Source organism: Lepisosteus oculatus, chromosome 27 (assembly GCF_040954835.1).
Source record: "Lepisosteus oculatus isolate fLepOcu1 chromosome 27, fLepOcu1.hap2, whole genome shotgun sequence".
In the NCBI taxonomy this organism is placed as follows: domain Eukaryota; kingdom Metazoa; phylum Chordata; class Actinopteri; order Semionotiformes; family Lepisosteidae; genus Lepisosteus; species Lepisosteus oculatus.
The window spans coordinates 7818568-7939437 of record NC_090722.1 but is presented as its reverse complement, the minus strand read 5'-3'; the positions used below and the strand labels follow the sequence as shown (position 1 = coordinate 7939437).

The window sequence follows — 120870 nt, the reverse complement described above, 5'->3', positions numbered from 1 at the left end:
TGCACCTGCAGGCTGCTGAAGAGGGCTTGCACAAGCCAAAGAATACAGATTTAAGGATGATGGTAATTGTAATGGGAGGCACTTCCTCTATCAAGTCATGTCAAAAGAGATTTTGCTTAGGGTTCCTTCCGGAAATTGTCAGATGTGATTCTGGAAGCCACACTAATTAATGAGAAGGGGGCAAAGGTACTCCTCCTGTAGTATAACATCCCATAGCTTCTGTAGTCTTGACATCAAGCAGTTTTGGAAAACCAGTCAATGCATGCAACACTGTTGTGTGTTCAATTTGCAGTTTTTGTATCAAAATGTCTCCCTTCCCTTCCTCTGCCTTCCTGTATAGAAGTATTTATCAAAGGATTGAACTGCCATGAGTCAATATTCATTATCTCTGATTGATGATGTGTAAATGTATTAATTATGAGCTAAAGAAAGGATGGCAAGTTAATGCCTATTCACTTCTTTAAATGTATAGGAGCTACAATTTAGGGCAGAGATGCAGCTCTTGTACCCTCAAGGATAATGAATGCCCTGTGCCAGAGTCACTCACTTGTTTGCTGATGGCGTAAATCACTGACACTTGAGACTTGCTCTTTCGAATGTCTTTTTCTGAGCCACATGTGGCCAGGCTTTCTCGGGATCAAACCACCTCCACTTCTTTGACAAAAGTGCACTTAGTCATAAAGCTTTATAACACAGTGTTAGTGTTCATTTTCCTGTTATTAGCCAGTGGTTAGTAGTGGTAATGAGTTGCATTCTGTTTTCGTCACTTCCATGACGGTACAATTATCCTACAGGATTGTGATTCATTAACAGGGACTTATCGGTGTCTTAGACAAACAGCAACCGATGAAACTACAGGCTCGCAGTGATGCCAGTGATATGCTTCTCCTTCATTCGGTACTGCAGCTCCTAAATGCCACTGCAAAGATTAACATGTAGCATGTCAAAAAGATGAATGGCTCAATAAGACGACAGCTCTTAGGAACCAGACTGCGCGTCCTTTTTCCCCTGATGTGTGGACGGGTGTCATCACTGAGAGCTTCCACATACAGAAACACAGCAGAAAAACAAGTAGGTACAGTACAGACAAGAGAGGAGAAAAACACAGGAAGACACAGGATGAGACAGAAGGGCAGGAGGCGAGAGCTCCTTGTCCTGATCGTCCAGGTTCGAGGATCAAGTTAGGTATGAAGAAAGCTTGCTATTCTGTTATTTTTAGGAACTTTAAATTCTTGTATAGAGAATCCCTCGGTTGATACTAAAGGTGATTCTAAATCGGTTGAGGGCATTAAAAAAATTGCCAATTCATAATTCAAAAAAGCCGACTAATCTGTTTCTTTCTGTTTCTGTGTGCTACAGGAGGTCATCCTTGCAGGCCAGTAGCTGCAGTGCCATGGCACTGATGGTGCTGGCGGCATTGAATGAGAGCCAGGTGGGCTTCCTGGGAAATGGGACTTCAGGATGGGGAGGCAGTGGGTCCAACAGCACGGAACCAGAGCGCCGTCACCCTTACAATTTCTACGCCATGCTGCTGACACTGCTGATCTTCGTGATTGTCTTTGGCAATGTACTTGTGTGCATGGCTGTGTCCCGGGAAAAGGCCCTGCAGACCACCACCAACTACTTGATTGTCAGCCTTGCTGTGGCAGACCTGCTGGTGGCCACACTGGTAATGCCTTGGGTAGTGTACTTGGAGGTGAGTAAGATACACAACTAGTATTTGACAACTTCATACACTGTATACTCATGCAACAAAATAGATCCTGGGACCTACTGTCTTGAGTTTACAAGTCTTGATTGTCTTCCACCACGTCTTGGATTGGAGCCAACCTACAGTACAGTGCTGATAAAAAGTGTGTAAAATCCCAATATCATTATTGGGCTTACACTTGTGTTCCATTATATCCTTGTTAATCTGAAACCCATCTTTTCATAAATATTCCAAATTGTAATGTTTGCAATAGCGTATGCAGTAGAAAAAAATATGAATAAATTAACAATCAAGTGAACCCCTAGTTTACTTAGCACAATTAGGGGGGTATTTAAAATCAGATGCTTTAATAAGTGGTTAACAAATAAACAAGGACTGTTTTTTGGCAGCCCTGTCCAGTATAACATTCTAAAACTTTGTGAGCTTTTCACCATACAAGTTAGTGGAACCATGACATGACATGAACAAAATTGATCTCAGATGACCTCGGAAAAAAGTAGTTGATGCTTATCAGGGTGGAGGGAGGTTACTTGGTGTTTCTGAACATTTTCAGAAGGAAGTAAGTGTGTGCAGAATGAGTACCTACTTACTGAAAGCCATTAATTCCATGATGGATATGGTCCAGGAGATTATCCTTGAGCGTTCATCTGTCCCAGGTATAGGTAGATATTAGACAAATACTGTATGTATGGTAACATTTCAACCAACATATCTGAACCTAAATTAAGCTAAACCTAAATAAAGAATAAAGCAGGCACATTCTTCAACTTAACGACTAGAAAATATTACTGAGCAGATAAAGGCATTCTAGTGAGTTTAAAATTATGTTGAAGATCAGTTCAATCAGACTGCATCCTTTAATGTACTTCCACCAACTGACAGAGATTCAATTAGGTTTGCTTTGATATAAAAATGGAAAGATAGAAAAATTATATTTTTTTATAATCATCTCTCTTTTAGGGAGTAAGAAAGATGTGGGGGGTCTCAGTCAGTTCCTTCGTTCCCTCAATATCCTTACGTTGGAGACAGGGGGTCTGTGAAGTTACAGGGGCCACCTGCTGTGTGCAGAGTTAAGTGCTGGTGAGACAGATAAAACATTTTGGGCATCACTTGACAGAACTATCAGAGCATCTGTAGGAAGCCAAAAGAAACCAATAGGTCCTACGACTCAGAATTCCTTCAGTGCTCTTTATATTAAATGTTTACAAGGGGATATCAAGGTACAGCTCATTTAAATATAAAAAGGCATAATGCAGCCAGTGAAAGCATGATGGACACTACAGAGAAGCAAAGCAGAGGCACAGTAGAAGAATGAGTAAACTATAAAAATATAAAAATATAATGCTGTTATCAAAGGATTTTTTATTAATAGATTCATTTTTTCAAACGTATTCAGTCAAAGTACTGGACACGGATAAGATGGTAAAATGACAATAATAAAAATGGTAACAATTTGGAATAAAGCATGAAATATAATAAAAACATTAAATCTAAAGGCCGTGTCGAATTAATAATAAAAATATATATGTGCAATAAAAAATCGACCATGTACCATGGCACATTTACATAAAGTATAATGAGTAAATTCACACAGTGGTTGAAAAATGGAGACTCGTGATGAGGGAAAGCTTGTTCCAAAACATCACCATCCTTGAAGATGTTGGTCATGTTTAAAACAAAATAAAGCTGGTACTGAATGGGTTTGATCAGAACACCACAATATCAGATCCAGGCTTCAACGTGATTTCAATGACAAAGCTAAATGAATAATTCAGTTCAAGGAGAAAGCAAATCCTCTGACTTTTAAAGGCCCTGAAGGTACCACACATACAACTTACTGATCTACTGTCTGAGGAATGAAAGGAAGGCCTTCATCCCTTCCCCTTCTCTCTCTGTAGTACTTCAGTACTCTCCAAGTTTCATCGAAACACTGCATTGATATAGCAAAGCTTAAATCATCAATGAACATTCATACCTCTATCATACCAGCAGAAGTATCCAAAAGACCCTGCCAACAAACAGCATTGTCATAGCAACAAATGCAACACAATTGTACAAAACCAATCCAAGGTGGCTGGAGAGATGTAGATTTTGCACTTTTACTATGAACAATACCTAATCTTTTCTTTCAAAGAATAATACTATGTTCAGGCAATGAGGTTAGCAGAAACTAGGGTATTTGTTCGCTGTACATTATGTGTATGGTCACCTCTAAATCCACCGTTCGGATGAAAGAATGTCAAAATGATGATACTTATCGAACGAGGCTCTCCTAGGGTTTTCTGTTATTGTGCGGAGGTATATAATTATACCTGGACCACTGTCACTAAGCTGCATTAGAGGAAAGTCATTGTCGGATCTCAAGTCTTCTACAGTGTCTTCCTTCTTTTTCATTTCACTTCTTTTTTCGTGTAGTGGCTTTCGTGTGAATGTATGCCTCATTAGGAACTGTTATGAATAATCATGTACAAGGGAATGTAATGGAATTAGGGTTTCAGTCTGCATCCAGGAGCCGGCCTGGGCTGAGGGAGAGTGACAGTGAAAGTGAAAACTCCAGAAGGACTTCTGATTAGCCATGAATTCGGATGGTTTACAGGCCTGTGGGACTCATTAAGATAGGGATGCTTGAGAAAATACAGCTTAGGGGAAATTAGGGTCTGTCACTGTATCTTCCAAATGATGGTATCTCCTACAGTAGAGGGTCCCTGGTCACTATAAAAGAATGATGGCTATATGAGATTCTGGCCCAGAGGGAAGATTGCCAACTACTGCACTCCAAACACCACTTAAAGCAGCAATCTGATTTTCCTTAATGGTGTCCCATCCCAGGACTGACTCAGAACTTCTTGCAACAGGCTACAGTTCAACCAGAGAATGCAGCTTGAAGTGACCTTTGTAATGCTGACAATTCATTAGAGCCCTCTTGCTGTCCTGCTGCCAGTCTTTTGGCTTATGCAAGACATGCAAAGTTGTGAATGAAAAATTAATCTCTCATCAAAAGCACGTGGCAGATGGTTTTGAGTACTGTCTACATGGTGAGAGCAATGATCTCTAATTGTGCCATTCACAGATTCAGCACATTAATAATGAATGGTACATTGGAATGTTTTTTTTTCTCCTTCCAGCACTTAATTAGGATGAATCTCATTATGAAGTGTTCAGGGAACAGGGAGGGGAAGGGGGAATGGTGGTAATTAGCAGAACCTCTTCTGATTGATCTTGCACATCGTTTGCACTTGTACAATGATTGCAGTGATGGCTTGTTGTCCGTTCTAAAACATTAGCAAGGAATCTGCTGCACAACATCTCTGACATCTTCTTCTCAGAATGTGTGGCTTTGTTTCTAAGATCCCAATCATGGGCTTTGCTACAGGACCTGTTCTAAAAGGTGGCTAGTTAGTCCAGTGTTGAAGCAGTAACAGAGCATAACTGTTATAATAGCACATAAATCAATAAAAGTTTACGAATTGGTGAGGACTGGAGGAGTACATAAGCATTTCATTGTACTTGTCAGATGACAGATAAACTGAACATCTCATATATTTAAAATTAAACAAAGGCAAAGCAATCTCATTTAGAGAGCTACTACCCAAGTATTGCCTTCATTATATTTGTCTATAAAAGTGCCGAAGAGTTATCATGTAGCCATCACCAAAGAGCATGATCACTGCATGCCACTGCCTGATGTAAATGGAGGTATCTAATTCCCAGGCCTGGAAAATCAATTTGTAATTAATTCAAAAGAATGTCTAAAGAAAAGTGTGGATCATCTGGAAAGAGACTGTCAATTAAAAAGTTTTGCAGATTTCAGAAATCTTTCTTTTTTCTCTCTGCTCTTTTTCAGTTAATTTCTTTCTGTCTTTTCCTATCTTGTTATTGAGCTTTTCCTCACTCGCTGTGCTGCAATATTAATTTGTAGGCCACTTGCTTCAGTTTGCACTGCCATGTTAACAAGGGTGAACCAAAGCCTCTCTATTCCTTCCATGTGACGAAGCTCCTGAGAACTAATTATCGTTACAAGATGATGTTTAATTTAGGTCTTTTCAGATGTTCTGTCAGGAATGGTTAAGAGACACAGCTCTTTAGCATACCCCTTAAATATTAACCCCTCTTCCTGCCTTGCAGTCTGCCCCTTGCATGCTTCAGAAAAGCCTACAGTGCCATGCCATCAATGCCTATACCGTCGGGTTTCTCCTAGACCCGCTGTAGGCGGGCTTCCAGGCATCCATCTCCCAGTGCTGAGCCAGGAATAGCGAGAGTACCAGGCTTAAATAAGGAGGGGCAGGACTGGGGGCAGGTGCATAAAATCAGGTAAAATACGAAAGAACCTGAGCACCCTTGAGGAGGGATTCTGAATGTGACAGTATTACTTAGTGTAATTCAGTGACCAAGGCTACTGGTTACATCGGTCAAAGAGTCAGAGAGCTGGTTGATTGGAGACTTTCACACTGGCACCACTGTTGAAAGTCCCTGATATCATTTTCTTGTTGAATGAGTGAAACCTAAGAGAAGAAATCAAATGGCAGCCTATTTAAAAAGTCTGGAATTATGATTAAAACAAATTTATTGGCAAACTGCCTATTTCACGGTAGATTTGTTTTTAAAATGCCTATGCACTATTTTGTATTTTCACAACACAAGAAATATTAAGAAGGATCTGGAACGTTTTATGAAAGTACTGTATGTGACCTTTTAAATTCTAGTGGAATCTCAATGAAAAGAAGGTTTAATTTTTAATACTTATGTATTATCATCCATGTTTGAGTTTATCACAGGAGACAGCTTTGGGCTGCTGTCTAATTAGATTGTTTGTTTTTAAAGAGGTTGTATTGAAGCAGGAACCAGCAGTCACAACTCACCTCCTTTTAAAAAACATGGTGGCTGTTTCTCCTGTAGTGTGTCACCTAATATCATATGGCTCGGGTGACTATCCTCCTTCTTTGATTGTGGTTTTTAGGTGGTGGGCGAATGGCGTTTCAGTCTGATCCACTGTGATATCTTCGTCACGCTGGACGTCATGATGTGCACGGCCAGTATCCTCAACCTGTGTGCAATCAGCATTGACAGGTAAGTGTGTGTGTGGGGGGTGGAGGGTTCAGAGGTGAGGCTTCTCAGGTCTCCTGTCATTCAGTTTGCAATGAATTCAAGATGGTACTGTTATGAAATGTCCTTGAGAATCTAGTTACAATGGGGAACATCTGGCTTGTGTTCAGCTTCAAAGCAAGGGGATGTTTGCTGAGATGTAGTGGTCCTCCAGTGATCAAAGCAATCATAAAGTTTACCTTAGTTATTCAAGTTCTGGGTAAATGATTAAATGTCAATCAACAGTCCAGGTAGACGGAATAAAACTAGCAGGTACAGAAGAAGGGGGGGAGGGTGTAAAGAAGGAAAAGGAAGACAATAGGCAGGAGAAGGGGAGGGCATGAGCTACTTGCCCAGATCACCTGGAAAGATCAGTTTGGACCTAATTGGACCTATCCCAGAACTGTAGGTGCAAAGGCAGGGCTGAAAGTGTGTTAGTGTTTTTCCCTCTGAACTGGGCACTGATCCCTTGCAGGACCAGAGAGATCATTGCAGATGTATAATTTGTCTGATACCCGAGGAGCAGGGCTGGAATTAGCCAGGCAGATCTCTGTTGTTAACTTCCCCGGGTGCCTTCAGTCTCACAGTGCTGTTAGTGAGGGATGTGCCACTCCTTCGCTTGGCACCAAAGGAAGTCACTGTGTTTGTATGTTCTAATGTGGGGGTAGGCTGAAGAATCCTGTCTGTATTTCCTCATGCTCTCCATACATGTGGGTACAGTGTCAATTCAATGAGCCAAGATGTACAGATTCACTAAGTGAATTGGGTGGGTATGTACAGTAATATGAAAATGCCAGTTCTGAAATTTTAAAAATCTTTTATTTGTTTAATGCAAATTGTTTTTTATTAAAACAACATTCCCATAAAATCTAGTCAGCAAGTCTTTGGAAGGTGAGGGAAAACTGGAGCATCCATTAATAACCTACATGCAAACTGCACACTGGCAGAAACCTGCTGTCAGAATCAAACCCAGGTCTCTGCAATACTTCATATATGCAATACTCTGCAGTACTTTTTTCAACTCAATCCTTAGGCATTTAACAAAAGAAATTATTTCCACTACTGAACCAATCATACCTTTTTCCAGATTTGAAGCAGGTGCTGATTTAATTAGACCTGAGCTTTTGCCTCTTGAGAACAGTAGCTGCAGCTGAAGTTATTTTCAAATGTCACATTTACAGAATTCTGTTTAATTCAGTTGAACATTTTGAACTTTGGTATATCAAAAACTAGGCACAATGTTGCAATGGTTTTGTAAACTTGTACACATGAGACTGTGGAAAAGGACAATAAAATACACACCAGATGGTGCTGCACTAGTTCAGTTTGGTCAAAACGTGTGTCTACAGTGAGTTACGTGCTTAGGAAGATATAGTAGACAGAACCGTAAAACTGTTTATTGTTCAAGTGGAAAATATTTTGTTGCCGGCATTCTGTTTTCCTCCCACAATCACACTGGTAGGTTAACTGTCTTCTGGGAAAACTGCCGCTAGTGTGTATGTGCTTGTGTCTGAGTGTGCCCTGCGACAGACTAGCATCCCATCCAGGGTGTATACTGCCTTGCACCTGTTCCTTGCCAGGATAGGCTCCAGCTCCCCTGTGACCCTGTATTGGATCAAGCAGTTAGAAAATGAAGGAAAGGATGTGGAACAAATAACATGGCTCCATTGGCCTCACTTTTCACCACACCAGCTATGCTTTCAGGTACACAGCGGTTGCCATGCCAATGCTGTACAACACCAGATACAGCTCCAAGCGCAGGGTGACGGTGATGATCGCAGTGGTCTGGGTTCTGTCCTTCGCTATCTCTTGCCCCCTGCTGTTTGGGCTCAATAACACAGGCAAGTCATCAACAACTATTTAATTGTTAATATTTATGTGTCCTAATCCTACTCATTTTTCAAATCCTACCTTTGGAGCAGACATACTATAGAGTGCCAAGATGCCTGTCAAAGGGAGCTGTATTCATGTGAATAAATCTAAGTAAAAGTAATAATGGGAAAGTGAAATCTAAATAAGTATTAGATGTGAACAGATTAAGTAGGCTTCTACCAAAATAGGAACCGATCATACTGTGTATATATTTTATGTTGTGTGCGTTCTCTGTATAAAATAACTTAAAAACATATCGGCAAACACAATGCCAGGAATGCCAAAGAAAACAAATCAGCAACCCTTAAGTGTATTTATTTAAGTTTTCTCCATTGCAACCCTACTTTTTAAACATGAGGACCTTCGGGTACACTGGAGGGCTGCATGCAGGTAGAATAGAGTTGTAGGCAAGGGAGTGTAGCAGGCCGGGATTCCAAACTGAGATAGCAGGTGGGCAGCCAGGCAGGCAGCATTCGCAGAGCTGCAGTCATGCCTCCAAGGTGAAGACAGGCAGAAGCACAAAGTAGTATGGTCAGTAAGGAAACAAGTCAAAGCACTGGAGAAGATTAGACAAGGTTGGGCAATTCGCGTCTCATAAAGGGAACGTAACAAAGCAAGGGGGAGATCCAGGTTGAGAGCAAAAGCCAGAGCAAAGTTAGAGAATAACTGAAATTCTATATCAGAGCCCAGAGCAGAGCCAGAGCAGCGCTTGAGTGTCCCTGAATCACCTGGGGCGGCGAGATGTTAATTGCCTCCAGGTGGTCCAGGTTTCCCATCCATTGGTGACTATGGCGTTCATTAATGAATCCAATCAAGCCATACTTGTAGTCTCCTTGATGATCCCCATGCATGCCTGATCTTTTCTCCAAGAGAGTTAGTTTATTATTCCAGAAATTCAAGTCTCTGATCCTAATCTATTATTGCAAAGCTGTTCATTTAAAAATGAATGTCCACTTTGTGGTTAAACCACTGGTCAAATGGGTAAGTTATTTTCTTGCAATTCATCATTGAATGAACAGTTCCATGATTTTTTTTATGTAGCAGCAGACTTGTCTTGCATAGTGCATGTCATTTCACAGCATGTATAGGACAGCTGAATCATATAATGCTCTCTTAATTACACAAGATCTATATCCTCCAATGTAGCAGTAGCATGTTAAATGAATGATCTCTAAACTTGACCTTTGTGGTATATTTCCTGTGATCAGAACTCTTGAGTTACTGTTCTCCCTCCAACAGCATGGCCCTCTTATAAATCATTAGAATTTCAATAGCCCTGTGGCCTCCTGCATGACCATTTCCTGACAAGCGTATCTCACTGATGTGAAATGAGTCACCACAGAGCCCCTTGCTTTGCTCAGCAACACGGGATTAAATTGGGCCAAGAGCCTCCTTCAACCACAGTGAGTCAAAACAACAATCCATGGGTTTATTTATGCCATACGTTCCCAGTTTTTCAGTTGTTTGTCATGCACTGACATTCAGATGCTAATTAGTCGTCCCAAAATGGTTTTGAGAAGAATAAGGAGCTGGGACTTTTTAAAGCCCCCGAGGACCCAATAAGCTTGATAGGTTTTTTATACAGTATCACACCAAAAACCAAAAAATGTTCACAAAATCATACTTATCTCATGTTGTTAAACATTACAACAGTTACAACTGATACATCCAGAAGACTGTCTTCCAGTAACACTAAAACATTACTCCAACTGTTCATCTACCATAATCAAAACACAAATTCCAAGTTGCTATGGCAAATATTGTAACCAAAAAAACATTTTGGTTAGCTCTTGTAAAAACAAAAACTAAACACTGTCAGCCTTGTGCTGTCTGCAGGTGTCACTGCTTTTAGTGTGGGATCACATTTGTTTAGTAATCTTCAGAGAACAATTAATTCAGACATGTAGGACACTCACTACAATCATGAAATTATAGTGTTGTATTGAATGCACAGTTCAAATGTTCACTAACATCATGTAGTGAGAGTATGTTGCTTCAGTGTTTTTATTAAAACATATCCAGCACGATCTCAATATTAACTATAAGTAAGCTTGTGAGGTCATAGTGCGAGAGATGGGGATCACAGAAAAAAACAGTGCTAACAAGCAACCTACTTTTGAAGTCTGAATCCAATTGACCTGAAGAGTAAGCTTGTACGAAATGGCATGATTAGGAATGGATAAGGGTTATCATCAACATCTACTGCATTTCCTTTTTCTTACGGTACCTACAATGGAAAAGAAAATACAGTATTTTAAAACGGTCAGTACTGACAAATATACATATGTATAATGGAGCACAAGCCTTACACTCCACACGCATCCTCAGTTCTCTTTTCTGTTTCAGCTACAAGAGATGTAACCAAGTGTAGCATTGCTAACCCGGCCTTCGTGGTCTACTCCTCCATCGTGTCCTTCTACGTTCCCTTCATCATCACGCTGCTGGTGTACGTGCAGATCTACGTGGTGCTGCGGCGGCGCCGGAAGAGGGTGGCCACCCGCAGGAACAGCTCCGGAGCCGAGGCGGAGCAGCAGCCACCCAGAAAGGTACTCCTGGTGTCACCCATCCCCTCAGCCATCCAGCCATCCATTTTCTAACTGTCTAATCCAGTACAGCCTCACAGGGGAGCCAGAGCCTATCCCAGCAAGCAATGGGAGCAAGACAGGATACACCCTGGACAGGATGCCTAGTCCATCACAAGGCACACAGAGACACAAACATGCACACATCACACCAGGGCGTTTTCCCAGAAGCCCATTAACCTACCAGCATATCCTTGGACTGGGAGGAACAGAAGAACTCGCAGGAAACCCACACAAACACACAGGGGACATACTGTACAAACTCTACAGAGACAGCACCCCAGGTCCGGAATTGAACACGGGGCCCCATGGCTACGAGGAAGCACTACGAGCCGCTACCCACTGTGCCCCCCTACTGCCGTTCCTTCGTCGTTATATTCGTTATAGCCCTCAAGAGATGTTGATGAGAATATGGTGGAGTAGAGGCAGTGTGGGCTTGCAGAAAACAAGTGAGCTGAGGGTCACTATTTTGCATTTGTTCACATTGGACACGTTTTTCGTAAGTGTGTATGGAATATGAACAGGGCTGTGTTGTACAGAGTGGCCCACTTCCTGCTGTCATTAGCAATGTCCTGATGAAATCAAGTGTGGTGATGCCTCTCACATGCACAGATGTGGTTTTATGTTTGTGGTGCCTCCTGATTAGGGGAACTAAACAGTTGTCAAGAGGCTGCCTTTGCCTTTGGCTGCTTCTTCAAAAGCTTGTTACCCCTTAAACACCGTGTACATACAGCAGTATGAATGCATAGTTCACTTAAAGGTTACATTTCGGACTGGAACATTTATTTTAATGTTAGGACAAGAGGTTTTGTAAGAATAAAGTTTGGGATAGGGGGCAGTTTTAGGGTGATGGTTAGACCTGGAACATGCTTTTGATTTTTAAATAAAACATGTTTTTGCAATAAACACATATACTGCCTTGTTGGATTCACGCTGCAAGCTGAACTGCACAGTTCAAAGCAGCATATCTCTGAAGAGTAGGATGTGTGGTCTGTCTGGGGCATGCCTGCTGAACATAAGCACTTCTAGACCTTCAAAGAAACACGTCATTTCTAATTGAGCCTCGTTTTGCTACTATTAGTATGGGAATCATGCTGGTTTGTCACAGGTTGTTTTGATCGCCGGTGATTGAAATTCTGAAGGCTGTTTGGAGAATTGAAGCTGCTTCAGTGTTCATCACCCCTGAGGGGGAACTGAAATGGGATTGTCATATCATCAGCACTGGCTGCACTTTTTTAAAAAAAACTTTAAGCTCTTTCTCCTCAAACCCTTTTTTTGCATACAGAAGGCATAACCTGCTGGCACATTAAATAAATCACTGAAGCCTAAATAGCCTTGCTGTCATTATCCGTTAAAGGGTCTGTTTAGGGACTGACTTACCAGATACAAGATAAAAATCTAAAAAAGCCTCTACTGTAGTATCAGACTGATGTACGGACCAAAACTAGTAAAACGTCACAGTTAATGGCCACAGCTCAATGTGTTTTTTTCCTGCCTCCAGAACAAATGCACCCATCCAGAAGATGTAAAGCTGTGCACTCTGATCGTGAAGTCTAACAGCAGCTTTGCACCTAATAGGAAAAAAGTGGTGAGTTATCGGGGTCATAGTTCATCATCTCATTAAAATGCCAACTGAAGAACTGCCAGGGTTTTATTAAATACCCCTCAGGCTGTTGTTCATAGCCAAACTAAAAATAAACAGGAATAGTCCGATTTTTCCTTCACCGTTTCTGTACTTTGTGGTGTACGTCCTAAGCCATTTCAGGAATTTTTCTAGATGGACGATGTCATATTATTAAATGCCGTTGTCTTTGTGTGTCAAAGTGCTTATGTGTTTTGAGCAATAAGAACTGTATTTTCTAGTTGCAAACATCTAACAGAACGCAGGTTAGCCTTAAAAGTAAGCAAGAAAATGTGTCATTTGGTGTTAACAAAAACACTTTCCATATGACAGTAGCAGTAGAAATATTTTTCAGAAATGAACAAAGTACTGTAAATACACCGGTTACTGTATAGTCTAGTAGGAATGACTGATCGGCCCAAATTGTCTCCAGGGAGCTTCTTAACAGGCCTGAATATTAAAATGGTCTTTGAGCTGAAGCAAATTAACATGTAAATTAAATGTCACACCTCTGCTAAGTTGTTGCTTAATTACCAAGTATAGCAAGTAAACTACACTGAACACCTGTTCAGAGTGAGTGAGAAGCTCATTGGTGCCACTGATTGGTTCTTGGAATCAGTGTGTAAAAAGGGTAAGACAGTATTGACAAAAAAGTATTGTGTGGGAAATTGCAAAGAGATGATTATTATAAATGTTATTCCTGTGACTGTCAATGTCAGTTTGCCATGGTACTGAGAGATGTATAAACTGTGACAAAGCATGACCTGTCTTGTGGTTCATCAAGGCACATTTTTATTGTGAAACTTGTGATGTGTACCTGCTGTCTTGTAAAAGTTTCTGAAGCTGTATCTTGAATTATATTACATCCATCTGTATCCTACTGCTTAGGACTTATACTCCAATCTGTTGAGCAGATGGAGGCTCTGGGATCTTTTGAAACTAATAATGACTTCATTTACATTAGGTTCTCTTCCGCATCTTCTACATGCTCTCCTATTTAGTTTTGTACTGTATCTTTTTTGCTTTTATCTGCAAGTTTATCATGTACCTCCCTATCAGACTTTGGTGAAGGAGGCTGTGGTCCACCCTGCGGATTCAGACCGGGTTCGATTTCTGGCCCAGCCTGAGAGGACTCGGCCAAAGGGGCCGCCGTTGGGGTCCCAGTCAGTCTCGCCAGCCCCCTCCCGGCCCCTGCCCAGTGCTGGAGCCCTGCCAGCCCTTGCTCCCAGCCTGCATGGCCACCCCAAACTGAAGAGGGCATTTGAGGCGCCTCGGGTCGCTGGGGAGGACAAGGGCACCTTCAAATCCACAGCCAAGGGACGTCTGTCACAGCAGAAGGAGAAGAAGGCCACTCAAATGCTGGCCATCGTATTAGGTAGGTGAGCTCTCCTCAGCTCTTAGACCACAAAGTGTCGCACGTGCTCATCCAAGGAACTCAGTCAAGTTCCTGTAGCACTGTAAAACAGTAGGGTGTCAAAGAAAGTTCCCTCTTTTCTGGCTCAAGTGTTGCTCTATAGTGCTGCTGGCAGAGAATGGCAGCTGTGTGCCTCCCAAATAGCATCTGGAGATCAGTATTACTGTGAGATGAAAAGCTCCATTAAAATACAAGAAATTCATTAACTGCTCACCAGCCCCCTATACTAGCTATTAGCTGATACTGTATTTCTGAGCAGGCAACCAATCATCAGCCATGATCTGCAATAAAAGATAGATCAGAGATTTTATCTCAGTTCAATTTGTCAATTGGTACTTTCTCATTACGAATTGGTGGCATCAAAGTAAGTTATAATAATAATTGCTTACACTTATATAGCGCTTTTCTGGACACTCCACTCAAAGCGCTTTATAGGTAATGGGGACTCCCCTCCACCACCACCAATGTGCAGCCCCACCTGGATGATGCAATGGCAGCCATAGTGCACCAGAACACTCCCCACACATCAGCTATCAGTGGGGAGGAGGGTAGAGTAATGAACCCAGTTCGCAGATGGGGATTATTAGGAGGCCGTGATTGGTAAGGGCCAATGGGAAATTTGGCCAGGATGCCGAGGTTAAACCACTACTCTTTTTGAGATTTTAAAGACCACAGAGAGTCAGGCCCTCATTTTTATGTCTCATCCAAAGGTTGGCACCATTTTTACAATAGTGTCCCCAGGCATTAGGACTCACACAGACCGCAGGGTGAGCACCCCCTGCTGCTCTCACTAACACCTCTTCCAGAAGCAACCTTAGTTTTTCCCAGGAGGTCTCCCATCTAGGTACTGAGCAGCACCACACCTGCGGAGCTAAAGTTGCAAGAAATTATTACTTTGTATCTAAGGAAGGTGAGGAAAACAGACTACCTCACACTCCCTGTTTCCCTCCAGGAGTCTTCATCATCTGCTGGCTGCCCTTTTTCATCACTCACATCCTGCGGGTGCACTGCCTGCGCTGCTACATCTCCCCCGAGCTCTACAGCATCGTCACCTGGCTGGGCTACGTCAACAGCGCCGTCAATCCCATCATCTACACCACCTTCAACGTGGAGTTCCGCAAGGCCTTCATGAAGATCCTGCACTGCTGATGACCGGAGAGGTGATCCCCCCCACGCCTATGCTTGCCTGCTGCCAAGGCTGCCTGCTGAATGACCCCAGGGGCAGCACGTGGAGCTGGAGACGGGCTGTTTGCCCTGTTGCGTACAGATGTTCTCTCTTTCCACTGGCCCAGTGGTTATTGGTCAGACTAGCTCCAGAGAGGGCCTGGAGTTTTCAAAAGCTTGGAAGTCCAATTCACACAGAAATTGCTCTGTCTGCTGCACAGTTTCTACAGTTATGCTCTTGGTGGATTAAGCTGTGATAAAGTTATGTGGCCTGGTGTTGCTTGAGTACAAGTCACATAATGCTGCTTCAAAGACCTTCGCATCCTGTACCAGGCATTTTAGTGTTCCCTGGAGGAAACCTGAAAGGAAATCAACTTTTAATATTGCAGAAGAAAAAACACTGGGAGAATGGACTTCATTTAATAATGCCTCAGAATGAGATGTGTATGGTTTACTCACCTAGGGTCCACAGACAGTTCAGGACTGATAAAGGATGCCAAATAAATTTGCTTTTTTGTATCTTGCGGTCATGATCATTTTGGATTTTTTTCATTTTGGGAGGATGTTTTAATTAAAAGTCAACAGCAATGAAATTGAAAGGATTTTTTTCAGTTCTTACTCACAAATTGATTCTCATATGCTCCCAAAGCGCAATTTAATTTTTTTAAATTTGTATTGGTAAGGTGTTTTATTCACTTGTTAGTCATGATTGTATTCATCTTAAGATAGAATATTTCTTTCACTGTTAGGGCTCAGCTTTTGATGTACTATGTACAGAACACATTGCAAAAGACCTTTTATAATAGTGAGCTGAAAGGGATGTGCAGGACATATAAGCCAATAATTTCACAATAATTGGGGGTCAGATTTATTTTCCTCTTCCTACTGTATGCCAAATTAAAATGGATGATCTGGAAAAGCTATACTCGTCCTTTTACAATCTGTTTGATCACATTCGTGTATTTGGCATGGACTTAATTTATATGATTGCGCTTACAAATGCCTGAACAATGAGATTTGATTCAAAAAGTACAGACAAACCCAGTATAATTTATATATTTAATCACTGAATATGTTAACTAATATACCACATTGTATACTCTCTGTGTACAGTACCTTACTGCTGCAGCTTTTTCAAGGCGAATTAAGCACTTAGTTAAGAAGATCTACTTTTTTTAAAACCATATTGATTATCTTCACAAATCTTATTTCTATTTTGAACTATTAAAGACTAGTTCTAATTATTGTTTTTGTAATCTAACAGATAACAAAAAAGGTAAAAGTAAGTATTTTAGGAGCAACATCACCCTACAACTCACACCTGGCAACCCACTGAAGCTCAGTAAGTGTGAGCCTGGCCAGTACCTGGATGGGAGACCTCCTGGGAAAAACTAAGGTTGCTGCTGGAAGAGCTGTTAGCAGGATCAGTAGGGGGCACTCACCCTGTGGTCTGTGTGGGTTTTAATGCCCCATTATAGCGATGGGGACACTATACTGTAAAAAGGCACTGTCCTTTATGTGAGATGTTAAACCAAGGTTTTGACCCTCTGTGGTCATTAAAAATCCCAGGGCATTTTTTGAAAAGAGTAGATTTGTCCTGGCCAAATTTCCTCCTGGCTTTTATCAGTCATGGCTTCCTAATAATCCCCTACTATGAACTGGTTTCATCACTCTGTCCTCCTCTCCACTGAGAGCTGGTGTGTGGTGAGTGTACTGGTGCACTCTGACTGCCATCATCCAGGTGAGGTTATACACTGGCGGTGGTGGAAGAGAGTCCCCATTACATATAAAAATGCTTTGAGTGGAGTGTCCAGAAAAGTGTTATACTGTATACTGTAAGTGTAAGGAATTTTTTGATGCACCATCAAATTGAATCATACTTAACCCATTCATGTGGGCCAAAATACTACACAACATAAGTCATATCATTTCTGTGTGACTGTTGTGGCTTACTGACTTACATACATAGTAGGACATGGAATTCAAGTTCATTAAGATGTCAGTGCCCTCTGTCATTACTCATGCGCATCAAATATCATTACTCCTGGGTGCAATTTTCAGGATACCATTGTTTGAATGTGCATGTTTACAGAAAATGTAGTTTTATTTTTTTCTTCCTTGGGGTATCTCATTCCCATTCTGGAGAATAAGACTAGCCAGGATCTGACACCCTGGACTGTGGGCAGATGCAATGCAAGATGTCAGCGAGTCACTCAAAGGGCATGTATTATTGATTAACCTGGTGTCAGGTGAGCTGGAGGTTGTGACACTGGATGCAGGCCAGAGTTCATGTTACACCTCAAATACAAAGAGTTCAGACCCACCAATGCCTCTCAATTTACACCTTCCTATAAACTCCTTTTACTGTTTTCTGTACAGTAAGTCTCTATCACCAGCTTTTGATTAAACCTCAATCAAGGCTCTACCTGACCGTACAGTGAGCACAGTACAAAAAGTGCATGTACACAGGTTGCATGTGGGCATGTGGGTTTAAAATACTTAAATACTTTAATACTTAAAACACTAGAGATATTCATCCAGTGGAAGTCAGCACTGAACGAGCAAAACAAACTTAATGTACATGTCCGAGACCTCTAATGAGATGACTAATACTGGATCTGCAAGTCATCAAAACTTATCTAATCTATCTTATCGAACTTATCTACCCTCACATACAGTATGGCATGCTGCTCATCTGGTAAGTAATTGAAGTTATTAGACCCTGCAGCTTTTACCTACAGGGCATTTATTTTTATATCCTCTTAACTATAACAGCGCAGGTGCTTCCTATAGTCTACATCGCTTTCTTTGGGACTGGCACCCAGGACATTGTCAGGATGCATGTATGAAATTCTAACTCTGATGCAACTCTGAGGATTATACATTCCTCAATAACCTAGATGACTGGCTACTTCTTAGCCCATCCCAGTCAGGACTCTGGTCTTCCCTCCAGCTATTTTTTCTTTGAGACATTTCTCAAGAAAATTGTAGAACTGTCAGATGGAGCAGGGAAGTTCTAGGTCTTGTTTCAAGACCTCTGCTCCTCACTACCTGTGTGTTGTGAGTTCCTGTACTTCTGCGTCTTTGGGATGGGACTTCAAACTGAGCTCTAATTATTACTGGTGCAGCAGGTGTTGCTGATGTCATAGCGTAACCCACCTAATCTGTTCAAGCTGCTTTGAGTACACTTCAACTATCAACCAACCAATACCAACCACCACAAATGATGAAGTGCTCCAATGTACCACAAATCACAAATCTGAACAAACTGGACATACATGTCATTTTTGTGTTGACATCTTACATTTACATTTGAATTGAACTCCAAAATAAAAAAGGGAATGAGTCAGCAGCCTGCTGAGCCTTTGCTACTGCTAGACGATGACAAAACAGGACAATTAACAGCATCCATAATTGATAGCGGATATGAAAATACTCCAGCATCAGTTACTCCACATTCAGAGGCAGCAGCTACAGTATAGTATGTTGGGTTATGGTGGTAGTGTAAATCTAGCTGGCAAGGCCTGAAAAAAAGTACAATTTGTGTCTCATTATGACTATTACAAAGACATTCAATCTGTAGATGGAACTGGGGTAATTAAAAAACACTAAAGTGGTAGTTACTCCCTTCCCCTTAAACTCGACTTGGCCTTTGCTTGAAAAGAAACACAGTGCTGACATCACACATTTGTAGAAGCTATTGTTACAAAGAAATTGAAACTGGAGAGTGCTCTCTTAGCCCAGTATTCAGAGCGAGAGAAAGAGAGTGTGATGATATTTTCTGAGGAGATGAAGATGGAAACCTGCAGCCCATGGTCAACTCGAGAAAATGAGTTTTATACAGCATGAGAGAACACGTAAGTGAAGAACATTCTATTTTACTCTCTGGTAAATGATTTCACAGATGCTTTTATTCCGCAGAACATTTTTTTTTCTCCCTGTTCCCTGAAAGATATTGTGAAAGTTGTGATTCTGCAATGATAAGGTAAGGAAGAGGTTATTTTATATGTATACTACTACTAAAACTACTCTGAGAGCCTAGAAAAAAAGCAAAATGCTACCCTGAACAGAAAAGCTTTAAAATGATCCTGTATCTTCAAACAGTGTCAGTTTTGGTTAAATTAGGTCTGTAGGTATTCCAATCATCTCACCCTCATCAACTTTTTTTTAAAACTGGAAATTAATGAAAAAAAATTATGATGAAGTTATTTTTTACTCCTTTGAAGACAGTGCTGCACTGTGATCAGGATATCATACCGTATATATGCATATTATATTTCTTCCAAACAAGTAATGATGTGTTTAGTGACAGCTCATAGTAATAATAGAGCTTGCGTCATAAACATAAAAGCATTTGGATTAAATCAGTTTGACCTGCTTTGTTAGAGTTATGCTTAGTTTTTTAAATGCCTTTAGGAAAATGTGGTAAAATTAGCTTAACTTTTAACTTTCAAAAACCAAAAAGTAGGTATGTTTTACCCCAAAACAACAATGACTGGTTTACATCCTCATCTGTTTTTCACCCCAAAGGATTTTGAATCAGATTACAAAAGCAAGATGCTCACTTCACTCACCGATAAAGAGCAACATCCACCTGTGCAGAAACTGTTGTGCACCAGCAGCCCCATGACACAGCAGAGGAAATGATTTCACCAGTTTAATTAAGGATGAAATTATTTAATTAAGGGGAAATCAGAGCCAACAGAGTAATTTAGCCATCACACCTACTGTATATTAATCTGTCTGTTTCTTTGCAGACTTCCACACCATCAGTTAAGATTTAACAGTCATCAGCACCTGATGTGTGAAAAGAAAAAAAAAGTAGAGAGAAAATGCACAAAAGCTAAGACAATCTGTAAGTAAATAACTGTAATAACTTTAATATAACTATAATCAGCAAAACGTGCTGTTCAGAAATTGGTCAATGGGATGCAGAAACTACACTGCTGACCCTGATATAGTGGGTGTGAGTGGGAAATAAATTATAGTGGGAAAGTGTAAGAAATTATCCATATTGTCTACCTGTGGCTTCACCCCTGTGATGCTATACTTTCTAGTCTTTGACCTACTACTGTACATTATAAACAGCTTCATTACACTTCTACTTACTGACTTTCACAGAAAATACAGCAAGGATATAAACATGCTTATACAGTAGATGTACTTTAATTCTAACATTAAATATCACCACTACTACGGTATGTCTACTAGTAAAACAATTAATATTAGAAACAAGTGTTGAATATTACAGCAGCTCCAGTACAAGATGGCTTCAGTGTTATGTGTTTGGATAGTAATTGAGCTCTTACCTGCCTAATTGATCTAATTCTTGACTTTACTGGGTCAGTGTAACACGTTTTCTCAGACCTGTAGAAGCTGGTGAAGAGTCCTGAATTGTGGAGCTCCACGACTGGAGTTGTGCATTTCTGATAACAAGCAGAGTATCAAAAATTCTATTATTATAAATAACAGTTCTAGTTAAAAATGTGATGTGAGAATGGCCTTGTATACCATTAGCTAATTCCTTTTTTTAGTTTTTAGTTTTGAGTTTATTTTGTTTTTTGTCTGTCCTAACACTGTTCCAAAACCTGTAAATCTTATCATTCCCTCCTCCCTGACCCTGACCTCAGATGATTACAGACCACCGATATTGAGGGATCCCATTTTTCTGCAGGTGTGGATTTCACTGTCTGCTTATCTAATGCTGCAATGTGTAGCTATTAAAGTCCAGCCAGATCTACAGGATACAGGGAAGTAAACAGCCTATCATCCCTGAGTGTGCCAGTACTCTTCTCTATTGGGATTCAGAATGGCCCACCTGTGAGAATCCTTGCAGAATGATGGTTGAGGTGAGTCTCCTGAATGACTTGTGTTTATGGATAGCAGACGTTGCAGTAAAACCAGGGTCATCCCATTTATTAATCGTATTTTTTTGTATCAGAATTTGAACGTATTCCTTGTTTATCTCTGATTCAGCAGAGTTCCAACTGCAAGTTTTAACAAAATTTAGTCAGAATGACTAGTCAGGATTTAAAAAAAGATCAGATTACTGTTTCCATCCTTACCTGACCAGCAGCATGGAAGCAGGAAATTAGAGTGATTCAGACCATTCTGTAGAATGACTTGGTTTCTACGCCCAGGAAATCTGAGAGTTTTAGAAAATGACATTTTTGAAACTCTTGAAGATTACGAGACAAGGCATTAAAAATATATAGAACATATATATATATAGAAAATATATAGAACAAATTGTCCTCTGAAATAATCACACAAGTGTCAATGTTGGGGTTAAATTCCATTTAATTTTTTTTTTAATCTGCTACCATTACGAGCACAGTTTAAATAACTCCAAGGTGTATGTTGTTATACATTTTAATTTGAATTATTTCAATCCTGAGGCAGTGGCAATATTTAATAATTAAAAAGTTAATTAAAAATGTTTCATTCTGGAACTGTATTATACAGTAGCAGTGTTTGAAAGACGCATGCAGGCTAGGTTCTCCTGTGTGACAGCACACCCAGTGGCACTGACAGTAAAAGCACATGGTAAAAGCAGTGCATCTCTAGTTTCTTTTGCTTGTACCCTGATTTGATTTATGGCCTGGGAATGATTTTCTCAAACTGGTAATTATTATACTGAAGGACAAGATAATGTCCAATAATAAATCAATTATTGCATACAAAACCCTCAGGACTCTGATGTTACTTTATTGCCCAGGTGGTGGTCCTGACTTGGCTTTATTTCTAGTTGTGTTACACTATAATAAGACAATACAAAAACTAGTTTGAACGTAGCTTTAACTAAACTTTGCACAAACCACAGAACACAAGATAAAAACGCAGGCTTTCATATGTGGCTAAACCATAAAGTAAACCCGTTTCAGAATGCTTACATTCCATTTCAATTAATTAAGCATTCAGGAAATTCTATACAGTAGCTAGTAAAATTCCATCCTTACACATTTAGTCTACTCTCTAGTGGTAGACACACGTGGTCATTAAAGTCATTTAACTGCCAGAGGTTGTCCAGGCTGGTGTGTACTGTATGAATCACATGCTTATTTCTGTAAGTAAAAAAAGAATAGATTTAGTCTTAGTTTCTAAGTATATTAGCCCCTACAAATCCCCAGATTTCCTTTCATTCCGGTTTCAGCTTAAACAAGTATGCCCTGCAACTACCATTCAGAAATCATTGACTTTTCAGAAATTACTAAAATTATCAATCTGCTCCATTAAAATAATAGTAAAAACATAGCCATAGATGATACTCTTATCAAATGTTTGGCATGTAAGAGGGTACGTTTCTTATAAAGGTTGGGATGGGTCACCTATTTGATCCAGAGCCCACTGAGGTCTTCTGGGGTGAAAGGTACTATACAGTACAGATGCAATTAATTGCCAAGTATTGGCATCATATTATTAAAGGGGCAGTACATTCACTGGTAGATATCTTATGGTAACCCAGAAATTGATTCGTATTGTTTTTAATGCCTTGAGCTCCCAGTACATTCCTCTTAATGTAGTTCACAAATTAAACACCAGACACAGACAAATACTCGCAGTTCAAATTCTTGTTTTCCATAAAGTAAAGGAAAAAGAGTAAGTGCTGCAACAGAATGAAAGGGAAAACAGTCCGATCACACAGTGGTCAAAGAGGTCACAAGTGGGCATTCGCTGACATGTTTGTGACCAACGGACAAACTGACATGTTGAGAATGTCACAGTGTGGACTGCTTAAGAGAACCGTACCAGCAGGCCAAGAAGACTTTGTGTCCCACATACACCAACTTTGTTATTAACAAAAGGCCAAACTGGCTGAGTCTCTGAGACTCTGTGACTATATCAAGGCTCAGAATGCTGGTGATATCTCTACTCTCCTGCAGTGACATGGAGAGGTAATATTGAAAGATGCTGGCTGATACTAGCAAAAGACTCTGATGTATTTGGTTCCCTTGACGTAGAAAAAGAAGAGACTCCCCTCTAAGATTTTTATTACATTGTTATAATAATGTAATGCCCAAGTGAAACTGAGGCAGTCAAAATGGTCACAATTTTTCCAAAGATTTTTTCATCCCTTGTTCATTTTTGTCTCTCCCTTCTCTGCCCTTTCAGGCACTTTACCCCAGCCTTGCAGAGCACATGACTTCAGCTCCCCCCACTGCTGGGACGTCCCAGGAGACCTCAGTTCCAGTTGACGGGCCCTCAGAGCAGCACCCATCAGCCCCTGCTCTGCCCTTGACAGAGCCTTCCAGTGAGGGACCACTGGAGCAGGAGGCCGTGGCCATCCAGGTCTCCAAGCAACCACAGGCAGGAGGTGGGAAGAGATATTTTGAAACAATGAAAGGGAAACGGCTGATGTACATTATGACGCATTAAGCATTTTTTATCCTCATTTTTTAAGGGCAGATATGTTCAGAATTTCTTATTTGCAATCTTATTTCTCCATTTACAGATACTTTTGCTTGAATTATACAGTACTTCTAAAATAAGTATTTTTATTTTTTTTTGCGTTTTTGCGTTTTAGGCCTTCTGTATCAAGGAACTTAGAAATCTAAGTATCTTAGGGAACTTCTGTATCCATGATCATTGGAGAATACTGTTATACTACATGTGCAGGAAAATGAAAGCAATTTCCTTTTGACATTAACATGACGTTGGCTCAGGCAGACAAGCTCTACCACTGCTACTAATAATAATATTGACACCCAGTTACCTCAGACAGGAATTGTGTGCTACGTGCCGCAGATGATCTTTTGCATGCACAGCATGACAAAGCACATACAGTAGCTGGAAGTTTGTTTCCAGCTCGGGGCCATGAAGTTGGCTTCTAATCACGCTTGTGTGATCATGTTTCCAGTGGGAGTGGCAGGTTTGGCTTCAGTCCAGATTAGAGTTGGACTGTAGCCATCTCATCCTGCTACTGAATCATGAATTGCTTGCTGCACTGTGTGGCAAATCCATTGTATGGGCTTGCGTGTTTTGCATTGCATTTTTTGTGCTTTCATTTGCAATGATACAGTAACTATTTCTAGATTAAACAGCTGTAAAAAGCTGAATAGGAGAAGAACTACTGTATATAATGACCTATAGAAGGAAATGCCAGAAAGTAATGCTGTTATATCTACTTCCAGTACACATGGTACATAATAAATCTACCATGACATGGCATTCTTGGACTAATTCTTAAGCTTTGCTAATTAAGCTTTGTCAGATATAGGTAAGGCACACAAAATGTTGTAATCGTCAAACTTGTTTTCAGGTGATTCCTGTACCAGTTTCATCATGCCTTTGGCCCTTCATTATGTGTTTTACAGCTTCATGAAATTAAGAGTGGCAGTAAGTAACAAAGATGCCTAATACGATTTGTCTAGGTAGTTTGTGCAATAAGTACCAAACCAGCAGCTGTAATAATCTCTGGTGTGTGGCTCTCCATAAGGCTCAGATGTTTTCCAGTCACCCCTTCTGGTAGACACAGAAAGTATTTAGTTTCTATATCGGAAATTTAAAATACTGTTAATAGGTAATACAAAGTTACCTGTGGAACTTTGTGGGTGACATTTGATTCACAACCCTGATGACAGCTTATACTGTATATACTCACTTGTCTCGATGGACTAGCAGTAAAACTATTTGGTAAATATCGGATGAGGATAATTTCCTAACCCATCCATCTATTTTCTAACAGCTTCATCCAATTCAGGGTCGGCAAGCAACAGGCAAAGGTGGGATACACCCTGTATGGGATGCCAGTCCATCGCAGGGCAGACACAAACACAAACATACACACACATTCATACCAGCTTTCCCAGAAGCCATTTAAACTATCAGCATATCTTTGGACTGTGGGAGGAAACAGGAGCACCCAGAGGAAACACACATGAATGTGGGGAAAACATACAAGCTATGCAGATACAGCCCCAGGAACTAAATGCAGAGCCCCAGGACTGTGAGGCAGCAAAGTTAACCACACTGCCCCCAAAGTTAATTTCATGCATCAAAAATTGACAAGGAATTAACCTCCAGGGACCAGATGAAAGCACATAGTGAGAGGTTAAACTGCACTCTTACTGTATTGTAACTATTCTGTTCTGTCACCTTTTGGATTCTAATCTGACTTTTAGTACCATCTTTGAGACAGAATCATTCAGCTGTGAGAATTGCTACAATCAAGCCTGACCTTACCTGAAACGCTTGACTGATATTGAAAAGGTTTCGAAAAAATCTCTTTTGCCTCCAGAGCGCCACGATATTTTACAAACTAACAGTTCAATGTTGAAAAAAGGAGGATTTAAAACCCTTATTTTTAAGAAACAGTTTGAAAGATGCGTGCTGATGACCATTTTGAAATTGCCAAATTAGGCGATGCATTGAAAAGATCTGATCCGGAGTATTATCTGTCTTTCCAGTAGGGCTCTTTGGTTCCCCAGATGCCCCTGAAGAGCCCACTGCCCTCCCTCATCTCCAGCTCCTTACTGCCCACGCTCTGGGCCTCACAGTGCTGATCGCTCTGGCTCTAACTATTTGCCTGGTCGGTAAGGGACACCATGTTACAGTTCCATCTTCCTGTATGCGAGACTGTTGGACACTGGCTCCGAATGTATGTTTTTTTAACCACTTTTTATTCATTCTAAATTTCCGAAACAGCATAAGAAACACATTCTTTATTTTACATAGAGCTTTTAAAGTAGCTTCTCAAAGCACTTCAAGGCAAGAAAAAAGAGAGTTAACAAAGACAGGAGATAACAACGTTAGCACAGTTAAAGACAGGTATTTAGAATGGAGAAGAAGACAGTAAGGAACAGACACTAGACACCTATTAAATAAAAGCCTTTCTGATGAAAAGGTTTTGAGTCTGGATTTGAAAGAGTTTAGGTGACTCTCTGATATCCTTGGGGACAGAATTCCAGAGTTTTGGGGTGTAGCAAGAGAAGGCCCTCTCTCCCATAGACTGTAAATGAGCTTGAGGGACACACAGAAGAGCAGAGACAGATAAACAACATAATAACTGTGAATTTGGTGCTGTTTTTAGAGCTTAGTACATAATCACTTTTCAGTGTTCTACATACCATATATTTCACTATACTCAAGGATTTTGTTAGTAACACAAGAACTATATTATACTTTATTACAGTACATACAGTATGTACAGACTGAGAATTGGGGTGAGGTATCATGACTCAGCTAGGGATAGACTAGAGTATTTGAATATGTTCATTCAGGATATAGCAGAGTTTGTTTCTATGCCAGCAACAGCTTCAGGAGCTGTATTTAAGCTGTTGTCACTGACCTCTCCCTTCCTTTCCCTCTACCAGTGAAGTTTGTGTGTTTCCCCAAGAAGGGCAAGGAGCCATCTTGCTGGGACCTTGGCACGCCTTGTGGTGAGAGTGGGAACTGCAGTGACTCTATCACCACCTTCCCCTGCCAGGTCAAACAGTTCCCGAATGACACCGGAAACTTCAGTACAGGTAGAAATGGTCTGGTAGCCCTCAGCAGTAATAAATCAGGATGTTTGGTTACTGGATCTAGTCTGGGCTGAGCTTATTGCCTTTTGTAATTAAGATTAACTACAAGTGGCTGAGTCAGGGTTGGATGGATTGACGTCAGCTGGAGAATCTTTGACTCACTACATGCCTTTGGCCCCTAGTGGCTGGTCAGGCACTTACAGGTCAATGCTGTTCCCCAGGACAGCTGTGTTAGACGTCCACTCTGCATGACAGCTCTGCCTTTTGCATTCCATGTTCCACTGTGTGGAAAGAAGGGAGAACCATCAAAGGATGTGTGGGCATTTGATTCTTGGTCCCATATCACTCACAGCTGTTGGATAAACAAATTCCGCCACCACTACATCAGGATTTGGAGTAAAGCGCCTGAAGACCACCTACTGTATGGGTGATGTCAGACAGAGCAGCTTCTAGGCTAGAGCTCCAGTTCCACTGTGTGCTGCCATCAGTGGTGCACTGGATCTAATCCTTTTTAAATTTCACTTATTGCATGGAAAGGATAATTAACAGGTAGCTGAAGCCTAAATGGTTATGTACTATATAGTGTGGACTATTGAAGTGGGAAGTTCATTGTCTTGAAATCTCTCTACTTGGCCTTTAACTGCTCTTTTTCAAACCCCAGTGCTGCTTGTGTATAGCTGCTAGGGAAATCACAGTCATGTTTGTCCAATGACACAACAGAGTCATTTGGGAGTCCCAGATCTGATCTTCTCAGCTGTCATAAATTTGCTAAGATTGGTCCTGGTCACTACTGGGATGCAAAACCTCCAAGAAAAACTAAGTTGATGCTACAAGTTAGCTTAAATGTCCAAACGAATGCGCTGTTATGGTGGTCAGGGACATTGTACTCAAAGATAAAAACATTACATTTTGATTATGTTATTTTGATTATCTTGATTATGAGATCATTCAGGATCCCATGAAACAATTCAAGAAAACAAGGAAATAAACACCATTAGTTTTGCTAAATTATACTTTGGGCTCTCTCAGTCTGGCCTTCCTTAAACTTCCTCCTTAATTAAGTGAAGCAATGAATCAGTAACCTTTTCTGTTTTGTAATAGGGCTGAATACACACAGTGGTTCTTGCAAGGAATTATCCATTATGATTGTCCTTATGGCTTTCTGTGGGGAGTGTCTCACAAGGTTATTTTTCACAAATAACCTGACAGAAGGTGCATAAAAGCAATCCACATCACACAAGCAGATGCACATTCATTTAATTGCAAAGATTATAGAAATTGAACCAGGAATGAGATTCACTTGGAACTGATTTAACCACTTGGTCATCTGTTTGCTTGTCTGTGAAGACAGGGCAGCCTGGTTGTGTGGTGTCGTTATCTGCCTGTCAGTCAGTGCCTTGCCTGTTCCGGAGTGTGAACACTGCTGTGTGTCTGTGCGCAGGAGAGGAGTATAAGAATCCAGTGCTGCTCTGGGGGCAGAGCTCTCTACTGCGTCTCTATAGCAATCAGAAGCAGAAGTACTACAGTGTGTGCCACCAAGGATTCAACCAGACCTTCGCTAGCCTGTCCTGTGATTTCCTGGGCATCAACAGGTGACACTGCAAACTCCTATTCACACCCATCTCATCAAATGCTTGCATTGACAAAAAATTGCAGCCTTAAGGAATTGCTAATTCACTACCATGTAATTTATATAATGAGTGTGTCAGTTATTGATGGGTATTGTGTAGTGAGTCTCTCTATATACTATATATTTTGCACAGACAACTTATAAGGAAATATTTTGTATTCCTTAATTCTCAAATATCCCAGTTCTTTTTGCATGCAATGCACAAGGTGATCTGTGACTCTAGATTTCTTTATTCATAAAAATGAAAGAAAAATGGAATAAATGTATAAAGTTCTACATAAATTGCATTACTTATGCAATTATGCATTACTTATTGCATAACTCTTTGAAAATGAACACTGTATCCGCAGGCTGTATTGAATTTAGTTTAAAGATTTGCCCATGTAAATATGTTTTATCTTACAATTACAGTATTAAACACTATAGAGATTAAATGATCTTCTGAGACTGTGTGGGGTCAGACTGAGGTCTCTCTATGGTCTCTCTATTTACATAGAACGCCTTAAGAACATAAGGAAGGATACACATGTGAGTAGGCCTTTTGGCCTATTTACAGTACCAAATTGGTACGTAGCATGTATTCTGTCAACTGGCTTCAATATTTTCATTGTGCCTGAAACACGCTTAAAATCAAGAGACACCTAATAGGAGAAAAGTATTTTGTTTAAATGAGGATCTTGATCCTCAGCAGGAGGAAATCCAAGTATTCTAAAGGCCAAGTCAGTTAAATTGATTTTTTTTCCTTCTTCCCTTCTTCTTTCTTCTGTGGGTCTGTATTTGTCTCCATCTGTCCTTTCTGCTCCCAGTCAACCCCAATCAGAGGCAGTAAGTCTTAGCAGTCTACAGCAGCAGGATGTGGGCAGCTTGGCACTGATTAAGGAATCAGAGTTTGAGCACAGGGAGCCACTTCAACCGGTGTGAGTGTCCGCTGACTACACAGCTGACCAGTGCTTTACTGCTTTAGAAAGAAAAGCATCTTATTACAAAGAGCAGATCTGTTAAAGACTGGAGTTGTAAAAGTGATTAGTGCTTAAAGCGATCATCCCATCATGGGAGAAATGAAAATACCATGCACATGTCCATAGAACTCTACACAGTCATCAACCACCTCCTTTCAATTTACAAGCTCGGAGTGCACTGCTGTAGCTCTTCCTGATAACAATAACAGCACTGTTGTCGCCGTTGTTACAAGAACTTAAAATGCTCACGGCACTGCTTCGCATGCTGTGGACCAGCCCTTTGGGATTGCAGATTCCTTACTTGTTCCAATACATTGTGCTCTGAGTGGAGTCCCCTCAGGATCCATGAATTATTGATGGTTGCTGCACAAAACACAAGTTTGATCTGCATGCTGGTTTAAATGAGATCTTGCACAAAACACTATTGAGTTCCCAATTAAAGCAAATATGGACCAAACAACCTTTCTTATCTGGTAACCTTTATCCAGATTTCGAGCTCTTACTCCTGACCTATTACAGACAAGAATCTGGTTAAGTTATAGGCAAATCAATGTGTGCTTTGCCCTTCATAATCTGCTCAATGTGTTTGTGCTCTCTGTAGTGCTGCCTGCCCCCAGGATAAGCTTGTGTCTCTGCACTGCACAGGTGAGGAGTACCCCTGCTACCCACTGTCTGTGATCTGTGATCACGGTCAGTTAGAGACATTCATTTGTGACTCAGGTGGTCATTGCAATTTTATATGAGAAATAATGAAAAATAAAAAATCACAGACATACAGTATACCTTTACATTCCTGATGTTCTGCACAGTGATCAGGAATGTAATGAATATACTGTAGCATGCTTTGCATTTGTTCTTTTGTGCTAATGACTTGATTTTGTTAGCTTTTAAAATGTATTCCACATTTTCACTCTGTCCCATGACGCACAGGAAAAACTAAACTTTCTTTGTAGGCTAAAATTAATATTTTAAGTGTCTAAAACTACTTCAAAGGTAATAGTTTTTTTCAGTTACCAGAAATCTTGTAACAATAAGTCGATAGAGCCTACTGTCTTTTACGCAGGGTGTTGTGTCTTATAGACAGCTGATCATTTTAACAGCATCGTTCTAATCTAATCTAATTCTACCCCTAAGACTGTGGCCGCCCTGCTCTCACCCCAGGGCGCATCTTGGGGGGCACTGTGGCCGCACTGGGGCGATGGCCTTGGCAGGCCAGCCTTCAGTGGGAGGGCCGGCACGTGTGTGGGGGGTCAGTGGTGTCACAGCGCTGGGTAGTCACAGCTGCACATTGCTTCATTCTGTGAGTAAAGTCTTACCTGGGTCTTTTCAAACCCTTAATCTGCCTCTACTTTTCACCTGTCTCCCTGACACATAGTCAGGGGCCATGATTATTCATTTTCATATCAAATACCCTAATGCAGTTCAACTTATAATGCAATACATCTATTTACGCAGTGGTTAGCATTGCTGCCTCGCAGTGCTGGAGGCCTGGGTTGGGTTCTGGACTGGGGCTGCTGTCTGTGTGGAGTTTGTACGTTCTCCCCATGTTCGCACTAGTTTTCTCCCAGGTGGTGTGGTTTCCTCCCACAGTCCAAAGACAGACTGGTAGGTTAACTGGTTTCTGGGAAAACTGGCCCTGGTGTGAGTGTGTGCGTGTCCGTGTCTGCCCTGTGATGGACTGGCATCCCATCCAGTCTGCCTTGGGCCTGTTGCTTGCTGGGACAGACTTTGGCTCCCCTGCAACTCTAAATTGGAAGAAGCCATTCGAAAACGGAATGGATAATGTCTATACTGTAGATACAAATGTATGCTGACAAAATGAAAAATAAGGCATCCATAGCAAAGCAACACAAACATGCAGTTTTTATATAAACACTTCTAAATTATAACTATTTGCAGTATCTGTTCAAAACACTGCTGGGTTATCTGACTTTTCCATACTTCTCTGTGTCTTGGTTTGTTACAATCCTTCAATGGAAATCATTAATCGCACCACTGTCTACCTGTCGTTTCTCTCTTCCCCCAGAGAGTTACTGCCTGCCATTCACTGCCATTCTAGACGGTTCCTCTGTTTCCCTCAACACTGCTGAGAGACTTCTTTTCTGCTGCTTTCTCTCTCAGTTTATTTCCCTTTCCCTTTAACCCCTGAGTTGTGTCTCCCTGTGCTATCCAGGTATGACTTGCTGTCACCTGCGAAATGGAAAGTGCTTGTTGGCACAGTAAGCCGGAGTGGGTTCATGTCAGGCACTCAGTATAATGCCCAAAAAATCCACTACCACACTGGGTTTAAGCAGAGCACCAATGACTACGATATCGCTCTGCTCCGGACTGCCACCCCCATCTCATTCACAGGTCAGAACACCACAGAATGATAGGAGAGCACCATGTGTCACTGTGTCTGCTTCTGTGACTGTTGTTTCTGGGTTTGTGGCTACACTGTCCCCCATCTGTCTCTAGCTGTCTGATTATCTGCATGACCATGTGAATGACTGTTTCAATTAGTGATGGTCTGTCTATGGGAGTGGCTGTCTAACCCTGTTTTGTGTGATTTTTAAATAAGTCAATTTTATTTTGTGTTTTCATTTACTCTTATGTATTTTTCATGACATCTTATGATATACTGTATGTACTTGTGCAGACTGAGTTATTAGTTATCTGCCAGAAATGGGAATGCTGAACCAAAAAGTGATACATTTTAAACGGTGTCTATTGATCCCTTTAACAGCTGGTATCCATGGGAACTTTATCTCTTAGTTGGGAATATTGCCTATCCTGGGGTTTTGCTTGATTGATTCCACAAACTCTGATTCCTGGATGAGAACTAAGAACAATTATTGGAGCACTAAAACATCAAAAACGTCCAGTAACAGATAATCAGTGGTGAGATTAACATGCAGTTCCTGTTGCCTGATTTCCACTGTGCCGGAGTGACACGACGGAGAAACAGTGCTGATGATGCATTGTGTTTTGCTAGACACCGTGCGGCCAGTCTGCCTGCCTGCTTATGGGCAGATCTTCCCTTCTGCAGAGACCTGCTGGATCTCAGGCTGGGGTTTCACGGCAGAGGGGGGTGAGTGTTTCACACTCCTCTTTCAACAAACACACGTTCTCTCACCAGCACTCAAAAAACAAGCAGCTATTAGAAGATATGTACTCTTACAGTCAAAAGGAGGTCATTCAGCTTACTGAGACATGAAACCAAATTGTTTCGGGAATGGCCCCAAGGAAATGGAGACAGCTTTATCATCAATTCTTCCAGATTGCCCCTTGATCTGTATATAAAGTGCATCCAATCTTCAGTCTCAAAATCTCTCTCTCTTTAGTTCCATTTGTATTCTCTTACTATGTTTTATTGTACAGCTTGAAGAAGCTCTACAGTTGGATTGACTTAGAGTGTTTTCAGTACTGAAATTAATTTCCCTCATAATCTTTTCTATAAAAGATTAAATCTTTTGGTCCCTTAACCTATTTGTATACCATGCCTGTGACATCAAGGATAATTCTGTTCTATGTTTTGATCACCTGATGTTTTCCAGGTCTGAGGAAGCGAAAAGACTCAGCTTTAACAGTCGGTTACAAACCGACTGTCCTTTCCTGACACCCAGTGCTATATTTTGCTAGACTATTTCCTGGGCTTTGGTACCATGAAAAAAACTGCTGTTCCTCTGCAAGCTGCATTGGACTGAAAGCACTCTCACCTGCGTGACATATTCAGACTGAAATTCAAATAAGATTTTGTGGGGTTTAAGGTCTGAGGGGAATTTGAAACCCAGAAACGTTGCCCATTACATTGCAAAGTTTCATTGAGTGGGTTCAGGAGAAAGAGGGGGTCCACTGTCCACACTGTGGCGTGAACTGGACACCCATTTATTCCTCTGCAGGCCCTATCTCTCTGGTTCTCAGAGAGGCTCCTGTTCTGCTCATTAACAACAAGGTTTGCAGCACAATGGATATATATGGCATCAACATCACCCCTCGCATGGTGTGTGCAGGCTACATGGACGGTGGGATCGACTCATGTCAGGTAAGAAACCTGAGGAGAACCCACAGATCTTATTCAGCAGTCTGCACCAAAATCTGTAACATGAATACTGTTCGTCAACTTTCCCAATGGTGCACAATTTCATGGTATCCCACTGTATATACAGTATCTTCTTTGCTCTGCCTTGGACGTTCGGTATGGGATTGACTGCAACGACCACCAATGGGTAATTTTTATCACCCTTGAAGTACCCTTGCCTCTTGTTTTCATGATAACTGAGCTATGAATTATCCCATTGAAGTTCGGTTGGAAAACTACTGTAAGTGAATTTAACTGTTTTTACCACAGACATGAATGAGAGACACCTGACAATATTGTCTCTGCGTGAGCTCTTTGGCGCAATCAATGCCTCCTGTTACCAAGGAAACCTTTCAGTGAAAACATGGCTTTGTCATACAAGTGCTAATGCACACATATTACTAACACTGCACAATCCACCACAAGGTTGTGTCCATACATTATTCGGGCCGGAGTGCAGGGTGCTGTGTTGTTTCAGGGCGACAGTGGAGGTCCGCTGGTGTGCCTGTCAGACGGCTCCTGGAAGCTGGTGGGCGTGGTGAGCTGGGGAGAAGGATGTGGCCGGCCAAACCGCCCTGGGGTTTATACCAACGTGACTGAGCTGCTGGACTGGCTCTACTATCACATACAGGCAAGGGCTCTTGGCACTGGAATTGTAACGAGAGCCGGGCCAGGCTCCCGCAAAGTGTAGTTCAGGACCCTATGCAGACAGTATAATCCGGAAGTAAGTGGAGAAGGACATCAGGAGAGGAGATGAAGGGATCAGGACGGGTTGACAGATAGGGGGGCATGACTAGGCTGAGCCGGTGCTCGGGGGGCATGGCACAGGCAAACGAGTCCAAAACAGTCCAAATAGGAAAACGAGGGTACAGTCTAATATCCAAAAACCGGGAAGTCCATCCAAGACAAAGACAAGAATAAAAACAAGGAACAGGGACAAGGAACCAGGGACAAGAAAGTTAAAAATAGAGTGAAGAGGCCAGGTGCTTCGAGCTCCGGACTCAGCAGGGTCAAGACGCCGATAGGAGGCCTATGCCCTTAAGCCGCGGATGTAGGGCGACTTGATGCTAGGCATCATTTCAGACATTTTTCAGACATGTAGCAATAAACAAATATATAAACAGGAGTTGTACAGTACAATGTTCTGTACTCCTGTACACCTTTCAAAATGTAGAAAATGTTTGAAATTGAGCTCCACAATGTGAGGAGCTTTAAGGAATGAGAATTAATCTTAGGCAGCCAACATGTTACATGTACAGGAGCTCTTGTATTAAGTCTTAAACTTTAAATGGTCAAAAGAGTGATGTTCCTTTCAGTTTATTTTTTTAAATAACTCAGTTTTTTTCTCTTTTTTTTGTTGCAGGCAGACAAGGATTTGCCCTGAGTCTCCCCCAGGTGGAGAGCAAAAAAACAAATGTTTATAATCCCTTTATAATAATCACCCATTTTGTGAGGGGAAGAGGGGAGGATCACCATAAGAAATAACAGATATTTATTAAAAATAATTTTGTAATCTTTTTGAAACAATTTTCAACTTGCAGTAATAAAGTGAGACAATATGCCATAATTCTATTATTTATTATATACCTTTTTCTGAACATTCTAGATACTGGCACACACTCACTGAAAGTGCTGGCCTAGGCAGAAATCAGTCATTCACCTGATTCCTCCTCACTAACAAAGCCATTTAAAACTGCAGCCAAGAAAACACTGCTTTGCAAAATTCACCCATGACAGAAAGACAACCATTAGGACTACTGTACATGAAGGGCTTTAGATAAAAAGTCAGGTACTGAGTGTGTGACTGTTATTTGTCACCAGACAAGCTACCACGTATGAGATCCAAGAAAGAAACAAACAGGGGTAATTTGAACAATGACAACAGACAAGCCACATCATTCGGAGAGCTACTCATTTCCCAACATGTTGAACACAGCAGTTGAAAGACCCTTTACTTGTATTTGAAAGCCCAGACTTTAACTCATGGCACAAAGACCAAATATCCGTATTTAACATCAAGTTAGTCAAATATCAATCGGAACAATTGTTTGAATCCTCTTTCATCTGTTTAGAGTATAGAGCTATAGTTTCTATTAATAATACAAATTTATTTTTCAACATTTTCCAAGAGTGGTTTCATGTACATGTGCGATTGGCAGGGATCAGACAGGAAGAGAAAACTCTGGAGCAACTTCATAGACACAACTGGCTGCTACAAAATAGGACATAATTCACTTACCGTAAGATAAGATAAGATCACTTTATTGGCCATATACAGTACAATTTCTAGTATGAGGAATTTGTCTTTTTGCATACCACAGCTTGCTCTCCATGAGACACACACAGAGAGAGAGAAGGTGTAGGAGTGTTCAGGAGTTGCTTAAAAACTAATTTTATTTTCCTAATTGTATTGCCACATTTCAACCATCACTTCAATCATGATGGTAAAGACCCACCACAAATACATTTTATCATTAGGTGCTTGATGAAAGAGTGTTAGGGCCTCCAAAAACGTTTTGTGGGGTGGGGGGAATGTAAAAAAAATTGTTTAGGAAGAGTCAAAAAAGAACAAAGCTCATGTTTTTTTAATACAAGAAATTAAGAAATGTCCCTAAGAAGGGAGATGTTTGATATATGTCACTCATTGGTATTTGGACCAGTCAGTTCTGTTAACTTGGAAAGGATAATGCACCAAATGGTTGAATCTGCTAATCCCAGATAAATGTTTCACTTCTCTCCAATGCGGTTTGACCCCATAAAAAGCTTTTTTTTTTTGTTCACACACTCTCACTTTCACTCTGTATGAGACGCCGTTAACTATTGTGAGCAAGTTTAATAATTTTGGGAAGAGCAGTGTTTTTAAAACGCCTCAGTTTTGATCATTTACCGTGCAAAAACATGAAGAATCATGAAGAATTAAAATACGTTGGGGAAATGAAAGCAGACAAAATTCTAACAGCAGGTTTTTTGTACTGACAAAGCAATACTTTTTTTGTTTATTTTTTTGCGACAAAGTAATACTCTTACTAGCTATTTTACAACAACACACGTGGGGGGCGGGCTTACGTGTCGTACTGTAGGTGGGGCGGAAGGGTTTACAATTTGGGTCTATAAATAAAAATGTCCTTTTGGATGTTACGGTGGTATCGCGTAAACATTTAGTTGGGCAATAAAAGGTAACATTTATTGTTCTGGCTAAGGGCACTCTTTTTACGCTTACGTGCTCCGTCACCCCGTCAAGGAAGTATCTCTGCTACGAGTCATGCAATGAGAAACACATAGGCCACGGAGCTGGGGAGAGGAAAGTTCACTTTTCAATTGGTTTCTCGCCCCTGGGCCTGTGCACTCACACTGCCCCAACCGGCTTGGCAAAACCCGACTATATCAGGACTTCTTGGCTGACAACCCGATCATTATAAGAATGAGCTCTGCGGTGCTCCGCACGTCCAAACCCGCCCTTGGTTTCGCCTCGCTCGTCAGACTTGCCGGGCAGTCGAACGGGTCCCAAGCCGGTCTGACTCGCACTCTCCTCGGCTCACTGAGCTCCTGTCACCCGCTGCACCGCAGGAGCTGGAGACACTACAGTGTGAGGATGGATCAGAGGACCGGGCTCCTGTTCAGACAGGTGGGCTGTGGGGTCACTAGTATTGATCCCGATCGTCTCGTTATTTTGTTATTATTTCTGTGTGATTTCATTCGGAGGTCATCCAGCTCCCATGATACGCTGACTGAAGTGATCGCTCTGCCGAATGAAAACAGGAAGTTTACTATGTGCCAAAATACAAACTTGAGATACATTTTAAAGCCTTTCATATGGAATTCTGAACTTTAAAGCAATTTATTGAAAGAACTGTAAGCCTAATAATGATATCATTAACTTTGTCATACCAACTGATGCTTTAAAATAAATTACGTCTTAACTTTCTGGGTTATGCTTCTAATTCGCAAATATAGAGCGAATCCACAGCGTCACCAAGTTGCTGTCAGTAGTAGGTTGTTAGGCTGTTGTTGTGACTGTAGTCTAGCCTCATTAAAAGCATCCTGCTAATTGCTGAAGTGATGGCTATTGAGTGACAACTGACGGAGAAGTGGCGCTGCCTGTACCAGACTCCTTACATAGAAAAGCGTGAATTTTAAGGGTTGGGAGAAGCAATACTGCCATTTTATGGAAGCTGGAACCAAGCATTAAGTCAAATTGAAATAATTAATACCCTAATGCTGTTATTAGTGTTATTAATGTCATTACCAGTTACAAAGAGATCACTTAGCCAGCCAGTAAAATTCAGTTTTTCCTTTTACTTGAGGAAAGTCAGCACTTCAACACAAATCTTTTGGTTCCTCATTCAAGAAAGTCACAAAATCTTTATCAGCAGTAGCAGTCAATGAGTTGTGCGGCTTGGAATGTTTTGAAAATCCCCATTGAATTTGCTTTGTGAGCATGACCTTGCCTATTTCAGTGTAGGACTTAATGGTAACCTGACTCTCTGACCTTTGGCTGATGTTTGAAGTATTTCTCCATTCCACACGAACTGCATCAGTATATAAAATCCATCCTGTGTTAAAAAGTCACTTAACCTAAACAAGAATTGAATCTCTTTATTGCCAAAGTTTCCGATAAACTCAGTTGATGCATCATAGTAGAAAATAGAAAAACATTGAGTCACTATTTACGGTATACATTGGCTTATATAGATTGGTTGATTTCTAGCATTTCTTAATGTCTTGTTGTTACCTCAGTACCATGGTATAGGAGAATGTTTGTTGTAAATGTACAATAAAGTACTTCCCAGTTTTCTGTTTGCAGTACACAATGTTTTTTGTGTTACAGTATGTGGTGTAGGTGGCAGCATTTTGAAGTTGGTGCACAAGACATGCTAACACTAGTCAAGATCAGTTTTGTCGCCTTCTTGACAAAATGCAAAGTTCCCATTAATTACATTCCTAAAACATGCTCAGCTCTTCATAGCAAACCTTTGGTCTCATTTTGCAACCTTTGTTAAAACACATACAGTGGTAAATTATGTGTGATTACTGTTGCTGGATTATTACTGTTAAAAGATTATTGCACTGTGTGTAATACAATGTGTGCAATGCAGATTTACTGGGAGCAATGTGTTGTTGGTTGGAAGAATAATGACTTGCATTGTATTTTCTTTTCTGGTGGGAATTCCTACATTCAGTGCTAGAAACTACAGGACTTCATCTAGTTACCACTGTGAACCTTGACAACCCTTATCTTTTATAGTGGTACCTATCTTAGTTTACTGTAAGGTAATCACTTCAGTTTATGACTGCAATTAAATGTATAAACCCGTGATGGAGTAAGTGTTACAGAGGAGTACACTTGAATGACTGGCAGCTGGGTGGTACGGTTGTGTTCCCTAGAGTGGGTTAATGACCCTCAAGACACTCTGTCCAGTGGATTAAGCATGATGCTAGCGACCTGTTAGGACCTGTCACACTGAAGCATTTGTCTGAAAACGTTTGATGGTAGAATCTGTTGTCAAGCCACACTTCTGAGACCATTAAAAACAATTTAATGAATGTCTTTCTGCACATGTTTTTGAAAAAAGGAAAAACAGTCACCAGCTGCCCTAATGAAAAAGATTAAATGTCATTTCTTAAGCCTTTGTCAAGAATGGTTCAAATTCTAGAACACAGTATTGTAATGTTAGAAACTCACAACTTACTGGAAACTATCTTCTGTGGCATTGGATAGAGTTGTTAATCTTAGTTATAAGAATTATTATGCTGCATTTACTAAGTCATGTCAGTCAGGGTGCTCCTGTGCAGTCTGGAGGGCTGGTGTCTCTGCTGTTGTTCCATTCCAGTCCAGCCTTTAAACAACCTCAAGTAGCTTGTTAATGAATGAGGAATTAATTCTAATGACCCCCCAAAACAATTGATATTTAAAATCGACAGTATATGCTATATTGTCCTAGAAACATGCATGTGTAAGGATAGTTATATTTTTGTTATATGTTTCTTTAAATACTTAGTATATGCCTAGCTGTGTATTTTTGCTTTACTGTCCCTGTGTCTCTGCAGGTTTTCTTGGTCTCCTAAACCCTTAATGTTTGCATTTTTGCATAAGAAAGTGTTCATATATTGTAGTATATACTTCCTTTGATGGAAAAATAACTAAAAACGTTTTCTTTGTTGTACAGCACTATGTACAGGCAGTAAGACTTAAAAGTCTGAACAAATCTCTCTGCGCTTATGTTGTGTGTACCTATATAGTTTAGTCAAATGATATTAAGATGTCTCGTGAAAATCAAGAAAGAAAGTTCCTGTTCATGCTCACTTAGTATAGCAACCGCAGTAAATAAGGTGCAGATTTACCAAGATTTACCAAGCTGTTAATAGCAACAGGAAGCATGAATCAGTAAAAAAAATAGATTGTGATACCTGTCACGTAGTACAGCAGTGAACGCAACAGTGGATATGTAGTGAAAGGTCCACAGGTGCTTTCTGATTGGATGGTCTTTCAGGAAGTGCTATAATAAGGCCTGAGTCTGTTCAAGTTCATAAAAACAGGTGTGGGCGAAACCTGAGTGTTGTGGTTACAGCCTAGTGTATTTACAATCTCAATGAAACACACTTTTTATGTTTTTTTTTATGAAACTGCTTCTGCTTTGGATATTCAAGTTTTTCAAGAACGGAATTAAAATTGTATTTTACCTATAAGAATTAAATAACAGTAGTTTATAGATATAAATTATTTCCTTGAACATCTAGTGTACAATTCTGAGTTTTTTCATGTTTTTTTAATGTGCACTTTGATCATCTGTCCCAGTCTTTTGAATCAACAACTCTTCTATAATGCCTGTTGCCATACAGTTGACTGTCAAGAATGTACTGTAAGTTGTCTGTGTATTCTAACTTGATGAATTGTATGTCTCTGTGGAGCAAATCATCATGGGAACTCAGCTTTGCAGAGCTTAGCAGGCAAGACGAATCACAGTGAAAGTGTTCTGTATAATGATTTGAAATTACTGGATGCTCAGCTCATGAAAAACTCAAGCATGAAAATTGGCAAAAAAAGCCTCCTAGTGTGTTCTCATTTAGTGATGACTGCTCCAAACTCACCCAAGCAGCTTTGTGACTGTGCTAACACATTAATGACCCTGCACACGATATTGGAAGTGAAGAAGTGATTGGATGGTCCATCAGGGCCCATAAGAGACTACTTTCTCAGGCAGCTCAGAAAGTTTGGTACAGTATGTCTCAGGAAGCCATGATCCATTTTTACAGGGCAACTTAGCCTCTCGGGAGAGGAAACAGCGGGAGAGAGAGGTCCACACTGCTTCTGAAAATACTTGGCTGTGACTGATCATCTGTTACTTCCATATAGGCAACACTTTTAAATAGAAGAACTCTGAATATTATCAGTGACCACTCCTACACAGCCTTTTCCCTGTTATAAATATTACAATATTTCTTGGTAAATTGGTGGATTCTATCTTCACTGTAATGTAGCATCGTTTTGTATTTTGCATATGATGTGCGGGATTTAGGATTTTTCTTCCCCCTTCTTCCATCTGTCTTGTTTTTGTATCTGTGTAATTTCGGGCACAGCAGAAGGGCTGGTTTGACCACGAAGTTGACTTTGGAAGGTTCAGACGCGCCAGAATGTGGTGAACTGTCACGCTCTCTCTTCCTCTAGCTGTTCGAGTCGCAGAGCAGCACGTACACCTACCTGCTGGCTGACGCCCAGACCAGGGAGGCGGTTCTGATCGACCCAGTTTTGGAGACAGTGGAACGGGACGCTCGGCTGGTGGAAGATCTGGGGCTCAACCTCACAATTGCGGGTCTGTCGTCACGTGACTTTCCCTCTCTTTTCACACTTTTCCCCACCTGCAAAGAGCCCTACCCATCAGCCCCTCTTCTCTCAGTCCCCCTAGATTGACTGACGACTGTTCATGCCAGAACGTGGCCTTTTGTCATCTTTTTCCACACCCAGTCAACACCCACTGTCACGCGGACCACATCACCGGCACGGGACTGCTGAAGAAAAGACTGCCTGGCTGTCACAGTGCCATCTCCAAGGACAGCGGGGCCACCGCCGACATCCACCTCAAGGAGGGAGACAGAGTTACCTTCGGCAGATATGTACGTCCACGCACCCGAGAAACTGATAAGCACATATTGCTAAGAAGGTGCTCCTCTGCTACAGCTTCCAACTTTCTGAAATGCTACTCTTAATGAACTGTCTCTTCGTTTACTGCTTCGAATGAGCTTTTACCTTGCAGCAACCACAGTTAAAAGAACTTCAGGCAAAATGTCGGCTTTTCTCAGTTTGCAGGATGCTTTTAATTAAATAAGGGAACCATGAGACTGCAAGAATAAGTATCATTGCTTCAAGCAATGTTCAATTATGTGTAAATATTTGATAAGTGACAACAGGAAAGCTAAGAGTAGTGTATATAATGTATGTCTAGAATAGAGGACATGGCCGATAATGTCAAGCCCTTTGGGTCTAGCTTGGATTTTAAATTTAATTTGGGGCATCTTGTCTCCATGGAAAACCGGAGACATTGAGCGCCGATGCCTTTTGAAGTATGGATGTGAAGATATTCCAAGATACCCCCTTTCCTGATATTTCCTCCTGTTTGTAACCCCTGGGCTTTAACTACACAGTTGAATACTCAATGTTGACAGGTATGCCACAAGATGAAGTCTCTTTTGGGTTTGTAAGTGTGTAGCTGAATTGACGGCTGCTTTCCATATTGCTTTTTATATCATCTACCTGTTTGCCCTCTCAGTCCCTGGAGGCTCGAGCCACTCCTGGACACACAGACGGCTGTATGACCTTCGTCCTCAATGACCAGAGCATGGCCTTCACCGGCGACGCACTGCTGATCAGGGGCTGCGGACGCACTGACTTCCAGCAAGGTACTGACCGCAAACCACAGTTGAGCCCCATTGAGTAAAGGGAGCAGTATTCTCTATTATCATGAGCGCTGGGTGGTATTTTCTGACAGTCATTTTATTGATATCTAAAAATTGCGATTCATTTTCTCCTTTTTTAAATTCAATCTCACATAGATACTGTATGTTATTGAGTAACTGTGTAAACCCTTTCGGTTGTAGTTGTAATAAGGTTTTGTCTCACTAGATGGCAACAGAGCAAAGCAGATTCCCAGAAACACAGCTAGATAAGGCACCGCAAGCTGTATACTCCTGTGGTTTTCATTTCCACCTCTGATTTTAGTTATTTAGTTGAACTGGTTAGTTGTATAATTGTATTATCCTATTTTTTTAGGGTTTAATCAATTTCTAATCAAAAACAGTTTTCTCCACTCTTCAGCCCTTTTAGTTATTGAAATTCTGTGTGTGAATATGAATCACAAGCAAACATTACCATCTTAAAAATGTAGTTTAATACCAGGGAAAATAGTGTAATTACACTTGGCGTTTTGATGGAATACAAAACAAATGCAAATAGAATTATGTAAGCAGAAAAAATGCAGACAGTATTGTGGAGGTTAGCCCTTCTCACTGTGGTTAGTTCAGTCCAGGGCTGGGAATGTATGTGGAGTTTACATTTTCTGTCCATATTCAAATGAATAATCTTCACCTTCGCCAGATTCTTCCCACCTTCCTACACGCATGCTATGATAGCAAGGGCAATGGGTTTCACTATTATAAGATTCCAGACACATCTTTATGAGTTTTATTATGTTTTAGACACATCCTCATGGCCAGGTTTCGTAAGTATTTTCTGAAATGTAAAAAGCATTAGGAAATGTATTTTACTTCAGAGACCAATTGAGTCTTTATTTTGTTGTTCATACTACATGTAGCGTGTTTCAGAAAATACGCAGTAATACACATTATGAATGTTACAGATTATGGTGAAGTTCACTGACAATCTGGAGTTTTCAAAGAAACAAAATAGTCTGTTGTCTGAAAGGCATTACTGGACGTGATGCAGGTTGTGTGGAAAAATATCAACATACAAAACAAGTTACAGAACATTGATTCTTCTGCTTGATGCTGCATTGGGTTTGCATGCTGTCACACCAAATATACTCTCAAGTCTTGTCCTTTCCAGCCTCTATAGCAAAGCATAGCATCCCATAAGAAGGTGTTGAACATTTCAGATCTTAGTGAGGATCTTGGTCATTAAAGATTAAACATTAACTGCTAAATGGAAAAGCCATTGCTCTATTTATCGTTTCAAAGTTATATTCTTAGTGTATTCCACATTAGACCTTGTGTCCTATCTAGGGTGCAATCTCACATTTTTCCCTGGGGTTGCCACTATCCTTCGTAAGAATAAGCTGCTTTCCACTAATGATATGGTAATAGATGAATGATTTCCTTGTTGCCCACCTGCAGGTGCTGTCCGTTTGTAAATTCTTTGGTGAAAGTAAGCCTGTGCAGTCCAGTACTGCCTACAAAAGAAAAAAAAATGGTTCTGGTACAAACTAGATATTTTAGCAAGACTGTGTTTTTTATTTGGACCCATAACGCACCAATTTCAATTACACCACCGGTCTGTGGCACTGTGCGTGTTGTTGTTTTAAATTCTGTCCAGTAAGAATAATTGTAACCCAGGTTTTTTTACATAAGAGCCTGTAGACTAAAAATACTATAGACGGGGTTCTTGATTGAGCATTCAGTGATGCTATTTCACTTGCACCCCAATTGAGCAAATGGAGAGCACAAGACCCCCCATCCTTTAGCCCTCCCCCATGCCCCAGGTAGTATGTTATAGTCCATTGCCCATTTGTTGATCTGGGCAGCATGGAACAAATAAACCTCAACATCTTGTTCAAGGCCAGATCCGTTGTGCCCATCCTGCTGGTTTGAATGCATTCTCCTGCCTGTGTATTCTTCAGCACTGTAAGCACTGCTCCAAACCAACAACTTGGACATAAAGTGTCTGAGTCTGACTTCAGGTTCAGTGTAAGCGACCCATACTGTAAGTCATCTGGGGTGCTTTGCCCTTTTTTTTGGGGGGGGGGGTTCCCTCTATATTTTGATCGGTCAGGATGGCAAGCCCCACTTTCTGTGGTTAGGCTTTTCATGATCAATTTTGCCGTGGTACAGCAGAGGCCTCTGCCGACGCTTTCCCCCATGCTGTTTAGTGTCTCTTTCTCTCAAGGCTGCGCTTCAGCCCTGTACGAGTCTGTGCACAAGAAGATCTTCACCCTGCCTGGAGAGTGCCTGGTGTACCCTGCTCACGACTACACGGGTAAGAGACTCCTCCTCCAGCGTCTAACTCTAGGGTGAGACAGCTCCCAATGGCTGGTTGAGATTTTATTGCAATTAAACACTGGACACTGCAATTAAGTGTTTATCATGATGTCAGACTCAATATATTTAATATAATAAAGGCTAGATTTGACCAGTGAGACAGTCTTTAGGAACATGTACATGGTGCGGCTACTGGCAAATGGGGAAGTAAAGAGAAATTTGGGCACATTTAGAAAAAACAATACCCTTAATGTGCAGGAAGTGTATAATCCAAAGGTCAGGAAAACAAAAATAAGATTGCAAAGTGGGTTAATGAATAAGTAAGTAGGGGGCTGATACAATAATGTTTTAACCTTTATCCATAGGACAAGTCTGATTCATTAAGATAAGATATAACTCTTTTTAAAAAAGGAAATCAAGACTCAGTGGTATCTTGAAGATAACTTGGCCAGTGGTGCAAAAGATCACTGTAAAATAAACCCCATTTTTCTTTTAGTGATTTTTATGAAGTATAAAATATAAAGAGGAGATAACTTTTTTATTATGTGTTGTAGGGGCTAAACCATGCATAATGAAGGGGTATTGTTAATATGATGAATAACTACTTCACTACACTATAGACAACTAGCAGTGTCACAAATGTGCCCTTTGCTGTAGCTGTCAGCACTGATTGTCATTCCAGATGATTTCCTCGGGCAATGTGGGTGAAAGCCCCAGGCCAGGCTGAGTGTGCTGCTGTCTCTCTCAGGTCAGTCAGTCTCCACGGTGGATGAGGAGCGCCGTCTCAACCCCCGTCTGACCAAGAGCTTGGAGGAGTTTGTGAAGATCATGAATAACCTCAACCTTCCCAAGCCTAAACAGATTGGTAAGAGCGCGTCTCCATGGCCTCGCTGCAAGAGCTTGTCACACACATCCTGGCCAGACAGGTGTTCAGAAAATCCGGTCCCTATCATTTTTTCTAGAAGTTGGGCTTTGCGGTTGGAATTTAGAATCATAGATCATAATGAAGGTGATAAGTTAGAGTATGAGTGGCAAAGTGGTACTGTACATTGGTTAGCTTTGCTGCCTCTTACTTCTGGGACCCTCGGTTGAATTCCTGGGGTGCTATCTCCATGAAGTTGAATGTTCTCTCACATGTTTGTGTAGGGTTTAGGGTAGGTCTTCTCCGGGTGCTCCAGTTTTCTTCCACAGTCTAAAGACATACTGGTAGGGTAATTGGCTTCAGGGACAATTGACCCGAGGTGTGAGTGTGTGTGTCTTCCTTGCAATGGACTGGTGTCCCATCCAGGATGTACCCTGCCTTGTGCCCATTGCTTGCCAGGATAGGCTCAAGCTCAACTCTGATTTGGAAAAGTGATGGATGGATGGATAGAAAACGGTGACCAGCGAGCAAAATACTCAAGGGGAGAAAAAGGTTAGAACACTTCATTACTGGTTTAACATCCTGTAAAAAAGTCTGAATTGCCAAGCAGTAGCTAGCTATTCATGACTAGGGTGGCAAAAAACTCACTGGCACCTCATACCCACTAGTGCTTTTTTTAGTTTCACAACTGGTTCCCATAAAAAGGCTTCTTAAGTGAGACTCTGCGTTTTGCATGCTTGAACTGAAACTAATATACCAGAGTTGGAGGCATATCTGAGGCAGCTCGTATATTGTTTGGCTGACCTATCCGGGCCACTGTATTGCTGACCTTCCCAGTCTGTTCAGCTGGGGAGCGGCACACCTGCACGTTTTCACGATGCTACATTCGGAGAGGTGCGAGCAAAGCTATTCCATTTTGTTTACCTTCAGAGTAGATTGCTGGGTGTACAGTGCTTGCCAATTATCTTGTTTTTGTTTTTCACGTTGTTTGCAACGGGGCGTGACGAGTTTACCCTCGAAGGCTGGTGAAAAGCCCAATTAGGCAACAGCGTCAAGGGACGGCCACAGAAAACCTAACGATTTTCAAAAAGCGAGCTGCCACCAGCTGAGATCATTTTTGTTTGCTGTGCTCCACAGTTAGGGCAACTTTGCAATTCCTTCCAATGCCTGAAGCCTTTAAGAATCTGATTAGATACTGAAGATCACACAGCCAGACTGTGTGAATCTGTCCAATTAATATGACAGTGTCTAGTCAAGGGGATCCAGAATAATGTAGAGAAGGCTTTCTGTTTCTTTTCTAACTCCTTGTTTATTCAGGAGGTGGGGAAAACACAGTGAACACAGTGTGCGTACTAAATAATGAGTCCAAATGGAAATTGAAAGCACAGATGAGATGAAACCATAAACCCCTTGTACCTCTTGAGGATCAGACAGTTGGGAACTGTTCACAGCTCTTTCGTGCACGGCTAGTTTCATTTGCTCAGATGTGTGGTTTTGTATCACACACTAGGAATAACAGCACCCAAGAAGAAAGTGTCTTGAAAGGAGTATGGAGTGTTGAGTGAAAATGTGGCTTATGGTTGATCCAGGCTCCACAGATAGGACTGAGTGCCTCCAGTCTATCTGCTTCACAGACAGAACCGTCTCTCCGTTTCTTCCACAGATGTTGCTGTGCCTGCCAACCTTGTCTGTGGGATCCAGAACGTGTGAAGATGGCAAAGAAGTGGATTATAACCTTCTGTCTGTTTTTATGATCATTATTGTGCTGATTGTGACTTTTTAATTTGAAATGTATGCCACCTTGTTCAACTGACATCGTTTTTCGGACTAATTCCAAAATTGTTCTGTGAATGTGCACGTTCCATGTTCACTGTGCAGGCATAGGCTGGGTTGAAAAGGAGAAGCTGAATTCCCAGATCAGAATTTTGCGAGAACTTTATCTGCAGTAGCGATAGAATTTAGCCTGAACCATGGGAAATAAGGCTAGTTGGGTGAGAGAAGGTGAATATGATTTTGGCACTTGGGAGAAAGAAAGCACTTTTATTCCTCTGGCTGTACACTGCAGAGGGCAGCAAGATGGCCTGATGTTTGAGTTGCTGCTTCACAATTTGATTCCAGCTTGGGGATACCTTCTGTGTGGAGTTTCCACGTTCTCCTGTACTATGTTGGCTTTCACTGGGTGATCTGGTTTCCCCCCATAGTCCAAATTCTGAGAATGTTCTCAGAATGGGTGTTGTGCCACACATTAACACCCTTATGGTAAATGTACCATAAAGGATGTCTGCCGTAATACTCATTCTTCCCACATCAACTTCTCTCTGTCCTTTCTTTTTGAAAACAGCTTAAAAAAAAAACTCCTGCTGGAGTGCCCATATCAGACAGTACATCCTCCTAAAAAAGAAGTCTGTAATCAGAAAGAAAATGGATAAGAATGTCATGCACGGGTTTTTTAAGAAATTAAATAACAAGAATAATAAAACAGAGCGTTTGTCCCTGGTCGCTGAACATAAATGGTGTTTCTTCAGACCAACTGGTCTGTTTCCACCAAGAAACGGCTCATCGAAAGTCAGCGAGCAACCAGACAAACAAATTTTGTTTCTAACCTCTCATAAGCGCTTGAAAATCTTCTGGGAAAAAGAACCTCTTCCTGAACATAGCTGGTTACTTTAAAGATCAGGGATATCTGCTGATGTTGTTGCTCTTGAGGACTGGAATTTATGTGGCAGATCAGCAGTGCTAGTCTGTTGAGTTTCAAGCCTGTTCCTTCCACTGAAACCAAATGAGACAGTCCCAGGAAAGAGGTGGATTTGGAATGATCAGTTAGGGAACAGTCTGGAGCTGCCCCGTGCAATAGGCATCGATCTGTGGGAAGGCATCCAATAGAGTTTTTAAGGAATGGAGTGTTTTCTGGAATTGGCTGCCGCGGTCAGCATAAACTGTTCTTTGGTGGGTAGCTGCGTCAGCATGCGTAGGCTGCAAAGGAACAAGTAATAGGTTTATTCCATGCTGAAAAAAAGAAGAAAGAGAACACAACGTTTCGGCCGTGGAGCCTTCTTCAGGTGAAACGTTGTGTTCTCTTTCTTCTTTTTTTCAGCATGGAATAAACCTATTACTTGTTCCTAAACTGTTCTTTTCCTTTTTTTTCTGGGAACAGTGGAATGTTTGTTCAGCAGTAGATGCTGTTTATCAATCCATCTAACCACTTCATCCAATTTGGGGTCACGGGGGGAGCCGGAGCCTATCCCAGCGATGGGATAGGGGCGCAAAGCACTGTACACCCTGAACAGGACACCGGACCATTGCAGGGCACACACAGAAACAAACACGCACGCGCCAGGGCCTGTTTTCCTAGAAGCCAGTTCACCTATCAGTCTGTCTTTGGACTGTGGGAGGAAACCAAAGCATCTGGATAAAATTCGCCTGAACACAGGGAGAACTTACAAACTCCGCACAGACGGGTTCAGAATTGAACCCAGGGCCCCAGGAATACTAACCACCATGGTACTATGTTGCACTAAAATCTGTTTATTTAAACATGAAGTTTCAGACTGCCTTTGATGGTGTCTATATCAAGATTTGATTTTTATGCCGGCCTGAAATCAATACTGTAGGCTAGAGATCAAGGAAATGCCTGGAAAAGAGCCACTTGAATAGGTTGTACATTTGTAATTTGTATAATAATTAAAAATTTCAACTCATATTAAAGTTCAAGGGTCATAAACATACAGCACAGAAAGCTAGGTAAGAACTGCTTTAAACTGACTTTATACACCAGTTGTGGGTGATTGTAAAAAAACGGATTAATCGACAGTGGCTGTAGGGGGTGATTCACTAGAGTCTTTCAAAGCTCAGTACCAGGTGGTGGAGTCAGTAAATTAAACAAGATGGATGACTTCTTTCAGCAGTTACAGGTCTGATGTTCTTCCATTACAGAGAAATCCTCTTACCTTTAGACATGAAGCTTCCAGAAATCAGTCAATATGTAATAAGCAACAAAAGATTGTTACGGCAGTGTAGTTTCTGCAAGATGTGTTGCTGTGCAGGTTGACTGTGTGCTACAGAACGATTAAGAGGAGCACCTTGTCCCACTCTATGGCAAATAAGAAATAGAAAAGTGGGAAAATGCTGAAGGGGGTTATATAAAACTTGGAAATGTCACAGGCTCCTAACAGGACAGGGAGAACTTGAACATAAATGTTCCAGTCAGGCAACACATTGTATTCTGCAAGAACCTTCATCGGAAGCAAGATTTTGTTTTGTGGAACCAGTCAAACAATGAATCACATATTTATTTCATTTAGTGCCTTTGCATGGTGATTGTCATCTTCCAACAGAGAGTTGGGATTACAAGGTGGTACTAATTTGTAGCAGTGTTTTTACGAAATGAACAGATTTTTATATTAAAAGCATTTATGTCCTTTTAATAAGCTTATTTAGTGGCTGTACCATAGTCAGAACTTAACATCTGCTGATGGGTTTAGCTTCTGGGGAGTGTGATGTGAAACTGTTATCCTGTATGTGACCGTAAAGAGGTGAGAATTGGAATCACATTGCACACTGCAGCAGGGTCATCTCTGTAGGGGAATGGAATAACTGAATCAAATAAATCTGTTAACATGCCACACTGTCCTGTCTGTTTCTCCATTTCAATATACACTATACACTTTGTAAAAATGCAAAGGAAAAGGAGGAAATGACCAGATCCAGATTTTTTCGTAACCCCGATAAAATAAGAACAAATGCCAACAATTGGAATGAGATTGCATAGTGTCTTTCTTAAAACAATTGTAAAAATGTTCAACTGTAATCACGGTAGTATTGTGTAGAACGAAGCCATATTCATCATAAATTGATTGCAAATAAACGAGTCACATTTATTTACACCTCTTCATATTCTCATAAAACCCAACTAAAACACAGCTACAGTAACATTCTGCTCTTTGGAAGTTTATTGGTGGCATCTGGTACTATGTACTATAGGAGCCTCAGAAGATTTCTTGTTTTCCTCAAGTATAAAAAAGGAAGTAACACATGGAAGTCATTCAGTAGCGGCATCTATCATCTGGTTTAAGTTAGAGAGCTCTCGGAAGATTCTCCAATAGTACGGTAAAAGCTTCAGATATGTAAGTATATCTTGCCACCATGGCCAGTAAGACAAGTGATTTGCGTGTCAGTTGGAGATCTCCAACACAGACTGACATCTTCAGGATGTACTTGAAAAGCACTGTAGTATTCAGTGCCCTGTACATGAATAGAGAGCCAGCCTTACAAACAGGTGGAGGCTGAGGGCAAACCACAAAAATGGATGACTCAAATTTGCCAAAATATATCTAAATAACAGTTGGAACCATGTCTTGAAGTCAAATGAAACGAAAACTGGGCTTTTTGAACATGCTTATCAGCGCAATGCTTGGTGTATACAAGCTGTATTTTCTGTTGAAACAAACACTCATGACTGCTGTTAAATGTATTAGAGGTCATTTATGATTTGGGGCTTTTTTGCATTTCCTGGAAGCCTTGTTAAGATAGGAGGAATCTCACAGAAGGAAGGCAGTTCACAAATGGGAAGAAAGTGCAATTTTGCCTAGAGAGGAATGGTCAGAACTCCTCTCTGAGACGTATCAGAGCCATTTTAGCACAGGAGTAATCCCTGCAGAGCAATATTTACTAACACAAACTGCTGCACTCAATTAATTAATGTATTATCTAGAATTATTTTTTGACAAATACAACTCTTTCTGAGACAATTAAAATACGTTTTTTTTTTTCTGAAGGATGCGTCCAATCTGCAAACCTTTGTTATATCCTGTTTTTTATTCTTATTCCATGGGGCGTATGAATAAATCTGGAATGGACTGGGCATTTAAGTGTTCATGTAGTGGTAGCTAAATATAAAAAAGTACACAAAAGTATTCCACTTTCTTCATAAATATTTTATGCGTCAAAGTCCTTAACTTGGTGACTTACAGAGGGTTATGCAACAGTTTTAACATGCTTGTTCTAACTAGTTTTAACTCTTGTTCTAAGTCCTGAGCTACTCCCAGGGGGCGCTATTGCCTGGCAAACCAAGGATAATTTGCTTATCTGATTTAACACACCCAGTTTCAGTTCTTCATGGGATCTCAGCCCACCAGGCTCATATCTGTGATGTCTGAACAATAGGGCTAAATGTGCAGTTTGAATGCATACTCATGATATCTGAATCAATATTCTCATCAGTGTGCCATTCTAATTAGTTAGGGAACCCTGTGTGTTTGAGGCATCTCCCAGATTAAAGAGCAGCAGGGTGCAATCTCAGTGACATACTGATACACATTGAGAGCCACCACATTCCTAGTTTGTAACATAGTAACAGTGAACAAATGTTCACTAGGACAAGTACACAAGAGCTCACAAATTACACACACTCTATTTCTATGCTTACACTGTGGCTACAGTCGGGTGTAATTGCCTAGGATGCCCATTAGCTTCAGGAGAAATGGATTCAGTTCAACGTGCTTGTAGTGACACAGTGTTCTTTCGTTTAATAAAACTTTATTTTTAGACCACTCACATCTTTTGCTGTATACAACAGACAATTGGTAGGTAAAACAATGCTCTTTATTTACAGTATAGTGACTACAGAACAAGAGAGCTATAAAAACAAAAATCTTGCTTTTCCAGGCTATAACTAACTCTGTACTCTCTTTTTGACTATGCCAGGCGGTTAAGTTGCTTACTGGATTCAAAGCCAAACACACTTTGTTTCAATTTACAACTGTCTCAAAGGCCCATACTTTATTTCCTTTCCTCTCTGGTGTGGTGAGAGAAGTTTTGTACACAACCATATGGGATTTCAATATAACTACATTTAGCTAGTGAAACTAAATTCAACTGAAATTAAGTTCAATTAAAAAATTAACAAGAAACTGTAAAAATACTACAAACAGAAAACGTAAAACAGGGACCTGCAACATCATCTCAGTAAATAACTCCAGAGCGCAAGTTCAATGCTAATGGTTGTTGGGGTTGGTGTTGAAAATGTAGACTACAGCAGGTAACACAAGGTAGGCCTTTGATCGTCCCATAAAAAGGCAGAAATGAAACAGTGTTTCTCAGGACTGGAAACATGACAGCAGATGTTACAGGTATACTTCAAAATTTATCTCATAGAAAAAGAGATAAGAGTACAGACTACAGAAAACACTCAGCAGTCCAAACAGTACACTTCCGCGGGTATGCTGACTGTTTACAGATAGGCAAAAGGAAATTCACAAAGGACATATTTGAAAGGGAGGTAACTCCTAGTTGGACTCTCAGCTATACAACTCTTCACTATATGTGACTTCCTCATAAACCTTTGATCACCTTGTTAATTCAAGATTATTACATGACTTGCCACCATGTGTCCCGAGATTCAGACTCCAATTGATTGGATTCAACTGCAATAGTGTACCTATCCTCAGAGAACAAAGCTTCAACAGGTCAGATAAGCACTGAAAAAAGAGCAGATTGCATGCAGCTGAAGAGATACACAAAGCAAGGATGGCCAGCGACAAAAAGCCAAGGAAATGGCAAAATATTCCCTCCCCTACTGGCCAAAACAGACGGATATACACATAGCAGATGTGCTGATGAAGACAGACAGATTTGTACAGTAATTTTGAATCACTTTAGATAAAAGATGCTGGCAAAACTCCATGAAGAACATCAGGGAACAGACAAAGCCTTAGTAAGAGCAAGCAAATGCTTCTGGTGGCTTTGACTGGAGAGAAATAAATTATGTTGCAGCAAAGGAATACTGGTCTAGGTTCACTGAACTTGAAACCTACCATCATTAACCACATCAAAGACGACCGAGAAGAGCAGATTTGCTCAATTTGGCGTGCCAGAGATGCAGAGATCACAAGTCTCAGTTTGTGTCTTCTGCATTTGCTAACTCTGCAGCACATTACAGCTTTGTTCACAGCAGAGGCAGAGAGAGGTATAAAAACTATAAAATGCTTCTCACTCAGAACATTATCTTCAGAAAGCATTGGAGTACATGGAGCTGATGGGGAGGAGGATAAGTACACAAGTTCCAACTCCACCTCAGCAGCTCAAGTCAAAGGCCAAAGCTCAGATCTTGAAGACAGAAAGGTAAGAGTTTAAAGAGGGAAAATGAGAGCAGTACAGCAAATACAGGAATGCAAGAATTACCAACAGATTCAAATTACGTTGAGACTAAATAGGAAAACCTAACCTAACTTTCAGAATGCAGTCTATTAATGAAAATATGCAGTAAAGGAAAGGTTTTTTTTTTAGTAAAGGGTGAAATGCTACAGTGTGAAAGAACTAATCAAATTGTTGATGTCAGGGGGCTTCTGGAAAAGAACAAGAGGTTAATGGGTTACATATCCATCTATCCATTTCCTATCCTCTTTTCCAATTCAGTGCCATCAGGAAATGGTTACAAGGCAGGGTACACCCTGGATGGGACACCAGTCCATTGTAGTGCAGATGCCCTCACACCGCGGCTAATTTTCCCAGAATCCTGGACCCACACAACTACTAGGTTCCTTACCTACCAAGAGGCTATGAGATACACAAACTCTGCACTTTGATTTTGACATTTTTGCTCCGCTCATTGTTATTTTATCTGGTCTCACTGTTATTTACAGTATCTAATTACTGGTGTGTGTTTAGGATGGTATGAATGTTGGGTGGATGCTGTTTATTACGATTGTATTTGTTTTGTCTTTTAATTGTATGGGCTCACCAAACCAAACTCTGTGAAGCTGGTTGTTATGGCAATAAAGCACTGAACATACAGTAAACGTGAACATGGGGAGAACGTACAAACTCCACACGGATAGCACCCCACCACCCAGGACCACAGTTCTGTGAGGCAGCAAAGTTCTCCCACAGATAATTTGTTGCCAGTGTAAATGTGGGAGTAAAACATCACAGCAAGTCCAGTAACATTAGAGGTGTTTCTGTTTCCTTTTTTTATCCAGCCTTGTGAATTTCACTGCTTGGGTAGAACTCTCAGAACTGTTTTTGTTGTGTTATGCATTGTCTGTGGAAGGTCATGCAGGGAAGGCCAGTTTGTGAGTTTGTTTCCTCAACTAGCTCTTGAGCAGACACTTTGCATCTATATATTCATATTTATAGATTGCAATTCATTATGGATAGGGTAGCATCTCAGTGAAGTTAAGTACTGTAAAAGTCTGAAATGAAAAAGAAATGAAGCTTCTTTATCTCTGTCAGATATTTGCCATGATGACTCAGAATCAAGTTGTGCAGTCCTCTTGTTTGGAGGATAAATCAATTTTATTACAAAGAGCAGCCACATTCCTGTAAGCCTCACCCCAAGGTGTTTCACGGTCAGTCAAGTTACAGCACAGCACTGCGGCACAGCAAAAATGTGTAATCCTTCCGAATCTTTGCCGCGGTAAATATGCACATTTGTGCAGCTTTCCCATGGAATTGCCAGGCTTCAGCCAAACACTGAAATTGCTTTGATGTGGTTTCTAGTTTGCACAATGCTTTATTGAACCTCTCTGCTTTACCATGATTTTACCAACCACATGACCTTTATCCTTCTGGAGCACTATCATATGGTACCCCAAACTGCAGTACACTGAAACATTAAAAAGAAATCTAAGCTGAATCTTTAATAAAATAAGATGTATTCAAATGTTCAATTTATTGAGAAGCTAAAGAAAACTGATATTTTCTTAATCGAGATATACTCTAAGTTGGCAAATGGTTTCTGAGTCTCTAATGATGTGGGGTAAGAAATCAGTGTCTCAGTGCATAAAGACACAAAGAGTAGGCAGTCTATAGAAGACTGTATAAGACTAACACACCAGCCGGAGAGGATATAGGTTTGAGAATAACAGTGATATGGAGTGGTGCCATACCATTAAGGATTTAATATTAGTATTAATATGTAATATGGCTATGATATACCATTTTTGTGGTTTCCTAGGTTTTACTCCTCTTCTGCCATGGTATACTGTACCACTGGGTGCAACCAAGTAAAAATGTCTTTCAGAGAGAAGTCACATGAATTCGAAAGCTGGGAAACTCTGCAAATGCTGTGTTTTTACAGGTCACAGTATGAGCATGCACAAACCTGGCAAACTGCACTAAAAAAGAGTTATTAGTCACACTGGTGATAGGAAGTTTCTGTTAGTACAGTTCTAACTTGTTCTCCATGACACCAAAGGGGGAGTAGATATTGAAGAAGTCTGCTTGCCACTGTACAGAAGGCAGGAAGTCACACTGCAATTCAGCAAAGTTTTGAAATTAATATTAATTTGTTTTGAAATAAGCGATTATCAGGAGAACACAAAATTGTATACTCCATGGTGCCCTGAATCCAAGCACTTTTGTAAGAAGGTTTTACAGCTAGATTAACAGTAATCTAATGAGGCAGTAGGTTCTGTACCAGAGAATAAGATACAGTTTCTAGAATGTCATTAACTTATCAAAGAATCTTCTTTATGCACATATGTGCAATGGATAATGTACAGATTGAGGGAGAAATAATGCATAATGTAACAGCTTAAGGCAGTATCATTTAAAGTGCTTCTCTGTTTCAGAACAAAGCCAAAAGTAGTACAATAGACAGGGACTAAAAGAGACCAGTGGTAATTCACAATGACATGCCAGCAATAAAGATGAAAAAGTTGGGGTGGTTGTTTGTTCCTTATGGTGCTTGAACAACAGGGCACAAGCCAGAGAACAAAGAGAAAGGTTATAGAGTGCAATGTTCTCTAAACTTTTATCGCAGTATGGTGTTAGATGTTTTTTTTCACTTGGAGGGCAATTTGACTGAAGGGCACATGAATAAATGACTTAAGACAAGAGAGGATCATTACTCTGCGATTTGATTTTTGTAATTTGATGGTTAATTTAGAGAGCAGATGGGCAGCAGATAGACCCTGTAATACACTGACATAATAAGCCACTTGCTGTGAAAGAGACTGGCTAACAAAGGTGTCTGGTTACAGCAGCCTGTGGGACCTGAATAACCGGTCAACTAACAAAAAAAGGAAAAAAGCTTTTCTTTTTGGCAAAATGCTTTAGTGTTTTGTATTTCAGACTTCATCTCCTTTTTTCAGGGACAGCTGCAAGGGGCTACAAAGCATTTCTGAAAAAAGGAGTAGAGAAACAAAGCCAATAATAGGTAATGAACTAACAGGTTAATGTCATGTGAGATGCCTGTCAACCACTGTGGTCAGAATTTACATCGTACGGTATCCAATTTATCATCTGGGTTACTAGTATAGAACTGATATAGAATAGCTGGTGTGTGGGGAGCATTCTGGAGCACTATGGCTGCTATTACACCATCCAGGTGGGGCTGCACACTAGTGGTGGTGGAGGGGATCCCCATTACCTGGAAATCGCTTTGAGTGGAGTGTCCAGAAAAGCACTATAGAAGTATAAGCAATTATTATTATTATTATTATTATTATTATTATTATTATTATTATTATTATTATTAAAAGAGATGTATTCACAATCCTGCTTGCTTACAATGTAATAGGGCTTTTTCACATCACCAGAGGTTTAATTGCCTCGTTCTGAATCGCAGACTAAGGTGTTCCGCAAAATCTCTCTGCAGTCTGGATATTTCAATTTTAATAAAAGTGTTGTACAGATACTATTGATTTTAGCCCATTCCTACTTGCGTGCCTCCTGTTCAAATTACAGTTATATAATTAAAATTATCAGAGAATGTAATCTGATCATCTGAAAAAAGAGGCAAGTTTTCCTCAATTTCACTGACAGCCTCGCTGAGTACTGGTCCTGCAGGATTTGTGAGCTGTATTGCATTCTCTGCAGGAAGAGCCATAAATCACCTTTTCGTTTTTTTCCCCTCGCCAGATGTGTTCGTCTGTGCTGTGCAATAAAGCCACATCCTGACAGGCTGCTTCTTTTACGCCTGTGTGTGACATTAGAATTTCCTCACTGGCTGGCCAATGGGGAATCAGTGCCAAAAGACCCTGGAAAGGTGACTGTTAATGGAGTGACACTAGTGTCATAAACAGCCTGGTTAAAGAGGAGGAGTTAGCAGGAATTAGAAATCTCTCCAGATCAGTGGAGGCCAGGATTGGTTGTGGATTGGATTCATAGAAACCTTAAGGTTCTCCAGTTCTCTTTAACTCCTCAATTCTTAAGGAACAAGAAAAACAGCCAAGCGACCAAATACTCAGTTCCATTAAGAGTCTGAGAACACAGATGAACAGAAAGAGATAAGCCCCCATGGTCTTGAGAGCCAGCCAATCAGGAATCAAATCCAGCTCTCCCATGGTGCTCTCTTATGCAACGATGGCCAACCCCAAACCTCAAGATCTATTTTATCACTTGGAATGTTTTTTTTATCAGGACTTTTGAACAATTTTAATTACTTTAAATGCTAATAAAAACATTTATCCCAACCCCCAATTTCCAGACGATTGGTGGTGCTCTATGCCAATTATATACTGTAACAGTCCAGTCTTCAATATCTTGAAGTAGACAACATACTAACCACTTTAACAACTTAGTAAAACAGTTTAATTTATAGAAGAAAGTGAGCAGCATATTAACAATTTCACCAACATTAAACAATGTATTTGATCAAATTTATTTAAATTTTAAAATATTTAACCATTCCTAACACTGTTAAAAAGAACCAAAAAAAAAACTGGGCTGTGAATATCATTCCTATGTTACAGAGATAGGCAGTTTCAGTTTTTCAGAGTTTTATACTTTCAGATAGCATCTATCTAAAACCCAGACAGGTGCTAGATTTTTTTTTATCTTGATTATTTATTTGGAGAAGTAATTAGGATGAAAGGTCTCTGCACACTTACAGTCACTCTATCTTATCTTTTCCTAATACCTAATAGATCGAATTCTTCTCTTATTCGGGCCATTTCAACATGGTAAAAAGAGCTTCAGGCCTGCTGGATTGTTTGCCAAGAGGGAAAGGCAGGCTGGCCCATTGAAACAGCTGACTCAATGAGACAGTTATGAGCTAAGGAGGAGCAAGAGACTCAAGAGGGCAGGGAGTGCTGACTCCTGAGCAAGTAGGAAAGAATCTCTTTCTGATAAGAGCAGGCCACAGACATCCAGACCTTTTAAAGTTGTGGTGCTGTGCAATTTGCACGTCTCACACATTGCAGTGCAGCAACAGTTTTTATTTATTTAACCAGGGCATGCAGGTTGCTTTCTTAAAACCTTTTTCTTAATTAACCTTAATATTTTCTTACTGCTCCTGTAGCTTTACCATGAGTTGTGCTCCTTTATTCTGATCCCCACAGTTTGTATCATGGTTTACTATGCATACTTTTTATCATGTTTACACCAGGCTTTATTACTGTTTTTCTAATTCCGATATCAAACAGACTTTTTTATCTTTTTCTGGTAAAGCGACACGCGTCCACACAGCTGTAATTAGTACACCCCAACATGTTCTCACTGGATCTTTTATTGTACAAGAGACGGTATCCTGGTTCTGGTGGTTCCACACGTCATCCTGTTCTGAATGACCTAGAATGGACTGCTGTTCCATTAGGTCTAACCTGCTTTGCGCCCTATGTCTACCAGACAGGATTATCACCATACTTTTTATTATTAAATATCATTTGGTTCATGCTTTCAACCAAGCTTTGCAAGGTTCCAATGCATTTATAACACTGTATTGTTGGTACCATATAGTACATACTGTAATACACAGTATTGTCCATAGAAGCAAAGCTCCAGAGTGTGCACATAATTTACAAAGTGTTACAAAGTGCGGCTGTTTAATAATGCAGGATGCAAAGCAGAAACACAATTAGCGAAATGCAACAGAAAACAAGATGTATATTGTATGTTCAGGCAATACGAACAGATAGGGGGAGTAATGGGTAGACTGTATGAAGAACAGACACATGTGAAGGGACTAGCAGCAGTAATAATAATAATGTTTTTATAGCATCTTTCTCCTCTAAGTCCTTAAGATAAAGGAGGGGAACCTCTTCATCCACCACTGAACTGTACTGTGTATTTGTGTGACTCACAGTAGCCATTCTGTGCCAGCTGGCCAGGCTACACAGATCAGGTAGGGATGTGAGGAATTACTTTGACAACTGAGCTAAGGGGGGAATTTATGTACAGAAGGTTAGGCTGAGCAAGCCAAAAGTAAAATTTGTAAAGGCACTTAACCAAGCACCTACAAACAGTGCCGTGAGGCCTATTATCAGGGGGGGGTTCTAATTATCCTCAGTGACTCAGTCAGGAATACACAGGAGTGTAAGACATACAGTAGGACATGCTGCATGCAGTGGGAGAGGATTGGACTGGATTAGTCAGGACCATGCTCTCTGCACTGTACTGCAACATTTTTGGCTGTCATTACAGAGGGCGTGGTTGTCTCTCCAGCAAGAGGGAGGACACGATGGAAGCAGTAATGACTCTTAATTGTAATGAGGGTGTTTCTCCTTCCTCCAATTAAACTATTGTAACTCAACAGTTTCCTCTCTATCTTTCAGACCTTATCATCTTCCTTGTTCCACCCTCATCTTGTTGAACATTACCCTCGAACCAAGCTGACAGCCCAGTATCACACATTGTAGAGGAATCACAGGTTCCTGATTCAGAGCAGAAAACAGATAAGCCTGTTCTCACACACTGGACTCCTATCTCTGAGTCATGATAATGGTACACTTCCAGGAGTTAAAAACAGCTCTACATCTCAGACTAGGCCAAAGGAGACACTGTGGTGAGATATGAAGTGGCTGATGCATTCTCACACGCAGCAGAAATCCTCATCTCTTGCAATATTTTAAAAACGTTACTAACTGATATACTGTAAATGTGATAATTCCTACTCTGGAACATAACAAAACATGTCTTTATCCTGTTATAACAGCGTAGCTTAAATAATATATATATATACCATTGCTTTAAAACACGCTTCTGTGATGTTAAGGTAGAGTTTTTATATTTTAAATGTGTTGTTTTCAGCGAATATCAGTTGTCATATTCACCACTCAGAAATAAGCATAAAAGAACACTAGCTATAGTGTAGTGAGATGTGAGTATGCCCTCTGGTCAACACATTGGAAATGTATTTGCACTTTTCAACAGAGCATTAAGTACAAATCAAGCAGTAAGATGAAGAAAAATGACAACAGCCTTAAGATTGTCTCTCATGTTTAGCCAGTGCCTGCACTGATCTGTAACTCAGCAGCTATTCTTATTAACATTGTATTAGGACTGATTAAGCCAGTGCCAATAGACTTTAATAATGTATTATTGTTCAGTATACAAATGTACAAATTATATTATTGTAAATTATTGTAGGAGTCTGTTAGAAAGCAGTTGTTAGCAAGATGGCCACTATAGTGAAGAGTGTGTTGCAATAGGCCTTCACCCTTGACATAAGTCTCAATATATTTTTTGGTGTGTTTGGAGATATACAGGTTTGAAAATGAAGGTGCTCAGCCTGGGCAATTCCTATGTGTCCTCACTAAGAGACAGTTCAACCTGGCTTGCTTTGGAAACGGACTACACAACCTTAGCCAGCAAGCAGAAAGTGAATGCAGTTTCAGTACAGGAGGGACTTTTGATCTAAGCAAAACTGAATCAGTAAACGCAAGGTGGAAATTATTTTAAAGGTGCCTACAGATGCCACAGGGGTACTGTACATCTGCATTAGAAACTGCCTCAGAAATGCCTGATTAAACTAACTATATTTCAGTTTAAATGCAAACCTTTGTTTGCATTTAAACTGAAATATAGTCACAATGATGTTTAATAACTACTACTCTAAAACTTGATCGCCAAGCTTTTAATCACCACCCTCAAGTAAATTGCTATCGAATCTTTATGCGCCATAGAAGCGTTAGCCTCAATCATTGCTTTCTGGGTGATAGGTTTTTCACGTTACGTGAATGACTGATTTATAACAACAGTTCAGATGACAAGACGCAATCCCATTATCGGTAATCTTGTGACGGGTCTCAATTTAGCAAGGTTAGATAACGTTATGTTTCTTGTCTCACCAGCTCCGGCCCAGAAACAAGCACAGTCCGCTGACCACCTGTGGGGCGGGGGGCAGTCTCCTCACGTGGAACACCTGCTAGAAACATTACGTCATGCTGTTTGCCAATCGAGACATAAAATCTGAATACGAACTCGGGTTAACTTGAACTAATACTGCATTCTCAATTAGCCCATTGTGCCTCTCGCATAGACCGTGAAGAACACAAAAAAAGCGACAGTTGGAACTCGGGAAATCTGCATTTCTGAACTCTTAAAAGTATTTTCCCCCTTAATTTTTAAAGTTTTTCGTTTTTTTTTTTATTTGAATCAAATGGATATACTCTAAAAGGTTAAAAAAATTAAAATGTGAGTGGCGTTTTGGATTGCTCGACGTTGGCATTACAGATTAGTAAATAAAACTCCCAATGGATTGCCCGCTAGGGGCTTTTCGTCTAGTTCCCGTAAACCTCCCGAGAGCGTCTCTCTCTCCCCCACCGCCACTTCGCCGGGCAGGCACCAGCTTGCTTCCCAGCTTGAACCCGCCCCCAAGCGAAGTTAAATGACTAATCCACCTGCTGATCAGACTAGTATTAACAGTTCTCTAGAAACGGGTGAAAAAAAAGAAAGTGTGCTCAACCAAGTGAAAATGCAACTCGCTTTGCATTCACGCTGTTGGAGGACAAAATAACAGGGGGGTCCGACTCTCCTACGAAACGGGATAGATTGTTTCTCGTCTGGGAACTTTTCAGAGAGCACCTAAAGTTTGGTTATTTTCTACCCACGCGTATTCTGTTTGGACAGCGGACGCGGAGAGGGTTCACCTCACCTTGACAAAGGGCACCCACCCGCTAAGAGTAAGAGGAGCCGCTTAAAACGACATCCAGTGAGCGTTCCTGAAGGTAAGAAAAAGAAACATCGAGAAAAAAAATGCGATCTGGAAACATTCATCGCATACAGCCTGAAAGAACAAAACGTAAAATATTGGAAGTGTATGTTTTTATTTGCCGGCTGTTTGCTCTCTTTAGACGTGTTCTTGGCTTGTTGGTTTGCCCCTAAAGTTTATTGGAGTTTTTTTGCATAGTTCTATTATAATTACTTTTCTTTATTTTCCTTCTATCGGGTCGTGCGGTGTTTGAACGCAGAGCAGTGATCAACTTATTTGTGTTTGCACCATTCTTATCCCATTATCGTGCAAGCTGGACTCGCAGCCTATCATTATTTAAGCCCGTCTTTATTAAACCGTGGGAACTGAAACTTGCCCACATTAATTACGGTTGTTTTGACATCAGTCGGTTAGCTGATGAGTCAACACTTTCGGAGCCTTGTTTTAGAACCGCATTTTCTGCAACATGATGCATGCTATATACCTGGCTAAACGTACGAGTTTCCACTAATATTATACATATGATATTCTCTTTTGTAAATAAATACGTATTCCTTGTAAATTCAGATTCAGTAAGGAAGCTTTGAAAGAAACCCTGCATACATAACACTTGGTACATCATTGCGGAAATAACTACGTAATAACTTGTATCTTTTCATCTGGTAGATGAAAGAGTTTCGGGAATGTTTAGGGAATGGTAGATTACATGGAATACAGCAGTGTTAGATATTGCATGAGAAGTTTGCCTGATCATTTCTCTCCGGTATGCCACTCCTTGTCAATTTAAAAGTAATCACAGACGATTAAAAAAGAATTAAGATCCTGAGTGCGTTGGCGCCCGTGGTTTTACAATGGTTTAGTAAGCTCCGGAGTGTTAATGTCAATGCTGACACGAATACTGAACTTTATTCTGACCAGTGTCTGACCCGGGTATGTGAACTGTATAGTGAGTAGGCTAATTGTGTTTGTTTTCATATCATAAGGAAAAAATCACAGGAAGTAAAGTCATTTCAAAGATAAGCTTTTTGTGAACAAGACAAAAAAGGGCTTTAAGGTTATGTTTGGTACTGTGCGATATATTCTTAGTACTGACCATGTCAAAATCTGGTTTTAATCTACTCTAGCAGTTTTATATTAATTTTCTATTCTAATACATTTGTCAAGATTAAAGATTACTGACAGCTATGTACAGTATGCCCCCAAATATGTACAGTATACTGTACAATGTAGTAGGTGAGAAAAGTTACAAGTATGTACATGCATTTAAAAGTAAACTTACTGCTACGAATGAATGAATTTCGGTGCTTAGGAGATTTGTCCAGCATTACATTGATATTCATACACAACATGAGATTTCTCTAAAACATCTTAAGTGTCTTCTGCTGGGACGGAGGAGTGTTTAGTTATTTTAGAAGGGGTATTGTTTTTAGATACAGTATGTATACTGTAGCTTATTAAATTTATTGTGTGTTATAAATTAGAGGAGTTGGTGGGTGCAAATATTTTTGTGCCTCTACATATACGTTGAATATAATGCAATGATTTCAATCGCAAAACGTGGTAATGATTATTTTAATAACAATTACAGCTCAATCAAAAAATACTACACTGCACTGATGAGCTCTAATGAAGCCAAAACCAGTCTGTAAATATGAAAGGTTTTGGTTGTTTATTTGTAAAGTGAAGTGAAATAGAAAATGCTGATCACTATCTTTGATTTCGGTTTTCTATAATTAACATCACACCTCCGCAATTGTGCTGCAATTGGCATAAGTTTAAACTTTCACTTTTAACTGTTTGAAGAATCCAATGGGATGGAATTGAATTTGAAGGTTTTTATTTTTAAACCAGCGATCAGAAAGAGTGGAGGCAGGCCTTCGAAAATCTACAAAGGAAACCTCTTTTGTGTATTCTCTTAGAACTCTCCCTAGTGCTGCTATTGTCGTCCCATTGTGTCTAGCCCAGCCTCTTCACACACACTGTTATGTGAATAAGGGTCTTGAGGGAATGCTTGCTCTGCCAGCTGGGTCAAAGGCCAACATCTGCTGGCTATCTTGCCCAGTTTGTGCTGGGTCAGTGTAGCAGTAGACTGTGCTATGGCTCAGTTACCTCCCTCTGTGCTCTTTATATACTGTACATGGCTCCCAGGCTCCTGCAGCACCTAATAAGGCCTGGGTTGGCAGGGGAGTGTGTGGGAAATATTTTCACAGTGGGTGAAAGCCTGAGGAAGGGGGGAGGGAAGTGAGAGAAAATCTAATCCATGGATATTTGCTGGGCATTTAATAATAACAGTAATTCATAATTGCTTACACTTATATAGCGCTTTTCTGGACAGTCCACTCGAAGCGCTTTACAGGTAATGGGGACTCCCCTCCACTATCACCACCACTAATGTGCCTCACCCACCTGGACGATGCGACGGCAGCCATAGTGCGCCAGTACTCTCCCCACACACCAGCTGTCATTGGGGAGGAGAACTGAGGGATGAAGCCAGTTCAGAGATGGGGATTATTAGGGGCCATGACTGGTAAAGGCCAATGGGAAGTTTGGCCAGGATGGTGGGGTTACACCCCTACTCCTTTTTGAAAGACGGCGCCTTTTCCAAAATGCTGTTTTTTTGAGAAATAGGTTCTTGTGGATACACCGTGGTTTCACCTTTCTGAGCTCCAGGCACAGCTTGTCCATTCGAGATGTCAAAAAAACATCATTTCCTTTTGCATCCTACATGGCTCTGATGAAGAGGTGCCGTTCGGGGTCGTGGCCGGTAGGTCAGTGGGATCTCTGCGAGAGTCGGTAGATAACCTAACACGGTGGTCTGTACTTGCACTGCTTTTTTTCCCCATGTTTATTTTTTGTGTCTTTTTCTTTTCTTCACCATTTGGCCCACCCTCCCATCTCTGTTCTTGCTTGAACCACTGTTGCCCGTGAAGGAGGAGTCACAGACTGGTCGGACTTCTCTGAAACTTGCAAAAGAATAGGACATTTGAATGGGTGTAGAAAGAAAACATTATGGACTGGAGTTCAGTCTAGACCTGGATCGGCGAACGAGGCAGCGATCCTAATCCACCTTTTACTTTGCACCTATCGTGTCAACTCCACCTTAGTCTTTGAGCAACCAACATGAGTTTATTTAATTACGGTCTGTTGCACACACCTGACAACTGATAACAACCTGTTGAATCTTTCTTGGTGACATATGTGATGGTAATGCAAACATATACACTCACTTGTCCGACCTGTTTAAAATTATTCAGTGACACAAAGCAATAATTATGATCACACGGCACACAGTCATTAATGCGTACACACCTGATAAATGATGTTTTTACAAAGACATCCATTTTCTAATTTTCTAAGCCTTCATGACCCATTAAAATCTTCAAGAGAGTATAATGAAAGAATAAAACAAGCAAACAAAATGTTAAGATATGTAGTTAAAATCCCAAAACGAAAGCAAAGGATCTCATGATGAAAGTTGTACATAGTAATGCTCAAGTAAGGCATTGTTGAGAGTATTTTGTACAGGTTTGGTTCACTGCATTATAGAAAATAAAACATTGCTGCTATACTTTGAGAGGAGCAACCAGATGCATTTGGGGATTTAAGAGAATGTGCTACAGTGACAGACTGAATGAACTTAAACCCTTTGAATCTTGAACAGAATAGATTGTCTGTATTCAATATCTTCAATGACAAAATCATCCCAGCACACGTCTACAGAGTGAAACACAAGTGGAAGAGTATAAAGCTGAGAATTTGAAGCTTTGCTTTAGGAAAACACTTATGGAAGTACAGTATGGAACAGGCTGTCTGATTAGATTGCCTACTGTACTTACTAGCACCTACAACACTCTGAAGCACATTAGAGAGGCATTAGGTTTAACCCTATCTATTTACACTTGCCTAATATTTCTTTACTTAAAGTCATTTAGTTAATGTCCTGTAGAGACTCAGAAAGTCACAGTATCTTGGGTATTTGTTCAGTAATGAACCCTTGTTAACTTTACATATTTCTTGCTTTATTTTATTATTGATATCAAATAGCTAGAATCTTCTTGCTGTGTAGGTTCAAGGTCTCTAAGACACACCTCCAAGAAACTTTTAATTTGGCAAATAAATTGTTCCTCCATGGATGTGAAGGTTCCGTCTGACATTGTTTTTCACAATTTGAAGGTCACTTTAAAAGAAATTAGGACATTTTGCAGAAACTGACGCTGGTCTCCAAGTTCATGGTTTCTACAGGTGCTATGTTAAGTGTTTTTTTTCTTGGCCCGGTGTTGAAAGGATATTTTGTTTAATGATTATCTGCGGCAGCTGTTTGATTAAAAGTAAAAAGTGTGGCTGGCAATTCCCTTATGCTAACAGCGTGATAATAATGAAAAGGCAGAGGGAGAGGGACACAGAGTTAGATGTGTGGACAGCCTTGTTTAAATCAGTCACCTTTACCTTGTCAACATCCTGAACTAGGTCTCATTTTCTTTACCTTATCCTGAGTCAGCAGATCCGATCAGAGTTTTAATGGTTTCAGCTGTGCCTTAGGTTTGCTCAAGAAGTTACAACAGATTAAAATCTACTGAAAGGCAGGTAAGTAAATAAAGAATTAAAGAACAGTACTTGTGCCAAAGCACTCCTTTCATTGGCAGGGCGTGGAAAGTAATGTCAAGTCATTTGTACAGTTCTGGTTGAGTTCCTTTATCCCCTGACCAGTTAGAAAAGCTGGAAGCAGAGTATTCCCTAGGAAATGCACAATTGCTCCAAACATAATTTTGAAACTTGTTTGGATTGGAATGATGAAGTGTTCTGGTAAAGCGGATTTCAGCGGACCAGATTTCAGACAGCGCTTTCTGTTTCTTTCACCAGCGACTCGTTTCCCAGAATGAGGGAATTTTGTTTTGGTTTGACACAGGGCATTCTGAAGGGAAAGCATGGCCTTTCTTGTGCCTGCAAAAAAAAACCCAACAAACTTGTCTCTACTGGTCAGGTTAGTGAGGAACAGGCTTTTATGGTTACAGTTGAGAACAAGAGATTGGTCTGAATAATACAAATTAACATCATTACTTTGATAACCAAGGAGGGTGAAATCCGATATTTTGGCTTAGCAATTTATTGCATTATCGCATTTTAATTTGATGGTTACCAACTGTCATTTGACAAACGGCTGCTAAGCTGTGAAAGATGAGAGACGGGTATACCGGGGACATCAGAACAATTTTCTTCTTGAGCAAGTGAGAGAGGTGCTGAAATGCTGCTTGGTTACCGATCGACAGGTACTTGATACTGATTTCTGTTTTCACTTATTATTAATAGATTTCCTCCAAATATGGGAAATAGAGTTACTTTCTGACCAAAAGTTGTTTGGCCAATCTCTAAATGTCAATAGGAATGATGTGATTGAAATTGTACAGATTGTACACAAGTCACAAAACTAGTATACAGTTGGACAACTTGCTGAACAATGAGATACTGAATTGTGGCTAAAAATCCCTTTTATTAAAAACAGTGCGAAGACTCAGTTTAGAAACAGCATCCCGGTATTACTTAAATAATGGCTGTCTACTGTTCAAACAGATTACTTTTAATATAAAAAGCAAACGTTTGTGTTTGTGTTCTGTTTGTCAGCTTTTGGTACATCAGCATACTTGTGAAAAGCTTTTTCTTTGAACAGGAAAAAAAATAAATTATGAGGTGTCTAATACTGAAGAGGAGATATTCTTTAACCTTCAGTCATGCAGAGATGAGGTGTTTAACTCTTATGTAGTCAATGAACAGTGCTTTAAAACAGGATTAGGTGGTCAGAAAATGTATTTTTGATGGAATGTTTGTCGAGATGTTTACGGTTCATAATCAATTATACTATAAGTTTTCTCAGTTAAAAATAAACGAGCAATACAGCTTTCCATCCACTGAATCCAGATTAGAACTACAAATTGTTGTGTGTGATCTCAGATAGGAGTTTCCAAAAGAAATTTGAAATATATTCCAAAAGAAATATTTGATTGGTGAGCTCCAGCACTCTGCAACAAATAGAGGTTAATTCTATGCTTACAAAAAAACATGTTGTACCTTATGAAGACACATCATTTGGGCATCCAGCTTCAACCCTTGTTGTCTCCTACTTTGTTGTTTTCGTTTTGTAAAACGGAAACATAGATCATATTTCTGAATGCGTTGCGTGTGCTTGGTTTGTTCCTTCATATTCAACTTGAGATCCACTCGGAGAATTCGCTGTTTGATCACTGATGGTTAATAATAACCATAATCCCCAAATCACTACACCTGCAGCCAAGAAATTCGGTTCATTGCATATGGATTTCATAATATCTTGGCCAAAGAGTACAGTTTCCAAGTTGTAACACATAATGTAACCAATGGGGTTAAATGCACATTTTACATGATTTATAATTTTAAGCATAATCCCCACAATGTCTCGTGCCTTTGGGTGTTGTTGTTTATTTCACACGTGCAATTTGTTTTGCAGACGCATTTCAATGCCCTATTGTGTATTGGTTATATAGCCTACAGCCAATTTCCGAGGTCTGTTTTGCAGCAGGCATTGTTGGCCATGAATCACATGCTATTTTAAACTGTAGTTGCTGTACGTGTGACCTGTACAAATTGTCTCTATAAAGCATGCGCTCTTTTTTTTTTTTCCCTGAGGAACGGAGCAGAAATGCATGATGAGGTTTACAGGCTGGAGAATTCAAGAGTAGGACACCTGACCCATCCTGCGTGTTTTGTTACCTGTTGGTCCAAGCACTCCATCGCCCACTCCCTTTAAGATTCCCATGAAGTCAATCCTTAACACTGTGGCTTGCTTGCTTCTGACCACCCTGACATCCTGAATGCCCCATAAACTTAATTTCCACTTGTTCCTGGTTCCTTCTTTGGTGCAGATTTATTTGCATGAGCCCCATTTGTGAGGACAAGGAAATAATGGGATTTTAACAATCCTGGCCTTTAAACTTGTTCAAACCTTTCAGGAGGCTTTTGTAAAATAATCATGTATCAGGATGGTGATTTTTTTGGGGGGAATATAGGTTGTGAATGTTTCTTGAATGAGGGAACAGGCACTTCACTTGAGAACAGATGCCAGATAGTGTGTTGATCATTCAACCCTCTGTTGAGGAAAAATGACTCATTGATCTTAATCAAATGCAGAGCTGTTTTTCATTAAAATGGTCATTTTTGCTTAACTTCAGGGTTTGATGTTTGGCTTGACAAACAGTACGTGATGCAATTGATGTTAAATTATGGTATACAGGTACTGTACGTGGTCCTTGCGGGCAATTGAATTTGTAGTTGTCTTTTTGATAGCTATTTTACACATTATTTTCAGTCGTAGTATATAAATCTTAGAACTTAGTCCTGGAAATTGTACAAAATTGTCCCTCTCTGTTGTTAAACTGATTTTTATTCTTCCTGTGGGCAAATGTCTCACAGGAACGTTTAGCACATTCACTTGATAGCAAGTGAATTAGAATGAGCTCATAGGAAAATCATGCATGGTTCCTTTTTTTTTATTTAAACCTTAAACATTTATGACCATTTATTCCGAATATCAAGATAAATCTTTTTTTGAAATGACAGAGGTTTTGTAACAGAAGAACTTGTCATTTCAGAAAATGAGCAGAACAGACAGTCACAGGCCTCAAGGTTATTTCCCTGAAACATGGTTACTTCTGTTTAGATTGAAACTTCAGTTGTTACTTGCATAAAAAGGTTTCAGAAAGGAACTGTATGCTGTACCAGTTTATCAGCAAGTTGTAATTAAGTATGAATCTGAATTTGGAAATGATGGTAAATGGAAAAGTTTAGTAATTAAGTAAGTGTTTTACTAAACTTTGCCTCCAAAATGTGTTTGATAATCAATTTCTTCCACCCAGCCCCAGTAACTGTTTAATCTGGGTACCATGACTTGTGGGAGTGCAGACATGTTTCTGTGCTAATATCCTGCCTGCATTACATTTCTGATTTTTCAGATCCTGTCTGGTGACATAAAACATACTTTTAAAATCCAGAGTCTCAGTTCTGTCTCTTACACACGCTAGGGAAGACCTCCCTAATCCTGCTCCTCGTGACCCAGTGTGTAATGACATTCCTTGCAGCTGAGCTCTCTTGCTTAACTAATTCCTTAAAAGTATTTTCAGGCATATTAATTTTTTTTCAGCTTTTAAATTGTGACAGGTCCCAAAATAAATGTCTAAATGTTAGCTATGAGGTCCTTAGATACTGCAAGTCCCAAATGTTTTAATGTGCTGTGCCCCCAACTGACACAGGGTTATTGTTTGGAGTGCAGACTGATCCCCTTAGCGCCAGTTCAAGTCAGGGCTCTCTTGTTAGCCAAATTTTATTGAGGTTTCCTTAGTGGAAGCACAACACTGGGGACTCCCTTCTGGGAGTTTGGTGTAGTGTTGCCTGTTTTCTGAAATACTGCTCAACTGAATTCACTTCGTAGTAAACCAAGACAAATCAGGAGGGAGGGTAGGATGAGAACTGAGTCATTAGGATTCTAAGAAAGTCAGCTGAGAGGTCCTGTCCCAGGAGATGAGGTACGTTACAAATAGACAGCCTTCAGCTTCTCTGTGAAGGTTTTACTCCAGTTAATCTAAACCAGTAGCCTGTTTCTGGCCCGGAGAATCACTAGTGGCATCCTACATGTTGTGTTGTCCCCAAAATAGTTCTTGGCTTTATCTGCCCATCCTCTTTGGTATTTTGAAAAGACATCCATGTGAATGTTCTCAGGGATCTTGATGCTAAAGGGTATGTTTTTGTCCCCTGCAGTCTGCTTGAGCATATTAAGCCAAGTTCAATCCAGGAGTTTCAGTGTTGCTTGAGTTCTGTCTCTCATGTGCCCATGGCTTTATGTGTGTCAAGAGTTAAATGGCTGCTGACGTCCACTTGAATGTGTTCCTCAGGCTGTGCAGAGCACAGCTAGGAAGGACAGTGAAATTCTTCTGCTTATCGTTAATTGCCTCAGGCTTGCTGCTGTAACTCCTTGATGATTAGAAGGCACTCCTTTATCACACCCTCCTGTTAGATCCATCTTGGAGACAGTGGCAGGAGTGTCATTGTTTGGAAGAAGATCATCTCTTACTGATGTTATTGAAAGCTGGCAGATATCCAAGAAGCTGAGGAAACCATGGTCGTCCCGTGAAACCTAGATATGATCCACAGCTTTTTTTTTAGGGAATCGTGGTCACAGTTGGCTAGTGACATGGCTCGATAGCCAACTGTGACTCATGTTAAATGGCTGCTGACAATCAGTAGTATGACTGCTGTTGTCCAGTAGTCCTGCAGTGGTAAGGTTGGGACTTTAGTTCACCCTTAGCTTCAAGCTGACATGTCTACTTGTTTCTCTCTTCTCAAGTCAGGTTTTTGATTGATTTTGACTGGTTGCAAGCAAAGCTTACCTGTCCCAGAACATCAGCAGCCTACAAGATCTCAGTGAGTTAATTATATAGTAAGGCCATAAATGACTTTAGGTGAAAAACTTGAAAACTTTCTCATGATTGACCTTGAAACTGAAATTATGCATGGTGCTTTACTTTATCTTCCCTGCCGCAGAAAGCCCCTGACACAGGTATATGAATGTTTGTTTTGGGGGAAAAAAAAGTTCCAGGAGGGAGGGTATTTGCAGCTCTTTTGCAATCCCAGTGAAGACCAGAACACCATGAGTGTGACTGGATCCAAAACTGTAAGTGCTTGGAATTGCATCTTGGCTTCTTATTTCTGATCGGATTTCTGTTTGACAAGCACACAGCTCTTTCCAGTAAAGCTCTGAACCGCTCCTACAGTGTTGTGTCCTCTTGAGACCATCGCAGGGCAATTGCAATGAATCTCCACGAATTCCCCTCTACAATAGGGAGAACCACATCCTGTTGTGAGAGAGAACGAAACTGTTTTCTTCATGTCTTTGTGAGGTAATCACACGATTCACTTTGGTGAAAGACCCTGTTGAGAGTCAGGAATGAAAATATTGTTCTTAATTTGCTAGAGGAAGTCTGACAGGACCTGCAGCTACCTGTACTACGTTCTGGAATGAGTGAAGCTCCTGTCTAATCAGAGTTATGTTTACCCTCTCCAGTACAGTAACGGTAATACTTCAGAGCAAGAGTGATTTCATTACGTCAGTGTGGCACAGTTACAACAGTGTTACATATACTAACATGCAAATTAAAATATAATTGGGGCATGTACAATTTGTTATACTTTTAACAATGTTTAAACTCTATAGCTTTTTGGCATTGTGCTGTCCACAGTCCAAACATTATGAATATGGCATTTTTGTTTTATGCAAAACATGTTCAAGCCATGTTTCCCTATTTGCCTGTAAAGTATGTATAGGGGTTGTAGCTTGGATGTTGTATGAATGCAGTTAAAGGTGTAGTAGCTATCCGAGGTAAAATGATTAACCCGTTAACTATTTTGTGTTTTGTGTTGAATTTGTGTAAGGCTGAACTCGACGTGGAAATTGTAAAGTATTTAAAAAATACAATGGGTCATTGTATTTCATTTTTTTATAGGATAAGTGCTTTCCACCCAAGGTATGTTTATGCAGTGTATGTCCTAAAGATACATTGTATAAACAGTATACTTTGCATGTGTGTGTATATATATATGCTCTTCTGGCCCCCTTTCTCATAATTCACCCCAAATTCTCTATAATCTTATATGTTAAGTTGTTTGTATGGAGGAAAAGCGCTGTACAGAGATTATGGCCATGCTGAAAAAGTCTTGTGGTATCTGTGATAATGCTCTGAGGTATGACTGAGACTGTCCCTGCTTTTCCAGTTATCTGTTGTGCTGGAGGACAGACTCATCTTACCATAGGAGGGAATTCTAAGTTCATCATTTAAAGAAACAGGGGGTGGGATTCATGTCTATTCCTAAATCTGAGATGTCCACAGGCAATTTGTGACCTATTGCAAAAGGGTCCCATTGCAATCTACATGAATCTTAGAAGCTTATTGATATTATACTTTAGCTAATTAATTCCATGATTTTCTCACTGGATCTGTTTTCTGAAATGAGAGGCTTTTGCAGAGGCCTTCCCTGTGATGTGTCACTATTTTGTTTCTTTTTCCGTCTCTTTCAAACAAAACCTCTTCTTCTTCTGTCTTCTCCTCCTCTCTCAGAATTGCTGTGCTGTTAATTTTCCATTTTGGCAGCAGCCGTTAACAGGAACATGTCAGGTTCTGCATTTGCAAAGCAAAACAGCGTCAACTTTCTGCGAGACAGCTCAGAGAACTGAGAACATGTTAGACTCCTCAGGATTAAGGGCTCCTGTTAATGGCTGAGTTGTCATTGTCTTGCACAGATTTCTTATGGATAGTGTCAACATACCAGAAAAACATTTCTGTACCAGACTACAGAAATATGTTTAAAATGTCGTTGTGTTCTATAGTTTTCCCTATTTTGCTCCTCCTTTTTAGACAATGCAGACAGCAAGATTGTCTGTCCCCTTCAGCTCCTTCTGCTAGTTGTCTTTCATTGTGTGGTAGAAGAAATAGCAGAAGATGCAGGACTGAGAAAGCTGGAGAATGATGACACAAACTGGGTGTGCTCCAAACCTTCTTTCTGTGCTGCTGAAGAAACGAGTTCTGGCTTGTTCAAACCCCACTCAAGTGTGAGCTGTGTCAGCTTACTGACGCTGCTTATCATTGTAAAATGTAAAGATTAATTGTTGCCTTATTAAATCTCTGTAGAAAAAGGCTCATCTTCTCCTTCCACAAGTGGGGCCCTTACTAAAAATCTCATTTTTCAACTGGAAGATGATACGAGAGAGGGGAGATGCTTGAAAAATATGTCTATTAAGAAGCTATACATAAGGAAACAAGGACAAGAAAGACAAGTTAGCGTAGTTTTCCAAGTGATCAGAGGAGAATGGTGATCTGTTTATCACCAGCCCTGGAATGCACCCACCCAGCCAGGTGTAGCATGTGTAATAAGAACAATGCACCATTGTGTTTTAATAATGCATTGTGTGGCAGCTTTACACAGGGTTAGAGCACAGTGAGCCAGACCCCAAGAACTAAGCTTCCCTGACACCTCTTAGTTGTGTTTTGGACATGAATCTAATGAAATACTTATTTACATTACAAATCCGCTCTTAATCAGAGTGAACCCACACCCAGAGCTTTGTGTTGTACATAAATGTGCTACAATGTTCTTACATCTGCATGCCGATTTACAAAAATCCTATAAGTGCTTGAGATAGAAAAGTCTTTAAGTCTTCAGTGTAGTTCTGCTTTATTTTGAACTGCTGTTTTCTGTAAGTATACGTTTTGGTATTGGATAATCTCAAATGGGGATGCCATTTGTTTTTGTGAAATTAGGAACCCAAGTGAGTTTAGCCAGAGCTCTGCAAAATACTCCTTTTTGTGTGATTGAATACTGGTTACCTGCTATCCAATTGCAATGGTGGGTTTCCAAACCAGCCAAAATAAAATAAAAAATCACAGCACATTTATAAAGCATCCACAAGCTATACATTTATTATGGCGCAAACTAACAAGCATAGACTAACTGAATTCAAAAATGAATTGGACTATGTTGCTCAAATATATCAATTCATCCATACAGTTTATTAAAGCAATGCAACTTTTTAAATAACCTTAGTGAAAAGAAATCCTGAAATAAAGAAACACAAATGATAATTTGGCTGTTTTGCTTCACCATTATACTATATATATGTTTATGGTATAATTAAAAAAATGGGAGATTGAAAGTCTTAGTTCATATAAGATGCTATAGGCTGCTCAGCAGGTACTGTATTTCCACAGTTTCTAAGACTGCATTCTGTACAAAAGCATTGCTACAGGAAACAAGTCAAGTCAAGCTCCTTGTTCAAACCATTAAGTGCAATCATAGTCATACAGTGTATCCATTATGCCTTTTTGTCACTAGAGCATCCCACCTATTTCTCTTCCCAACATTCAGTACTTGGGAATTGAAGAAATGATGTACAGAATGTGTTTTTGTATGAAAGTGAGTTGCTAATGAATTAAATCAGATCTCAAAGTTGTCTTTGTTTTACGCTTGAAGAAACGAGAGACGTTTTTTACAGTATGGTGGCTGACTCGTTTTTGTTAGTTGTTGCATTTCGCTTTTTTTTCCCCTCTCCAGCGCATTTTTTATGTTGTGGTTAAATGTACTTGAACCAAAATGTCGGGAAGGGCTTTTGATTTATTTTTCTAAATATTTACTTCTGTTGTCTTCTGTGAAAGAATTGAATTGTTTTCGCCTTCTGGTTAGCTCTGATAATTTGGGGTCAAAAAGGATGGCCTGATGTCGTTGTGGAAGGACACTCGTTAATCATTGCCATCCCAGCGTGACGCCTGCTTTTCTCTGTCTCTCTACAGAGGCCTGCCGGGGTCGCGTGCCGCCCTGAGAGATGCCACAGCACAACATGAACACATCAGGGAACCCACTGCAGATCGGCTCTCCGCTCGTCATGCCTACCCAAGTTGCCAGGAGGGAGGCCATAGACGTGTCTGAGGTGTTGGAATGCAGCTCAGGCTCTGCCTCTTCTCCCAGCTCTGGGGAGGAGACAGACAGTGAAGAGAGCAGCAGCACTGAGAGCTCCCAGACCAGGGTGAGAGAGGCACACTGGCACAGGACTCTCCAGGGACTGTAGTACAATATTGGATTAATACAGACAATCTGTCCCCCTCTTCCTGTAGGACGGTGGTGCTTTTGGTGGCTTCTTTTCCCACTCACCACACTACTTCTCTGGTGTGTTCCTGCTGCTATTTTTTAAACAATATTTATATAAACTTCCACTTCCTGAATATCTATTCTACACAGCTTCTACTCTAGAAGTCCACCTCGGATCATTCTTTAATTTTCCTCACTTCTCTTACTCTCCTATATTTCTCCAGTCTCTCCACTGTCTCCTTTTTGCTTCATGCATCTGATTCAAACCTGTCACAACCACTTTGGAGAGTGCAAGCTACAGCATATTTAATTGTTAATTACAGTTTTCAGATATGAAACTAGTAATATAACTTACTAATTGTTTACAGCCAGTACATACCGTACAACGTATACACACCAACAGGGTGTTTATATCACTGCTGCATATCCACACTGTCTGTCCAAATTGAGCTGGTTGATAGCTGTAGGAGTAAAAGATGACTTAGTTCTGTTGCTCTCTAATCTTTGTAGCTTGATGTAGTCTTTGTAGTGGAGATTCAAATTAAAGGAGCTCAAATTCACTGCACAAGGGGTGATCATAATCATTGCCGTCCTGCTCTATGCGTTTGTCGTAGATGTCTGAAAGATGTGGTCATTGTGTACCAATTTATAATTTTTATTTTTAAGATGTTAGTCATCCTTTTTCCATGATTTTCTCTTGATGGCTTGAAGACTTGCCATGAACCACAGCAATCCTCATGGTCCCTGTATCTATCTTACCTGCCTGCAGACTGAGAACTCCAGAGAAGACCCAGCCCCTGTGCACCCTGCAGAAGTGGAGCACACACAGGATGCAGCCCTGGTCTCCAGGCTGCAGCGGAGAATCAAAGACATGGACCAGCAGCGTGAAGAACTCAAACTTGAGGTACCTGTAGGGCACTTATCTTCGGTCCTCCTCAAGAAGGAAGGAGGAGGATGCATTAAGGGACACTTTTTAGTCCTAATAAAAAAGCTGAATGGAGGTATGATTGTGAATTTTCATCATTTTAAAGGGAATACACGTTGAATACAGTAGTTGTTTTATCCTGCACTTGGTAAGCCTAACCCTTAACTGTTAAAACCCAGCTTAAGACTAAAACAAAAGTGTTTTGACAAAGGGAATTGTCTGTGCATCAGATAAATTCTCTGGAAAAACCCATGGAGCATAAATGTTGGGATTTTGAGATTTACAGTTTAAAGAATTATCGGGAGCATAGAAATAAAATATGGGCTGAATACTGTGTTCATTTGCCATCACAACCTGGAGTTGTTCAATTTCCTTTGCAGCTGTACTTCCAAACTTGCACTGAAACCATTAGGAATGATCCCTTTTTGGGGCTGTAATTGCTGGCAGAAATTGCAGTACACGTATTGATCCTTAATTAGAAAGTGATTATGACATGAATGTTGCATACTATACAACAAATTAGTTTTGGATATTTGCAGATGGGAATTGTGAAAAGTGAAAGCTAATGAAACTGGATGAAAGCTCTGCTGGTGTTGCTCCTGAACTCTGACCCTGGCCTGTGTGTTGTGTGGTTCAGATGCAGATGGAGCGTGCTCTACTGGAGGGGGAGCTGCAGACCGAGCAGGAGGAGCTGACCAAAGAAACCCAACGTCTGGACACCCTCCAGGAGGCCCTGAGGCAACAGGAGATGAGATTCCACTCCGAGAGGCAGCAGGTACATACATCGGTACCCAGGGCACTGATTTCAGGAGAGAAACTCGCGGCACTTATCAATCTCCTCTTTTTGATCAGTGTGGAAAGTGGGAATGGAGATTCTTGCCATGCAGAATTGAGTTGGTTTTCACACTCCCTGGCCAAAATATTTGGAAATAAACACATTAGGCCTCTGTGGGCATCCGAATCACTTGAACGGGATGTTGCATGTATTCTGCGAGGGTCTGAAAAATTTGCAGTCCAGTCCCATCCCCTCTTCCATCATTATATTCATTTGAGGTTGGGTTTCTTTATGTTTTTAAGGTTGGCTGTGTTTAACACCATTCCAAGATATAGGAAACTTGTTTTACAGAAAACTAGTCTAGCCACGGGCACAGCATCCTATGGTGGATGTCAAATCCTCTCTCAACATTTTCCCTTTCCGGAAGGAGTCACCATTGCAATCCACGTTTCACCAATTTTCAGTTAGTACTGTATGTCACAGTGGGATTGCTCTGGCCTTGTAAGATGAGTTTTTTTGAAGCTCTTTAAGCCAATCGCAGGTCGCCGTGTGCTAAGAATGCGTGTCAGTCTGTTGCTGATATTTTACCCATCGCTCCTTAGGGACGTGTTTGATCTGGTGTCTGTCTCTCTCTGCCTCCCCTCTCTTCATCCAGGAGAAGATGAGACTGCAGGCGGAGCGGCAGAGGGTGGATGAGCTGCGGCAGCGCCAGGAGGAGTTCCAGCGGCAGGTGGAGACCCAGCCCGAGAGCCTCCGGGAGCAGTTGCGGCAGCGCCTGCAGGAGGTAACGTAGACCAGAACTGAGATGCCAGTACGAAAGAGGCAGTTGGGTCATGTGCAAAAACATTCTAGAAAGTATATACTCTTCACATGTCAGACCCCTTAGTGAGATGACCTACAGATATTTGACCCAACCTAGAGAAGAGTGTAAAATGAGAGAAAATCCAATCTCTTACACACTCCCACTCCCACGCTCTTGCACTGCTGCTTTCTCTCCTTCCCTCTCAGTTCCCATTCAAGCCAAATTTTCTGACAAAAGAATACAAGGCACTAAAGTGATTTAAAAGTTCATAAATTATAAACGCTCTCAATGCATACTTTCGGCCGATCTTTTCCTCTCCTGGCGTCTGGCATGGCCACTCTCCGATGTTCTTTCTTCCTATTTTGCATTCACGCCTTTTCCCTCTCGCGAAGGAGAGGGAGGCGCTGGACGGGGAGGTGCGGGCGTTTGAGGATCTGGAGTTCCACTTCCTCGAGAGGGAGAGCGTGCTGGAGGAGGAGAGGGAGTCCGCCCACAGGAAGGCCTTGCAGGACATCTCCCAGCAGCAGCACCGCGTCAACTCCATCAAGGTACCGCCAGCCCTCGGGCCTTGTCCTGGGACACTCTGGTCACATCGGTCAGCTCTTGGGTTGTTGTGCAGCTCTGGGCTGCCAGCTGTCCAGTGTCACGAGTGCGGAATCTCTTCCCTAGTATACAAAGCTTGTATTTGTTTGAACCTTTTATTAATAGTAAATAATAATAATGGTAAACCCGTCAAGTGAATCTTTTTGGTTCCGGTTATGGAACCAATAATAATGATAATGCTGACAGCTGTAACATGTGCATGTACTATCTCAGAATACTTTACGACTAACCTTGATTTGGGCTTACATAAGGTTGTGTGGAGCATAGCTCGTATGTCAGTTCTGTTGAGGAGCATTTGTAGTTGAAGGAAGGGCTCATTCAGCTTGAATTAAACAAGGTCTTAACAGGAGTCAGGACACACCCATCCCAGTATTGATCAACCCCAGCCCTGCTGGCCTTCTGTGATGTAAATTCTAGCTGGATAAGAGAGCAGATTTTTGCATTCACTCTGCCATTTTTTCTCTTGCTTGTAAGACTGGGTTCAGGTCTGTTTATGCACAGTGTGAAATGTTCTATGAATCCTCAACCTGTAAAGCAGGGTTACTTCAGCTGGCTGGCAAAATGTCCATCAATATTATTATTACTGTATTAATAGTATAGTATAATCACTATAATAATATAACATCGTAATACTATAAAATTGTTTATTTTTATAACAGTAATTTTTCACAATTCTTGCAGAAAAGATTAGAGAGGGCAATTATGGTTTTGAATTTTAATTGTATTGAGGCCTTATTAGCATTCCAGTTAGGTATGTTAGAAGAGTGGGGACATAAGAAAGCACCTCGATGGCAACGGGGACGTCCCATGCAAGTCCTTCAAGACCGGAAAGTATGCAGGTTTTTAGGCCTCTTTAAAGCAGGGCTGTGGAAGTGGTCCAGTTAAGGCAGTAACCAGTTTGATAATTTCTATACATTTGATTGGCATAGAAACCCACAAACGCACAGACGTTTCCGGTCTTGGATTGGACATCCCTCCTGTTAAAACTCAGCTTAAGTGGCAGAGGGAGTACAGAGTCAAAGTATGGGACAGAAATGGAGCTGTTTGGATTGAGGGGGGAAATACATCTGTTACTAAGTAGCTTCATACAAACCCCCAGGACTCTCTGTGTGAAAATTAGACACTCTTTTAGAGGTAATACATCTGTTCCAAATATGTTGTCCTTTTTTTTTTGGGTCGTCAGTGTTACATAAATCCTTGGGTTAACTTTGAAATTATTTTAAGTCCCCCTACTGTCTATCTGTAGACTACAGCTATTCTGCTCCTTTGACCTGGCTGTTCTTAGCGTTTATCTAAAATGGGGAATTATCCCAGCTGTTGTTTTTTCGAAGCCCATTCCAGGGCAGCAGTATCTTGTTTTTACAACGTTGCGACTAAACTGTGCATCAGCTTTCCGACACGCACTGTACCTAAGGTCATTATTGTGTCTTTTTGACTGTAGAGCTCTGTACCATTATTACTGCACTAATCCTAGATCCTCTCTGCCTGTAATTCATGGATGGTGATGACCTGCGATGATTCACTGTCCCTGGAACAAATTCCTTGTAAACTATGTATTTCCTTTAATCTGGTATAGTTTCTGCACCTGGAGCTGCAGATATACTGGACTGGAACCAAATTACTTTGTCTGGGAGTTTGAAGTGGAGTCCAGTTTGACAGAACACAAACTCATTTTTTCTCGAATGATTAGGATATATGGTTTTAATCGCTGGCAATGGTGGCTTTGGGCTCCTTTTTTCCACACGAGCGATGGCCTCCCAGTGACCGTTGTGAGTCACTGGCGCTAGTCAGAGCTCCTGCAGCTATCCGTCTCCAGGTCTTTAAAACAGCTGCTTATTATTTGACAAGGCTCTGTGAAGGAGAAAAAGGTCTTGCTAAGCAGTTCTGCCCCTGACAAGATAGCTTGGGTAGGAGGGAGCTGGTAGTGCGCTGGCTTTAATCTAATCCTGCATTCTAATGCAATCATAGATCACCCCGCCTTCCAGCCACAGAGAAGAGCCCCGCTGAATCACACAGCTCTGTGGGCTGTCGTCATGTGACGGCCAGGGGGGACGAGTCAGACCTTCTGTCTGTTGTGTAAGAGTTGGAGCTCAGAGACATCCTCTGTGTGTGTGTGTCTGTGCACTACTGTTCTTAAGGGATCGAGCCATTTCTTTTTGCAGGAGAGGGTAATTCAGCTGCGAGATCAAGTGAGGCAGGTCCAAAAGCAGAGTGACAAGGAGCTGCAGAGGCTCAGCCAGGGCAGGAAAGATCTTCTCAAATGCCTCCACATGGTAAGAAACTGTTGTTTTTCTGATTTAAAATTTGCTTCACTCTTTTAAGTAGGGGATCTCAAGCTCTTATCTGTAAGCAGAGCTGCAGTCAGCTAGCTGAGATAACCCAGTTAAGTAAAAATCAGCACAATTAATAGGTCTCATCATTGTCTGTTTAAAGTTACCAATAATCAGACATCAGACTTTTCAGCTGCTTCGCAGATTTCGTCTTTGAAGGTTTCAAGTTTTCCTTTAGTGTATGCATAAAGTTCTAACTCAGTGGTTTTGTGGTTTTCATTAATTACCTTGATCATCTGATTTCATTTCTGCCCTATGACTTGGAGCAATGTGGAACCAGTGGTGAGAGTGGTGTCCACCTTCACTCCCAAATTTGAGCCATAGTGCAGAATTAAAAGAATGTGGCTGTAGTACCTTGTCAGAACCTTAGCAGACCCTGTGATTTTGATAATGGCCATCATCTGAACCTTAGGAGCTCCATCCAAGCTATTGTGTGTTTGTTTGTGGTCTCTAGAGTCTTGACGTTTTCGATGACCGAACGGAATTGCTTAGGCTCTGTTTTACTTTTTCAAACTCCTTGGAGTCAGATTGCAGTTAAACTTGACAGCTTGCTGTATAGACCTGAGCGAAGAGAACGCCACAGACAGACTCTAGTACTTGTTTTGATGTGTTTTCCAGTTTCTCTAAAATTATTTGCAAATGAGCAAAATGTGTGTTTTTTTGTTGTGCAAATTGTTCCCACATTGCAGTTGATGGAGGCATAAGAACACTAAGTTTTCACTGCAGAATGAAGCTGAGAGCATGTTAAAAGAAGCAATTTAGATGCTGGTTGGATCAAAACCTAGGCATGTCACTGACAAACTGGGAAACAATAGCTTGAATGACTATCAAGCCTTACTATCCTAATATACGTTAAAATTCTTTCACCTCAGAAATATCGCTAGACTACATCCTGTGTTATTGCTAACTGGCTGAAAAGCTGATCAACACATTTGTCATTTGTCCGAATTGACTATTGTAACAGTCTACTTGCCAAGGTTTCTAAATCCACATTGAACAAACTCCAGTATGTCTGAAATTCGGCAGCCAGAATCCTGACCAGGTCTAGTGCAAGTAATCACATTACTCCTATCCTGGAGTCCTTGCACTGGTTTCCTGTCACGTTTCGTGTCAACTTTAAAATCCTCATGCTCACCTATAAGGCTCTGCATGGCTTGGCACCTCGGTACCTGTCTGAGCTCCTATCATCCTACTCCCCACCTCTCAATCTTTGCTTTTCTACTTCTGGTCTCCTGTCTGTCCCTCAGGCCCGTCTACACTCTATGGGTGACAGGGCCTTCTCCTGTTATGTCCCAAAGCTATCAGAGAGTCACCTTGCCTAAACTCCTTCAAATCCAGACTAAACACCTTCTTCTTTAGAACAGCCTTTACTTAACTGGTTCTGTTCTTTACCCCTCTGCTCCTATTGTACTCAGTACCCCCATCTACTGTCTCTTCTCATTGTGTGTTTTTGTTGTCGTTCTGTAAAGCGCTTTGAGAAGCCACCTTTAAAGGCGCTACATAAAATAAAGTTTATTAGTGTTTATTATAAAATAGAACCACATTTTATAAAGTTTCCCTTAAAATGAAAGCAGCTTGTCAATTAAGTGCTACAGCTTACTGTTGACAACTGATTAATTGAGCAGGATAATAAATATAAGCAGAGGTATGATGCTTAAAGTGCAGTTTAAATTATTTTATTTTAAAAGAAACTTTAAAACTCTATTTTCTGGAATCCTTACCAGTAGAACACTTTTAAGATGTCTGTGCAATGGTGTGCAGATGCATAGACCTCACAGGGTTAGCTATGTTTTCTAGTTATAAAAACAGATTAAATAGCACCCTCACAAATTCTTCAGAAACACTGCGCTATCAGCAATGGGACATTCTGTAATCCGAGGAGAGTCCAGGAGGAATTAGCCAGGAACAGAGTTTGTGCTGATTTGAGGCACTTGGACACCCCACCCCTCCATGGGATGGGATATGCTGAACAGTCAATCATGGGATATTTAGTCACCCTGACTGACCCAGCCTGGCTGACCAGATTTGCTTGAGTGTAGTCAGGAGTCAGAATCAGCTAACTGCCAGCTGTCACAGTTTATGTGGTTCTTCTTTTCTAACCTGTGCTGGCTGCATAGGAAAAAAAAAACCCACAGCATTTAATAGTAAAATAGTATTGGTGCAGACAATTTTCTACAGGTAGGACTCTTTGTTTTCAGTGTTTACTTTTAGTCACATGATAGCCCTTTAGACTTACCTTTGATCCCTCTTGTTTTCCAGTTAAAAACCTAAACGTTTGCTTTTTTGCCAAATGAATAACTTCTTTTTTAGCATTGAAGCCCCTGAGTGTTTTACCTTAACAATCACTGAAACAGTTTATAGGTGACACTGATCACTAATCTCGGAGATGCTTTCACGTGATAACGCATCTATTTTCACCAGTTTTTGAACACGACTTCCTGACCAATCGATCATTTTTTAAAATAAAATTTAAAACAAATTTGGTTAATAAAGATAAAAATATCTTACACCTAGTAATAAATACATTTATATAAAATCTAATGTCACTCGCCAAAGTCTAGTGACAAAGACTGCTAATGGAACCTTTTGAAGGCTTAAAGGGTGGAAGGCTGTTTGAAAAAAGCTAAATGGAGCTGTAGTTGAGGGACTTTCACTCTATATTTTGTCACTCAGATTTTACTTTGTCATTCAATACAGTGCCTTTTTTCTCCCAGAATGCAAAGCATAGGAAACTACTTCTCTCATCTCCCAAGGACACAAATATGTAACGTGTTGACATACTGTATCGCAAATGAACTAGAGATAGAGAAAGAGTGAAGATCTGTCTCCTCAGACAAGGCCTGGCTTGAATTACAGGTTGCTGGAAAGCTGCAATTACTGGCCAGAGGAATATGTTTTTTTAGCAAAAAAAAAAGCGGAGACAGAAATCTAGAATTGTGCTGAAAAATGAAACATTTAATATTTATTGTCAAAGGCACATACTTTTCATATTTTTCAGGGCAACATACTGTATAATACATGACATTTACAGGAACAACCATCACAAACCAATAAAATGTCATGTTTCATTTTCAAACCAAAGCTCTTTAAGGTCAGTTCTTAGTTTCAATTCTTAATTATTTGTTATATCACTGGGAAACAGAGGTTTAAAGGAGCTCTACCTTGAAAATAATACCTATTCATTTGACAGAGCTGGCTTTCTAAAGTCTAAAGTCACAACAAACTTACCAGAACTAGAAACAACAGCTTGCAAATGTGGTAGAAGAGTGTGATTAGAGATTTTTTTTTTAATACTTCCTTCTGCTCCCAAATGGACAGTTTTTCTTTCAGTTTAATGTAAAGATCACAGGTGGAGCTCTTGAAGCCTGGCTTGGCTAGTTCAAACCTGAGCTGTCATTAGCCAGATGTGACCAAGATTCTCCACACAAATAGCCAACTCTTACACAAGTGAGTGGGATCACATTCGAGGTCACTCTCACTTACCCCTGTGATGACACTTTATCTTGGGGGGGAAAAAACATTAAGGGGGAGGTGGAGCAGTGTAGCCAACACCACCACCCCATTACACTGCTGCGTAGAGCACAGACAAGTCAACAAGGTCCCTAATGAGATCTTGGGCGCTTAGCTGTTTCAGGTCAGCTTGATTCTGCCAGGTTTTGATGTGAATGTCACCTTATTCCTCCAGTCAATCCAAGCTCCTGCTCTGAGATAATGGAGAAAAATTACAGTTTGTTTCCCTGCCTGTCAGGTCTGAGCTGACCTTCAGACGCTGACGTTCTGAAACACAGCAGGGACTCACCTCTGACTTTTGAACCCTAACGGATTATTTATCGTCTCCTTGTGTGAGGTGGCTGCTTGGTGAGAGTACTCTTTGTTTTGGTTCAAAAGAGAGAATTCCCCAGGTCCCAGCGGTTAGGCACTTATTGCAACATGGATTTCAGTAAATGCAACAAAATAAAAAAATATTTTATGGAGAAAATATATAATGTGTAGCCCGAAGTTAGGACCTATAAAGCAGAGGTGTCTAGTCTTGGTCCTGGAGCACAGCTGTATCTTCAGGCTTAAATTCCAACTTGACTCTTAACGAGCTAAGTCAGTTGGCAACCAGCATGAATGGACCACTTTAACAGATCTTCAGATGTGACTACTTTAAAGAGACCCGGAAAACCCACAGACAGACACGCTGCCCTCCAGGACGTTTTGGATGCACCAGCTACACTATATACTGTAGCTATAACCCTGCTATAACTTCCCACTGTTACAGTAATATAACTAAAGTAAATTCTGCTAAGCAATGTCAGTCCCCATTGTACCTTCTTAATGAAATTCTAAGAAGGGTCCAGCTGCTTAGTTCTGTTTGAAACATTGACAAAGTGTTTGTATTGAGGAGACAATTGCTTGTCATGGGTATTATTTTAGTTGTGTTAATAGTTGTCAAACCTTGTGAGAGCAGACCTGTCAGTTGTATTCATGTCGGAGTCTTTCTGTTTAGTTTTTGTGTGGATGATGCTCCTTGGTTGCAGTATTGTCCACTTTGAGGGGGGAAAAACACAGCTTAATAAACAAATGCAGCAGTTGTCTTTAATAGCTGCCTCCTCTGGTTGCACAGGCACTAGTTTTAAGGAACTGGTTTAGTTTCAGAATTAGACAAGGGTGCTGTCTGTGCAGTCACTGGGTCTGTGCCTGTTCTGGGACTTTTGCGCTTCTAAGCTTTCGCCATCTGACAGTCTTCCTCTCACATGTCCAAGTACCTCTTTTACAGCCAGTATTTATTCTCAAGACAATTATTTTTACAAAACAAAAGAGATCCTTGCTTTTCACATGATCCACCATATGAACTGAGCTGTTTTGGACAGAAACTACCAGCACCTTTGGTAAGGTACTGTTTTTTCTGATTATTTTAGGCCAGAGAGAGCAATGAGGAGGTGATTTTGATCGCTTATAGTGCTATACTTATAGTATACTAATTTAATAGTATTAATAATAAAGCAGAACAGCAAATTAATCTATATTTTTTATCCTTAGCATCTGTTCATTTGTCCAAACAAGGCTGCAAGCACAGAAGTTCCATACCTCATATACAGAGAGAGAGAGTTACTGCAGATGTGAAACTTGAAATGTGGGGAAGGCAGGAGCCTCATTTGAAAGTCCACAAGCGAATGACCACACCAGGGTTGACTGTACTCCGGTTCTGGAGTGGCTTGGCTAGGTCAGCACCAGGTCCAGGCTGGCTCCAGGACTGAGAGAGACATCCCACTGTCAGACAGGATTCGCTTCTTGCTTTCTGCTTGCCTCAGCCTCAGCCAAGAGCATCGCATGATTGAAAAATAATTCTGGAGGAGCTGGACCAGCCTAAAGTCATCACAGTTTGAATCAAGGATTTGGAACATGCCTTGCGTGTTTTAAGGTGGAATATTTTTTGTGTTCTTACAGCATTTACTAAAGGACAAGAAACAGCTCTCTGACCTGGGCCACCTGGCGGGCTCTGCTCCCTGTATGCTGTCCCTGTCACCCCTGTCCATTCACAGGCCAGGACAGGTGGGTGTGCCCACTCTTCCCTAATGCCCGACTCAGAGTGCAGTCTTGTGTTTGATTGTGAGCACTCAAAGGTCTTACTACAGCCCAGCACAAAATATGAATATACAGGTTTGACAGTGTATTTGGAGGTGTTAAAAATGTAAACAGGTAGATAATGTTGCCATTTTACTAAAGGACTTAATGGAGCAAGCTACTTGGCATGTTCTCAGAGCCAATTGTTTCAACAAGTGGCTGGAAGAGATATTTGAATCAATTTACTACAAACTACCGGATGAGCTGTATGTAGCAAGTGGCCTCTTCTCATTTGTAACCTTTCTTATTCTCTAAGGGCATAAATTTACTTTTAAAGCAGCGCCCTTGAGTGCCTCGATGCTTTATATGGGGAAAACTCCAATTTTCCGAAGAATGTAATCTTTTTCTTGTTCTCTGCTGTCAAAGAATCTCTTGCCGGACATGAATGCCATGTCAAGCCTGCAGAAGAGGAGGAGCTCAGACAAGAACTGCAAGCCCCCTGACAGGCCTGTGTCTGTGCACGGTAAGGACAAGGAGAGGATGGGGTGGCGTCTGTATTCAGTTAAGAAAGTATGATTGCCGTCCTGCTTTATTTTCTAAGGACCCTGTATGAAAATCCCACTTTACCCATTACCTATTTACTACAGTAAGTAGCTTACTTATACATTTTCTACACTCAATACAAATGCTATTAGAGTAAAAGGTCTCATATTTTAAAATGAGACGGTTACACTGGTGCCCTTCCAGGAATTCCTATTGGCATTCCTGTTTCTCTGGTTGGGAGCTAGCCTTTTGGTGTGTATAGGATGTACAGTATCTACTGCTTGTATAGGGTGTGCAATATGTGTGTTAGGAGATACCTGAGAGACATCAGATCAAACTCACTCCAACTGCACACGTTTCACTTGCAGTATTTTCAGTATCTGTACTGTACCTCCCCATCCACGTGATTGAAGTGTTCTCGGGAAATTCTCAGTAATGAAAAGCTTTGAAAATGCCCAATGTACGAATAAATATGAAGAAAATTAAGTGATATGTCCAATTTAAATACAAAAAATGTTCCAAGTTATAGAGATCAGTAAAGGTAAGTTACATAAAGGATCTGGGTAGAATATGACACTGCATTCTTCAATGCTGCTATCCCATAGCTTTAGAGAGCAACCAAAAAATCAGGCAGCCATTCTTCATATATTCTGTGCAGTTTTACATGAGATTTAAGATGGAGGGTAGAGCTGTTTCGCCTAGTATTGTACAGATGTTAAGCCTGCTATCCATGACCTATGCTGTGCTTTGCCTTCCTCACAGGTCGCCTATTAACAACCATGGATAGTTATCCCCAACCCACATGCCCTCCAGAAGTAACAGTCTCAGAGCTTCACAGCACAGATACCTCGAAAAGCCCTCCTTCTTCCCCACTCAGCCAGGCCAATGGCTTCCTTTCCTACAATGGCAGTATCACCCTGAATAACAGTGTCACGACCTCTCAGGCATCCAGGTGAGTTCTGCTGCTGACCTGCAACTCTGGAGCTGCTGCAGGTGGTCTCAGCAAGGATCTGTGCATTGAGTAATCTAGTCTGCAGCTTTTAAGGATCAGCTCATTCAGATCAATCTCTCATCAACTCTGTGTTTGATTTAGAGGGGCTGGTGTGGTCTAGCCCTTTTGAGTTTCTCTGAATAGGTACATTCATTCCAGATTCCTCCCACCTCCTTCCCTGACATGATTTTACCCAGTACATGACACTTCAGTGTAAAAAGAAAAGAACCTGTTAAATTCCATGATCAATGGTAATGGGAAAATGTAATCAAGGAATATTTAATTTGGTTAGAGGCATCAAACGTTCTTGCAGACTGGGAACACACAGGACTTGTGCTTTTTGGGTCCTGCTAGAGACAGTCTTAATTTAATAAGAAATCACTTCAATTTAAGGTAAAACAGCTTCAAATAAGGTTTGTTTTTCATCTAGCAAAAAATCTTAGAGGTTTAAATGTGATTCCAGCCCAGCGATCTATAAATATTCCTGTTCTTGCAGTATTCCTGCAGAAGATATGGGCATCATTTAAGGAAAGCAACAGCAAAGTAAATATTATTAAACTCAATATGACTACTGGATGCACTATAGACCTGCAATTACAAGATTTTTCGTTTTAGTTGGTTTTTTATATGAATGTAACTTGTTTTATTTTTTGATTACTAAAAATGCAAGATGTCATTTTGTGGATATTTCCAACCTATAAAAAATGCAGTTTTATAATAATGGTTAAAAATGGTGGTACCTCCGTGTGAGACATGCTGCCACAAATCTTCTTGGTCTGTGTTCAGTGAACCTAAAAAGTAGAAGGCCTGAGCACATCAAAGCATACTGCCCAACACGGAGTGGGCAGAACGTTTGCATGCGGCGGTGGTCCTGGTCTGTGGTTTGTGTTTTGCAAAGCCAGAAGTTCAGCCTTTGAAAGGGGCTTTGCCCACTGTTCTAATCGGACGTCCAGCCATCCAAACAGGCAGCAGCTCACCTGTGCGTCTGCTTGTACCTATAGCCCAGGCCAGGGAGTCCCCAACATTGAAGAGATCGAGAGGAAACTGCGGGAGGCCAAAGCTGAGAGGGAGCGCCTGTTGAGAGTCCGGGTGAGTCTGACCACTGACTGGAGGACCATGGAGCACTGGGAATCAGCAGTTTCCCCAAGTATAAAATGGAGGACTGTGGCTCTTCACGACTAGGATTATAGACCTCTGTAGTGGGTGATTCTGCGGTACAGTCTGTATGTACTAGAAAAGGTTCAAAACTAGAAAAAGGCTACAACTAAATCTTCACCTTTCAAGCTTGTCAAGGAAAGTAAAACAAGTAGACAACATCATTCGAATGACCATAAGCCATTTGCTCCCTGCCTTTGATTAGTACTAGTAAGAACCATGTAGACAGAGGCAGGAAATCTCATTTGACAAGTTTATTTCTAGCTTTTTTCTATGCACTTTTGCTATGTTTCACATTGACACACTTTGAAGAGGGATTTCATGTTGGGAGTATCCATGCGCTGCCCCTTGCTTCTTTAACAACGGATATTTCAAAATAATTATCGCAGGAGGCCAAGAAGAGAGCTGAGGAGGAGGCCAAGAAGAGAGCTGAGGAGGAGGCCAAGAAGAGAGCAGAGGAGGAGGCCAGGCAGAAAGAACTGGAGTCGTCCCCACCTCCGTCGCCTGAATCGGAGCTCAGCTCTCTGGGCAGCAGTGTGGAGGTAGACTCTTGAAACCCCTGGTGTTTTAAGCTTAAAGGGGAAGGAGATTTAACATTCTATCCAAGGAATTATCATCAAGTAATTAACATTGTTTTTTAATCTAAATTGACTTGTGAGTAACACCATTTAAAATAAACCAAAAGGCTGGCGTTTTACACCTCTTAAAGAACGAGGCTCTTCAGAAAGCAGGATTATAGCAATCAATTTTCAATAACTCGTGAATCTTCCCAGCGAGCAAAGGCCCAGGAGCTTTGGGTGCTGCCATACCCAGCATTCATTACTTTGGAAATATTATTTAATTGGATCCAAAAAGTCAGTCCCCGTGACTTTGAACGAGCCGCGGGGGCGGTGGGCCGCGTTTTGTGAACGAGACTGAAACTGCGCGGCTCTTCTCGTGTTGCCAGGCCAGCCCCCCGCCCTTCCGCTCGCTGATCAGCTGCGAGGCCTTCGACTTGCGCGGCCACCTGGAAGCCCTGGGGCACGGCGTGGAGACCTGCCAGCCGGTGGCCGTCACCCACAGGAAGTGCAAGGGTTTCCTCACCAAGATGGGCGGCAAGATCAAGACCTGGAAGAAGCGGTGGTTTGTGTTCGACGGCGAGAAGAAGCGGCTGGCCTACTTCGCAGGTGAGAGGGCCACCGGAGGGGGAGCTGCAGAGGGTGACAGTGTGGCGTAGATGATGGTGTGTTGGCAGCAACACCTGGCGGTGGCTGTCAAATGATCCGATTTTTGAGGAACAAAATATTTGTGTCATCTTTACTCAATGACATTTCTACTACAAATAATTTATAGCACATGAATGTTTAGATTTTTAGTACATTTTTACATTTCTCAGAGTAGTTGTTCTTCTGTACTACAATTTCATATGCATTGTTATACCTGATGGTGTCATTAATTGGGGGAAAAAACAGATTCAGATGAGCTATGTGGTACCGTTATTCAGTTCCTGTGTGAGCTTTCTTAGTGGTGTGGGAAGGTTTCAGAGGACATGTGGATTCTACCAAAAACCAGTCAGTGTCACCCATTGATCTCAGGCACTTTGTACAAAACCAGGGAAGAAAGGGACTTTCGTCATTTCCAACTGTAGCTTTGTTTTTGTTTTTTTACCTTTCAGACAAAGAAGAGACTAAACTGAAAGGCGTGATCTATTTCCAGGCTATCGAAGAGGTGTACTATGATCATTTACGAAGTGCCTCCAAGGTACAGTTTGGTTGAACCCTACACTGAAAAGGTTGCTGTCACATTTCCACAGTTCTGACCACAGTATTGGAAGAACAAGGCATTTTCTTTATCCTCTGTGGCTTAGTGAGTTACTATTTTAGTACAGTAGTTTGTTTTTGAAATGTCAATGAGTCGTTCTTTACTTTCAGTTGTATCTGCATGCTGTATGATGTATGACAGGAGTTGAGTTACTTTTAGCTTGAGTTTGAAGCAATCTATAAATGGAAATGATGGGACAGGGTGCCATGGCAACATGTTTGTTAGTCCTGCTGCCTCAGCTCCTGTGTCCTGGATTCATTTTCAGACTCAAGTGCCTTCATGTTTTCATGTTCTCCTGGTCACCAGGTGTTTTGGTGTCCTATCGCCATTGTCAAATTACTGTCTCCTAAAGTCCATGTGAGTGTATCTTAGGATGAACTGCCGTCTTGTCCAAGATATAGATCTGCCTAGCACCCTGCATCCTGTAAGAGTATGTGAAAATATTAGTATTAGTTTCACAAGAAAAAAGGAAAATGTCTTTGACAATTCAGTTAAGGAGCAGTCATGATTGTCTATTTCTGGTTTTTGAATGTTTTAGTTTTAAAACTTAAGCAGACTATGTGATGGGAGATTTGGGAGTTCTAAATGCTTGTACTGCTGCTCCCTTACAGAAAGCCATACAGATTGTAAAGCAGTAATGAAGTCACAAAGAAGCCAAGCTTGCTAAGTACAGCTGTTCTAATTGAGTGTTGAAGTGGGTCCCTCTGCTTTTCCAGAGCCCTCACCCTAAGCTGACCTTCTGCGTGAAGACGTACGACCGACTCTTCTTCATGGTGGCTCCCACTGCTGAAGCCATGAGGATTTGGATGGATGTGATTGTTACTGCGACAGATGAACATGGACGCTATTGAGCCTACAGCGCTCACCTGGACTTGTACAGATCTTTACTGTCCAGAGCAGCAGTTGAGTTGGCCTCCTTTTCCAGCGATGTTGCATTGGCTCCATCTGGTGGCGAAAAACCAGTATACCACCCCCTCCCCCAAACACGTTAACAAAATGTGCTTGTTTTCACAATATTACCTTCGCACAAACGTGTAGACAACACAGAGCAAAGGAACTTCTCATGGGCAGAATGCAAAGAAGATTTATGTTGCTGAAGTTCATCCAATTAATTCTAGGATTGGCTGTAGCATAAGTACAATTTTGGAGTTGTCTGCTATTACAAGTGTACTCCCTATGTTTTGGCTTTTTACATTTTCCACTTTGTGGTCCAAGCTGCAACTGAGCTAACCTAAAACTGGTCATGCTGACTTCCATGAGGTATAACAGGAAATGTTCTTACAGCTCTGTTTTCAAAATCGGGGTACTATGAGGTTTTTTTTTTTTTTGTCATTGGCTAGAAATATTCAAGTTGCCAATATTATACCTTCCCGATTCAGACTTGGCGGTTATCAGCTTGGCTTTCTGGATACAACACCTGCATCAGAGGAACATCGCTGGATATTGGAAGAGTGGATCGTTTCTGATTGACATTACAGGAAATGTGCTCATATCAGGCAGTGTCTGCTGGACCAAAACCTAGAGGGACCCTGACTGACTGAGGCCTGCGTTGATTAAAGCACTTGTTCAGTTGTGCTCCACTACTTGGGCTGCCCTGGCCACAGAGAGCAAATGACAAGGTTCACAAACTAGTGACATCAGGGCTCAGCCTGCAGTCTGACCCAGTTTGTCTGTACCACTCGAGCCCTCTCTGGATATAAGATGTGAGGGGTTTTTCTTCCTTGCAGGCACAGGCATGCTTCCCAAAACCATTGGAACAGGTAGAAAACTTGGAGAAATACTAAGAATTGTTCACTGCGGCGTTTAGGATGTCGCATGAATAAAATAATCCCTGTTGATACCCCGGATTTTAATGTGCAATATAAAAGGAAAGATGTTTTAATTTTTTTATGATATTTATGAAAAGCCGGATGGGGGAGAGCATTTTAATTCATGTTTATATCATTTTCCATGTCTTTTCACTAATTAAAGCAATTTGTAGAACAGTTTCAACGAAGTCCTTTTCGTTTCCTAAACACGCCTTCATTAAGGGTGTTGATGACCAAGTTAAAGGTAGCCCAGATCATTTCTTAATACTGGTCTAAAAAGCTGCCTCACTGAGAATGGGAGGAGTGGTGAGCGTGCAGATTCAACGTCCACATTTCTGGACAAATACGAAGACCGCTAATTAATTCTGAACTATTTTATCTGTAACTACAGTGTCAATTGCATACATCCCTGGAAAGAGTTCCCTCTGGGCCCTGCTTTCCTTCCCATGAGAAATCTGCTCCTTTTCTCGGTCTCATGGCCACACCCACTCCCATGATTCTCCATCAAGGAGCTTCAAATTTTGACTTTGACTTGTATGGCCACAGCGATGACATCTTGTATGACATTAACTAGCTTCTAATCGTATAACTAAACACAATTTTAGCTTCAGTACTAGTTTGTTCCCTTCTTTTACACTCAGTATGTTGAGAATATGTTACAATTACCATTGTTACCATTATGTTATACCAGTTGAATGTGCCGTTTGGCATCTCAGACATTCTGTTTCTCTTAATCATTAACAACAACTTTAAAGAAGGGAATGGAGATGTCAGTGAAGCTTATGAGGTAGTGCTCACCAAACATTTAAACGATTTTGTCATTTTCTTGAAATCCTTGATATAGAATAACCCAGTTATGATTGTTTAAAAATAACTGGATCAGTTGCAACCCGATGAAGTTATATATAATGTTCCCTTAAATCACATAGTTCCCATATAGAGATAAGTGGTTAGATGTTCATTTAGAATTTTTAAATAAAAAAACAGCTAAAGGCATGTACAGTATATATTTATCCATGGAAGGCTACAGACAACGCAGACATTGGAAGTCATCATTTGTTCCCAAATGAAAAAAAAACAGCATTACTCTGGAAGTTCATGATGTCAGACATTTCCACAGGTTAATTTAATCTTTTGCCATCACACCTGTCAAAGTGTTTATCTTTAGTCTGAGTGCATAGCCATGAAATTTCAAGCTAGTTGCCTCCGCTGGTACTTAAGGAGTCTGCCTGCATATGCATTCTTTAAGGTGATCATTTGTATTGGCATTTTCTCAAGTTATGCATTTGTAGGTATGTGAAGCAGAACCAGGTTCCTGTGCCAGCTCTATCAGGAGAAGGCTGGAATTTTTCCAACATGGCTGTCAAAGTGGGGGAAAATGAAATCTAATCTTCTTTTGATATTGGCTCTGTATAAACCGAAATCCCTTACCTTGCACAAGAAACTCAAGTGGTTCTCGAGTTTCATGTCATGCTTGAACATGGTTGCAATCAAGGTTGCATCAAGGACAAGGATGCAGTTGCAAGGATAATGTGTGATTGAGTTTAACCAGGGTGAGCATATTCTTAAACTCATCCCAATGCCTTACCTCTGCTGTCTGTACTACAGGCTTATGATATAAGGGTTTGACAAGTGTGCATGTCTGATGCTGTCTATCATCTGATGCTCAAATGTTAATTAGAATGTCAGTTTCTCTCCTCTTTTAGAGAACAGAGACTCACACATGTGAAGAATGGTCCATAATCAAATATAAAGGCCACGTTGCAGTACTTTTTCATTTATACTGTATAGGTAGCTCTGAAGCTGAGAAATGTACAATAATGTTAACACAGATTGACTGATATATATATATACTGTATAGGTAGCTCTGAAGCTGAGAAATGTACAATAATGTTAACAAAGATTGACTGTTAACTGTAGCATTGAACATTTCTGAAAAAGTCATCACCAGGAAGCTTGCCATGTGATATTTTTTTACTGTCTAAACTAATAGTGTCATTATTTAAAAATTATATTTACAAGTATTTCAGCTCTAGCTGGGAAGTAAATACCGTACTAGTAAACCAAATTCAAACCAATGGGGAAAATATTCTGTTAAGATTAAAAAAAGGTATGTGATGAGGAATAGTCTGAGTTGTGATTGATTTCTAAAAAATAACCATTTCTGCAGAATGCCTGCTGTGTGTGTGTTTGTGACGCAAGCTGGCCTTGTGTTGGAACAGTCCATGTAATGGAGTTGGTGGCAGTTGTATAAATAATATAAAAGGATGCAAATCTAATTGTGAGTGTACAGTACAGGTTGTCAGAAGATATTTTGGAAATAAAATTTTGAATGGAATAACTCTTAATGTCAAGACTCTTTGTATATGCACCTCTGTGCTTGCTACCTGCTTTCAAAACTGTAGTTGACATTTTAAACCATGTTTAGTTCTCTCTCGAGCACTAAAATTGTACTTCTTAAATGTATTTCTAGTGCATAGCACAGAGCTTGAAGATCAATGTCATCTCCAGAAGCATTTCTCCCAGCCAGAACTAAAATGTGTTTGAGCCAAAGGTGTCACTGGTCTGGTTTCAGCCCTACTGTATGTACAATTAAAACAAAAGATTTAAATACCCATTTTAAAGAATATCATTCACTTTTGGAGACTTCCCACCTATTGAATAATTTGGCTTGGGAGGCTGATGTTAGTGAATATCGATTGTGTCATTGCGAGATAGTGTGTAACCTTTACAATAAGCAGTGTTCTTGGCCTCATTACAGCAAATGAAAACAGAAGTGAAGTAATCTCACATCTATAAAAAGTATTAGACATGTAGCTGACTGCTTGACTTGTGTAATGTGTAATTCTTCAATGGATAATGCTGAATAATTCTTCTATGAGGAGTACACATTTTAGAATTAGGAATTCTAAAGATTTAATTTCCTCTAATCAGTATGTTTGGAAAATGTTTAATTAATATCCATGCACCTCTCTCTCACTTGTACTATATGTCACTATAATCAACAGTGAACACAATTTGCTTTTCTAAAGAAAGCCTTTCAATTATTGTATGGAATAATGATTGTATGGAATGTATTGTATAAGCAGACGTGTTAAAAAAGAGCAAAAGAAACAGCAGAGCTCAAGTAGCAAGTTAGTGTGTACATTTCTTCTGCCCCTCTGCTCAGTACTCTGCGTGGAAGGGGTAGTCCTTGTGATTTGTACACCTGTAAGAGAAAAGGCATAGTAAGATCACCTTTATTCATGTCTCTGAGCTGCCAAGTTTGGGACAAATTCAACCTCAACTGTGCCTTTTCCTTTAATCTGTCCATGTTTGTCCCTATTGGGCTAATCTCATGTCTAAGATAACTTTTTTAATATAGGACAAGACATATTTGTCATTGTATTTTCAGGTTTGGCGGTCATAATTTGCTTTTAGATCGCTTTTTTCAATACCACAACATACAGAGTATAACACAGTGAGGTCTTGCTAACAGGTGTGAGCAAGAACAGTTAAGTCAATATGTCATGGAATTAAGGGCTCAAGCAAGCTGAAAAACAGAAGCTCTCCTGGTTCAGGTGAGGACCATTGATCTAAAATACATAAAATTCAAAGAAATCGCCTCATGCATGTTGCATGTTGAGTCATCAAAGAGCCTTTTTTGTAAGCACTTTGCCACAACTGAGGTTTTTAAAAGCTGTACTAGGTTAGAAACTTTGCATGTTTTTTTTAAAAGACCCAAACCATATGCAGAAGAAGCATTTTCTCCTATTCAGACAATCCCAAATAATTCTCTACATGCTGTGTGAAGCCTTTTAAGATCAACATTCTACCCTCTTCACTGCTGTGCCTCAGTACACCTCTTGTCGTGCCTGTGAAACTATCTATAGCTGCTAACAGCATTCGATACTCACCATTGAAATGGACAGGCCCTCCAGTTTCTATTGAAGTTCAGAATGGTTTTCATATCGCTCACATCCAGCTGAAAATCAAAGACCTGCCACAATAACAGAATGGATCTAGATGTTATTTTCATGTAGCCTGTTGTAGCCATACTTCTGTTGAATCAGCACTTAACTTTGCAGACAATGGATAGTGTTTTCTATTTCATGTGAAAAGAACCAAAAAACGTCAATTTCCAGGAATCTTTATTCTCATTGCTGTTCTCTCCCTGCTGTTAATTTACTTGGTTCAAAATGTTATTACTTTTTTTAAAGTATTTTTTTTAAATATTCATCAAAGCTGGTTTCTCAAGGTCCTTCAAGAAATAACTAAATATGATAAATTAAAAAATGCCAAGGCCCTATTGACTGTTTTTTGTATGGAATATTGGTAGCTCTATGTACTGTATGAATGTGAAATATAGTGGACTGTTAATTCAACCAAACTGAATTAAACTTGTCAGGGCAACAGTTTGTTACTACTTACAAGAATTAAACTGTTTTAGCTCTCTGATATTTATTGATAATAGAAGCTGCCTTAGCCTTAGACGTGTGAAAAATATGACTTATTTCTACTGATTGAGCAACGTTTAAACAACAGCACTCAGCAGGAGAGGACCTATGAGGAAGCCTAATGTCAACGGTTTGTATTTAACCTTTTAACTCTGTGGTCATCTTTCTCATAGTTACCTTGAAATTCTCCTCAATGCGGTGTTTGGTTACAGACTTGGGAATGACAATCACATTCCTCTGAATGTGGAAGCGGATCAAGACCTGATTAAACAGTCAAGACAAGATCTCTGCAGTTAGTGTGTGGCTGGGTGAACACTAGATATGCCAGGCATCAGACTGGGCACATGATGTTGTGCCATTACGGACACTGGTAATATTGAGTATAAGAGCAGAAGCCAGTTACAATTGACACTGGATACCATAACACATAAATCATTCATGCAGATACTGCATGATATTGCATGTCAAAGTGGACTCTGATTGTATTGCATCATGGTGACTGAATGGACAATATTTATATATACTGTCTTCCACAAGGGACACTAGTTTCACTCTGTGCAAGAGAAAGGTTTATGCTGCGGTTCATAACAGATCATAGTTCCACTGTAAAAGAATGAACAGAAGGTAAGTAGTCTTTATAATTGCTATGTGGCATAGTTGTGCACAAAACAAAAGTAGCTCCTGAATGTAGGGGTCATCCCAACCGTGACTATCTTGGAATTCTGTCTGCTCCTGTCAGTTTCAGTGTCCTTACCAGGACAAGAACAAGTTCACCTTACATGTTCAAAAGAAAACTACTGTAGGATGCTTATTTTGATTAGTAGTTACACTGATGTCTTCTTTTTTCTGTGGCTTTCAATCTCAGTTAAATATGCACGCCTAATCTTCTACTGTTGCACAGCAATATGGCAAATATGTATGTATTTGATCATTTGAAGCATAGAATTTTAATTGTTCCAATTCCTGCAAGGTAAATTCTAGTCACCTCTACCTGAGCACTAGACTTCTTGTGCTTCTCAGCAATAGCCTTGATTTTTGGGTCTTCCAGCAAAGTAGGGTCCCCAGGTTTCACCCTGGAAAACACAGATTGCATGGATTTGTACATTTAGAACACTTTGGCCTTCATTGCTTTCAGTGCTCATCATCATTCGATACCACACTCCAAGAAATAATTTCTAATACAATGGTTAGTCATTTTAGCGAGCTACTGCACATGGGGAAATATGAAAAAACATTGATCTTGGTGACTGTCCTGACAACAAATATGCACGAAGATATATAGTAGAATCATAGCCACACCCAAACAACCCAGAAAAAAGTATCTCTTCACCAAAAAGAAAACAAAAGAATATGGATCAAACCATGAAAAGGCTACAGGCCAGCTTACAGCTGAATACAGACACAGTGAGATAGGATAGGTCATAATTCAGATGTCCCATAGGCCACATTGATATAAAGACCTAGCCCTTCACCTCCTGGAGGTGGCTATATCCTGTTGATTAGTGGCTACTCTTCAAAATAAAAGGAAACATCTCTCTACTCTCCCTGGCTGACTGTAGACTCACCATGGTCTGTCTGGAGAACCCAGCGGGCTGTAGGCTGTCACAGCAATGCCTCTGGTTTGGCAGTAATTCAGCAGCTTTTCCTGGGTCAGGTACGGATGACACTCAATCTTTCAAAAGACAGCCATGATCATTTAGAGTGATGATTCATATGGAATCAAGGGGTTCACGTGGCTCGAGAAAGAAAGGAAAAAAGATGCACCTGGTTAGTCGCAGGCTTGTACTTTAAGCCTGGCTTCTTCAGTATGGCCTCCAGCTGCTCGTGGTTGAAGTTTGACACCCCAATGGCCTTGACCTTTCCCGCGTCCACCAGCTCCTCCATTGCCTGAAGACACACGCACCGCTTGTCAAATTCATCCACGCAAAAGACTGAAAAGTCAAACTGTCATAAGATTGACAAGCCAAGTTACTAATTTTTAATAAGTTTAATAACAGTTTCCTCACCTCCCAGGTATCCATGAAGGTGGTGTTGTCAGGCACTATTTGTCCATTCGTGTCCAAAGGAAAAATCTCACTGCTAGGCTGCAAAGCAAAATGAGTTAAATTCCACTTCTGCATGAAATTCATGTCTATGGTTTACTTATGCACAAATATTTTCCTTATTACTGCATCTGCATTTAAAATCAAGTTTATATATTTTTTTTCTGCTGAAACCAACTGCAAAGCATGGACTAATGTAGGCCTCCAGTTTGCCACTGGAGGTCACTGTTGTATTGCAAGCTGACAAAAAGCCTGCATTTGCTAATGGAGATATTTGCATTTTAAAACACTCAAAAGCTAAGTATAACAATACCTGACACAGAGCAACAAATATTAATTAAACTATTTCAAGTGGGTAGCTGCGTCAGCTTGCGTTCAGCTGCAAAGGAACAAGTCAAGGTTTATTCCCTGCTGAAAAGAGAAGAAAAGAAACACAACGTTTCAGCTGTGGAGCCTTCTTTAGGTGTTTGAGGTGCTCTTCTCTTGTCAGTATGGAATAAACCTTTACTTGTTCTTTAATTATTTTAACACGTTACCTATATCACTCAAGGTACAGTATATTAACATTCAGTACTTGTTTAGAAACAGAAAATGTATTTGACATATACTTTTATTTGCTACTTCTTTTGAAAGTCTTCTCCCACTGGGTTATGTTGTGTGGCTTTCATTTATAATTAGTCTGTGACAGCAGTCGCCTTTCAATATCTAAGAGAAAAAAAACACAAAATAACTAAAAGAGGCAGCTCACCTTGAACCCCATTGGCATATGCATGAGGTACAGGTCCAGGTAGTCAAGCTTCAGTTCAGTTAGAGTCTTCTGACAGGCCTCCTTCACCATTGACTTGCGATGGAAGGTGGACCACAGCTGTGGACCCACAGAGTGGGACAGTGGTTAGCACAGCTTTGGGGCACTGGGGCCTGGGGTTCAATCCTATACTTGTGGTGCTGTATGTGTGAAGTTTGTACAGGAACAGTATGCTGTCTTTGTGTTTGCATGGGTTTCCTCCCACAATCCAAAGGCATACTTGTATGTTAATTGACTTCTGGGAAAATTGGCCATGACGTCAGTGTGGATGTGTGTTTCTGTGTCTGTGTTTGTCTGTATGTGCCCTGCAATGGACTAGCGTCTCACTCAGGGTGTACCTTGGCTTGCACCCATTGCTTATCAAGATAGGCTCTGACTTCCCTGCAGTCCTAAACTGGATGAAGTGGTTATAAAATGGATGGATAGAAAACCTGTATTTCGTAATTAACCTGTATTTCATAGCTGGTCTTTTCTTATATTCATTTCCACATGTTGCTAGCTCTCAGAAGATGTGTTGCCAGACAGTGCCTTCTCTCAGCCCTGAGCCAGTAAGCCTGTCCTGTTACTCAGCAGCTCCTCATCATTGGGCATTCTTTGCTGCATTTTCTGTTTGTTGTGTGCCGCATGTTTCTTTTGACGACCTGATGGAAAAGCAACTACAGTACAAAATATTCCAGTTAATGATTGATTGGGCTGATGGACGTTTTGATTTCATTGCATCTTGTCTAGAAAACCATTCTCTCTCCAATTTCTCATGTAGAAAGAATACACATATTTACCAGTAATACCTCACCTAATTTTGCTGAAAACCTCCTCAGAGCTACTAGAAGTTGCTTAAGAGTTTAATTTAATTAATGTACTGCACTATGTGTTTTTGACTGTAACTACTGGACACCACGTGCTTCTCTTCCAGTGGAGGTCAGTGAATGACTAGAACATCTCCCAAGGGCCGGTTACCTTGCTGACAATGAAAAGTTCCTCTCTCTTCACAGCCCCCTCCTTGATCTTCTGCTCTATGGCCTCTCCCACTTCATTCTTGTTCTCATAGGCAGCAGCACAGTCGATGTGGCGGTAACCCACAGAGATAGCAGCCTTCACTGCCTCGGCAACTTTGCCTTGCGAAGACTACAACATTGAAATACCATTCATTAGATGTTTCAAATTCCTTCTTAGTTTGGAGAACGAAGACGCACCAACAAAACAGGAAACTAGGGAGAAGTGCATTGAAGGCGGAGAGCAAGGAGCATCTGAGAGGATACATTTCGGCTGTGGAGCCTTCTTCAGGTGTGAGAGACAGAGGAAAGGTAGCAGATAAATACGGCATAGAAGAACAAGAGACGGAGTAAGAAGAGGCAGGGAGCAGGGGGAAAAGGGGAATGAAGCAGGTTAGGATGAGTCTCCAAACTCGGGGAAAAACAGGAGGAGAGGGGTGGAAAACCAAAATCTGCAAATGAATGGAGAGAATTTAGAAGAAAATAAGTCCGTCGTTAAGAGAAGGGGGAATGTGTAATCCAAGTTCAAACGATAATTTTGGTTTTGGATGGCTTTCTGCAATAAGAGTCCTGAAACCCAGCCAATAACGGTGCCCATGCAGAGCTGTATGACTGAAAATATCACAAGTACGAACCTGGGTTATGTCTTCAGCCAGCTGAAGGCAGGATTGGAAATAGGGGGACAGAGCCCTCTCAGTTATTGGCACAACAATACATCCTGCAACTTCCTGAGTTCCCTCAGGCTTCCAGTGCCAACAATTAGATATGAAACTCTTCCAATGAGTGATGTTTCCTCTACGGCACTGTAGGGCTTTGCAGGGTGTTAACAAATGAACGGTTCTAAAGGCAACCTCAGTTCCATTTCCTGTGAATAAAACCCTGTGCAGTATACTGTAAGTTCTGAATGGGAATTGCTTTTGTGAGCTGAAACATGTGCAACACTTGGATGTGTGTTTATAAAATAAACAAAATACCCAAAACATAAAAACATGAGGTTTGTATTTACAAAAAAGGCCAGTGGAAAATCAAGAACAAGCTGCCCTGTCACATTGCTAAAACCCAAAGAATAACTCCCTTTGTGAAAAAGCTATACTGTACATTTGGATCAATCACCTACTAGCAACCCAACATAGTAAGTAAGATGAATGTCTTTCTCATCTTCCTCTTTCTTAGATTATCTTATTTTATAAAAACTGAGGTACTTCTCTGGGATTTTGAGATTTCAGTTTAAGACAGGTTGTACACCAACCAAAAAATGCCACAAGCACACAATTAAAGAACCATATAATTAAATAATAAAACAGCAAAACTAGTTTTAAAATAAAAATGGCAATAAAAACAGTAGTCAAATGACGCTCATAAAATAGATGACAATTTGTGACCGAGCTTGTTGTATCAGTGATTTTGTAAGTTCTTATTCTAGGTGCAACTTTCTCAAAAGGCACAATGTGAAAACAGGCGCTGGAAATGTTTTTATTACATTTCTTGTTTTACTCACAAGATGCAGCCTCCAAAACACAGTACATCATCTAAAATGCCCAATTAATCAAGGGAAAACATGGATATCTGAGTGAGTTGGCTTTTCTACAGAATGGCTGGCCTTTGGAGAGCAAAACCAGCACTAGAATGTTTGTGGTAAAGGTTGTGGAATGACTAAGCAGAACTGCAGCTGTTCTTTTGTAATAAGTGGATAATTCCAGGAACACACTGGATGAGATGTTTGAAGTTACATCCGTTTTAAACCAGGGAATTGAACGAAAGAGATTTTTAATAATAACATGTATTTCAGTTTATTAACGCTTTAGAGTAAAATAATAGGAATGTTGTGATGTTCGAGGCACACTACTGACCCTTACAAGTTAACAATCTGTTTTTTAAGATGGAATTCTCAGGGCTTGGGAACAGGCAACTCCTGTCTTCTCTTTCAAATATTTCAATTAACCAAACTTTTTTTTAATTAGAGATTCTGGATTAATATTAGGCATTTATGTAAATGATTAGGTCATTTATCTCTTTCTGAATTTTGTTGTTCCTAATCCTCATAACCTATACAATCTTAAACCTCACTAACCCTAAACCTATTAACCTTAATCATAATATACAAGTATGCAATTTATATTTTCTTAAATTGTGACTTCTGACTTTTGATTGCAACTGTATTTTTTTCTTAAACTGTGTGACAGGGCAGTAGGCTCAGACAAGATGAAGTTCCTTGCCTGAACCAGATTCCCCAGAATGCAGTGGGAAAAGGGCTGCTGCCCTCAGTCACCTGACAGGACGGTGCAAGATAATTTGGCTCATGACAGCTTGAAAAACCAAGGGGCTAAAGCTTTTTTTGGTCATTCAACATCTGCCATCTGAAGATAGAGGGGAGATTCTCTGTTGTGCAAGACGCACGAAATGGAGTGAGTTAAGGAGGGAAAACAGAGAAGAAAAAAATAAACTGACTGACTGGATGACTGAGCAACTGACGAATATTTCGAAAGTTTTTGGCATAAGTGCTTGAAAAGTCAAAGACTCTTTTTTTGGAGCTTGTAAGCAGCTGAGCTACCCAGCTTCTGTTAGAAAGGGACCTTAAAAGATCACCTAATAAGAGTAACTTTTGGTTTTTAGTTCTGTTTAGCTGTTTTTATTTCACACTTATACATAAAATATCACTTTCTTCACACCACACACTTCGTGAAATGAAAAATGAATTGACATTCATATTTATGACAATCTGCTTCAGGGCATTTAACAACCTGAACATAGAAACCTTTGCTGTAGTAGATATTCCCACAAAATTCTCTCATATAAAAAATAGCGCAGCAGCAAGAGAGTCAATTGCAGTATTCAAGAATTGACGACTTGCTTTGCTTATTTCATCCTGACTTTACTTACATATTTAAATGCAATATATTCATGCTCGATTTAGATATCTCTGTATTGCTAATTTACTCTCTATGCAAAGTGCTTTGAGCTGCTCTCAACACTTTCCACCATATAACCTTCAGCATTGTCCGGAAAACTGCTGGACTGTCACAGTAATTGTTTTTTTTTCTTTTAACGATTTATTGCTATTATTGCCCACAGATTATGGTGAAAGCACTGAATAACAACTACAAAGTGAATTGGAATCTGTATATGAGTAGTCATACAAAATGAGAATGCTAAACAAAATCAAGGCTTACTCCATTTCTGCGATCAGGAATGTTGGCTTTCACATTTTAAAAACCTGCTGACATACCCTACAACAGATTGAGGTCTATGGTCAATCTCACTTTGAGCCCTATGCTTCTAAGACTGGTGTTTTCTGGTGAATGAATGCATGCATAGCTATATTTGCTGATGCCAATAACAGCCAAACACAAAATTCTTACCTTCCATGTCCCAAGACCCAGAATTGGCAGTTTGACACCAGTGTTCAAAACGACTGAAGCCATTGTAGCCTCTGAGCGCCAAACCAATGCAAAATTAGCGGTTGAACGGCTCTGAAACGTTTTACGCTCTGCTCTTGCTTTCTAGAGAGACAGTAAGCTGCTGAACGGAGTTCATATTACAAGGATGCTTGACTTTTGATTGGTGGCTGCGCATAAAAAGGAAATGAAAAAGATAACATAAGCGCCTGTTTGTTTTTTTTCTCTTGGCCTGTGAAAGGGAATTGAAATGCACAGTGCAGTGCACCCTCTAAACTTTCTAATCAGATTCTACCATTCTCTTACATCTTCTTATTTCCTCTTCTAATTAGTATTGGGCTTTCTGTTGTGGATGTCTACCATGGTCAATTTGCCTCAATTTCGTAATGTTGGCTTTTATATGCTGTATATGCAATGTTTCATGTCCAGAAAATGTAGTATTGTTCTCCTGTTAGACACTCCAGAGCTTGTATTGTGTCAAATGAACAGTGGTCCAGGTGTGACAGAGGTCCTCATTCTCCCTGGGCTTGATGAGATTCATAGATGTTGAGGTGATGCAAATATCTGCAGTTCATCTCAGCCAGTAACCTTTGGCTTGTTATCCAGTGCTAAAACATGCATCTCAGCACAATGGATAAACATTAGACTGAATGCAGAGATGTTTTATTTACCGTGAACTTTCAGGTCCAAAAACCCATAAAGACAAAAAAAAATTGCTCCTTCTTCAGAGCTTTAACTATTTTTTTTTAGTCCCGAACTAATAAAACTCAGGTGCTAACAGGCAAACCCCATTCACACTGTTTGTAATCTTTGAACCCCTCGGGCCAGAAATACCAGGAGCTGCCCAGATTAGCAAGGAGATGGAAATGGGAGCGAGAGATGTCACGAATGAAACCCGGGCTCTTCGAGAGAATGAGGAGCAGGGGGTGGCAATGCAGAAGTGAGATGGAGAGGTCAAAAGAAAACGAAGAAGGGCGAGGGCAGAAACAGAGGACAGGCACGGACAGATTCAGTTTGCCATGACTAAAGGATCCCTAGTGCAGAGTCATTATTTAAGTGCTCACACGTATCAGAAGGATAAATCTGAAAATCTTTGAGGCTTCCAAACATTCCTGTAACTTCTAGATGACATAGAGCATGTGTGTGAAATTTACAAGCTTGTACTGTACATGTATGGCAACTATTTCTCCACTTTTGTGTGCACATTTAGCAATCATACAATGATGCCACCTTTACACCAGTTTTTAACTAAAGAAACTTCATGTTTAGGAAACTGACCTATTCTTTTATTAATGTCTTTGTATTGGAGCACACATGCAAATAAGCATTTCATTGCACAAAATAAACTGAACTATTTGTCTTCAGAAACATATATTGTGTATACTGTATGTAGTGCATATATATATATGTTCATGTATATAAGCATATATAGTCTGTATTCATTTTGTAGCACCATTTTGTGTAATAATGATATCTGTTTTGAATTTTTGGATGTGCCGTTTTTAATTAGGTTGCTTCTAATCTCCTTAAACTACAGCCAATTTGGAATGTACTGTATATAATACAAATATATAAAGGTAAATAGTTTCATTGCTCAGCAGCTGTGAGAGATTTGCTACTAGATATTATAATGCCTAATGATTCATTAATGTGTTTGGAATTTCGGTAAATATTCAGATTTCACGCTAGGTTGCAAATACTTTAAAGACACTTATGCTATATATACAAGTTTAGAAAACATGAACTTGAACAGGTTTTAAGTTATTTTTTTAAGAACATGTTTCACATTATTAAGATGCCAGAGGTTTAGGAAATTCCACTGCAGCACCAGTGTTTAAACTCTGTACATTATTAGTTACAATATTATAAAGAATCCCCCTGAAATTTGCAAATCTGTATTGCTGGATGTCAGTACAAAGTTACAATACACAATGTAACTTTGTGTTACATTGCCACAACATTTTATTTTGCTGGGTAGATCCCATATAGGTCTCAATTACTCTAAGGGTAGGTTTAAACTCCTCCCTACTTTATCTTGGGTAAACTGTGACTCATAACTTTCTTAAAGAGGGATTATCTTGCTGGATGTCAGTGCTCTCGATTATGCAATAAGTAAATGGAACTAGCTTCTAAACAAAACTAAACAAATTATTTTAGATAAACCCTTATTCTTTGCCTGAACTGCCTGTTGACAGATGGGATTAAGCTATGAAATTTGCAATGTCATTCCTTATCTTTACCACAGTTACTGTACAGTGCATACTGTAGAATGCAATTAAATTCATATTTGTATATTCAATATATAATGTATATGTGGCTACAAATATCAAGGTTTAGGAATAAATGGAGCACAACTACTTGTTAAAAATAAACAAATTACTTACTACAACTAAAATAAATTATAGCTGATATCAGGACTACTGTGTTCCTCAAGATGGACTCTGCAATTCATACATGGGACATAGGATATGTCACCATTCAGCAACTCGATCCACCCAGATTTTATGAGTTTTTCTGCACCTTCTGATTTATACCTCTGACACAGGCACGGTCTTTGTTCACTAATACACTCAAAATCGCTAACCCATCTCAAGTAATTCTTCATTTTAAAATACTACACGTTACACCAGAGGGAGAATGTAGGAAGGAGGCAACAGACTTGTGGCCAGTTATACTGTGAATCTTTTAAGTGGAGAGAGAAGTTTTTGTTGTTTTTTTTCCAGGAAACAGCTCAAGTGCTACATGTCAAGAGAGGACATTTAAGATTAAGTTTCATTAGGCTTATGTGTTTTATACTCTGTATAAAGATATACTCTGAAAGAGATATTGTTTTACAATGTATTGTATAATGGTCACATACCGTAAGGGTGGGTATGAAAGGATAGCTAGAAATATGCATACTGTAAGTCATATTGACAAATATAGGAAGAGAAACAGAATAGGTCATATTGAAAAAGGCACAGGAGAAACAGGATTTCAAAATGACATGAATGGATTATTAGGTCCACTCATAAATACTAACTGAACATTGCAGAGCCCTATATGATTTCTTATTGTTTTCCGGTATGTTTGTAAAATTGTAAAATGTTATTACACTATCACAAGCATTCTGAATGACAAGAAGTTGCATTCTGTTCGATGTTTTGTACAGGCCTTCAGTTTCTACCAGAAGTGTTGCCTCTCACTGCTGCCATGTCACAGGTTGGTTGCTGCCTCCCTGTTATTGGATACTGGGCCTTCTACAGTACAGTATAAGCTTCACTGTTCCAAGCCCCTGTTCTTTGATAGTTCTTCCCTGATGCCCCAGTCAGGAGAAGAGGCCTGCAGGAGCCCGTGGGGACTGATACTGTGACTGACACATAGCTGAAAGGATACCCTCCTTTCTCAGTGTCTTCCAAACCAAGAAAAGCATCAAGCTGGTCTGACTCTGATCACTACCCATCATTGTACCTGCTCTGCCCCAACAAGGCACCTGGCATGAACATTTGCAACACCTAGCAACACCCAGCTCTTTGTGGTGTACGGGGAGTAAATATGAGGCTCTTATCATGTTCATTATAATAAACACCTACTCACTAGTTACAGCTACTGTAGCTATACAGTATTTAACAATGAAAAATAAAAGAGTATAAACAAATTCATGATTGCTGTTGCATAATGATGCATCAAACTCCTTCTGCCTAATCTTATTGCCAGCCTCAAACTGGTACATCTTACTACCCTTCCTGTATTAGAGGAGGGAAGCTTTTGTGGCTCAAGAGTCCTTACTGTGGGCCAATCTGGTAGTATTGCGGAGAAAACAACTATTGAATTCTGTCATCGTATCTTCTAAATACTGTAGCACTCCGATACAATTTTTATCGGAATGTTGTTCTGCATCTCTTAAACCCTACTTTAGGTAAAGTTAACCGTGGTACAATCTGCAAGTGCAGTCCTCCCTAATTTCCTGTTTCGAGTTACGATAAATATGGCAAATATCATTGTGTTGCAATTTTAACAAACTAAAATTAAAGCTCAGATCGAATCTTTTCTACTGTAATTAGGTGTACTGGTTTTAATAGTGCATTAAAGCACGGAACCATATCTTGTTTAAATTGATATTATTTAAACAGTATTAAAATTGGTGTGTTTGCAAATTGCGCCCCCTTCCTTAGCAGAACTCTTAATATATTTTTGGACATAATAGCGCTCATTCCAGGACAAACAATAGTTCTGATATTAAGAAAAAAATAATGAAGTTTATACCTTAGTATCACAGCAAAAAATAGTGATATTGAGAGTAGCCTACATTCTAATTACCTGTTGTAGTTTAACCTTTTTTCTGTATCATTACTTTAGCTGACGTTTATTTCCTTTACTCTGCTTTGTATATCTAGGAACTCATATTTGTATGTATTTTTCTATAAACCTGGGATATTGTCTGAAAGCACTCTAGCACATCATTTAAAAATCGGCACATTCTACATACGCAACATAGTACAACGTGAAATGTACATTTAAATGTAGTTCTGTAGGCAGCTGTTACTAGTTGCTGGAGGAATAATATTACACACCACCCTTTCCCATACATTTTGTAGTTTGCACCGCGCTACAGGTGCTGAAAAGCTGCCCTGACCTCTTTAGTCCATTTCTGGGATTTTAGCTATCTGCAGTAGAACTTGCAAAAGACACGTCGACTTAATTCATGAAAGCATTATTTTAAAAATAATCAAATGTGTCACTGCCTTTTTTATTTGCGGGTTTAAACTGAAGAAATTACTCTTTGCACTGTGCTGTGTGTATACCTTTCCCTTTAAAACATTTAAATTCCGAATAAAATACGAGTAAGGTCTGCACACGTCATATAAAGCCTTCCAAGGCCAGGGGTTATCTTAAGTACTGAAGAGTTGAATTTTTGCTTTAAAGTATTAATGTCAGCCGGGCACTATACATTTGAAAAGGAAGGGCAAACAGTTTTAGCTATAGCGTCCCAGTCTCTCCGCTCGTCATCACTGCCACTCCCTACTTACCACATACTGTTGTTTTACAGCTGCAGCTGCTGAACCACTACCAACAGTTCTGCTGGTCTTAAAGTCAAAGTGGCACAGCAGACACATTCATTCTAGAAAATTCATACAAGTTAACAACTGAAATTAATAACCCTCGTCCAAGAGTGTGCAATATACACCGTGCATGTGCTTTTTTTAAACTAACAATGTGCTTAGACCGAGTGCAATAACACACAGGTGTGTTTGTAGAAAGCGCTCGCCCACACATAGTTAAAGAATACTTTGACTAATCCACCGGAGGGATGTGATTGGTGCATACAATATAAGGGCTTGTTTTTGCTTTCAAGACCAACGGCCGAATGTGCATCTTGAAATAATATAACATTTCCTGTGTAGCCACTCCAACCAATCAAAGTCAACAAATCAGAATTTGTAATGTAAACACTGCATGTGAAGTGGGTTACTCCCCTAGAGAGCAGAAGTGAGTAACTTTAAGAACTGCACAGACACGTTCTGTATTTAATCGCAGAAGAAACAACACAACGATCGAGGAATTTCACATCTTCATTTTAAATGGCGACCTCATTTTTACTCAACACCGGCGCGAAGATGCCGCTTCTGGGTCTCGGCACATGGAAGGTAGGGCGACAATCGCACACCTAAATCATTTTATTTCGTGCGCCAGCAAGCGTGTAATGTATATTTTTCAAAACGTTCCTGCCAGCTATTCCTACTTCATGATTCCTTTAGTGATTTCGTACTTTGGTTTTCGTGTTAAAGTGCAGGGAAAGCGGTTACCAAGATTTGCTTCGTACAGTATTCTTGTCAGAGGAGAAACAATGGACTAATTGAGAATTTCTGGACGGCGCAACCTGAGTTTGCACGATAGTTGCACAAAAGTGCTGTACAGTAGATTCGGCAATACGTCCGCCTTCTGGTAAAATGAAAATAATCTGGTGTTACAAATATACTAGGAGGGCGGAGCCTTTAACGCACAGAATCGATGAACATTTTTTTAAATAAAGAGTATTGACTTGGTCACCGAAAAGAATAGATAAATGGGCCGGTAAGAGAATACCTGAAAAATAAAAAAATCAATTTTCAGCCTAATTTTTCTGTAAAAATACTGCAGGCCTCATAATCTTTAGAACTTGCCAAAAACAAAAACCGCCCTGGTAGCAGAGACCAAGATATTTTTGACAAAAATACTTGTTTGTAAAATGTTTTTTTTTTTGCAAATAACTGTTTTAAGGCGAGTTGTACTGTAGGTGCACCTACAAAGGTGATAGAAAACATTTCACACAACAGTATAATGCATGCATGAAGAATATATTTGCATCTCGTGCCAAGGTAAAATTCCATCCATTTATTTTCTAAATCCGTCCTTCAGTTCAGGGCTGGGGGAGTTTGAGCCTGTCCCAGCAAGCAACAGGCGCAGGGGGAGATACCCCCTGGACTGGGAGCCAGTCCATCGCTGGGCACACACAGACACAAACACACACAAGAGCCAGTTTTCACAGAAGTGAATCAACCTGTCTTAGGACACAGCACCTGCAGGAAACCCATACGTACATGCAAACACAGGGAGAGCACACAAATTCTACGCAGGTAGGACCCCACTTCCAGAACTGAGCCTAGGGCATGAGTGCTGCAAGGCAGAAGAGCTAACTGCTGCGCCACTGTGCTCCCCCAGGGTAAAACTGAATCAATCATTATTAACAGTACATAATACACTAAAGCCATTGAGTGCTCTTGAGTCTATTTTTTATAATCATTGCTTTACATCTTGAGAATCCTTTTGTGTCATTCCCCTGCTTTTATTACACACTGTGGATACTCAGAAGTGTACTGCAGACTAGTCACTACAAAGGACAGAGCCCAGCAACAATGCCTGTCTGAAATACAGCCACTCTCTGAACAGATGGAGGACTGATTGTTTCGCCATGCTTATATGTACAAAAGCTTGAAGGAGCTGACCCGTTAAATAAAAAGCTCAGATGGACATATGAGAAATGATTTCACCAGGTGAATAAAGTAGGAACATTTTGGTAGGTCAGATTGTGTAGGGCCTGAGTGGAATTGATCTAAAACTCTAACGCGCCCACTCTTACAAACAGTGCTATTGAAGCTTTAACGATTAAAGGTCACCACACTCATGCATTAGGTTGCAAATAAGAGAAGAGTGCCACCTACAGTATGTAGGACTGAATAGCTGATTACAGTAAGGGACTGTAAATGAATGCTGTGTTCGCTGTACTGTAGGTGGTTCAAAGCATAAAGATGTTCTTTTTAATTTAAAGTATTGACTTTCTTGTATATGTAACATGTCTAGTTATTGATACTGTATGTCTAAGAGACAAATGCATCTTGCACCATGTAAAACAAACACAGACCAGCTGTATGAAACAAGACTTTTGCCTCCATCCATTTGAATTCTGCAAGATTTGTGCAGGTAGTCTTGAGAATATCATTCTTTAGAGAGGCATGCTTTATTTGTAATAGGCAGCTTTAAATGTTAAATTATCACATATAATTAGGTACATCATGATAGAAATTCTAACAAAGGACAAGTCGTTTTATATCCGTATTTTTAGATTCCTACAATTCTTTGGGGAGTTTTTTTCATTACACAGAACTTTTCTAATTTCTGACGGATTTTTTTATCTGTTAATATTTTAGTCTCCTCCAGGCAAGGTTTGTGAGGCGGTGAAGGCGGCCATCTCTGTGGGTTACCGCCACATCGACTGTGCCTTCATCTATCAGAACGAGAATGAAGTGGGAGCTGCCATACAGCAGAAAGTCAAGGAGGGGGTAGTGAAGAGAGAGGACCTTTTCATCGTCAGCAAGGTAACTGATGTAGACATTGTGGGAAACCAATGGGAAAAGATGGGATGAAAACAAGGAACATGATCTTCTTCTAAAGACAACCAAGAAAGTGTAATACAAATACTCCCTCTGTATTGTACTAGAAAAAGTGATTTTTTTTAAAGCAGACATTTCCATTCCAAAACCTATGTGGCCAAAATGTAGCAGTACTGTTCCCTGCTAATCTGAGACAGATTCTTGAGATGTTCATTAATTCCAATGGAAATTTCACGAAGGAGGTTGAGCGTTTCGTTCCTAATGACAAATCAATCCCACAAATCCAACACTCTTCAATTCCAAAAGAAAATATTGTCATGTTCACAGTTCCCTGAGTTTTTCTTCTCCAGCTCATAGGGTTTCACTCAGGGTGAGTGTCAGTTTCTCATCTGTTGAGTTCTTAGACTGCAAATCCAGTATAGTGTTCTGCCTTGTTACGGACAGTCTATGAAAGGTCTGACATATAGAGTAACAAAGCATCACTAGGTTTATGTTTCTCAACCACAACAAGGTGAGAAAGCCCTTGATCAGAACTGGAGATGAAAGCAGGATTTAAGGAAGAAGCATAGTGGGGTTAACACTCAAACAGTATCATAGGATTTTTAAAGACCTCAGGAAACTAGAATTTGTGGTTCAGACTGAAGAGAACAACTTATGACCAATAGGACTCCCATCAGCAACCTGAAACTCACTAGAAGTGATCTATAATACTGACCAGGTCTAACAAAGCTCACTTAGCTTGTGAGTTCTGATGTGATGGGGCTCTCGGGAGTGACTGCTACAGGATGAAAATGAATGTATGTACAAATGTTAGAAATGACTCCAAATCATTGGCCATCTAATCAATTGATTTTCGTCTCCACAGCTGTGGTCCACCTTCCATCACAAGTCAATGGTGAAGGAGGCCTGTCAGAAGACTCTAACTGAACTGAAGCTTGACTACCTGGACCTCTACCTCATGCACTGGCCCATGGGGTTCAAGGTGAGCTGCCTGTTATAGATGTACAGGGACACTCTCATCAATTCTGTCATGCAGTTGCCATTGTGGGTGATTACACCCCTAATGTTATATTCTGATTAATACACTGTACAGTTAACCCTGCTAACTACCGTCACGATTTGAGTCACAGCAGAATATGCAAAGTCAGAGAAGGGAAACAGTGAAAAGGTACAGCAGGAATGTATCTTAATCAAAGGTACCATTCACTTATTTTATATAAAAATTCAAAAATAATGGAGAAGAAGTGAATATATATTGGATTGGATGTTCATGTGGATTTCCTGTAGGTGACCTTGTTTGCTTCCACAGTCCAGAAACATAGTGGTGTGAGTGGTGTGTTTGTGTGTGTCTGCATCGATCCAGTATGTCCTGCCTTGTGCCGTTTGCTTGCCAGGATAAGCTTGTGCTTCCCTGCAACCCTGAATTGGAAGAAATGATTAGAAAAGCAATGGATTTAGCAGGCAAGTTAGATGTCTAAATTGTCAAGACTCATTTTCCAATATTGTAGAAAATGTTTACTATTAACATATGTTAGCCCCTTAATGTCTGTGAAGTTCAAAAACCACACAGGGATTTCCTGCATACAATTGAAACCACAAATGAATTTCCTATCAAATTCTGCATTGCAGCCTGGCGATGAGCTTTTTCCTCTGGACAGCAATGGTCAAATAGTGCCAGATGACACAAACTTCCTTGATACTTGGGAGGTGAGATAAACAACCGTCGCTCAAGATAGAGTAACATAAAATCATTTATTAAACCAAATGATAGTGCCTGCTCTTTCAAGCCCCAGAGTTAATTTTATTCGACTCTTCCTGTTAGTGGATGACTGTGACAGATGATACCTTCTTCCTCAGGGCATGGAGGAGCTGGTGGACGCTGGAAAGGTCAAGGCCATTGGGGTGTCAAACTTCAACCACGAGCAGCTGGAGGCCATACTGAAGAAGCCAGGCTTAAAGTACAAGCCTGCTTCCAATCAGGTTCATTCATTATTTTCTCTTTGCCTTGCAGTAGTATAAGAAAAAGTAAAATTTTAAACGGTGATTTAGTACCTTTTATGACCATAACATCTGAAGACCTTAGTTAAATACCTGATATGGAAGATAGCACTGTCCCCTATCACCGTACTTGGTTAACTAAACTTGCAGATGTGCTCACTCTTTGTGCACATTCAGTATTATGGTCCAGACAACACCCATTTGATGTCATCATTTTGAATTGGATTCCTCAAGTGGGGCACAATTAGCCAGGCATTGTCAGGGTTGAGTGGGAATGAGTCTGCCACAGATATCTTGTCTTTTCCGCGGGAACAGTGACTCCAGGGGCCCGTGAACTGCCAGCGATCTTGCAAACGAATGCACTGTCCTTCGGGTTGAATGTACGGGGAGGCACTCTTGAATTCACAGCAGGTCACATGGTGACCAGGTCAGCAGTGGCTGGGCCAGTAGAGAGAGCGAGAAAAATAATTCTCATTCTGATTTACACTGTGTGTAGATTCGGTCGTATTCATGTATGAATCTAATTTTTTACAGCATTGTGTACATGTTAGGGCTACCTGGTGTTGAAGGGTTTGTTTTTGGCATGGTAGAGAAACTACAGATTGCATGCAGTCTATGGTTTTGCATACGGCACAGTAATTCTTCATTAATACAATGCTGTGGCTCGGTTTGCTTATAAATCAATTTCTCCACTAGATTTCCCCTTTGTAAAAAAAATTTACCTAATTACCTAACCTAATAAACAAATTACCAAGGCCTGACACTGCTGCATATTTCACATTATCTTCCCTTTAGACTGTTGTCTCCCTGCTGTTACAGTGTTTCCAAATCTCCCACTTTTTAAACTTTGACTTTGTGAGCGTCTGAATTGTCTTCCAGTAATTATCGCAGCTGTCCACTTTCTCCTCTAATTTCCTTTCCTTCATATTTATGAAAACTATGGGATTTTTTTTTTAAATATTTTTTTACTGTAGTTTGAGTGTCATCCATACATGACCCAGGAAAAGCTGATTAATTACTGCCAAACCAGAGGTATTGCTGTGACAGCCTACAGCCCGCTGGGGTCCCCAGACAGACCATGGTGAGTAATCCAGTAGATCAGGATATACAGGGTGTTCTAGACAACGCTGTGTAGGAGGAGGTGTTTTTTTTATTATTGTCAAACAGTATGAGCCTGGTGTTCTCAGGCCTTCATATGCATTCATGCAAATAATGTTTTTCCAGGTTTTAGCTTCATCGGTGGATTAACATTAATAAAACATCTAGATTTGAAGTGTAAACAAAATGTGCAAATATACTCTACATCTGTCGTATTTATAGGGCCAAACCAGAAGATCCCTCTTTGCTGGACGATCCAAAAATTAAGGCCATTGCTCAGAAGCATAAGAAGACTACCGCTCAGGTAGACTGCTGGAATTCACTGGGATTTTGAAAGTACATTACCTTTTCATGCTCAGGGTAGTGTTTGCAGATGGAAGTAACCGATCTTCATGGATGGGGGGGTGTGTGGCTGTATGCCCAGTGTGAACATTGTACATCTTGGGATTCTGTCAGAATATGCTGCATTGTGCAAACATTATGGCAGTTCCGTGAAAAACTATTATTTCTTTGTTTATTGCAGTCATTAATAATGGTAATGGACAACTATAATTAGATTGGAAGGTATACATAATAAAATTAAACATAATCCTATCTTCTGCAAAATACTCTATATCCACCAAAAATTAACAATCTAAATTAAGGATAAAGCTCTATAAATGATCAAAATGAATAAGCCATCCTGTCATTTTCCACACCATACCTAGTGTCAGCTGTGATGCATAATACAGGTATTGTTTTCTCAGGTCCTAATCCGCTTCCAGACTCAGAGGAATGTTGTGGTCATTCCCAAATCCGTCACCCCTCAGCGCATTGAGGAGAATTTTAAGGTAACCAAGGAAACAGGGATAGGAGGGCTACTGCAAATGGATATGTTGTGGAAATGATTTGCTGTGTGCCTGTCAATAAAACCAGTGCATTCCGTTTTGCAATTGTTCTAATAGATTTTGCTGGATCAAGTTGGAAAACGCATTAGTTCAAACTGTTCTTGGTGAATTTTGTGCAGCAATCAACTCTTCATGATGAGACATTAATTTCCATTCATTGGTTTGATCACAGTGCCCTCTTCTGGTTAGAAAGTAGATGGCTACAGACCAGATTCAAAGACACTTCCTAAGAGTGTCTCACAGAAGGTCACTGACTTCTTCAGGCTGCTGGAAAAACTAATGTAAATTCTATCATCTTATTGTGGCAGATCTTTGATTTTCAACTGGATGAGGCTGATATGAATACCATTATGAGCTTCAACAGAAACTGGAGAGCCTTACCAATGGACATGTAAGTACTGCAGATGTGAAGCACTGGAAAACCCAACTTTATTTTTTTAAAGACAGCATATTAGCTAAATGATCCTAATATGCTGAGTGAAGATCACAAGTATTGATCAGCCAAAATAAGGCAGATTACTTCCACATGTCTAAGCAAGAAGAATGAGGCTCCTAATTAACATGGTATTGCAGTACACTCACACCAGAGCACATATCCATGGTGTTAGCTTCACTCTGTAAAACACTATCACTGTTTCCAGACCCTGGCTGCATACAGTGTCTGAAGCATTAAAAACCTAAAGTTTTAATATGAAACTATGGTTTCCCTTTAGTTTCCTTAATTATTAATCTACTGATATCAAGTCTCATTTAAGGGGAAAATTAACCCAAGTGTTTTATTTTAATATACTGTAATTAACCACAGATGTTTAAGGTGGCAAGACAGAAGAGACAGTTGTGGGCTCTGGGGAGTTGCAGAGGTTTGGGTTGAATGAAAACTTGGGGGAAAAATGTGTCTGGAGATGTAACACAAGGTACAACAGGGATGTACCAATGTGTTGAGGAAAGGGAAAGAGTATTAAGCACTGCACATTGCTTCACACAGCAAAAAAAAGTCAAAGCCTGGATAATACAGAAACTATAGGAATGAATCTCAAACTCGGCAATCTGAGCTAAGCTCCTTAGTGGCTTATTTGGAAACAAATAAGTGGTTCCACCTGGAGTCTGGGCTGGCTCATGGATAGCAGGCTGAGATATGACAGTTTTCTAATTGCTAGGGCCATAGAATAATAGATCCCTGTTTTGAAAGTATATTTTTATTGCAGTGTTTTTTTTAAAAAAACAACTGTGAAAGCCCCAAGGAAGATCTGGTATCATCTAGCTGTTCAGTAAATAATGTGTTTATGATTAAGGTTAAAAGGGACAATGTTTCATTGCACATGGTCATGCTCAAACACGGCAAATGAAAATCCTGGATCTCGAGAAAAACAATAATGGGATTAAGAAGACTGTCTTCTTTTTCTGCCAGGTGTGTGAAACACAAGGACTTCCCATTCAGTGCTGAGTACTGAGGAGAGGGAGGGAGAGGAATCCAGTTCTCTTCCACCTGGATGCTACTGATGTCTGATTCTTCTGATCGTGTTTTGTTTTCTCCAAAGACTTCGAGTCTTAACACATTTCCCTGATTGGGAAAATCTTCTGTCTGCCTTCTATAAAAAGATTTATGTGCATCTGTGACCACTCTGGTTCTGGACAGATACAGGGTTGGCTGGAACAGGGGTTTCTAATTTAAATGGGCACATTCTCTCTCGTTCACACACTCACATTATAGTTGAAAATCCTATAAGCCAACAACAGAGCAGAAAAAAATAAATAACACCACAGAGCTGTGCCTTATCCCTTTTATTCTACATTTTATACTCTTCCAATTGTACAGACATACACACAGACGGACATCTTACACGTCACATTTGCTGGTGAGGGTGGCTATGTTGTCTGGCTCTGCAGTACATCATATTTTCCCCATTATGGAATAATAAGGCTTAAACTGAATTTTGACTCAACACAACAAGAAATCAACAGTGCTCTCCCTGAACGTTATCTTTGTCTTCTTTACAGCATGGTAAGGTTTAGGAAAAAATGTTCTTGTAAAGCAGTGAGTGGCATCAAAAATCTCGGGCAGCAAGCCCAAAAACTTTCTTGTGTATGCACAGCAGGTATCGAAGTTTCATTACATATAAATGTCACTCCCACAACCTTTTGTGTGCCTTCTGTTCTTAGTGTTCAGTGCAATTCTGATTTGTTTCCAAGTGTCCTCTGGTGTTTTTTTTCACAGTCTATTCTGAAGAAGCCCACAGAATAGACTCATCTCTTTCGGGAACCCAGAACCACAAAAATCTCTTTTCTGTAACGTGCTGAGCACAATCATAGAAAATATTCTAACGAGGCAATGCAGGTGAATTACACAGTCTCAACATAACTCACCTTAAATTCTTTTCCTGTATATCTTACCATTATTTACTTATTTTATTGTTCCTTCTTTGTCTAAACGATGAAAATTATGTGGCATTAAAAAACATCAAAGTATTTTTGTTAATGGCTTCTCTAGCTCAGTCTTTCCCCTTTTTGTATTTATAGCGGCTTCTACCTTCAGGTTAAACCCAGCATGTCTAAGATTCTGTCTGATGATGATGATGATTCTGTCTTCTGGACAATGTGGAGAGCAATTAAAGGGATGTTATGCTAGTATGGTACTGTATAACTCTAAAGAGACCCCATTTAGAATATTTTATACAATTTTTGTCAATACATTATAGAACATGTATTGCTGTTCTGGAATTGGTTTAAAAATACCAACATGATACATTCCTGAACATTGTAAGTTAATAATTCTAAATACTGTAGAGGTCTGAGTAGGGAGCCGTGTCAGCGTTGTAGGCTTCATTGTTAAAGAAACAGTGTTCCTCTTCTTTTCAGCATGCAAACAAACTGTTGCCTTTTCGTAAATATTGCAGTTTTTGTGCTGAACACTAAATTAGAAACACACCCCATCTAACCCCCTGGTGGTGACAAATAAAAGATCACATATTGTAAATGCAAAAAGCAGCACATCCGCAACAACTCCACTGATCAACATAGGTGTCCTGGAATCACATCTGTAAAACTGCACATTAACTTCTTAACATACAGCATGTGTGGCTTCAAAGACTGAAATGTAAATGTTGTAGAGTACCTAAATAGATAAATTCAACAGCTATTTAATTGTTTTTAAATACTTGTTTACCATCTATGTTTAAGTCTGAATTGGTCATTACCACAGGCCTCTTAAGAGAAATACATTCTGTGGTCTTAACCAGAACGTTTCCTCAATACAATGAGGCCTTTCAAAGCTGTTGTAGATGTATGTTTGGACATGAATTTTGACACATAGCGAGATACAGTGTATATGGAATAGTAGATTAAGAATTTAATTTTGGACTGAAACGTTCATATTTTATGAATACCTCATATACTCAGTTTGACTTGTTTTGAAATTACGTTGGATAATGAAATGTAATATACAACTATCAGAACACAATGGAAAGGGCTGGTGTGCTAAGCGAAATATTTGTATTTGCCCCTCTCTGCCTCTCTGGCACTCAATCCCTAGTATCAAAAGCCTTGTTGAATCCTAGATATAAAAGTCGTAGGAACCCCACATAATGTATGCACATGGACTGAGAACTGGGTCGGAAAGAAGAAATAGCATATCAATTAAGGGGCTCTCACTGGGTTCATGGTCTGAGGATTTATTACTTACAAATGGCTTAAAGGTATTAATTCCTTTAGCATATAACAAGGAGATGAAGATGAGTATAGAGAACATAAACTCAGGAGACAATTCCAGACTCAATTGTGAAACACAGACATGAGATCACAACAGGTAATTCGTTTAGGATGAAGAGCAGGAAATAGTTCTTAGTAATAGAAATTTGGCCAGGAGGCCTGGGTAACAACCTTACTCTTTTCGAGAAACGCCCTGGGAGTTTTAATAACCACAGGGAGTCAGGACCTCG

At 40.4% G+C, this 120870-nt stretch overlaps 6 protein-coding genes and 1 long non-coding RNA gene across 8 annotated transcripts; 6 read left to right on the top strand and 1 right to left on the bottom strand.

Moving 5' to 3' along the window:
- The first annotated feature begins 1363 nt into the window (after nucleotides 1-1363).
- LOC102690912 (D(2)-like dopamine receptor) lies at nucleotides 1364-16355 on the top strand. Its single transcript, XM_069185236.1, has 7 exons — nucleotides 1364-1696; nucleotides 6669-6778; nucleotides 8498-8634; nucleotides 11012-11211; nucleotides 12749-12835; nucleotides 13928-14243; nucleotides 15235-16355. Exons 1-7 carry the CDS (start codon nucleotides 1394-1396, stop codon nucleotides 15429-15431), a joined length of 1350 nt encoding a protein of 449 aa, XP_069041337.1. The 5' UTR covers nucleotides 1364-1393; the 3' UTR covers nucleotides 15432-16355.
- Nucleotides 16356-23590: 7235 nt separating this feature from the next.
- Nucleotides 23591-26899, top strand: LOC138225229 (uncharacterized). Its single transcript, XR_011183785.1, has 3 exons — nucleotides 23591-23760; nucleotides 25853-25978; nucleotides 26759-26899. It is a non-coding gene; the product is annotated as an uncharacterized lncRNA (long non-coding RNA).
- Nucleotides 26900-28365: 1466 nt separating this feature from the next.
- Nucleotides 28366-35105, top strand: LOC102691115 (transmembrane protease serine 3). The gene is made up of 9 exons (XM_069185095.1): nucleotides 28366-28500; nucleotides 29345-29455; nucleotides 30099-30142; nucleotides 30632-30797; nucleotides 31671-31849; nucleotides 32472-32567; nucleotides 33379-33521; nucleotides 34036-34188; nucleotides 34921-35105. Exons 5-9 carry the CDS (start codon nucleotides 31735-31737, stop codon nucleotides 34939-34941), a joined length of 528 nt encoding a protein of 175 aa, XP_069041196.1. The 5' UTR covers nucleotides 28366-28500; nucleotides 29345-29455; nucleotides 30099-30142; nucleotides 30632-30797; nucleotides 31671-31734; the 3' UTR covers nucleotides 34942-35105.
- A 1531-nt stretch (nucleotides 35106-36636) lies between these two features.
- On the top strand, nucleotides 36637-48121 carry ethe1 (ETHE1 persulfide dioxygenase). The gene is made up of 7 exons (XM_006641663.3): nucleotides 36637-37182; nucleotides 41224-41368; nucleotides 41521-41669; nucleotides 42323-42452; nucleotides 44671-44760; nucleotides 45511-45627; nucleotides 47288-48121. Exons 1-7 carry the CDS (start codon nucleotides 36979-36981, stop codon nucleotides 47332-47334), a joined length of 882 nt encoding a protein of 293 aa, XP_006641726.2. The 5' UTR covers nucleotides 36637-36978; the 3' UTR covers nucleotides 47335-48121.
- A 13986-nt stretch (nucleotides 48122-62107) lies between these two features.
- LOC102691513 (pleckstrin homology-like domain, family B, member 3) lies at nucleotides 62108-95773 on the top strand. The gene is made up of 15 exons (XM_069184694.1): nucleotides 62108-62510; nucleotides 75856-76088; nucleotides 76920-77054; nucleotides 77713-77850; nucleotides 78506-78634; nucleotides 79045-79200; nucleotides 81418-81528; nucleotides 87019-87123; nucleotides 87562-87658; nucleotides 88441-88630; nucleotides 89671-89758; nucleotides 90214-90366; nucleotides 90771-90990; nucleotides 91479-91564; nucleotides 92341-95773. Exons 2-15 carry the CDS (start codon nucleotides 75888-75890, stop codon nucleotides 92473-92475), a joined length of 1944 nt encoding a protein of 647 aa, XP_069040795.1. The 5' UTR covers nucleotides 62108-62510; nucleotides 75856-75887; the 3' UTR covers nucleotides 92476-95773.
- Nucleotides 95626-105181, bottom strand: LOC102691712 (aldo-keto reductase family 1 member B1-like). Of its 2 annotated transcripts, XM_006641665.3 has the most exons (10): nucleotides 105067-105181; nucleotides 101673-101840; nucleotides 100659-100775; nucleotides 99875-99952; nucleotides 99633-99755; nucleotides 99434-99540; nucleotides 98860-98941; nucleotides 98046-98129; nucleotides 97329-97411; nucleotides 95626-96640 (listed from the first exon to the last, which is right to left on the bottom strand). In XM_006641665.3, exons 1-10 carry the CDS (start codon nucleotides 105127-105129, stop codon nucleotides 96598-96600), a joined length of 948 nt encoding a protein of 315 aa, XP_006641728.2. In that variant the 5' UTR covers nucleotides 105130-105181; the 3' UTR covers nucleotides 95626-96597. The 2 variants fall into 2 exon arrangements, with proteins under 2 accessions (XP_006641728.2, XP_015192060.2); XM_015336574.2 differs by lacking the exon at nucleotides 98046-98129.
- A 5243-nt stretch (nucleotides 105182-110424) lies between these two features.
- On the top strand, nucleotides 110425-119401 carry LOC102683151 (aldo-keto reductase family 1 member B1-like). The gene is made up of 10 exons (XM_006641542.3): nucleotides 110425-110729; nucleotides 112770-112937; nucleotides 113818-113934; nucleotides 114582-114659; nucleotides 114810-114932; nucleotides 115925-116031; nucleotides 116271-116352; nucleotides 116795-116878; nucleotides 117244-117326; nucleotides 118344-119401. The coding sequence occupies exons 1-10, from the start codon at nucleotides 110664-110666 to the stop codon at nucleotides 118384-118386; spliced, it is 951 nt and encodes a 316-aa protein (XP_006641605.1). The 5' UTR covers nucleotides 110425-110663; the 3' UTR covers nucleotides 118387-119401.
- Nucleotides 119402-120870: the final 1469 nt, after the last annotated feature.

Excerpts from the sequence above, each read along its gene's own strand:
- LOC102690912 (XM_069185236.1), top strand. The coding sequence starts at position 1,394 with ATGGCACTGATGGTGCTGGCGGCATTGAATGAGAGCCAGGTGGGCTTC. Across the intron at positions 8,635-11,011 it reads GTTTGGGCTCAATAACACAG|CTACAAGAGATGTAACCAAG; the intron begins GCAAGTCATCAA and ends TTTCTGTTTCAG. Across the intron at positions 14,244-15,234 it reads AATGCTGGCCATCGTATTAG|GAGTCTTCATCATCTGCTGG; the intron begins GTAGGTGAGCTC and ends GTTTCCCTCCAG.
- LOC102691115 (XM_069185095.1), top strand. The coding sequence starts at position 31,735 with ATGTCAGGCACTCAGTATAATGCCCAAAAAATCCACTACCACACTGGG. Across the intron at positions 31,850-32,471 it reads CACCCCCATCTCATTCACAG|ACACCGTGCGGCCAGTCTGC; the intron begins GTCAGAACACCA and ends GTGTTTTGCTAG. Across the intron at positions 32,568-33,378 it reads GGGTTTCACGGCAGAGGGGG|GCCCTATCTCTCTGGTTCTC; the intron begins GTGAGTGTTTCA and ends ATTCCTCTGCAG.
- ethe1 (XM_006641663.3), top strand. The coding sequence starts at position 36,979 with ATGAGCTCTGCGGTGCTCCGCACGTCCAAACCCGCCCTTGGTTTCGCC. Across the intron at positions 41,670-42,322 it reads GAGTTACCTTCGGCAGATAT|TCCCTGGAGGCTCGAGCCAC; the intron begins GTACGTCCACGC and ends TTGCCCTCTCAG. Across the intron at positions 42,453-44,670 it reads ACGCACTGACTTCCAGCAAG|GCTGCGCTTCAGCCCTGTAC; the intron begins GTACTGACCGCA and ends CTTTCTCTCAAG.
- LOC102691513 (XM_069184694.1), top strand. The coding sequence starts at position 75,888 with ATGCCACAGCACAACATGAACACATCAGGGAACCCACTGCAGATCGGC. Across the intron at positions 88,631-89,670 it reads ACGACCTCTCAGGCATCCAG|CCCAGGCCAGGGAGTCCCCA; the intron begins GTGAGTTCTGCT and ends TTGTACCTATAG. Across the intron at positions 91,565-92,340 it reads ATTTACGAAGTGCCTCCAAG|AGCCCTCACCCTAAGCTGAC; the intron begins GTACAGTTTGGT and ends CTGCTTTTCCAG.
- LOC102691712 (XM_006641665.3), bottom strand. The coding sequence starts at position 105,129 with ATGGCTTCAGTCGTTTTGAACACTGGTGTCAAACTGCCAATTCTGGGT. Across the intron at positions 101,841-105,066 it reads TGGGTCTTGGGACATGGAAG|TCTTCGCAAGGCAAAGTTGC; the intron begins GTAAGAATTTTG and ends TCAATGTTGTAG. Across the intron at positions 98,130-98,859 it reads ACAAGAAGTCTAGTGCTCAG|GTCTTGATCCGCTTCCACAT; the intron begins GTAGAGGTGACT and ends CTGTTTAATCAG.
- LOC102683151 (XM_006641542.3), top strand. The coding sequence starts at position 110,664 with ATGGCGACCTCATTTTTACTCAACACCGGCGCGAAGATGCCGCTTCTG. Across the intron at positions 112,938-113,817 it reads ACCTTTTCATCGTCAGCAAG|CTGTGGTCCACCTTCCATCA; the intron begins GTAACTGATGTA and ends TCGTCTCCACAG. Across the intron at positions 116,032-116,270 it reads GGGTCCCCAGACAGACCATG|GGCCAAACCAGAAGATCCCT; the intron begins GTGAGTAATCCA and ends TCGTATTTATAG.